This window comes from Terrapene carolina, unplaced genomic scaffold (genome assembly GCF_002925995.2).
Source record: "Terrapene carolina triunguis isolate 2854851 unplaced genomic scaffold, T_m_triunguis-2.0 Scaffold210, whole genome shotgun sequence".
Taxonomy (NCBI): domain Eukaryota; kingdom Metazoa; phylum Chordata; order Testudines; family Emydidae; genus Terrapene; species Terrapene triunguis.
In genome coordinates, this window is record NW_020664561.1 from 46,255,093 (window position 1) to 46,382,557 (window position 127,465).

The 127,465-nt window shown below is 42.3% G+C and overlaps 3 protein-coding genes across 3 annotated transcripts in view; 2 read left to right on the forward strand and 1 right to left on the reverse strand.

Annotated features, from left to right (window-relative positions):
* LOC113404989 (quinone oxidoreductase-like) overlaps positions 1-10,441 on the forward strand; it is an 18,773-nt gene extending 8,332 nt beyond the window's left edge. The window contains exons 2-9 of the mRNA XM_029912376.1: positions 357-473; positions 808-960; positions 2,718-2,881; positions 3,998-4,049; positions 6,327-6,476; positions 9,026-9,127; positions 9,236-9,331; positions 9,639-10,441. Of these exons, the coding sequence (XP_029768236.1) occupies positions 363-473; positions 808-960; positions 2,718-2,881; positions 3,998-4,049; positions 6,327-6,476; positions 9,026-9,127; positions 9,236-9,331; positions 9,639-9,800 (990 nt within the window). The 5' untranslated portion in view covers positions 357-362 and the 3' untranslated portion in view covers positions 9,801-10,441. The remainder of the gene's footprint in view (positions 1-356; positions 474-807; positions 961-2,717; positions 2,882-3,997; positions 4,050-6,326; positions 6,477-9,025; positions 9,128-9,235; positions 9,332-9,638) is intronic.
* Positions 10,442-16,157: 5,716 nt separating this feature from the next.
* Positions 16,158-89,247, forward strand: LOC112107619 (glutamate-rich protein 3). Its single transcript, XM_026655644.1, has 15 exons — positions 16,158-16,206; positions 16,449-16,479; positions 41,470-41,563; positions 43,343-43,468; positions 46,845-46,934; positions 48,973-49,101; positions 51,563-51,724; positions 54,109-54,324; positions 56,434-56,614; positions 58,066-58,252; positions 62,927-63,204; positions 66,130-66,366; positions 76,817-77,302; positions 82,068-82,205; positions 87,128-89,247. Exons 1-15 carry the CDS (start codon positions 16,158-16,160, stop codon positions 89,245-89,247), a joined length of 4,524 nt encoding a protein of 1,507 aa, XP_026511429.1.
* A 12,944-nt stretch (positions 89,248-102,191) lies between these two features.
* LOC112107612 (serine/threonine-protein kinase TNNI3K) overlaps positions 102,192-127,465 on the reverse strand; it is a 164,917-nt gene continuing 139,643 nt past the window's right edge. The window contains exons 22-25 of the mRNA XM_024201386.2: positions 125,824-125,883; positions 124,041-124,210; positions 108,419-108,498; positions 102,192-103,652 (exon numbers count right to left, since the gene is read on the reverse strand). Coding sequence (XP_024057154.1) covers positions 103,576-103,652; positions 108,419-108,498; positions 124,041-124,210; positions 125,824-125,883 — 387 coding nt within the window. The 3' untranslated portion in view covers positions 102,192-103,575. The remainder of the gene's footprint in view (positions 103,653-108,418; positions 108,499-124,040; positions 124,211-125,823; positions 125,884-127,465) is intronic.

The window sequence follows — 127,465 nt, forward strand, 5'->3', positions numbered from 1 at the left end:
ACCGGCCTGGCCCGCCAGGGGCTTTCCCTACACAAGCGGCGACCCCTTTTTGAGAAACCCTGCTCAAGATGTTATGGCATGATATCTAATACAGGAACTACTGCACTCATATTTTTAATGTAGTTATTTACATGTTTGATTCACTTTAAAGCCCACACATTCCCATGGGAGATGGTGGTAACGCTCTTCGTTTGCAAGATTTGTAAGATGAAAGACCATCTTTTCTATGAAAAGAAATCAGTAGTGAGCCCCTGATATAAACTGTTGTCTAAATGTAGGGAGTTTGATCCCTTCCCTCTGAAGTGAAAACTGGATTGTGAAGTTAATGCAATATTTTCTCATCTTCTGATATTCAGATCACTATGGCAACTGGAAGAAATGTGATGAGAGCTGTCAGAGTTTCTGAATTTGGTGGACCTGAAGTGCTTAAGCTCCTGTCAGATGTCTTATTGCCGAATCCGAAAGAAAATCAGGTGGAAATGATAGCTGTAAACTAAGATAATTGCATTGAATGGTAATGACTTGAGTATGAATTGAGTGAGTGTCCAAAGCAGAACCATCTTAATTCTGAATATGAGTAGGTTGAGCAGCATATACATAAATAAAGCCACAGGCATCAGATTTAACTAATTAGTTTTGTTATTCTAACACAGTCTACATATTGAATACAAAAGACTTTCCAAAATTGTTTCACATCCATACTAAGGGCTCTTTAATAGTCAAGTCAATTGCTTTAATAATACTAAGCTGTTGATGCAAAATTATGGTGATTGTAATGATATGTAACAAATAACATTTTCTCTTCAGGTCTTAATCAAAGTCCATGCATGTGGTGTAAACCCAGTGGAGACGTATATTCGTTCTGGTGCTCATGCTAGAAAACCAGCTTTACCTTACACTCCTGGCACAGATGTTGCTGGAGTAATTGAAGCTGTTGGGGAGCATGTAACTGTATTCAAGGTATTATATTCTGTTCCTTTTTTAATTGATTGCTTATGCTTTCCCTACATTATTGTTGCAGTACTTACTGCTACCTCTATAATTTATGGCCTGTCAGAATTTCCTCTGGGTTTTGGGGACCTCTAATTGGCCATGAAATGCATGCATCCGGGTCAAATTAGTGGGCCTATTCCTACAAGTGGCTCTGCAGGGCTGTCCCTTACACCCATACAGAGCCCCATAGAGATCTGTGGAGTTCAGCGCCGGTGCAGGAGCCTGACTGCATGGTGCTGCTTGCAGGATTGGGGTTTTGTTTACGCAGTCTTGGTCCAGAAACATTTTTGAAGCATTGTAGGTGTATTATAAATGTCAAGATTGCTGTAATTATTGTCATCATCGTCCTGGACTGACAGGAAGGACCCTGAGATTATTTTGCTGATATTTTTAATATTCAGACTTAAAACGAAGGGGAAAAAAATGAAAGGTGTATCTATTGATAACAATGTTTAAATACTCAACTGCTGTCTCATGGTTATATTTCGCCTGCTGCCCTTTGGTTAAACCATATCTTGGCGAGGGGGAAAAAGTGGGCTGTTAAAAGATAAATGTGTGTGGGGTTTTTTAATTGGCCTTCTCTTTTATTTCCTTACAGGTGAGTAAGATTCTTGACCAAAGACTAACAGTAGAATATGTATTGTTTAAAAACTGTATTGGGGTAGAGAGTTGGGATTCTCCTATTCTGAAGTCATATATGACAGTTATTGAGGAGACAAGAGCCGTGCTGGCCTGGAGATGGAAAATAAGGCAGAGGTGTTAACTTCAAAAATAAACAAAACACTTTTTGTTTCAACAGATTGACAGCTCCATTTTCTTTGCTTTTAGTTTTTCATGTAAATTTTGGCATTTTCTGCTTAAACTGAAGGGAAAGAAGATGAGAGCAATAGTTGCAGACAAACAGCTTGAAATGGCTGAATAGAGGAGCCAATCAGAATAGAGAGATTTGCATATTGATGGTACGTAAGAAATAGCCACATAGCAATTATGCAGATCTTGGCACTCTGGCTAATAATAGGTGTCAGCAAATCAAAGCGCAGGGATTTACATGCTATGCAGGTACTAAGATAATCATACGATGATTTTGAAAGTCAGACACCCACAAGTGGTCAGAATGTACGGAACTGAGGAAAAATTGTACAAAACATGAAATTACCATGTTCTAAGAACTGGGATGTGCTATATGCAGCTCACAACCAGTACCAAAGTAGTTGATACTCGGTAGCTGGCAGGGCTGGAAATAAGTGTTAAAACACCCTGTGTGTTGGGATGTGTATTATTCCCTGTTTCTCACACAGCCCACTTGGTGATTTGTGTGGAGGTTGTGATTTTATCCTGTTGAAGGACTCCTAACGATAACTATTACCAATAACTATTCCTGTTAAGAATGTATACTTCTCAGGCTTCAAAAACTGCTTAAAATGTTTCTGACATTTTCCTTGTGGAGTCCAGCTGGATGAATTCAGGTTCATTAAGGATCACCTTAATCATGCAGTAGCTTTGTGTGTGATGATATAGAACCTAGGATGTAATCTGCACACACACACACCTTTTGAAATCTGGATATACAAAATTGTGTTGCAGAGATTTCACTTCCTTGATTTTTATAAAATCCTTTCGGGAAGATAATTATATATAAAACTTTTACAGAAGTGTTACGTAACAAACTTTGACTAAAGTACTTGGAACTTGTGTCTAAATCTTTTTTTATTTTTTCTTGCCAGAAAGGTGACAGGGTTTTTACTAATGGTACCATCTCTGGTGGCTATGCAGATTATACAGTTGCTGCAGCTGACACAGTCTTCCCCTTGTCAGATAAATTAGACTTCAAGCAAGGTGCTGCCATTGGAATCCCATATTTCACTGCTTACCGTGCACTCTTCCAAAAGTAAGATGCCATGCTCTGTTTGTATCTTCTGCTTTTGAAGACTTAAAATACAAACTATAGAGTAGACACGCCATCCATAATAGCCAGTTACATGGCTTACCTTTTCAGGGCACACTGCAAGGCCTATTTTATCTCTCTCTTTCATAAAGAGATGGGAGACTTCTTAGGTAGGGTAGTGATGGGAGGAGGACTTTGGTGGGGATTCTGTTGGAGGGTTAAATTAAATGTGTTGCCTACATTATTGTCAGAGGGTTGTGATCTGGAGGTAATTGACCGTCTTTTTCTTTTTAAGAATGTATTTTTAAGAGTGCATCTGGGGCACCCAGAACTGGGATGGGCACTCTATATAATAAAAAAGTGTATACACTGAAAGAAATGAGTTAATTGTTTTCCTCCTTCTACCCCTCTTTACCTCACCACTGTCCTTAAGAAGGACTAGATAGGACTTGTTTCAGTCATAATTTCTGCTTCTTGATTGAACCAAGGGGTTGCAGTTGCGTAACCTATCTTTCCATCACCTCTGTCTTCAGGAGCTGTTGGCAGAACTCCTACTAGCTCATCTATCTAAGTATTTAACCCTACCAATCACCATGGTATTGATTCATAAATCTGTACTATAGTGATAGACAAGAGTGCCTTGTCAGCTAGGGGATAAGAGATCAGGACTGGGAATCCAGTCTAGATAAATGCATAGAACAAAGCATTGGGCAATCTAGTTTATCCTTTGAAAAAGTATGGGTAGATTATTTTAAAACCTGGAAGACTAAAGTTGAAGAAAATGTTGTTTTGAATATTAGGCTGGTGTTAATACACACCTATACCAACCATGAAATTGGTACTCCCATTGTTGTAGCTTATATCTATATTTACATTCAGGAATGAGAGCTTTTAGAATTATTAAGATATAAGAACCGATTCTCTTCTCTAATCCCAGAATGAATCAGGACTAACTCAGTGTAAAACTAAAGAGAGGAAAATTAGGCGCATTGAATGTGATCTAAAAAGATATATATTTAATTCATATAACCCAACTACATCTTATGGCTAGACAATGCATAGAATCTGCTCAAGTTACAATGTATTAAATAGTTCAATACCTGTCATTTTGTCTTCTAGAGGGCATGCCAAACCAGGGGAAACTGTGCTAGTCCATGGGGCAAGTGGAGGAGTAAGTATTTTGAAAAGACTTAAGTTAGCAAGTATTTTGTGTATCTATTTTTGTGATTGGTTCTAAGGCAAATGATTCTCTGTCATGAAGGCTCTTTACACTTAAAGTTAAATCCTATCATCCAAAATATAGCAGCCTGAAACTGCACAAATTACCACATATGGCCCCAAATGCTGATGTCATATGAACTTAATTAGATCATATGTAGGGCATCCCATGGTGTAATCACAAAGTGGAGAACGGTCAGAAGCTGGGTCAGGAGCCATACAGCTAGTCTGCCTCAGAGAAAAGTTAAAGGAAAAGTTGTGTTTTGAAAAATTAGGCAAACTATCCTTAGTTGTGCAAGAAATGCTCACTGGCTGGATGGGGACTTTCTGTGCTGTTTCTCACCCATTAACTGTAACCTAGCTAGAAAATGGGAGATGTTGGAGGAGATAATCTCATACCTGAATGGACTTTAAGTTTTCCCAACTAGCTTCTGTATTTACAAAAGGCTAACCTTTGGCTCTGCTGAATAAACAAGAAGGCTGAGGTAGAGTAAGAGGGAATAGTTAAACTTTAAGTGGCCTCTATTTCCCCTTTCCAGCGGCTGGAAAAACTGTTGCGAGCTGGCCAAGTTTTGTTGAGTTACTCGGTTGGCTGCAAAAGGCTGATTATGAAAGTCTCACATGAGAGAAAACTCAGATCTCTTGTAATATACTAGACTAGAAGGACATTCAGCAATATGTTTTTTCTTTATTTTCATAAATTGAGTTTTGATTTTCTGTTTCCACTTCTTTTATATGCTTCTGGGAACACACACATGTTTTTGCTTTACAATGACATGGTCCACAAATAAGATTATCTTCTATAGATTTGCAGACTGTTACAAAAACATTTGCAAGTGCAGTGAGAAGAGAGTAGGCAAAGAGACACATACTATATTGATAAGCGTGGATGTTTGTGGTACGTCTTTCATTGACATACGCTTCTACAATGATCCTTAAATCTTGCATTCTTTTCAGGTTGTTCATTGAACAACTTTTGGATGTTGAGATAATCTAGTCATGCCGTGTGTTAGTTTGAAATGTAAATGTCAAAGGTGACTTCGGTTTTTCAAATAGGTCAGTTGATAAGCCCCTGGCAAGAGTGATGGTCATGAGGATTTCTTATGGGGAAGGCAGTTTGTTTACTTTACATAACACTCCTGGGTGCAAGTTTCATTAGCAAAGCCATAAATGACAGCAGATGGAATTCTGTTGGTAACAGAAATGGAATGAGGCAGTTTGCTACCAGTAGAAGAGAATAACAGCACTTAAATTAGCCGAGGAAGTGTCTGTCTCCAGGGCTGGTCAGGATAAGTTGCAGAACCTGCCTTTGCAGGAGGAACCAGGTTGAGAGTAACCCCAAAAGAGAGGCAGAGTTTTGTGAATGCTTGTTCTTCGTTTCTCTTTTGCATTCTGCACACCATGTAAGCAGTCAGTGTGAGCCAGCTGAGACTGTGATGTGCCTCATGGACTTGAAGCCTGCTTGTCCTCCGGCACTAAGAAGACTTTACATCTGCTTGGCACTAATAAAACACCTCTCACCACCAACTGAAATATAAAGCAGGGATGAGAGGATGTGGTGGTAGGGAATGCAGATGTTTATTTGGCAGGATCAGTGTCTGACCAGGCTTCCAGTGGTTTTACTTGCTGCCTAAGAATGGAGGCTCATGTGCTTACTTCCCCCTCCAAAATCTGCTACCCTCTGAGGCTTCCCTGCTTGGGAGTTTTCTCTGGGGTCCTCACAATATCTGGCAACTACGCTTTGCAGGGCTTCCTTTGGCTTTCTGAAACTAGAGTGTGGTTTCTCAGGACTCAGCAGAAGGGGCAGTGAGACTAGGGAGTCTCGTCTGTTGCGTAATGTTGGGAGTCTGGGGAATGAGATGCTAAATGGACTTATTCTGCAGTTAAGAGTCAAGGTTGTGATACATTATCTGTGGTATATGGTGATCATGTTAGTAGTGTCTGTCTGTGGGAAGAAAAGATCATATATACTGTTACATGGCTTAACTTTTCACTTCCTTGGTTTTGTGTCAGGTATATTGTGTGTGCAGCACCTTTACTAGTATACAATGTGGGGTGTGTGTGTGTGAATGTAAATCAAAATACTGTTTCAGTTATGCTAGTGATTTGTTAACTTAAAATATGTTTTTATGCATAATCTGACATGTAAAGTACTGAGTCACTGATAGGTGATATTTATATTAAGAGTGGGAAAATAAATGGTAAAGGGAAATGTAATTCATTTTTCCAGGTTGGAATAGCAGCATGCCAGATTGCCAGAGCTTATGGTTTAAAGGTTTTAGGCACAGCTGGAACTGAAGAAGGAATGAACATAGTTTTGAGAAATGGAGCCCACAAAATGTTTAATCACAGAGAAGCTGATTACGTTGATAAGATTAAGGTAATTTACTACCAGATTGAAAGTTTCATAGATCTTTCACCCTCTTTCTCCTTCCATTAAAATATTCAAAATCCATTTTGGTTTCTATCAATTATCTTCCTTTTAATTGACTAGAAAATGTACTATAGATGGCAATCCTGTGATGACAGCCAGATGAACTAGATAGATATTTTCTATTTGTAACTTTTATGAAATGAAACATTCGGTAAACAGCTCTTTATATTTTTCTTTTGAACCAAGATTAGGGTTCTGTAGGGGTCTGCCATTTGAGCAAAATCTACACAACCTTTTAATTTCTGCTCAAAGGAGAATTGTTAATTTTAAAGATATGGATACCAAGAATATTAAATCATAACTAAGACTGTGATTCTGTCACGGAGGTCATGGATTCTGTGACTTTCTGCGACCTCCGTGACTTCCCACTGCTCGGGCGCCCAGTGTCCAGCCGCACCAGCTGCTGCTGGAGCGACCTGGGGCCAGCTCTCCGGCGGTCCTGCGGACCACCCGAGCAGCAGTCCTGAGGGAGGCCCCAGAGAGCGACCGAGCAGTGGTCCCAGGGATCGCCCCGAAGCCAGCCACACTGGCCTCTGCTCGGGCGGCCCAGACAGCTGACTATGGGGACTGCCGGAACAACAGCCGGTGTGGTTGGCTCCAGGGACTGCCCAAGTAGTGGTCCTGGGGGTGCCCTGGGGACTGCCCGAGCAGCGGTCCCGGGGTGGCAGTCAACCCCCAGCACTGGAGCAGGCTGCCCCCTCCCTCCCAGCAGGGGCCCCCAGACCAGTGGGGCCCCAGAAGTAGAGTTTTAGTCAGGGGTATTTTTGGTAAAAGTCATGGACAGGTCATGGGCTGTGAATTTTTATTTATTGCCCGTGACCTGTCCATGACTTTTACCAAAAATACCCATGACTAAATCTTAGCTTTAATCATAACTAGGGCTGTCAATTAATTGCAGTTAGCGCATGCAATTAACTCAAAAAAATTAATCGCAATTAACCGCACTGTTAAACAATAGAATACCAATTGAAATTTATTAAATATTTTTGGATGTTTTCTACATTTTCAAATATATTGATTTCAATGACAACACAGAATACAAAGTGTATAGTACTCACTTTATATTTATTTTTGATTACAAATATTTGCACTGAAATAGAAACAAAAGAAATAGTATTTTTCAATTCACCTAAGTACTGTAGTGCAATCTCTTTATCATGAAAGTTGAACTTAAAAATGTAGAATTATGTACCAAGAAAAAACTGCATTCAAAAATAAAACAATGTAAAACTTTAGAGCCTACAAGTCCACTCAATCCTCCTACTTGTTCAGCCAATCGCTCAGACAAACAAGTTTGGTTAAAATTTGCAGGAGATAATGCTGCTCGCTTCTTGTTTACAATGTCACCTGAAAGTGAGAACAGGCGTCACATGGCACTTTTGTAGTTCTGTCAGATATGCTAAACATTCGTATGCCCCTTCATTCTTCCGCTACCATTCCAGAGGACATGCTTCCATGCTGCTGATGCTCTGTAAAAAAAAAAAAAAAGAAAAGTATTAATTACATTTGTGACTGAACTCCTTGGGGGAGAATTGTATGTCTCCTGTTGTTTTACCTGCATTATGCCATATATTTCACGTCATAGCAGTCTCGGATGATGACCCAGGACATGTTTGTTTTAAGAACACTTTCGTAGCAGATTTAACAAAGCGCAAAGAAGGTACCAATGTGAGATTTCTAAAAATAGCTACAACACTCAACCGAAAGGTTTAAGAATCTGAAGTGCCTTCTAAAATCTGAGGAGGATGAGTTGTGGAGCATGCTTTCAGAAGACTTAAAAGAGCAGCACTCAGATACAGAAACTACAGAACCCGAACCACCGAAAAAGAAAAACCAACCTTCTGCTGGTGGCATCTGACTCAGATGATGAAAATGAACATGCGTTGGTCCGCTCTGTTTTGGATCATTATCGAGCAGAACCCATCATCAGCATGGACGCATGTCCTCTGAAATGGTGGTTAAAGCATGAAGGGACATATGAATCTTTAGCGCATCTGGCACGTAAATATCTTGCGGCGCTGGCTACAACAGTGCCATGTGAATGCCTGTTCTCACTTTCAGGTGACGTAAACCAGAAGTGGGCAGCATTATCTCCTGCAAATTATAACCAAACTTGTTTGTCTGAGCGATTGGCTGAAGTAGGACTGAGTGGACTTGCAGGTTCTAAAATTTTACATTGTTTAATTTTTGAAAGCAGCTTTTTTTGGTACATAATTCTACATTTGTAAGTTCAACTTACATGATAAAGAGATTGTACTATAGTACTTGTATTAGCTGTGTTTCCTATTTGCTTTACTATCTCATGAAGGGAGGGAGCATTTAGAAACTCAGATCCCAGCAAGTCACAATATGATGAAGATCGACTTTCAGAATTGCATTAGATATGTCAGACTTAACATGTAGAAACCCCAGGTTACCTACAGCCTGTGAAATATACACAGACACCCAAATGTGAATTTTTCTCAGTTGGTTATCTCTCTTTATATTCTGTGTAGGAATTCAGTGATGTGCGGGGAGTTGATGTGATAATAGAAATGCTAGCTAATGTTAATCTCGCCACTGACTTACAACTACTGTCACCTGGAGGAAGGGTGATGGTAAGTATTTTCGCTGTCATTGCCTTCAAATTAAGTTTATAATTCATTGAAAAATGTTTGGATTAAGTGTCTCTCTTTTTTTTAAATTTTAAAACTTTTTTGTATCAGATCGTGGGGAGTAGAGGTCCAATTGAAATAAACCCCAGGGACACTATGATGAAAGAATCCAGCATAATAGGGGTTAGTCTATTTTGTGCAACTAAGGTAAGGCATTTTTAGTTCAAAGAATTTACTTAGAGGAGATATTCTAATAACTTATAAACTTTTAGTTTAAGCAAATTAAATGTTTAGCAAAATAGCATAGTTGGGTTTGATTTGAGGTGTAAGGGTACAATTTTATTAGATTATATAAATTTTATTTTTCTAAATGAACACGTAGAAGAATAGATAAATCTCAGAAATGTAATAAAATGCATTTTAATTGTGAAATTTGGATTAAAACTTTGTATAAACATGTAATATACTTTAAAAGTGCACATGACTTACAGTAAATACTATCTTCACTATACAGAAGTTGATGCATGAATGTGAAACCGCGCTTCTTGCTGGTATAGAAGCTGGCTGGCTTAAACCTGTAGTTGGCCCTGAATATCCATTGGAAAAAGTTGCTAAGGCTCATGAACACCTCATTAACAGCAGTGGTGCTTTGGGAAAGATGGTACTCCTTATATGATAAGTCATGTAATAAAGTTTCTTTCCACTTATATTGTGGCTGTTCTAATTACACCCTTGCTTATATGGTTCATTTAGTATGTTTTACAAAACATAGAGTTGATCACAGATATTCTATAGTAATAGCAAGTCTAAATTAGACAGGGAGGATGCCTTAAATGAAAATGCTTTATTATGTAATGAAAAGCAGAGAGTCAGATTTAAGCTTCTAAGTACTCTTTCCCCTCCTTCCCCCCCGCCCCAACCCCCCCATTTGGCTGACCTGGAAATTGCATCTTTTTCATTTCTGCATTGGTCTTGTCACTGATATCTGTTCTGTCCTATCCAGGTTGGAATATTGTACAATGCTGTACTTATTGCTTCCCTTGAATACTACAGGGAAGCTTTAGCTAGTGCAGAATGTGGCTTTCAGCCTGTCTTTTAAAGTGGAGCGACATATATGTGTAAGTAGGGCTCTGTGTGTTCTGTAGCCACAAAATATGTTGCTATTCACCATCTGCCACAGAAGTGTGCTTTAGAATCCAAACTTTGGTTTTAAAATCATTAACTTTCTGGCCCTTATGGTTGCTAAGAGCCTCCCTGATGTGAATTGAATGTAAACAGGTGCAGCGTTGTGTTCCTGAATCTGCCTCAAACAATATCCTGAGAGATGTAATTGCCCAAATTATCCCAATGGGAGGATGACTCTGAAGCCCAGTGTCATCATTCATTATTTTACTACTGATCTCATTTTAGCAGAAATAGCCAGATAATGTGCTGATTCCTTGCTATTGAAAGGGAGGGCAATGAGGAGTTCAATCCCCTCCCTCTTTCTTTTGAATTTAAAGTCAGTTCCCTCATAATGGGAGGGAAAGAGGACCCGCCTCCCTCCTGGGTGCCAAGAATTCAAACTGTCTTTTGCTAATCATCAGTCCCCTTCGTGAATACAAAAATATGCAGCATATTGAAAATGTGACCACTCTGTAAAACAAATGAATGTTCTATGAAATGAGGACCTCTGTACTGATTGTATTACTCTTCATATCTAATACAATAGAAATCTCAATTTTTAAATTTGTTAATCTGCAGCAGAAATTTGCGTTTGCCATACCAGAATGCTATAGAAACTAGGGGATCTTGCAGCAGAATCCAGGTCTAGCTTGCCTTCATTTTGTAGTCCTATTTGAAGGTCATTTCATGAATGAATTTAATTTCTCTACCTTGTGGCCCAGGACAAGTACTAATAATCAAATATGGCTATTTTGGTTTAACTGCTAGACAGTGTTCTTGGTTGGCAATATCAATAAACAGTAAACAAACTGTTATACAAGTGTGGATTTGTTTTTGCTCGCTTACATTTTTGTTGTTTTCTGTTACCACATTCTGTATTTTATTAAACTAGTGAACAGAGCAAAGAGCGGTCCTCCCTATACTCCTATCCTGGGGCTAGTCCAATAATGAAGTTGGTAGTACCATGTTGTCCATACTCTCACTTTACATGCAAATATGAAATATTTTGGTCATTGGTTCTAAATAACAACAGATCTTGACATGGATTCAAACTGTATTATCTAGTTCTTGGTATGCCAGAAGAGTCTTACTCTAAAAATCTGCACTATTTTCTAACATTTGGTGTGTAATCTGTTTTGAATTCCATAGGGGTAAATGTAGCAACATTTGTTTTGATTGATAATTGTATTACATAAATAAGAGACAGGAAAAACATTTGTTACAGTGTATTAAACTGGAACATTGCCAGTTGAAAACTGTCACTGAGATGCTATCATGGCTCACCAAAGGCCTTTCTTAGTTCTGAGGAGCCTACAGTAAGTACAGTTAGCTGACATCAATCGTTTATACCTGTTGTTTGGTTCAGTGCTCTTCCTTTTTTAAATGGATTCCCTGCCAGTGTATCTGTATAGGCTCCCCAGGCATCCTACTGTGAAACAAATAAATTTCATATCCAAAAGCTACCATTTATATTTGTAACTTTGAATCAATGAAAGGGCCTGTGATTATTAAAACATTGTTCATCGAACAGTTTTATTGAAGACACAAGCAAATAACAAACTACTCCACATCACTTCCTTTGTTCTCACTATCCCTTTAACTGTTTATAGGCTGGTGAAGTCATTCAGCAAAAACCTACTGGGTTAATCATTTGATAACTTGTGTGTGTCTGGGCAAATTTCATGTTTTGGGCAATACACAACCATTTAAAACATCAGATTGTAACGGTGTTTCCCAGGTCATGGAACTCAGGATTGTGGCCCCGAATTAATCGTACTGCCTTCTAAGTAGCCTCTCCCACCTAGTCCTGTTCGTAAGCCTGGTTAATTCATTTGCCACGGACAAAGAAGTGCCTCTGCACCCTTTCACAGTGCTCCATACAACTTTCTGGCCTTCTTATTAATCTCAGCTAAATACAGAGTAGATTACACTACTAATATAATTAAGGCTGTTCAAGATATAATCCAGGTAATATAAAACACAATGTGTTTGTGATACATGGATGTTCACAGCTTAGACTTGAAAGTACTGTTTGATATTACAGGAGCTTCCCTTAATGAGATGATTTCCCAGTGAACATCAGATATTATTTGACCTATATCAGAACATTTCTACCCAGGTTAAGGAAGAGTTCTCATAATTGCAGTCTGCTAGTCTGTACAGGGGTGAGTATTGAAAGTTCTCCAATAGAAAGGAATTTGTAGCAATTCCACTGTAAAAAATTCATCTGTTATGTTAAATATATAGCCTGAATTTGTCTGGTTCAGCCCATCTTGACTTAAAATCCCCCTATATCCTTCAAACAGATGCACAATTTTCTCTGAAAGCCTTAAAGGATAGTGGTTCCATTACACTTCTGTTTTCTACTCTTTGCTTTCTTTGAATAGCCACTTATTTCTACTGACATTTATCTTATTCTAAAGTAATATAGAAAAACCAGTGAAACTGAATCTTCTAAAACTTGTAAATCTCTCCTGCTTTTGGGAGTACTCATTAAATTGTTTTGTTGGCTTGTCCTCACAGCTCACTAAAATACCATATGTTTTATAAACCTATAATTCATGTTCCTTTTCAACATCTTGATCTGTAGTGCTTAAATTAATGCACCACAGTTATCTCAGGGTATGCAGTTGGGGAAAAATAACCCACTGACTCATTAAGTCTCCTGGGCATGGAATTATTTAGCTGTCTTACCTATGTGTCATGAAGGAACAGTTGCCCTCATTTCAGAAAGTCAGGCATTATTAGTATTGAGCTGTTTGACTTTTTAATATCTCTCATTGAACTGCTGAGGACACCTGTTTAAAAAAAAAAAAAAAAAAAAAATCTGTGCTCACCAGATGTTTTTGCAGTCTTGCTATAAGTAATTGGAATCAAGTTTTATTTGTTAAGCTGCAGCGGTAGCAGTGGTTCAGAAGAATACAGGATATGTAAGCACACAAGTCATTTGAGCACTTGGCCCTTGTGTAATCAAGAAGAGTGATATGAATGATAACAAATGTCAATCATCAGACTCCTCTGCCCTATCCTCTACTCAAACGAAATTTGAAACAGCTTGGTCATTGGGATGGACTACACTGAGAGTGCCACCTCAGGGCAAACTGCAAGAAACAGGGCAGAAAATCCCCACAAACTGGTGGTTTATTCTATAATTAGATTCACCAAACTGGTAGCAAAAGAGCTTCTGTAACCACACTGGTTAACAAGAAGCCTAACACAGTCCCTTTTATGCATTCTGGTCCTGGGCTCCTATCCAGACAAACAGGTCTAATGTAGTGAGAGGTTACTGAAAACCGAATTCACCATATGTGAGGGTCTACTCATCTCAAAGGATCAGATGCTTACCTGCCATGTCAATATGTATCTCAGATCTTACCCAAATATCACACTGTCAGGCAATCCTTAGTAAACTAACTGAAGATTTATTAAGAAAAGAATAGTTATAAATGGTTAATAGATAATATACATAAAAATGATTGCAAAGTCCTTATCATGTTTGTAGCAGTGATGGAATACACTGCTGGCTTGCAAAAGTCTCTTTGGCAGCTTCCAAAAGATTGGATGGTCCTCAGTCCATTGTTCAAAATACTCATTTTAGGTGTAAATCCACAGTCCAGAGAATTGGTACAGGAATGAGGCAAAAATAGAGATGTCTCAGGTGTCTTTTATATCCTCTGCCATGTACATGGAAATTCACTGTCCCAAACAAAACCCACAGCCCCTTTGTATGGAAAATTACTGACGAAGATGGAGTCTGAGGTCACATGTCCACATCACATGATCTTACATCTTTTGCTGAATCACAGGGGTGGGCCTTGGCTCCTTGCTGGCTGAGGCAGCTGCAGGAAGACTCATTGAAGAGCTGATCTCCCTGAATGGTGGTTCAACATTGGGCTGGCTAGACAGGATGTAAAACTACCTTGTGGGTGTCACCCCAGAACAAAACACATGTTTGAGATACAAATAGCAAATAGTCATTACTTCAGATACAAAGATGAAACATGCATATAAGTAGGTTTAACATACTTAGCAGATTACAACTTTTCCATTGATATCTTACATGACCTACTTTTTGTATAAGATTTTTTGCAATTGTATAACACTGGTAGCAACAATGATATAAATGGTCATCATCAATCATACAGCATCACAGGGCTTTGGGGGGGGGGAACTAACTATTTACTGTATTTTAAACCTCCATTTCAGAAAGTATACTAGACTCCTGTGGCTTGATTTCTCCACTGCCTAATCAATCATCTCTCTGCAAAGGGAGCTGTAGAATGCTGTCAGATCAGACTGTGTAAGGCAGTGAAGAATCTGGCTGCCTACTCATTTTCCAAGTGTAGAGGGGGCCTTATTGTAGTGGTGAAGTCTATTAGTAGGCCTGATTATCTGTTGCATTGCATCTTGTATAGTCATTTACACCAATATAAAGTGCTGCCAAATCAGAATGACAGCATTTTTTGTGCCCTTTCTGCAGTGGTATTAATGACTGCAGTAGGTGAAGGGCAACACACAATTGGTTCCCGTGGCTCTAACAATAAATATTGTGGGAGAGCACAGCAATACCTTGCTAGCCATAAGAGTATTTTAAAAAAAACATTTTTTTAAAAATGAGATCTGATTTTTTCCTCGTAGACAGAGGCCCAAGTTCAGAATCAGTGCAAGTGAGTATGATTCCATTGATTTAATCATTGCTCCCATTTACACCAGGACTGAATTTGGCCCAGTGCTTGTAACAGACTGAGCTAGACAGTGTTAGCTAATTTAGTCAGAACATAAGTTAAAGTACAATAAGCCCTCTAAACCAGTAAAACTGTAACTAATAGCGGGTTTCCTTGTAACAGATGGAACGTCATCTGTCAAGATTTCATATTTGATACAGGATAGAAATTATTGGCAAAATAGAATTATTGTAAAGTCTGGGTCATGTCTCGTTAAATTTTGGGTCCAGAGAGGATGTGATAAATTACTTCAGGCACAGTCCAAAATCAACTCAATGGAAAGCAAATTGACATCCAAAAGGACGTCAGTCAGGAAAGACAGTTCATACTTGTCTAGATTAACTTTCCCCAACTTTGGGCTAGAAATGTTTTCATATGGTTGATTCTATGTTCATCTAAATTTCTCTTTTTTCCTAACAAACCTCATTTACTTAAAATCATTGTGCTCTTGGTTTCTTTATGATAGATTGACACACAGCCATCCTGGAGAGGGAACCAAACCTTTAGATTCTGGGGAGGTGTAATACAGAAGACTTACATTTGAGGGTTTGTGGGATTTGGATCACTGACGTGTGTATGTGTTTGCCATTTTGTGGAGAACAGATCTGAAAAGATGGAGAGGATGGGAGCTTGTCGGAAACACAGCTGGTGGTGTTGGCATGGGACGGCACCCAGCTCCACGACTTCGGAAGTGCTATTATAAGGGGTTGTAAAGCTGGCTTCACAGTCCCTCGCTTCGCCTGCCCCAGAACTGAGCCCTGTATGTTTGGGGGGCAAGGTCAGACAGAGGAAATGCTGGATGTGGCTGAAGCAGGGGCAGAAATACTGCCCCAGTTCTAGTTACCTGGGAATTTTGCTGCTTTCAGCTGGAATGTTTACAGTAAACAAAGTGTGAAATAACTTCACCTGAAGTAATGAATTCAGCAATAGAGCAACAGCTTGAATTACCTGTTTCACCTATAAGGACGGTCCAATACAAAAGTTCAGCGTTTGAAGTGCTTGATTAATTTTAAATCTGTATGCACATTTTGCTATGCCTATGTAATTTTATGGGCATATATTAATAATAGGCTAGGCAACCCTGTGTCCTAATTTACTTAGAAATGTTGATTTGTGGTTTATGCTGGTGACATGATCTTTAAGAAATGCACTGTGATTACTTTGTAACGCAGTATATTGAATGGATGTTTGGTAGTGAGTTTTGCTGCCTGATTTATTTCTGTAATAATACTTATAGTTACAGTGCTTTACAGGTTCAAAGCATGATTCATACATTAACTGAGTAGTCCTCACAACACCCCTGTAAATGCAAATATGTATTATCCCCATTTTACACAGGGGGAAACTGATGCAGGAAGGTGAAGTGACTTGTCCAAGGCTGTGCAGCGAGTCAGCAGCAGGTCTGGGATTAGAACTCGAGACCCCTTCATTCCCAGCCCTGCTGTTTTCTCTGGATTACACTAGTTTGTGAGTATTTTCAATTTGTAGAAAGAAAATGAGCAATAACTTATTGATACTAGCACAGAACTTCTCTTATGCTAAAACTTTCATGAGAAACTGGACTTGTTTCAGGACATGTGATAAATGGGAAATGTGGTTCATACGCAATCATGTCTTGTCTGGCAATATCCCCTAAACTAGATTTTAATCAGCTAATTTTATTTTTGTATCCCTTTTATGCCACTTGTGTTGTGCGATTAAGATATTTCACATTGAAGTGACTTTCTGTTTTGATTATAGCTTGTATTTTTATGTGCAAGCGTAAGTTTCACCTTATCATAGATAATTTATCTATATTCAATTTGCATAATCATTTAATATAATTATTAACCTTGGGAAAAGTCATGTTATAGGTTAATAAGTTTAGATTTTATTTGGATTAAGTTTGTGAGGTGTTCATGTCCTGCTCTTAAACAACATAAGTATAAAGGACTTAAATCTCTTACAACTATGGTAGATTTAATGCATTTTAAGCAATTTCTTTTACAACATGCACTATTCAATATGTTGGGCACTATTGGGTCGTTAAAGCAATTAGTTGAGTTAACTGCATCCATTGTGCAATAGTTCTAATGCCTGGGAAAAGGATAAAGGGTCTTCTTAGAGTTAATGACTTCAGACTAATATTTCAATGCTTCCTTTTGGAAATGCTTGAGAGGAGAATAGCTGGAGGTTCCAGTTCACATTCCTCAAAGGGATTGTACGTCACTTCCCCCATTTTGCACCCTATGTGTTGTTCTAGAATGCTGTGCAGATGCCCAAAGGAACAGAAGGCAGCTCATTCCGCTTTGCTTTCCACTGCAATGGGGAGCTTCTGCTCTACTCAGTCTGAATTGGAAGGTGTACGAAAAATTACCACTTACATATTTATAGCCACATAAGTGATGTGGATGAGTAATTGGCTAGTGCTAAAAGTTGCTGATTATTGTTCCCATTCATTTAGTCAGAATGTAGTTTTGCAGTTGGAGTCCGTAATTCCACATCTTAAAAACCCCTGGGTAAGGAAATACTTCTGGTCTGATTAACATGCTGCAAATAAGAGCAGCAGTTGATACATGTGACAGCGGTGAAGGCTGGAGGTGACACTCTGGTTGCACACAATTTTGAGTCTTTGGCCTTATAGCAGGAAATTCAATTTCCTTACACAGTGTTAAGGCCTTTGAACATTTAGGGCTACTTTTTTTTAAATGGCCTCTGTTTTTCTGTTCATACTTCAGGATCACAAATGACAGCAGGTGCCAGAGATGGTATTTTAATATCTATCTGATTAGACCTACAGATCAGATAAGATTAAGAACGCTCCCATTTTCACTTGCAAATAATTGTGGGTGCAAAATAGAGGCTGAGTTGAGGCCTATTAAAAAGTTAGCATTTGGGGCCAAATTTTCAAAGAGGATTCACCCCAGCCTTTAAATCTGTGCCAGCAAGATTCACATGCAGAGTTGTTTGCATGTGCAACCTGGATTTATGTGTGCAAACAGAATAGCTAAATGTGGGTTGTCTATGCAAGCCATTCTGAATGCAAATTTACAAGTGTCTTTTCAAAATATGGTCCTCTGGGTATATTATGTGGTAGCTAGACATGGGTCTTATAAAATCCATATATCAACACTCCAGCTTGCTTTTGCACCAAAGAATTACCATTCAACTAAACAGCTTTCAAGTACAGCAGGAAGGGGGAAAAGCAATCAATCTTGTTTCTAATCGTCCTTCCCCAAATAATTTTAGGAGACTTGTAATGTGTTAGCCACTTCAAGAATTCTCACAAATTTATTTGTAAATAAGCACTCACAAGTATGTCAGCAAGTGTCTCTCTCAAGACTAAATATTGAAGTATGGTACAAAAAGGAGTTAACCCTCTCACTATCACTATGAAGCAGGTAAATATGAGTAAACAGACATCGTTAGAACTGGGATTAGAAATGGGATTTTCTGGCTTTTATGAAATACTAGAAAATATAAATTATAAAACATTTTAAAATATAAATGAATATGGTTTTGAGGACACTGGCTGATATATTGTAAGTGGGTGTGTCTACATGTTTGCGCATTCTTGGAGTCAGTAACATGACTAGATTCATTTGTGAAAGGCATATTACAGACTATTAAACGTTATCTTCTCATTGCAGTTGACAGCTGCTTAGTATGGTGGTTATTCTTTGGTGAAAATCTATACCAGTCAAATGATTCTCAAACATTAATGAGATTCCAAATCAAACTGAGTTTCTCTTACATTTTAGGATCAGATTTATGTTCAGGATGTATATGACTCTTCCCACCTGCTACCGCTACTCCTTTAAAAGAGTTCATTGTAACTGTTCCAATTGCCTATTTGTTCTCTGATGTTCTTGACTGCATCAGTTTGTTACATTCAGTCATATTGGATTTTTATTACACTGTACAACTTTGAATGTATTCAATTCACATTTTACTCTTGAAAGAGGCATTGTCTATTATCATTGGCAGGATGGAGCATGTAATAAATGAAACATCAAGCATAAGTGAGAAAAATGGTAGCGGTGTACATAGATAGCAAGAGCACAAATGAGTCTTTCAACCTATAGGTCCCCCATATATCAGTGACACTTATTTTTGACAGCTTCTGTTAATTTGCAAACTTGCCTCTGGCAAGAGGACAAGGAAGCAGTAGCACAGTGAGATGAATGAAAATACCCAGCTGTAATAAGTGAGGTGCACAATGATTATAAGCTGTGAGAACAAAGGGGTTTAGTATGGAAGATCTGCTTATTGGGATCCTAATTATCAGAGCTCTTTCTGCAGCTTTGGTAGGGAAACTGTTTCCTTTGGATTGGACAGAGCACTGAAAATGGCGCTTAGGAAATGATGCCATTGCGTGAATGCACTTCAATTGGTAACATTTAGTCCTTGTTTGGATGAGGGAATCCAGTAAGAGATTAGAGCACAGGAGTTCCTGGTTCCCATTAGACCTGGTTTGTCTGTTATAATCAGGCCCTTCTAGCTATCATAAGACTCTTTGATTTTGCCTTGATTCTGAAAGTGTTGTATTAGCTTTGATCTTTTCTGACCCCTTACTATAGTTTTGTTTCCTATTTTTAAATATTCTCTATACTAGTTTCCCCCCCCCCCATTCTACCCTCACCAATGCCATCCTAATCAGACAAGATGGATTACATGGACAAAAGGTGCATTAATTGCTCTTGCTATCTCATTTGCTTCGTGACTCCACTGTATTGAGCTAACTTTGAGTCTTATAAGATCAATGTACTGAGGTAACATTCCTGTCCATCGGTTGTGGCTGCTAACAGTTTATTTCAGGGTTTCTCACCAGCAGGTGTCATACTAGTTCTACCACTTTTGATATAGTTCATGCTTCACACTTGCCATTGTTTGAAAGGGAATAATAACAATAAATTAGACAGAGTTTGAAGAAACATAACCTTTAATTATTTTGCCCATTGCTTAATGAACCACACAAATAAGAGGGAAAGTTTTAATGTTAAAAGCAAATTGAGTATGATGAACAAAAAAGAGCTCAACATAGAACTGAAAATAAAGGAGGGAGAGAGCCAGCCTGCAACAGAAAGGAAGAATGTTCTCATAGGATGGGACTGAGGCTCAGGAGATCTGGGTTCTAATCCTGGCTCTGTCACACACTCCTGCTTGTCCTTGGGCAAGCTGCTTCACTACTTCAGCTGTAAACTGAGGAGAATAAATCTAATTCCCTAGGTCACCAGGTTATTGTGAAGATAAATCTATTAATGTCTATGTGGGTCTTGGATATTATGGTGACTATCAAATCCTATACATAAAAAGAAATTGAGCATTATACCATAAAGACATTGTATATGTGCTGTTCCAGAACAATTATGATCAATGCTTTAAGGACTGATAACTGTAAGTACAACTGCTTTTGGACACTGTTATATCACCCTCAAGCCTTAAAGTTTTCTTGGTTTATTCTGAAGCAGAAAATGAGACTCCTTGAGTCAGATTCTCAGATGTATCTGGGTTATGCTGGCAGCACCACCCAGAGAGTCCTTTATGTTGGGGAATCCCCAGCTGTTCCTTTAGCGCAGCTTTCTGTCCTTTTTGTAGAGCAGAGCAAAGGGGATAGAATGAGATCTGGGGATCCAGCTCACAGCACCTTACTAAAGAGCCCTCTGAGTGAGGCAGAATAGTCCTTTCAGCACAGTTTGTGGTTGGGGTAGTTTGCTCAGGTGAGGCCAAGTGTTACTGAAGCGAAAAGAGGGAGCTGTGCTGGAAGGTAATACTTGTTGCTCTTACTATGCCAGGAAGCAGTGCTGACTTTGCACGTCACTTCCTGGCTATTAAAACACTTTCCTCTGTAGCAATTTGTGCAAGACTATATTCTTCTTGATTTCTTTCTTCTGATGGTAAAATAGCCTTTCTTTGTAGTAACAGATAGCTGTTAGCTGTACTTTCCAAATCTTGGCTTATTTCTCTAGGGTGTGGTCTCCGTTGCTGTGTTTTACTAGAGCCCAAATCAAGGTGTCTGAGTCAATAAGATCTTGTATTTCTAGAGTGCGGAACTGCCAGTAGAAAGGGTGCCAGCTCCAGCAGGCAGTTTACATTCGGGGGAGGGGAGGAGAGATGCATGGTAGGTTTAGTGAGATGGAAGAAACAAACCATATGCTCCTGACCTTGGTTTCTTCCCAAGACTACAGAGTTTTAATACATGCCAGATGGGAAGAACAAACCCAAAAGAATTTTCCTCCTACAAAGTTGGTTCAGTTACTGGACATTTTCACTTTTACTCCAAGGTGTGGTTTGAGCATGTAAAGTTTTCCCCGCAGATTACTGAACAGACACAAGCTGTGGACACGTTTGGGAAACCAAACCTGCTCGTATGGGGCCTAATCCTGCAACTAACTGAGGGTATGTCTGCACAGCAAGCCTCCAACCCAGGCTGACAGAAGTGGGCTAGTGGGGTTTGCGACAGTGCTCTAAAAATAGCTAGACAGACAGACAGTGCTTTGAAGTTGTGGCTCGGGCTGGAGCGCCGGCTCTGAAGTCCACCTCCCCCACGCTGTAGGCTTCAGAGCCTGAGTGCAACTTCAAAGTGCTGTCTATACAGCTATTTTTAGAGTGCTAGTGTGAGCCCTGTTAGCCCAAGTCTGTTCACTCCAAAATGCTGTGTTAGCTGTACCCTATGGGCCTTCAACTCCCATTCAGCATGTCGCGGGATCTGGCCGTGGCTGCATGGTGTATGCTTCTCATGCGCTTGGTTGCAGTGTACAAGACTCCCCTGAGAAAAGCTAGCCTTTCACTTTATTTTTATCCCCTTCTTACAACCTTTCTTTTACTTTCTTTAGATGGCTTTTTATAATGTGTACACAAAACCTATTTTGCACTTTAACTCTTTGGAACCCTTTAGATAGCGAAAGTCACCTTTTCATTTTTTCCCCTCACAAACACAGCAGGTGAGCATATATCTAAGATAACCATCTCAAAGTGGGTTTGTTATTGGCTTGACTGCTGCTCAGAGGTCATGTAAAAGACTGTAAGAGCAATGTCAGCCAGGTTTGGGCTTTGTTTTAGGTTCTCAACAGATCTTCAAGGTTCCAGACCTTGTGATGTATTTTTATGCAACACCACTACTGCCAGACACTACTATAAGAGAAACAATGTTTTGAGATAAGGCTTACTTTAGATTTTATCCCCAATCCAATGGTTTTCATATTTTAGGATGTCTGTTACTTCTCTCTTATTCTGTTGCCTTGTGAGTAGCTAAAACATTTGTAGAAAATTATTACTTAATTATTACTTTAAAAAAGGTTAGGGTATTTTGTTGCTTCAACGGTCTTCAGTTGCTCCAGGTCCCCGACCCTACACATGCTCACTTACTCCATTTTGTTTACTGTGTATTGTCAGGAACCTGTGTGAAATCTCTGTTTAAAAGCAGATGAATTGCTTATTCCAGAGCAGAATTTACCCTTTCCTTGTTGTTGAAAGTAACCTCTATAGAACTGTTACAAACCCGCTTTCTCTAAAGAACTGGGATGTCTTTTGTTTCTTTTCAAGGCTAAAGTATCTGAGAATGAATAGAAAGGGCTTAATTCAATCTCAGGTACACCAGTCTTACACATGTGTAACTCCACTGGCTTCAGGAGTTGCTCCTGATTTACACCAATGCGAGAGCTAAATCAGTCCTGCAATGTGAAGCTGAATCCTGAGGCATTCACTGAAAAACTTGTGAATCATGTATCAGAGGGGTAGCCGTGTTAGTCTGAATCTGTAAAAAGCAACAGAGGGTCCTGTGGCACCTTTGAGACTAACGGAAGTATTGGGAGCATAAGCTTTCGTGGGTAAGAACCTCACTTCTTCAGATGCAAGTGAATCATGGTTGCCAGCTCCCTTCAGGTTGAAGAGGACAAAGTTGAAGAGTCCAGGTTTTTGTTACTGGTTGACATGGACAACGAAGAAATTCCTTGTATGGTTCTTGATAGACAACTGGAATGGCATGAGGAATTAGTCAGGGGAAGGTATACATTTACTTCTGATAAAATACCTAAACATGTTGACAAATTAGGTGTTTGCTTCAGGCTCCTGGCAGTTTGGGCAATCCTGACTTCAGGCCTTTGTCCATAAGTCAAATAATAGACGAGTAATGGTTAAGAGAAGGCATGTGTTAGAAAATCATGAGTTCATATGGGTCAGCAGTAATAATCTCTCTTGACATAAAGCTCCACATCACAACATCCTATTGGTGTGAACATCAAACAAATACAAACACATCTCTGCCTGTCTGAGCTCTGATGTACCCATCACTGAAGTAGTGAGCCACCAATACTAAGCACAGATGTACTCCAGTGAGAATTCTCTGAAGTCATTAAACACATGCACTGTTGCTGATACTAAACTGAACTCTGTCCAGCTCCAGGTAGGTAGCTACAACCTTCTCTTTAGTACAGTCTATTCACTTATTTTTTGATCCCTTGCTGTCTTCTGCTTTAAAAAGTTCCTTGGCACCTCATCCTCATGTCATATAAAATAAATGAATATATTAACATACAAAGCAGTTTCCAATTTATTTTTTCCTGACTTTTGATGTGACTGAAAAATTAATGAAAAAAAGATCAAATATGGTCTGACTTATTTCTTTTCTTCCCCTGGGCTTGTGTTTTCAGGCTTTTCACCACCTGGTTCCCTACCTCCACCAGCAGAGCTACATTGTGGCTTTTCTTTGGTAAATAGCTTGATGTATTACTCTATGGGGGAGGGATAGCTCAGTGGTTTGAGCATTGGCCTGCTAAACCCAGGGTTGTGAGATCCATCCTTGAGGGGGCCACTTAGAGATCTGGGGCAAAATCAATACTTGGTCCTGCTAGTGAAGGCAGGGGGCTGGACTAAATGACCTTTCAGGGTCCCTTTCAGCTCTATGAGATGGGTATATCTCCATATATTTTTAGGTGCAGATCACTAAGGTGGGTCAGGCATATTTCTCCTGATCCAGTTTTTTTCATGCAAAAATTGCAGTATGCCAGCCTAACTGCCAGAGTAGCTCTGCCAAAAGCTGCTTCCCCAATGATGCTCTCAGAAGTGAAATCTAATGATCATGTTATAAAAGTGAAGCTGTTGCTTGGACTATGGTTTCTCGTTGCAGCCACGATTGCACGGGGCCAAGATTCCACATCCACAGGACAGCCCTAAGTTAAGCACTCATGATGAAGGAAGGGTGAGGGTCAGTTGTGGGGGTAATGGTGGTGAAATAAACATGGTTGTACTTTACTTTTGATCTGATAGTCTTCATCCTTTTCCCTCCCCGACTGTGGAGCCTGTGGGCATACAGAAATTGTACCAATTTAACAAAATCTGTTTCAAATTAGTTAAATTTGTGCAACTGTCTTCTATGGATACTTCTTAATCATTTTAACAGTGAATAAAATTCATTTTAGCTTAATTTAATTTTTACCAAATATTCCCATTGGTTTCAAAGGGATTTGGATGAGGCCCTTAAAAGAGTGCAAACATACACTAAACGATGAGGAGAAAGCATGCAGCAGCGGCTTCAGTGCAAACATAGTTGACGTTTAGGAACTTGGGAGTAGGTTGGTGGATGTTAGAAAAGCCAAGCCACAAAATGAGATTAAACTGGCTAGAGACATAAAGGGTTAAAAACCCCCCTACAAATACATTAGAAGCAAGAGGAAGACCAAGGATAAGGTAGGCCCATTATTGGGGGGGGGGGGGGGGAGGAAACTAACAGAAAATGTGGAAATGGCAGAAGTGCTAAATGACTGTTTCATTTTTCACCGAAAGGGTTAGTAGCAATTGGCTGTCTAACACAGTGAATGCTGGTGAAAATGAAGGTGAATCAGAGGCTAAAATAGGGAAAGAACAAGTTAAAAATTACTTAGACAAGTTAGATGTTTTCAAGTCACAAGGGCCTCATGAAATACCTAGAATACTCAAGAAGCTGACTAAAGAGATACCTGAGCCATTAGCGATTATCTTCAAAAAATCATGGAAGATGGGAGAGATTCCAGAGGACTGGAAAAGGACAAATGAAGTGCTAATCTATAAAAGGAAATAAGGACAACCCTGGGAAATACAGACCAATCATCTTAAATTCATTATGCCAAAAGATAATGGAGCAAATAATTATGCAATCAATTTGCAAACACCTAGAAGATAATAAGGTAATAAGAAACAGCATGGATTTGTCAAGAATAAATCATGTCAAACCAACCTGATAGCTTTCTTTGACAGGGTAACAAACCTTATAGGTAGGGGGGAAGTGGTAGACATGGTATATCTTGACTTTAGTAAGGCTTTTGATACGGTCTCACATGACCTCATAAACAATCTAGGGAAATACAATCTAGATGGAGCTTTTATAAGGTGGGTGCATAACTGGTTGGAAAACCGTTCCCAGAGAGTAGCTATCAGTGGTTCATAGTCAAGCTGGAAGGGCATATTGAGTAGGGTGCCACAGCAATCAGTTCTGGTTCTGTTCAATATCATCATCAATGATTTAGATAATGGCATAGAGAGTATACCTATGAAGTTTGTGGACGATACCAAGCTGGGAGAGGTTGCAAGTGCTTTGGAGGATCGGATCAAAATTCAAAATGATCTGGACAAACTGGATAAATGGTCTGAAGTAAATAAGATGAAATTCAATAAGGACAAATGCAAATTACTCCACTTAGGAAGGGAGAGTCAGCTGCACACATTCAAAATGGGAAATGACTGCCTAGGAAGGAGTACTGCTGAAAGGGATCTGGGGGTTCTAGTGAATCAAGCTAAATACGACTCAACACGGTTGCAAAAAAAGCAAACATCATTCTGGGATCTATTAGCAGGAGTGTTGTAAGCAAGACACAAGAAGTAATTCTTCTGCTCTACTCAGTGCTGATTAGGCCTCAACTGAAGTATTGTATCCAATTCTGGGTGCCACATTTCAGGAAAGATGTGGAGAAAGTCCAGAGAAGAACAACAAAAATGATTAAAGGTCTAGAAAGCATGACTTTGGAAGGAACATTGAAAAAATTGGGTTTGTTTAGTGTGGAGAAGACTATGGGGGGACAGGATAACAGTTTTCAAGTACATAAATGGTTGTTACAAGGACGAAGGAGAAAAATTGTTCTCAATCTCTGAGGATAGGACAAGATGCAATGGGCTTAAATTACAGCAAGGGCAATTTTGGTTGGACATTAAGAAAAACTTCCTAACTGTCCAGATAGCTAAGCACTGGAATAAATTGCTAGGGAGGTTGTGAAAAATCTCCAATGATGGAGCTTCAAGAGCAGGTTAGACAAACACCTCTCAGGGATGGTCTAATACTTAGCCCTGGTCTACACTGGAGGGGGGGGGGGGAAATCGATCTAAGTTATGCAACTTCAGCTACGTGAATAACATAGCTGAAGTCGACATACTTAGATCGACTTACCATGGTGTCTTCACCGCGGTGAGTTGACTGCTACCACTCCCCTGTCGACTCTGCTTGCGCCTCTCGCGGTGCTGGAGTATAGGAGTCGACGAGAGAGGGCTCGGGGGTTGATTTATTGCATCTAGACTAGACACGATACATTGATCCTCACTGAATTGATCGCTGCCCACCGGGTAGTGTAGACATACCCTTAGTCCTGCCATGAGTGCAGGGGACTGGACTAGATGGCCTCTCGAGGTCCATTCCAGACCTGTGATTCTATGTTGCAAGGTTGTGTGGATTTAGTATGGGATTGGGGTGGGGGGCTAGCAGACCTGCTCTCTCCTTTGCTCCAGTGCATTCTAATTCTATTGCTAGTCCAGAGAATCAGAGACTTCTAGGCTATGCATAGGAGGGTATTGGTAGAGACAGCACAGAGACCTAGTGTTACCCAATATTTGTATGGATTAATTCTCTGATCTAGCAAGGCTCTTACACACAATTTTAAGCATGTGAGTAGTTCCATGTGCTTAAAGGTAAGCAAATGTGGAAGAGTATTGCTGCATCAGCACCTCAAATTCTCTAACATATCTGGTCTGAAGCAGGATTTCCATTGACTTTATCAATGCAAGTAGGCAAGACACTTTAATACAGGATTTGAGTATAGTGCCTGCCAAATGACATCTAGGCTCTTGTCCACCTACTTAAGAGCCTCTGCTATCAGTTCAGTGGGAGGCAAAGAGCTGCACCTAATGTATATAGATCAGAATGTGTTGCCTATCACGGGAAATCATAGAAGGTGTAGCCCACAAAGAATAGGTCCCAGTACCTCCTGTCAGCTAGCTCTGTTTGCTCTGAGGTGCCTGATCATTTTGATTAAAGAAAAATCCTAATTAACTAGAATTGTACAGAACCAGGCAACTCCAACCGCTTTCCTTAAAACCTGAGAGCTGCCTCCCCATCCTCATTTACTGTTGTCTGTCTCTCTGCCCTTCCCGATGGTCTGACCCTTGCTGAGCATTATGACTTGAGTGATCTGTAGGAGCTGCAGCCCACGAAAGCTTATGCTGAAATAAATTTGTTAGTCTCTAAGGTGCCACAAGTACTCCTGTTCTTTTTGTAGGATATAGAGAATTCCCAATGATACCAATGACGTGAAAACGCCTGAGGGCCAGGACTGCATCATTGTATATGACTGCAAAGCTTTATGCCACCTGGGGGCAATACAAACCAGTACTAATAACCCAGCTGACTGCTTGGATCAAGAGAAGGTGCCGCCCTGGTGAAGGTCAAAATGATCAAGGAGTCACACTTAGGACAGATTTCAGAGTAGCAGCCGTGTTAGTCTGTATCTGCAGACAGAGCCCATGTTACTCCTCTGCATTTATTACCCCCCACACAATGGTTAAACTCTGCCGGGCACCGTGCTATGAAATCCAGAGCGCTGGAGCCATTTTTGCCACCCGCAATTTCTAAACGCTCCCCCAATGGTTCCTGGAGGCAGCTCAAAGAGGAGCGAGCCCTGGGTTTGTGTGTGCCTGTGTCCGGTTACGGGAGCCTGGGGAACCTGCCTACAACATAGCATGAGTGGCAGCCCAGATCCCCCACCCCTCGGGGCCCTGGGAGGGAGGAGAGCCATTGGGCTAAGCTCGCCTTTCTGCCCGCCTCCTCCAAAGCATCACCACGTGGTCCTCCCCTAGCAACCGGAGGGGATGTCTTGGTACAGGCAGCTAGGGGCAGAGAGAAGGCTCGGCAAGATGAGGCCAGAGGGGTATTGACTGGGCTGGGGTATTTGTGGTAGGTAGGTGTAAGGCTCAGCTGACTGAACTCTCTAGCGTGAGCTGTGACAGCTGCCTCCTCCTAAGCACCCAGCCATTAGCACAGCAATCTGCAGCTCACTTTGCATTTCCTGCACGATCAAAAAGGCATCCTGCAAAAATGAATCAGCCTCACCCTGGGTAAGTGAGAACTGAAGTTTCCAGCTATGCACCCAAGGGGTTGGGCCAGCTGTGCTCCCACTGGCTGGAGAAGCCGAAGTGGCAGATTAATTAATGAATAAGGGTTGTGGGCCGATGCTTAATGGAAGGAAAACTATTTTAAAGCACACAAAAATACCTTTCAGATTATTTCTTTGCTGAAGCCCTTTATGTTTTAAGATGTCATTTGTTTTTAAATAAAGAATTGTCACAAGCAGCATCTGTCACAGGCATCAGGCATTAGAACCTCAGTCACAGGAGTCAGTGGTTGCAGGATAATGTTTGCATGGAAAATTAAAAATAGAAAAAAAAATGCTAGTTGGGAGAACTAGGACTAACCTATTGCACGTTCTCCTGGAGTACTTCAATAAGGAGAGTGGGGGTAATTCAGTATTAAAAAGCTGTATCGACCCTAGGGCTTCTATAGCTTCATTCTTTTTTGAACAGAGATTTTGACTCTCTTTGGATCTCTTATTGTTGCTTAACCATTGCTACCTCTTACTAAAAACAACTGCAGTCCTTAACAGAAAAAAAAGACCCAAACCAATAATAGGAATCTAGTATTCTCAAATTCCCTTCTGTATTACACAGTGGAATGTATCTTAGACTAGTTCCCCCCTCCCCCCATCAGAAATACAAATAGTAGGAAGCTATATCATAACTTTATTTTACAAATAATTTAAATATGCTCTTTCCCTTTAATTGTATCTGTTATACATTTTAAAGAGTTGAACAGCCTAGTTAAAATCAGTTGATGTTCCTCATGTTTGAAATAAGACTCTAATCTTTGTTTATGGTTATTTGGCTTTCTAATTAATTTTATGGGAATAATGGAATAAAATTCAGTGAAGCAAACAACCTGAAAGAATTTAGGGCCTGATCTTGCATTCAGATTTAGACAAAACTCCCAGTAACTTTAGTTACTCAGCTCTATAAGCCTTTGTAGAACTGAGTCCTTACCTGGCATTTCTATCTAGAGCACATCCATAGATCTCAGAGCTCTTTGCAAAGGTGGGTAAGTATTCCTATTTTATGTATAGGGAAACTGATACACAGAGAGGTTAAGGCCAACATTGTCAAAAGCATCCCTTATTCTGTGTCCCTCAATTTTTGGGTGTGCAACTTGGGACACTTAGGACACACCGCTCCTATTTCAGTTCCTGTTGAAATCAATGGGAGCTGCAGGTATTCTGAACCTCTGCAAATCAGGCCCTATTTGTTGAGGTGACTTGCTCAAGATCTCAGTGCAAATTAATAGCAGAGCTGGGATTAGAACCCAGATTGCTGAATTCCCATTCCTGTACCTATCCACTGGACCTGCTGTAAAAGGTGTAACTATAACATAGTTTGGTGATCATTTAAAAACCTTTAGAAACATTTGTATCCTGTATTTCTGAATCTGTGTGGTTTGTACAGTTGATAGGCTATAAGCAAAAATGTCTGAAAACCCCTTGTTTTTGGAGGGTTGTGTGGCATGAGTTATTGCACAAGGGATCCTTGTATTACAACTGGTATCTATTGTACTTAGGCTACAGACAAATGAATGCCTTAGTCATGGCTGTCTTAATATACGTCTCAAAATACTTGTGAAGTAGTCTGATTAGACTGGGTAATCATCTGTTTGGTGAAAACAGTGAAAATTACAGCACTGTGGATAATTAAGATCAGTGACTATAATTTAGGGAAAATATACTTAAAATAAATGAAGGCATTTTCAACAAGAACAATATGGATGGAAAAATCTTTAATATATTCTGTCATTATCAAAACCACAACTCCTTAATGAAGCAAGGATGCATTATGAAATTGTCAAAAGCTAGTATTCAAATATTCAGCCAGCTGAAGTCAGTGGAAAGGCTCCAATGGATATCAGTGGGCTGTGGATCAGATCTGAAGGCCTTGCCTTGCTCTTGCAAACATTTAAGTAGGGTATGTACATTTACTCATGTGAGTAGTCACACTGCTTTCCCATTGGCTCCATGGAATTATCATGTGAATAAAGTTCTGCATGTGTTTAAGTGTTTGCAGGATTGGGGCAAAGTAATCAACCATCTGCCTGTTGACTTCAGTGGGTTTTGGATCAGCAAACCAGCCAGTGTTTAAAGTGGTCTTTAAAAAGTGTGTGGGGAGGTGGGAGGGGGATGTCTATCATTTCCTGCAAAAGTAAAAAGCAACATTACATTTGTTCTGCTTCTCCCTCCAGCCCCCACATCAATTCTACACCCCTCTGCTCCTCCCGTAACTTCTGATGTTCTTTACTCCCCTCCCTTGGTGTGAGGGGGTTGCAGCAGAGTCTCTTCTCTCTCTGTCCAGGCCTAGTGTAGCAGAGTGGGAGGAGCCAACCCATTGCTTACAGGAAGAAGCTGGACTCTTTCTGCTGTCTCCTCCAACTCCCCACCTGTGAGAACAGCTTTGACTACAGGGGGGAGCAGGAGACAGCACTGCCTGCAACAGCACTGATTGGCTGCTCTTCCCACGAGATAGGACAATGGGGAAAGAAGCAAATCACAAGGGTTTTACTCCCCAGGCAGGGCTGAAATGTGTACCCCTCAGCAACATTGTTCATGATTTTATAGATTTCTATCATATTCCCCCCCTTCCCCCGGTCATTTTTTTCTAATCTGAACAGCCCCAGTCTTTTTAATCTCGCCTTGTATGGAAGCTGTTCAATCCCCCTTTGCATTTTTGTTGCCCTCCTCTGCACCTTTTCCAATTCTAATATCTCTTGAGATGGGGTGATCAGAGCTGCACACAGTATTCAACATGTGGGTGGACCATAGATTTATATAGCAGCATTATGATTTTTTCTGTCTTATTATCTATCCCTTTCCTAATCATTCTTAACATTGGTAGCTTTTTTGACTGCTGCTGCACATTGAGCGGATATTTTCGGAGAACTATTCACAATGACTCTAGGATCTTTGTCTTGAGTGATAACAGCTAATTTGGACCCCATCATTTTGTGTGTATTGTTGGAATTATTTTTTCCCAGTGTGCGTTACTTCGCACTTACCAATATTGAATTTCATCTGCAATTTTGTTGCCTAGTGCAGTGATATCCCTTTGTAACTCTTCACAGTCAGCTTTGGACTTTTAACTATCTTGCGTAATTTTGTATCATCTGCAAATGTGGCCATCTCACTATTTACCCCCTTTTCCAGATCATTTATGACCCTGGTCCGCTCAAGCGGACTGCTGCTGTTTTCAGAGATACTGCCTTAGGGCGTTTTGCTAGGGACAGGTGGAGAGAGACTCTCCCCAACAAAGCAAAATAACAATTCATCTATGGGGGTTCAGAGTTATTTCACAAGATTCTTTTTCAACAAATGATCCCTTCCCCACTCCAAAAATAGAAACAAATTGCAAACCCATCTCAGTCATTGGCCACATTTCCTTCATGTAGTTTAAGTTCATAAACACCAAATGATATAACCATCTGTAAATATACAAACTATGATCAAGGTAGCTGTTCTGACTCTGGAGTGCCCTGTCCTGGCTCCTAGACAGCAAAATCCATTTCTCTGAGTAGGATGAGAGTAGCCCAGCTCTTTGTTGGGTAATAAGGCTCAGCTTGCACATGATTATCTCAGTTGCTCAGTTCAGGCAGACACTCCCAGCTGGGACTCTGAAATTCTCTGCTGCTGGGATTTAACATCAGCTTTCCCCTCTGCAAAAAAGCAGCCCCCCCAAAGCATACCTCTGGTTTGGCAGGGCCTCCTGTGCCAAGGAGCCCCATTGCGATTGGGGGCATGGTGGCTGCAGAGCTTCCTTAGGGGCATGGCAAGATTTCATTTCAGGCCTGATTCTGCAAAATCTTACTTGCTTGAGAGGTCCCTACCTCCACAAGAAGTTGCTCGCAAATCACTTCAGTGGGACTTGTAGGAGTCAGGGCTGTAGGATTTGGCTCTTTTGTGTTGCAGAGTGTTGAGTAAGATGTTTGTGGCTGATAATTAGTGCATAAAGATAACACACTTCTCTTAGATTTCTTCTGTTTGCAAGATAAATAAGAATGGGGAGAGTCCGTGTATATCACCAGCTGGAAATAATGCAAGATTCCATAGCTTATTAAATTTTTTATTAAAGCTCAGAATGCATCTCCATTGTGGCTAGAACGGTTTGTTCTCATTATGGTTTAAGTGGAAAAGTGGCAATAAACTGCAATTGTACAATATAAAGCAGGGATTGTAATTCTCAGTGACTCTGCCAATCAATAAATAAGGCATTGATGCTCTCTTAGTCTATTTCTTTGGTAGAATATCACTAACTTAATTACACCATGAACAATTAACCATGGAGATTTGATTTATAAAAATAACATTAGAAGCCTACACAGACTTTGTTCAAATACACTTATGAATCAATAAAAATGGTCATAAAATCATTACTACAGAGACAAACAACGTTGTCTCTGAGCTACAGTACATAATACATTGTAAACTGGTAAACACCCGATATTGCTGAAAAATATCTGGCACTGATGTTGCAAATGAAAACCCCGTAGAGTAGAATATTCCAAGTGAACAATCCCTTAATTCACTAAATGCTCAGTGGTGTGGTGGTTTAACCAGGCTGTGCTGGGTGGTTGGGTGAAAATGACATGGTTCTATTGGGTACCCCAAGGCAGTAAAAGAAACTTATCTGAAGTCATGTGCAATATGAATGAGCAGCACATACTCTGGTATTTGAATAACTTAAGTCTCCATTGCAGGGTATTTTGGAGAGCTGCAAACTTTGTTAGCCTGATAAATAATTAAAAAACAAAAGGCAAAATTCTCTGTGTTGGTTTCTATACAGTGTAGTTGTAGCTGTGTCCGTCCCAGGATATTAGAGAGACAAGGTGGGTGTTGGTTTCTAGGCATTTGTCCAGTCTGAGTATTTGTACTTGTCTTTATTAATTTATTACTTTTCTTAATGGAAAAAAGGAGAGATGGCTCCAGTGACAGCAATTTATTTTCTTTAACAGGCTGTTAAGATGTTATCCTAGCAGTGTAAATGATACCAAAGTGTGAGTTGTAAGCAAATGAAATGATGCATATCCTGGATGATGTAAGGCCAAGCTGTTCGTTATAGGCATTTCCCCCTGCCCCCAAACAGCTTTGCTGGAAATGGAGCATTTTAGCAAATTTCCTGAGTTTACTGTAGGCCAGATTGTGTGTGGTCCCTGTGCAGGTATGCAAGAGTGGGGAGAGGGTACATGATTTTTATGACCATTTTTATTGATTGGAAAGTATATTTGAACAAGGTCTGTGTAGACCTCTAACATTATTTTGATGCATCAAATCTTTATTACACCATGAACAATTAACCATAAAGTTAGTGACATTGCATCAAATAAATAGACTAAGAGAGCATCAATGCCTTATTTATTGATTGCTAGAATCACTAGGAATTTTTTGAAATTTTTGTCTAAACATTTTTCAATTTTTTTCAAATTCTACGAGCTCTAATTCCTTATTATAAGCAAAATAAAACACTATTTACATTAAACTGCATTTGTACATTGAAAGGTTGTAAAGTAGGCCAGGGGTTTTCCATGTTTACTGTCTCTCAGTAACTCCACAGCAAAAAGTTCTTTGTCCTGAGTGTTATTCCATGACTGGAAGTTAGTTAAGAAGTTAACTCATGATGCATGAGCCAGAAAAGAATCCAGTTCAATCTCCTGTTTATATTTTGCAGTGCTAACAAGAATCAAAAGTAAAATAAAACAAAACAAAACAACCTTGCTCCGCAAAGTGAGCAGAGATGACTCCAAATATGTGCAGATCTCTCCCATGGTATTTCAAATAGGAGGTGATGGCCCTAGTGCATTTACCCATAATTTCCTTTCTGGTAGGCAGCATCCTCTGTCAGTTATCTGCCTGGCTGCTATTTGCCGCTGTACTTCAGTGGTTCTGCAGGCAGATAGGGACAAATTCACAGCTGTGAAGGTCCTTTTCTCAGTGGAGCCACTGAGGTTCTGCCACACAAAGTGGGAGGAAATGGAACTTAGAAATTGCAGGGATAGCACATGGTCTCTGTGATATGAAGTCCTACTCATTGGGGCTCCCTGCAAAGCAGCATGCAAGAAGTGGTTAGGAGCATGGCCAGAAGACCTTTCCTGCACAGATCCTCTGCTGCTCCCTTCCCTGGGTATGTTGGCTGCATGAGGACTGAATTGTGGCTACTCTTGGACATGAGATTAAAAACCTATATGGATCCTTCTGGAATGGCAATGCTAAGCCTTCTGTAAAATGAATGCAAATATATGGCGGTCTAATTTCCTTGCATGGATGCCTTAATAGGATATTCATCTCCTGTCTTTCAGCACCCAAATAGGCATTTACACATGTAAATGCCTGTCTTAAGTGCCTAACCACTGACCTGAATGTTCACATGTGGGATTTGGGCATTCTAATTTGGCCAATAGAGAAATTACAAATCAAAAATAAATATAGAATAAAACAGTGAGACCAATGAACTGGAGAAAAAAATAGATATAGCAAGCAATGTAGCACATATGAAATAGCAAAGAAAAGGGAAATATTAGTAAAATTTCCAGCGGAGATGGGCTTTTGAGCTTTTTAAGTCATAGCAATAACAAGCTATGTGAATATACCTGTAGCAGAAGACCAGTGATACTAACTTGTTTATATTGTGTCTCAGTCACAAATTGTTTGTTCACTTCTGCTTGATTTTCTGCATCTAATCTATGCACTTTGTCCTCCATAGAGGAGCTTCGGGTGACATTTGTATGTAGCTTCTTAAATATCTTAATCTTTGAGATGTGGCCTTTAAAACATAACAACAACAGCAAACGCACTAACCTCTCCTTCCCCACAATATTTAGGAGTACGAGGACACAGGAATTGCTATACTAGATCAGATCACTGGGCCATCTCATTGAGTAGCCTGTCTCTGACAGTGGCCAATACAAAGTGCTTCATAGGAGGAAATCCTACAGTAGCTAGACGTGGGAGAACCTGCTTCCAGGGAAAGTTTCAGCCTAACTCCGCAAAGTTAGAGGTTGCCTTATGTCCTGTTAATGTTAATTAATAACTCGCCATAAAATATTTGCTGGTATCTAAACCTAAGTCTACAGTGATGCGATATTGATATTGTTACTTAATCTTTCTTGACTGTTTCCCTGCTTTTTTCCACCACAACCGATACACGTTTTTCTGAATCTTATCTCCAGATATGATTAGTGAATTAGCTGGCGCTGGAGGTAAATAGCACTCCATAGAGTGTCTGGGAGAGGTAACGTGAGAAGACTGCTGCTGGTGCCCTTGTCACAACAATGAACACATTATATCTGTGCCATAGGTAGCTTTCAGCACCTGAGAACACAAGCCTACTCTGAAATTCAGGTCTTTCAATACATGGTGAGCCTTTTCATTTAGAGGGTAAGGTCTTACATGGACTATATTCCATATGAACAATATGCATGCACACAATCCTTTTGGAGTGCTAACGGGGCCCGATCCAAAGTCTATTGATTTATTTCAGTGGGCTTTGGGGCCAGCCCCTACACACTGTTAGTATTGTCCACGTCTGCATAGCGTGCTTAAGCGATAGCAACCACCCGTGGTCATGTAACCAGATCAGTATTTACCAGAGGCTTTGTAGAGTCAGGCCCATACTCCATACAGGTGACTCAAATCTGAATTCCAGTTGATGTCTCACCACACTGTACGGGTCAGTTACATGCTAATTTTTTTTTTCCAAATCAGACCCCAATCAGGGTAGAAAGCACAGCCTTTGGGCCTGATCCCAAGCCTGTTGAAGTCAGTAGGATTCGTTCCCTTGATTTCAATGGGCTTTCGATCCAGCCCCAAAAGAACATCTCTGCCCCCACACCCCTCTCCAGTGTCCAATTGAACTTTGAATTCGAATTCATTATTTTTGAGGAGCTGTCTGTTCATAATTCAAAGAAGACTCAAGAACATAAGTCTGCCAAGAGCTAGGTTTGGTACGTGCCCAGATATCAGTTGTATTCTAACTTGTTATATGACCCATGAAATACTAAATGGAAGGAAGTAAATAAAAGGATTTTGGGTTAAGTTTCTCTTCTGTCTTTACTAATACGGTACAGCATTGCCAAGTGATTGTGTAAATCAATACTTGGCATAATCGCTATAATCTGGCAGTTTCAAATGCAAATGCAAACAAGGGATAAAGAAAGTAACATAAAACAGTTGCTATAGTACCAGTGTTTAATCTCCATGCATAACATGGTAAACTAAATTGTTTGTTTAAAGTTTAATTTGTCTGGTGTAGGCTACCTGTGAGATTATTATGAAACCAAAAAATATATTGCCGATAAATCTGTTACCTTCCTCATGTTTTTCTCAGGATAATTTTTCCCCCCTATCTCCTTGAGAGCTCTTTTGTATATAGTACTTCACCATTGTGTAATAGAAATGAAGCCTGTTTAAACCAATTGAAAGTTACAGGCAAAAATGTACACCCCGGCTCAGATTGAAACAAACGCAACTATTCAGCAGATTGCTCATTCATCATATAACAAAATACCTTGCACATCTACTGCGTCTTCCATCAGACTGCCAAGGTACTACACAAATATTAATGAGCTAATTAGTCTCAACCTTTCTCCTCCCTTGAGGTAAATATTGCTAGTCCCATTTTACAGAAGGGGGAACTGAGAAACAAAGGTGCTAAATTTTCATATCTATTTACTAATAGATGCCTCAGGTTTTGGTGCCCAGTTGGGACACCTTGGGTTAGATTTTCAGAACTTCTGAGCACCTGCAGCTCCTATTGAGCTCCAATGGAGCAGTGAGCACTCAGTACCTTTGACAATCAGCCCCTAGTTATCTCAGACTGCGCACCCAAAAATGGAGGCGCTTATATTTAGTGGAGACTTTCCCAAGGTCACCCAACATGTCTGGGATAGAGGCAGGCACAGAAGCCCCATTTCTTGGCTCCCTGACCATCTTTCTTCACTTGTCGTTCTTTCAGTTTTTCATTATTAAACAAGAGACACATTCATTGGTTTATTCTGGATGGTCATGTGCATTAAAAAGGATGTTTAATACATAGAAAATAGAGGTGAAAGAGAGCCACTAGGTTAAATTATCTTGGACCAGATCCTTGGGACCCCTTTGTGCTTCTTTAGTGACATGAAGGGGACTTGAAGTTGCCCCAAATGGAGCCCTATGACACACTGCCTCCGAACCACTAATGTAGGGGATGAATTGGGGCGGAAGTTGGTGTAGCCCAAGTACTTTGCACGCCATCAATCATGAACCAGCACAATGGCCTGTAAGGGGCTGTTAGAAGCAAGTGCAGTTTAGAGCAGTTGTGAAGCTGCTCACATTGCACTGGGGCTGAACCAGCCCCAGTACAGGAGGAAGAATGGGTGATGCAAAGGCATCTTTGCCTCTATCCCCTCCTGTGTATCAAGTGTAGCTCAGTGCACCTGATGCTTGAGCTCTTCCCTGTTCTGCTAGTGATGTCTTGTTCCCTGTAGTATATTTTTAAGCTCTTTGGTGGGCTGTTCTAGTTTTAAATGTCCCAAGTAATGGATTTTCCACCTTTTTCTCTTGGGAGAGTGTGCTAAAATTGGCTTGGACTTTATTTAGTGTTCCACAGTCTGGAAGGAAAATAATTTTCCTGATATTCAGCCCACATATTCCTTCTGTCATATTTAATCCCATAAGGAATCAATGAGTAAGTGCAGGTTGGGAGTCAGGAGGTCTTGAATTATAATACTGGCTCTGCTGCCGACTCGTGTGGCTGTATACAAATCCCTTTGCTTCAGTTTTCCCATCTATAAAATGATTCTCATATACATTCTTCCTAGGGATGCTGTAATAATTAATGTTAGTTTAGTATATTAAATCTATCATATATGCTTATAAATGCTGTGTATTATTACTATCATAATGCCACTAAGCTTGATTATACCCTAAATAATCCTCCTCTCCTTAGTGCTCACACACTAAAATATGTGTAGATGTTTATTATGTACACCCTTACTGCTCACTTACCTGCGCCATATGTATTTAGACTGAGCTTTTCATTGGAGTCTAAGCGAGTTAGGAGCCCAATTCCCATTTAAATTCAATGGGATATGGCTATCCAGCTTCCTTGGGTCCTTTAAATATCCCAGTGTTAGCTTCTGTAATCATCTATTGTAGTTATTACAAGTTAAAACAAACAAAAGGAAGTACTTCTTCACAGAACACAGTCAACCTGTGGAACTCATTGCCAGGGGATGTTGTGAAGGCCAAAATTATAGCAGTGTTCAATAAATAATTAGGTACGTTTATGGAGGATAGGTCCATCAATGGCTATTAGTCAAGATGGTCAGGGATGCAACGCCATACTCTGGGTGTCCCTAGTCTCTGATTGCCAGAAACTGGGAGTGGACGACAGGGGATGGATCACTCAGTAATTTCCTGTTCTGTTCATTCCCTCTGAAGCACTTGGCATTGGTCATTGTCTGAAGACAAGATACTGGGCTTGGACCATTTGTCTGACCCAATATGGCTGCTCTCATGTTCTTATGTAATTATTACTTATATTGCAGCAGCATTTAGGAGCTCCAGTCATGGACCAGGGCCCCATTGTGCTAGGTGCTGTACAAACACAGAACAAAAAGACAGTCTCTGCCCTGAAGAGCTTACAATTTAGGTAGCTGGTCTCCTTAAAATCTCAAGGCCAGAGTGCAGCACAGGATGGGATATCTAACTTTTTTCCTTGCAAGGTCCACATTGTACATCAGGGTGGGTTGTTCTGTATCTTGAGCTTTCCAGGCTAGTAGCACTTACATTCTTGAAAGGCTAGTGACAATCTTTCACCATGTCTTCTTCTGTATTAATGTTGGCCTTAGATGAGGTCCTTGCCCAACCTCTTGGGCACGCAGGATGTTCCTAGACCAAGGAGAGTACAAAGCTGATCTTCCAAATATGATAATAAAATTTGATATCAGTTTTTGGAGGGGACAGTGGGAAGGCCTAGTATTCCCTTTCATATTATCTACTTCTGGTTTAAAATGTGTGTCTACAGTTCTCAGGATGTCCGTACAGCGTCAGGTCCAGATTCTGATTCATGCAGACAGAACACTCATAAGAGATGAGTGTGCACGTTGGCCTTTTGTACCAGCTCTTCAGTGTTTTGTGGAGTAAATTGACTTCCTTATTTAGCTTGAGAGTCTCAACCTTGCAGAGTGGATCTAATGATTTTCTGTAATGGGCTGTAGCTACAGTGGGGGAAGACAGAAGGAGCAATCTCACCATTACCAGCTGCACTTTTAACAGTACAAACAGCTGCCATATGGTGAGTGCAGACTAAAGCATGGTACCATAGCATCATGATCTTGTAATGTCATGAAATGTGTGAATATGATGCAGTGCAAATTCTGTGCAGATGAATTCAGGCATATTTATATGGGACATGTAGGCTTGTGTGTCTTGTTTAAATCATATATTCTAGATGCATTGATGTACCTTTGAATTTTTTTAAACAGCTCCTCAAATAGGTGGGACAGATACTAATCCTATTGCCATGAGTTAGTCATCTCATCCCATACAGAGCTTGAGTTCTGCCACTTTTAAGGACCAGTGCAGGACTTATTTCTTTAAACGGGCCTTTCCTCATTAGCGAAGTAGCCTGCTGGCCTGGCAACATTTCCTCCTGGGAAACAACCACTTAGCTGAATCCTTGTGGAGAGAGTGGTTTAAAATAAAGAGAAAAACTGGGCTCTTCTTTTGGACACACACAACTGTGACCTTTAGTTTTCTAAACTAAATGTCCCAAATAATATCTATAGGCATTGCAGTAGTGGAAGAATTAGAACTAGAGATACTCTAGAAAGACAGATGGATTCATAACTCCAGAAGAAACACTCAAGAAGAATGCTAAGGTAGAGACATAAGCTAATCAACCATTTTTAGAAAATAAATTTGCATCCTGGACCGACAACTTCTATGTTAATTTTCAAACCAGCACAAATAAAAAGGGTCCAGGGTTTATTATAGAAACAGTATTTAAGGATGCCAACGACATGACTCTCATGGGTAGTGATTATATGGACACTACCTGGAAAGAGGAAAAAGAGCGTGACCTAGAGAAACGTTATGCAGAGCAATAGAGAAAGAAGGCAAATCCCTTAACAAGATACTCAGAAGCCTGAACATATCAGCACAAAACTGAAATAAATGGTGGAAACTGGCGGATGCCCTATGTACCTGATGGTGCGGGAGGAAAAAGAAAGAAAGACTCATGTTCTTTATATTTAGTGGGGCTAGAAGTTGCTGCTTCAATTGTATATATTGAAAGAGGCAGATTCTCTGGTCTGCTAGCTCCATTTTGGGCTAGGTAAGTAGCACAAAGAAGACTTACATCAGCTGGAGAAGGCCAGTGGAGTTTTCCCCCTGTGTAGGTGAACTCTGGCTGCATAAATTGGGCAGAGACAGCATAGCTGCCTTATGCACCATCCCCTTCCAGCGCCAGTGTAAAAGGATGGAGGGTGCATGTTGGAGGTGTGCTGGAGACAAGGAGAGGGGTGTAAGGAAGCAGATTTCTAGTATGCTTGATCTTCCACTGATGCAAATTAGAACTGTTCCTCTGTAACTCTAGCTTGCCCCAGGGCCAGACATGTTGGGATTAGAGAGCTGCAACTGGCTCATTGATACCTTCCCGCCCGATCTCACTGTACTCAAACTCCAAGCAGCCAAATCTGGCCCCAAATGACTTATGTCCGAATGTTCATTGGTGCTATGGGTACGATATTAAGCTACTATAAATCCAGCCATTTCTTACTCTGGCAGACATCTCATGGGAATTTTGTCTGAGCAAGAACTGTGGCTTGGGGTCCACAGTGAAAACAGTCTTTACTGGTTGATATTTTATCTAATGTTGAGCAAACAAAGGGCCTGTGTATCCCAGGATGAGTGATTTCTGGAGAAGATCTAAATCTCTCATGGAACAGGGGGATGTTACCTCTATGGGACATTTGAAGGTTATTTATCTGACAAAATGCCTGAATTGATTTTTCAAGACAACACTTTGTGCATCTAAATTTCCGATAGATTATTTATAACTTCAACACTAAACTCTGGGCTTACATAATGTCTCCATAGTGACCTCATTTATTGGTTTCAGGTCACTCGCAACCTACAACAGCCTAACAGACAGACACTTGGCTGGATACTTCAGCAATACAAGGATAAGACGGCATCTTCAGCGATCAGGGCTGGTAGGCTTTAAAGGCTCCCTTTTTGTTACTTTTACCTCACGGTGCCGGGTATTTTTGCTTTTCAGTACAGAGGTAGGGTTGCCACTTTTTAAAAATTTGCCCATCTAGACAAACACATCTCATGGTGTCATCCCATGCCAGCATGATGTAATGTGATCTTTTCATTGCATCAGAAGGTCATCCACTGCATTACCACCCAACATCACACTGTGATCACATATGGCAGGACCCTATGGGATTTGGGGTCCTGTAAATATAGCATGGTTGTGGGACACAGGGCTGTGCTGCTAAAATCTGGACAGTCGTAGAGAATCAAGGACAGGTGCTAATTCTGGGCCTGATACTGCAATGTGCTAAGTAGCATCAAAGACTTCGTTGGGAGTTGAGGAAGTTGCAGTTAGTACACTGCTGGAGGTACTTAGCACATTGCAGCATTGGAGGCTGAGGGATGCTCATCTTATTTAAGATGCACAGCACCACCATATGTGATTGGGCTGTAAATGTGTTAACTCATTATTGGTAGAGGGTGTGTGCATGACAAGGCAACGTTAACTGATTCTGTTCGTGCCATGGATGAGACAATTCTCACACCTAAGATAGGTATTAACTTAATACAAATCATTCATTTTCTCCCAATTTAATATTATTGGATTAAATTAATAATTTGTGGAGACTGGAGGAGAGGACACTGTGGTGGAATTCCAGCAGGAAAAATTCCAACAGCAATAAAAAAAACATACCTCCTAATGACCCAGTTCGGATTTTCTAGTATTATGAAAATTCCCCAAGTGACATTAGCAGCAGAATAAAACTGCTTCTGAATGCTGAGGATCCTGAACTTTGATTGATTGGCTCGTGATGAGCTATTAATTGAAACTGAGGCATTGTCCCTTAATAATAAACATGATTGCCTATCAGTCATCTGTCTCCATGGTGTTGGAGACCATTATTGGCATGGATCAATTCTGTACATAAACACTGGGTAATCTTAGCATAGCCCTGAGCTTGTGGCAGAGTTGCAGTAAGTCATTACCACACATGAATGGCAGTGCATTACCACACAGTAAGGCTGCTATTAAGACGTGTCACTGTACTTGTATTTCAAATCTATTGTGAGGAGAACTTTTCTTTGAATGATTACAATAGATCCAGTATGTCTTTGTTGCATATTTCTGGTTGTTCTTCTCAGAATCTCTAAGTCATAATTTAAATGCTATTAGATGATTGACTTGTTTTTAAAAAACAGTGTCAAAGTTAACCTATTGCCTATAAAGTCGATTAGCAAATTTACAAAATTCCAATTCAGAATTGAGTTAATACCTTTAATTTTATTTTTCAGCAATCTCTATTGTCTCTAATTGTTTCATGCAGTGTTGTTGTAGCTGGGTTAGTCCCAGGATATTGAGAGACAAGGTGAGTGAGGTAATATCTTTTATTGGACCAACTTCTGTTGGTGAGAAAGACAAGCTTTCGAGCGTACAACAAGCTCTTCTTCAGACCTCCATGCCTCTCTGTGCTGCCTTCAGACCTGAAGAAGAACTCTGTGTAAGCTTGACAGCTTGTCTCTCTCACCAACAGAAGTTGGTCCAGTAGAAGATACTATCTCACCCACCTTGTCTCTCTATGGTCTCTAATGGAAGTGGGGGACATAGTAAAGGTGCAGAAATGGTGTATGTGTTCAAGTAGTTTTGCTCTCCTTTTGTACGTGGCTTTGTTTAGAATACACCTTGTTCTCTCTTCTCTTTTTCTCTATATTTATATTTTATTTGCTTATGGCAGATCTCAAGAAGTGGAAGAATAATATCTGAGAAGGAGTATCGGCTAAATGCTATGAGGAAGGATCACCAAAGATACGTACGGGAATGCCTAGCTCAGGCCATATTTCACAAGGTCCTTGACATGGAGGTATGAACACATTATCCACGTATAAGCCTTTTAGAATAGTATCAGAGGGGTAGCCGTGTTAGTCTGAATCTGTAAAAAGCAACAGAGGGTCCTGTGGCACCTTTAAGACTGACAGAAGTATTGGAGCATAAGCTTTCATTAATGAAGTGGGCATTCACCCACGAAAGCTTATGCTCCAATACTTCTGTTAGTCTTAAAGGTGCCACAGGACCCTCTGTTCCTTTTAGAATAGTTCCCTAGTCCTGTCTAAGGGCTGTTTACTAGTGCTGGTGTGTCATGGGGCTGCCCCCGAGAAGAGGGGTATTTGGTGGAGAGGAGGGCATGTAGTCTCCACTCTTGATGACTCCAACCAGGAGAATGTTTCTGGAACACTCCCAAACTCAACACTCATCCCTCCATCCACAAGACTCTGCATGTGGTGGTGGAAGATGTGCCTAGCATCTGCCAAAGCATGCTGCCGCCAGCCATGTGAAGAGGAGAGGAAGCCACCTCAGCACTCAGACAGAGTCCCAAGGTCACAAGGGTCAGATAAATCACAACCCCTCATGTGTGCAAAAGGATCTAGTCACCTCAGTGTATTGTTACTTATCAGCTTTTGTTAGAACTGAGAATTTGAATATCGTTATAAACTCTTCTGTGTTTTTCTGAACTGTGGGTCTGGGTACAGCACAGCCCTTTGAAACTCTCCAGCCCTCACCATCTGTAGCTCAGTTTCCATTCCCAAAAATGAAAAAAAGATGACTAACATCTGTTTAAACACAATTATCTCCATAATCATGTTGCATTTAGCTCAAGCTCACTATCCCCTTAACGATTCTGAGCTTAAACTGATCCCAAGCTTCAGCTGCAAATTCCAGCGGGTTGCAGAGCCTGGCATTTAAATAGCTGCCCTTGTCACTCTTGTTTGTGTTGCCCAGCTTGGCTTCTTAACAAATATTCAATTAATGGTTTTCTGATTAACACCATTCTTAAATCTGAATATTCAAATAATCCGATTCATTGTTCAAGCCTGCACCATGCAGTTTGTAGTTTCAAGCGTTAAAGCATCTGCTTCAGTCCTGTTTTTGAGACCACAAATCTTATTGTCTCCACCAAACAACACAACATTGGAGTAGAAAATTTGTCTTGTGAAATTCATAACTAGATGGAATCAACAGACTCTAAAACCTGTCAGTAACACTGCCCCACACAGTTTTTGGGGCAGGGACTGTCGTCATGTTCTGTTTGCACGGCGCCAAGCAAAATGGGGTCCTGGTCCATGGCGAGGGCTCATAGATGCTCCCACAACAGATTACACACATGGATCCACTTCATTTTATAAAATACATTCTAGATAGAAGGCCCAATCCTAATGGGGGCATGGCTGTGAGTATCCAGTCACATTTTCTCCACTGCATGATCCCCTCACTCACACAGGTGGAAGGGAGCATGGCCATGGCTTTGTAGGTCAGAGATCAGCTGGCAAATGTGCAGCCTCATAGATCCCCAACAGATCTGCAGAGCAGGCCATCCGCATGCCCTAGGTCTCTGTGTCCTTGCCATGTTGCTACTGGAGTGCTCGGTGCAGCTGCCCATTGTCACTTTTACATAGAAGGGAGGATGCTGCAGTTGGGGAATTACTGCTACCTCATTGCCTTACACCTGGTGTAGATGTTTCCACCAGTGCACAGTGGGGTAAAAAGCTGCTGCTGGTGTAAGTGTGTGTGGAATTCTGATTTGGCAGCGCACTTTCAGGTGTAAATGTCTGCACAAAGTGCAGGGCAGCGGGGAATCAGGCCCTGGCTGCTCATTGAGTGATTGCCTAGATCTGATAGCCTGCCCCTGTAAGCTGTGGAGTGCTTCCTGAGGGACTCCACGCTCCCTCGGCCTTGAAGTGAGGGGGCTCAGCACGTTTACAGGCACTCTCACCTAGTAGCACACAGGTGCTTGCTTCCTAATAAACATCAATTAGGGGCAAGATTCTCTCTTGCCCTCTGCTTCCACACAGAGGAATCAGACTGGTCCCCCTTCCGCCCCCGTGGAGTGCAGTCCATGCAGCATTCTCCAAGAAGCTGAGACTCTCAGTTTTCCTTGCAAAGCATCTGTTCAACTGGTACCTAAGTGACGTGATGGATGAAACCAGACCCAGTATCTTACTCAGCAGCCCCCTAAATCTCTGTCTCCTGGCCTCTCTCTCTCCAGCCTGCTTCCCGCTAGGTAAGTGCAGGCTCTACGTGATGGCACTATGCAACAGGAGAAGAATGGGCACAGCGAAGGCTTTGCTCCCGATCTCCCTCCCACCCCCCATCCTAGTGGAGGAGGAAGGAATCTGTTACAATTACAGTCCAGTAGCAATTACTTCCCACTGGAGTAAGAGGGAGCCCTCGTCTGTTCCTGAGGCAGTGCAGCTATGTGCTACCTGCCCCTCCCCCCACCCTCGTCAAGGCAGATTGCAGGGTCGATTCCGCAGGCACCTACCGTCTCCTATAGGAGAGCAGATCAGGTTAATATAAATAATTAAACACGTTGTTTATGGCTGTGGTATTCACTAAACCAGTGGTTCCCAAACTTTAACAACCTGTGAACCCCTTTCACTAAAATGTCAAGTCTCGCGGACCCCCTCCTAAAAATGAATATTTCCAGGGATTTTCTCCTTTACCTGAGTATAAATTATAAAAGCAGTGACTTGGAAATATAAAATTTGTTTTTATGACATGCTTATTACACACTATTTATTATTATTTATAATTACAGTATTTTTATTACATTAGGAAAACGGCAACACTCTTCCAGATCTCACTTTCGTAGCTTGTATCACTTTGAATAAGCCTGTTATAAGACAAGGCTCCTATGTTTCATCAAGAAGTATCAGATGAAACAGCATGAAGGTATTTAAGAAGCCAACTCAAAGAATTCCTCCTACACAAGCATTCAGGTCTTGAGCAGTCCAGGCAAAAAACGCACGTTACAACAAAGCTTAAACTTGTTCTTCATAATAATTTTTAAAACAATATTAGCTGCCTATTTCATTTTAAAAACAGCAAAAAATATCCGCCTCCCTTTCCATTTCTTATAAGAAGTCTTGAAGTTTAAATCTCCTCAGTGTGATAGATATGCATGCTTTGATCTGCCTAGCTCTTGGACCCTACCAACGTTCCCTCTGGCCGTACAATTCTGCCCTGGCTGGGGGAATAGCCTCTGCAGAAGTAAAAGCTGACTGGGCCACTGTAGCTTTAAAAACGTTAATGTTGGGAAGGGAACGATTTCACATGCTGAAGTGTAAGGCAAGTCAATGATAGTTACCGAGCAGTGATCAATGGGTGTAATAACCAGGCGGGCAGATGAGAAATACCCAGCCTTATTGTGTTCACTGACACCTCATTATGGTAATTAATAGGTTTTCTTGCACTGGCAGCGTCATCATCAGCTAGAAATAAAAAGAAAACTGGAAAATGTTGTGAGGAAGGAGCGGGTTCAGAGAATCAAGGTAAGGAGGTGACGCGTGAGTGTACTGAGCCACTGGGCAAACTTGCTCTGTGTTACTTGCCCCTGCGTGATTTTTATCAGAACCAGCCCCACGATAGGGTAGAGTTCTTTCAGGAGTCTTTATTCTGGAACCGCTGTATTTGTGCTCGATGGTGCAGCCACTGGACATGTGGAAGTCAGTGGCTGTTCTAGCCAGGAAGCCATAGACCTCACATGGCATGAATATCTCTCCAGCTGAATTTCTTCAACTCCTGGCTGGAGCACTTAAAAAACCATACTGGGGATCCCATCTTCTCAATCAGTCTCTTATTCTTTATCAGTAAGAATGCACACACGGCAGAGGGCATGCTGTATTGCGAGTCCCACATGTTCAAAAATCAGGAGATTGGCTTTAAAATCACGAGAGTATGTAAAGATAATAGATTTGGTGTTCTTTTTATTTGCCTTCTGCTTTTGGTCCCTTAGGCCTGGTCTACACTACGACTTTAATTCGGATTTAGCAGCGTTAATCCGAATTAACCCTTCACCCGTCCACACTACAGAGCCAGTTAATTCGAATTAAAGGGCACTTAAAATCGATTTCTGTACTCCACCTCGACGAGCGGAGTAGCGCCAAAATCGATTTTGTTAATTCGAATTAGGGTTAGTGTGGCCGCACACCACTGAATTAATGTGGTTAAATTAATGGGGTAGTGTGGCCGCACACCACCGAATTAATGTGGTTAAAAACCGAATTAATGTGCTTAGTGTGGCCGCGCACAATCGAATTTATACAACCTGTTTCCCAAATTCGAATTATCTAAATTCGGATTAATCCCGTAGTGTAGACATACCCTTAGGGTGCACTGGGGTCACATTTTGAAGCTTTCTCCACAGCCACGAGGGCTAGAAACTGACTTTTTCTTTAAGAATGAAAGTTGAAATCATCACATATCCTCTTGACTCCAGGAGCTGGGGCTTTAAGGAAAACAATAATTATTGTGAGACTCATGACAAAATCATGAGAGTTGGCAACACTGGGTATGTTAAGAAGCTGTCTGGTCCTTTGATGACGTGCAGAAAGAATGCAAACCTCTCAGGGGTTTGAATTTCACTTTTCTCTGCATTCCAGCTGCGACAGGGAGAAGGAAAAATAAATGAAAATACCAATCCTGTGATATTTACAGCCTCCGTTCCAGTCCAGGAAGTACTGGAGAGAAGCTGTGGTTTAGAGTCTGCCCAAGTTTATATTCAGGACCCTTTATGGCACAATGCCTGCTGCAGTGCTGGGTAATTTTGGACTCCTGACCAGAAACTAAAACTGCTCCCCTCAGTGGGAACCCTACAGTTGGTGCTGGTTGTCTTCTATCCGTTGGGGTTAATTCCCTTTGAGATTCAAGAGACAGGCTGATGCAGGGAGGTGTAATTTACATCTTTCTCCACCATCTTCTGCTAATCTGGCCAGCAACTGATCTGAGATTACACAGTAAAAGGGATAGGGGGTAAAGGCACATCTAACCCTTCACTGCCAGAGGGAGAATCACCACAATATGGAGACTTTGAGAGGGAACAGATGTCAAAGGAAGGAAGTAGGGGATTGCAGAGGATCCTCTAACTTCAGAAAAGAAACGGGGCTTCAAACAAAACAAAGTGTAAGAGACCGAAATACTGAGGGAGAGGGCAGAGATTCAAAACATACATGGAAACAAGGGGAGGAGGAGTGGAACTGATAGGATTCATCAGGTGTTTGGACAAGACTAGAAGGGGAGGGAGAAGGGAAAGGGACAGAAAGATGGGAGAGAAGCAACAGACCCAGGAATCAAAAGGAAGGGGCGATTCTCATTCTCTCTTTTCTCCTTGCTTCTCTCCCATTCTATCTATCTGCCCCTTCCTCCTGCTCTGGTGTCAGACCTGGATCTCTTCTTCCATTTAATGACCTAAGCACCTGCCAAAGCTGATAGTTATTCGCAGACGCAGAAGGCTGGGTCAGTGTTCCATGACAGGATCTATAGCCTCCTCTCCCACCAAGAGCTCAGATGTATAACTTTCTCTTCCTCTAGGTGGAACGATCAAGAAGATCAGTGGAAGATATTAATCCTCTACTCTCTCCACACCCACCTGCTGGTCCAAGAAATCACTATGGGCGCCATGCTTTAGTTGAGGGAGAGCAATCTGGTCCTTCGCAATCAGTGAGTCTTATCAAATACCCCTAATCCTATATCATTCTACAGACACCTATTACATCTCTACTTTGTAGCACTGTCTGTCCTGATTGCTCCAAAGGGAGTAGGATCAGGCCCTTATTGAGGAGCGTGGCATGTCAATTCTTAGAGACCGGTGGCTTTGTTTCATGATAAACCTGTTTTAATACCTTAATTCTCTCTTTTTATTTGCACCACCCTCCAAGATCACTACACTAAGTATTAGAGCAGGGATAGGCAACCTATGGCACACGAGCTGATTTTCAGTAGCACTCACACTGCCCGGGTCCGGGCCACCGGTCCGGGGGGCTCTGCATTTTAATTTAATTTTAAATGAAGCTTCTTAAACATTTTAAAAACCTTATTTACTTTACATACAACAATAGTTTAGTTATATATTATAGACTTATAGAAAGAGACCTTCTAAAAACGTTAAAATGTATTACTGGCACGCGAAACCTTAAATTACAGTGAATAAATGAAGACTCGGCACACCACTTCTGAAAGGTTGCTGAACCCTGTATTAGAGAAACAGTGGGCATGTCTACTCGTACGGCACTGCCGCAGCTGTGCCACCGCTGCACATCTTCTGAAGATGCTTCATGCCGATGGCAGAGGGCTCTCCCGTCAGCCAAATAAAACCATCTCCATGAGCGGTAGCTATGTCGGTGGGAGAAGCTCTTCCGCCGACAGAGCACTGTCCACACCGGCTCTTAGGTCGGTGTAACTTATGACGCTCACGGGGGGTGATTTATTCACACCCCTGAGCAACATAACTTGTACCAACTTAAGCTGTAGTGTGTACATAGCCTAAGTGGTCTAAATTATGGACATCTTTATCCATCAATGCCAAAGCTGGGAGAGTGGCGATAAGCTCATTATAATCACAAGTGGGCTGCATTGTTAGCTGACAATAGAAAAAACTAGATTATAGCCAAGACTTTTCAGAAGTGAATAGAGAGACAAGGTTGGTGAGGTAATATCTCCTATTGCAGTGGTGCCCAACCTTATTACACAGGAGGGCCACATAAACCTAAGCACAGTCTTGTGTGGGCCAAACAGATTCTACATATTTTAATAAGGGCTTGTTATGTTGGCATAAGTTATGTCACTGAGGGGTGTGAATAAACCATTCCCCTGAATGATGTAAGTTACACTGACCTAAGAGCCAGTGTGGACAGCGCTATGTCGGTGGGAGAGCTTCTCCTGCCCACATAGCTACTACCTCTCGTGGAGGTGGTTTTATTATACTGATGGGAAAGCTCTCTCCCGTCGGCATAGAGCGTCTGCACCAGATGCGTTACAGCGGCATCCACACTTCTAGTGTATACTAGCCCTAAGATTTAAAGTCACCTGTACTGATTTATATTTTAAGTTCAGCTTGTTTAGTTAGGTTGTTTCTATGTACAGCATTGTCTGTTTACACACTTGTGTAAACTAAAATGGTGTAAACAAGACGACCAAACGCGACTGAACCAGCCACTAGTATATTGTGTTGAAGCAGGCCGCTGTTCATAAGTTGGGCACCTCTGTTCCATTAGACCAACAGAGGTTGGTCCATTAGAAGATATTACCTCACCCACCTTGCCTCTCTAATACCCTGGGACAGACACAGCTACAAATACACTGCATACAGAAGTGAATAGTGATTTTGGGTGCTCCACGTTTTGGGTGCCCAATTTGAGACACCTTAAGGGGACATGATCTTCAGAGGGAAGGTTTTCAGCTCTTTCTGAAAATCATGCTTTCTTAATGTCTCTCAATTTAGGCACCCATATTCTCGTGTCAGTTTTGAAAATCTTGATCAATAACTTTTTTGTGTCCTCAAGAGATTTGTGTTTTGGGATTACGCACTTTCTACCCTGTTGTAAGCCCTGTTTTCGTAAATACACTTTTCTACTCACCTTTATTTTACAAGAAATCTACATGTCAAATTGCAAGGGCTTGATTAAATAACAGGTTAAAGGTTCATCTATAATTGTATTGAGTCCCTTACTGCAGTGGTTCTTCACCAGGGGTACACAGAGGTCTTCTGGGGGTACATCAACTCATCTAGATATTTGCCTAGTTTTACAGCAGGCTCTGTAAAAAGCACCAGCAAAGTCAGGGCAAGCTAAAATTTAATACAGACAATGACTTGTTTATACTGCTCTATATACTATATCATTGTTTCTCAACCTGGGAGAGGTGACCCCCGGGGGTCACAGGATGGGTTTAGGTGGGGCCACAAGTGCAGGGCTGGCATTACGGGGTGGCAAGCAGGGGCCCCACAAAGCTAAGATACATGCTGAAGCCAAAGCCCCACAGCCTGGGGCTGAAATCAGACTCCTGAAAGGGGTACAGTAGTCTGGAAAGGTTGAGAACCACTGCCTTATTGGATTACTCCTAGGTTCTGGAATGTGCATGAATGCTCATTTTAAACAGCTCTTCTCTTATTTCAATTGTCCAGTCTTCCTCTCCTCGGCCAAACACTGCACCAGGAAATATGCAACGCCCAGTCCGACTACAGCCACTTCCTGGATATCCTACAGCAGGATCCACACCCAAGACTTCTTCAAGATCCAAACAAAAGCTCTTGGAACTTGAACATGATCATCAGTTTCCCAATGGGGTTAGCCCTTGTTTTTTTTTTTTATGAGAATTACATAGTTTCAGGAACCCATCAGAAAGAATGACTTAAAAGTAGACTAATACTGTACATCTCAGAATTGTGAACCACAGACTGTGTTTAATGCACAATTATTTATCATCAGCTTTTTGTTCAGACTTTCCTTCTTTCCCTTCCTTTTGTTTTGCAAAAGACATTGTCCTACTGACTTCATATTCAGACCTGGATCACAGCACTGAAAAACACAGTGGATGCTTTTTTTATAGAGTAGTCTTTCTTTGGATATAAAATGTTCACTCTCTGTGGAGATTCTCTATAGGGGGAGTGCCTACCTCTTAACAGGGACAGCTGAGGGTATTTGTAGAGGATCTAGATGGAGCTACTATAAGGTGGGTGCATAATTGGTTGGAAAACCATTCCCAGAGAGTAGTTATCAGTCATTCATAGTCAAGCTGGAAGGCGCATATCAAGTGGGGTCCCGCAGGGTTCAGGTCTGGGTCCGGTTCTGTTCAATATCTTCATCAATGATTTAGATAATGGTAGAGAGAGTACACTTATAAAGTTTGCAGATGATGCCCTACTGGAAGGGCTTGCAAGTGCTTTGGAGGATAGGATTAAAATTCAAAATAATCTGGACAAACTGGAGAAATGGTCTGAAGAAAATAAGATGAAATTCAATAAGGACAAATGCAAAGTACTCCACTTAGGATGGAACAATCAGTTGCACACATACAAAATAGGAACTGACTGCCTAGAAGACTGCCTAGACTGTGGAAAGGGATCTGGGGGTCCTAGTGGATAACAAGCTAAATATGAATCAACAGTGTAACACTGTTGCAAAAAAACCCCAAACAACATTCTAGGATGTATTAACAGGAGTGTTGTAAGAAAGATGCAAGAAGTAATTCTTCCGCTCTACTCAGTGCTGATTAGGCCTCAGCTGGAGTATTGTGTCCAGTTCTGGGTGCCACATTTCAGGAAAGATGTGGTCAAACTGGAGAAAGTCCAGAGAAGAGCAACAAAAATGATTAATAATCTAGAAAACATGACCTATGAGGGAAGATTGAAAAAAATGGGTTTGTTTAGTCTGGAGAAGAGAAGACTGGGGGAAAAAGGGGGACGGACGGACATGATAACACTTTTCAAGCACATAAAAGGATGTTACAAGGAGGAAGGAGAGAAATTAACCTCTGAGTATAGGACAAGACGCAATGGGCTTAAATTACAGCAAGGGTGGTTTAGGTTGGACATTAGGAAAAACTTCCTAACTGTCAGGGTAGTTAACCACTGGGATAAATTGCTTAGGGAGGTTGTGGAATCTCCATCATTGGAGATTTTAAAGAGCAGGTTGGACAAACACCTGTCAGGGATGGTCTAGATAATACTTAGTCCTGCCATGAGTGCAGGGGACTGGACTAGATGACCTCTCAAGGTCCCTTCCAGTCCTACAATTGTATGATCCCAGCAAAGCCTCCCCTTCACCATCCACAGCTGTAAAGGAGCAGCAACCCCCTCTCCTTTCCTCACCACAACTCCTCCTCCTAAGCCAAAGAAGTAGGAATAGGGAAGGGGAGCTGCTCAGGTTAGTGGAACCTGCTCACGTGGGTATGTAATTACCTAAAGGGGAAATTCAGCCCCTTCTCCCATAGCTTTGAAGAAAGTGACGTGAATAGGGTTTATGTCGGTAAAGGTATGAGTGGTTCGGGGGCTGTGACCCTTGTGCAGCCACTGCAAGGTACTGCAGTAAGTTACCATGGACCATCAGCCCTTCTCCCAGCCGGCTCCCATGACTGCCAGCTCTCTTATGTGGACCTGCTGCAGAGCCCACTTCCAACACCTGCAAGGGTCTGAGTTTCTTCTGTACACCTGCCTCCTGCTTCAGGGTGTTTGGCTCCTGGGCCCTTGGATGGATTTCATCCTGGAGGAGGAGTAAAGCTCCACTACCAATGGGAATAAAGTCATTTGAAAGGCACTGAGGTAATTTTGTGCCCAATAATTTCATGAAACTCCTTGGTTTCTGCCCCACAAATGAAAGGAAATTAGTACTGCAAAAGCACTGTTAATTCGTACACTATTCTGGCTGGCTGTGGTCAAGAGTCTGCCAGGATCATAAGTAATACTCAATTTAAAAAAAATTAGAATCAGTTAAATTTTCAAGAGACCTGGTCCCAGGTCCTTTAGCTGTGCTTTCAGATTCAGGATTTTGCTCGCACAAATCATTTTGCAAGCGAAGTTGTGGGCACCAATTTAGAGGCCCCTGTTTGAAAATGTGAATGTAAAATGGAAGGAACAGTCAGATCATGTCCATCCAGTATGGTCTCGAGTTGTGCTGAGCAGGCTCAGTGTTTGCATGAACTTGGGTTTGACGTGGTTAAATGTGATTGCAGGGAGAGAAAAACATGATGAAGCTTATGAATTCAGTGGATTATTCAGCTGGATTATCCCCATATCAACTTCCCATCATTAACAATTACGTGATACCGGTGCCACCTCCACCCCAAAAAGGAGATAAGAACATAAAGGGAGTTAGGCATGGGACTTCCAGGGGCAGACGCTTTCGCCCAACCACCGCACCAAATGGCTTAGAGCAGCTGTTAACAAAGGTACAGTATGTGATCTCTTTTCCACCCCCTGCCCCGATATCTATATTTCTTGCTCCAGAGATGCTTTTACCAGATATGCTGTCTTGAGAGCATGAAGAGGCAGTGAAGTGGTTCAAGAGATGCTGAATCTGGCTAGCAGTGGAAGTAGTGCCAGCCTCCTCAAGGGGCCAGAGAGGAGCAAGATCAGCAGACCAGGGCCAGTGCTGGGGGCACACACCCAAGGCTGTGCACCCTCAGCGTTTTGTCAGTGCCAGAGTTACAGTGAGAGTCTGAGTTGGATCTCTAGTTTGGAGAGTGCTTTGATGGCACAATCTGGTCCTACATGTTTGCTTTAATGCTGTGCTGAGATATTGTATTGTCTTCTATTCAATGCAGCAGCCTGGAATTGTTTTCCACAGCCAAATTAATTTAATCGAATATATTAATAACCGGACAGACACTAATTCAACTGAGCAGGACTGAAATCATCACTTGGAAGTGAACCAACTCAAAAACTAGAAGAAGCAGCTAGACCCTACCTGTTTTTGTCCTCCTCCCCTCCCTCAGTTAAAGCTTTGTGTACTCCTGAAAACCCAACTTTTGGTTGTTTTGTGAGCTCTTTCCAAGGATCCATCTATAAAGCATTTCCAATGAAGAAAGTGGTTTTACACATGTGTTCACAAACCTGAATCTAAAATCATTTGTTAAAGAGAATCAAGTGTATCAAACCATTCAACAAGCAGGTGTGTTCACAGAATCAAGATCAGAATGTTGGGAGACTAATCTACTCATGATTTGTCCTTGTATCCCACCGCACCCATTGATAGCCCCATTCAACTAAACAATGTATTTGGTTTCCGTGCCACAGAAGAACTGAAAAATTGGCTTTTATGGTGCAGGCCCCCGGCATAAAGGATTCAGTCCTTTCTCAGGCAGAACTACCATTAACTTCCATAAGAGCTTGCCAGTATGGGGGCTGCATGCTTAAGCCCACATTATAGTCAGAATCATACAAGGCAGATGTGGAAAAGACTAATTGGATCATCTGGTCCATCTCCCTGCCAGGGCAAGATTGTTCTTAAAAGCCCTTAGTCAGCAGCTGTGCTGGAAAATGCTCCATCCCTTTCTATGATGTCATAAGAGAGAGCAGAAACAGATTAAATTTCCAGACTACTTACGTCTTAAAGTTAGCCACATACTTGTGTGTCTTGCTGAATCAAGACCATAGTGAATCATGACGAACTCGGAGGCTGAACTTTTTTCCCCACATAAAACCCTAATCAAAGAATTTTTAATAGTGTACAAATTAATAACAATCAAAGGCTGCTTGCAGAGCATTCACAAATGGAAACATGAAATTAAATACATGATTCGCTATGTAAAGTTCACGCTGCTCTAACTAGAATGGCTTTGCAGACAGAATGGAGGAATTCTAAATGGATTCTATTTGAAAAGTAAACTGACATACAGGAATTATTTAGATGCCAGATCTATAGCAGGGAGGACAGCTGATTTGGGTTTTGGACACCAAATACAGGTTTGGTAATTTCAGATTTGGATAAGCATTTGCCAGATCAAAGAAGAAAATATAATTCATCTATCTGGACCTCCTATGTCTGGTAAAGACACACAGGACCTGATCCTTGGATCTGGTGGAGCTGTGCTCAATGCAGGACCCTAGGTGATGGGCAAACCTAGCTGTATGCTACCTTTGCACGTCCCTGATCTGCAGGGTTGCCCAAGTGTGTGTAAGAACAGCCACAGTACTTTTTTTTTTAACGAATTCCAGCTAGATTAACCTGAGGGTCTATTACGCCATCTGGGGACTGCTGTAGTCCAGCAGTGCTCTGGCCATGCCCCCTTCTCCCATGTACATTCCTGATATGCCCAATGTCCCCATGCCAGGGAATCCTCAGCTGACTCAGTAGGCAGCTGTAAGGCCCCGGAGTGTTACATAGAGTCTGAATCGAGGCCACCGATTTGACACGATTTGCAGTTCAGGAAGGTTAAATTCAGTGAGAGAAAAAGAGGCGAATGAATACTTTAAAAATGTCTCACCAGTGCTGCCCCTTTGTTCACCTCTAGTTAGGAGTCTGCTTATTGAATGCATTTTTTGTGCTCCTGTTGTAGGACTCAGGAAAATTCCATAAGCCCTCATTACACAGCAATGCATCTGTTACAATGATCTACTTAGGAAAAAGTGTGCACTTGTCTCATGATGACACTGATTACAGAGATGAAATCAAAGTCTATCAGCAACATTGTGGAGGAGAAAACCTTTGTGTCTACAAAGGCAAGCTACTGGAAGGAGGTAAGGATTAAAAGTTGAGGCGTTCATTTTAATTCTGGCAACATCTTATTTTCTGGATAAACTGTTGATGTGATATCAAAATGATTTCAGCTGAGCTCACTCAAGATATGCGCATCCAGGGACTTATAAACCAGCTGCCTCCAACCTAAATCGAGATTTACTGTTCCATGATTGAAAATGAGGCTGCAATTACTTTTGCAAATTATGGAAGAAGGAATTTAGAGGAGTGATTTAACAAAATACTGTGGGTTAGATTAATTTGTGGATAGAGATGTATGGTTAATAAAATATTTGCAGGAGTAAACTGTCCCTGAATACTAAATTATCTGTTTCTGAGTAGCAGTAATACATCAGTGTATGCTTTTTATTGTTCCAGAAGGAAAATTATATTCTGGGGGCCTGATTCTGATCCATCTTACACTAGTGTGACTCCATAGACTTCACTAGAGTTACTGTGGTGTATATCAAGAATTAGAGGAGAATCAGGCCTGGGAATCTACTATTCCTGATAGCTAAAAATCACCTCTAGGTTAAGATCAGAAGTCCTCAGATGCAATGAAATCACAGTTGTTCTCCGGCATGGGTGGTTGTGGTGCAGGCACAAGGGAGTTCTCCACAATCACTATACATCACACAATTGTGCACGGTTTTGGCTCTGCCTAGCTGACTGAGGAGGAAGGAGGGGCATCTACAATTAAGGAGGGGAGGGTTACTACAGATCACAATCCTTATTCCAGCCTGGGGATTGGAGGAAGACTTCTTCCCATCACTGCCAATGTTATGGAGCTCCTCTGCATAAAGCCTATACCCAGGAGCAGCACAACCCCCCCCCCCCCCCCATGGTGCCATGCTAATGAGTCTCTGTAACCTGAAGTGATGACTACTATTGCTGAAGGGGTGATTTTAGTTTTCCAGTTGAGAGAAGCATTTGAACCAGCAGTTCTGTTTCACTCAATGAGTTGTATGTAACTGTGTTTTGCTTCTGATTTTTCATTGAATATGATAAAGAGCTATGTATGGTGTCCTACTGCCATTTGCTGGAGAGAATTAGCACTGCTCAGCTGTGTGTCATAAGCCCTATACTGCTAGCTAACAGCTAATGGATACCTTTCTGCAAATCAAGTGGTAGGGGCCTGTGTTTTTGAGATGGGAGGCTCAGGGTTCTATCCTCCCTACAGCTGTGAAGTTTTGAATAGCTGCAGCGACAATGTCCTAGCTGGCCACGGATATGTTACAGGACCTGCAGACTGCTGCTGTGGGGGTGGGGACAAGCATGATATTTGTGGATATCAGCAGGTGGAATTTCACAACATAATACTCTTTAATGCAGATGAGAGGCACAGCGCCTGATCTCACAGGATCCATAGTTTTGGCACATATGCAGACAAAATGGAGGTCACTGGACACAGGCTGTCAATAAAGCATTAATCCCGTTCTCTCACCAATTACAGAAACCTTTCACTTTACCTCAAAGCGGCACCATGGTTTCCCCTTCAGTCTCACCTTTTTCCTCAATGGGATACAGATGGACAGGCTGAGCTCCTGCTGCGAATACAAGCATCGGAAGGGTGCGAGATTGGGAGGCAAGCATGGATACTTTGGCTTTGTGAATGTGGACAGAGCGTCTCCTTGCTATAGGTATGCTCACAAATGTTTAGACCACAAAACTTTCCCCACTTTTTTTAAAGCATCTATCAAACATTTCACCCATTGCTCTCTCTAGAGCCCAGGCCACATCTCAGATGAATGGGGATCTATTGCCTCCCTTGTCTTGAAACCAGTTACACCTCTACCTCGATATAACGCTGTCCTCGGGAGCCAAAAAATCTTACCACGTTATAGGTGAAACCGCGTTATATCGAACTTGCTTTGATTCACCAGAGTGCGCAGCCCTGCCCCCCAGAGCACTGCTTTACCGCATTATATCCAAATTCGTGTTATATCGGGTCGCGTTATATCGGGGTAGAGGTGTAATATCATCTGAATATTGGATCTACTTTTGCAATCTTCCCATAGGCAATCTCCTATTGAAGTCAGTTGATTTTTACATTGTCCCCATTGTGACAGTTCTCAGGGTACCCAGGACTGAGTCACCATGTTACCTCCCATGCCTCCAGTGTGAGGGAGACTTGCTTGTGGTGAACTGGGTATCTGTTCCTTGACACCACAAGCTTGTGAGCCACCTGAGCCTTTTCCTCTGGGCTACGCCAGCCCTCACTTTACCATGCAGGTTAACAATTGGTGTACCCCGGTCCCTGAGCCCCTTTGCAGCATTCCCCTGTAGTATCCAGCCCCCTTGCCACTGACCACTCACAGAAATAACAGGGTCGGTTGTCCCCAAGGGAACAGTGTACACACCAGCTTGTAGGATTCAACTGAGGATCAGCTTCTTGCTTAATATCACAGCACTGATAGTGAAAACAACAAGAAGTTTATTATCAAAGATTCAAGAGATCGTGAGTAAGGATAATGGAAACAAGGGTTTACCTATAAAATAAAACCATAACACACTTTCTAGAGGTTAAACTTAACTAGTAGATTAACCTCCCGTTTAATGAAGTTCATCTCACCCAAAGCCTTTTGCAGCATGTTCAACCCAAGCTGGTGGGGCTCCTGTTTTCATGAATGTCAACGCACTGCCCATTCGGAGGCTCTTCTTTGTTCCCCAAATATAGTTCAGCAAACCTTTGAAGTGTATCTCAAGATAAGGTTCTTTTCCTCTGCCGTGTGTTCTTCCTTGTTGACATCACATCTTTCTGTTGACTTTGTATGTAAATACCTCCAATGTGTTAGCTTACCATGCTTAATTTACGCGCCGACAGAGAGACAGGTGAATAAACATCTTTTGACTGACAGGAAACCTGTTTCTCCACCTCTGCTATGATACAGAATCTAAACATATTTTCAGTATTCCCACATAGCTCCTTACATAGTAACTGTCCACACATTTCACAACGATATTAACAATGTGTGTGACCCTGACTTTCATTTAAGACCTCACATGACATTCTTTGTTGAACCAGAATGCACAGACCAGAATCAGGATATTCTTGTAACCCCCTTGCTAGTTGACACTGAGGGGTTTTTGGGTTACAACTATGTTTTCTGTTTCCAATATGCCAGAGAGTTTTGAACTGAAGATGTATAGCAGGGATAGGCAACCTATGGCACGTGTGCTGAGGCGGCACGTGAGCCGATTTTCAGTGGCACTCACACTGCCCAGGTCCTGGCCACCGGTCCAGGGGGCTCTGCATTTTAATTTAATTTTAAATGAAGCTTCTTAAACATTTTAAAAACCTTATTTACTTTACATACAACAATAGTTTAGTTATATATTGTAGACTTATAGAAGGAGACCGTCTAAAAACGTTAAAATGTATTACTGGAACACAAAACCTTAAATTAGAGTGAATAAATGAAGACTCGGCACACCACTTCTGAAAGGTTGCCGACCCCTGATGTATAGCTACATCAGAGCATTTGTCAGGGGAAGTTGGAATATATGTCAGCATGGGAAGGGGCAAAAAGGGCCTTTTGTCAACCAGAGAGGCACAGAAGGTGGTTTGGCATTGTTGGATAAGTATGTCAGCTGGATGTTTATGCTAAAAATGATAAGCAGTGACATAGTTTAAATGGCGCCATAGTTACTTATCTGTAGGTTCCAGAGTTAACAATCCATTCATTTCAGTGAGTCATTCCCATCTCTCAGACCTATTGTTGACTCAGGCAGACATCACTAAATCAGTTTACACTCAGTTGTATTCTCAAGGTTTTTCTAGGCCACCATGCAAGCTAGATACATAATTAAAACAACAAGAATAAAATCTTAAGATTCAGGAGCACAATTCTGCCTCAGCATTTGAAGTCCACAGTAATTTCCCTGGCTGCAGAGTAGGCCAATATAGGACATTGCCCAGGATGCAGAAAACAAATATGAGCACAACAAAGCATTCCTTTTTGTTCGTGGCCAAAGACAATGCCATGATCAACAGCTGGAGCATATGCCAAGAAGTTTCAGTTTTAATTAAAAAAAAAAAAAAAAATCTGTCTGCTGGATTTTCAAGGCAGTGTCACACAGTAGAACTGCTGCTGCCATGTATAATTTTTATTCTTTTCATAATCTATTTTTAAAACAACAATAAACAGTTGGATGCAGCGGGGGAAGCGGAGAGAGGGGAACCCCTATAGAGCCAAACTAACTTTTTAGATAAACACTAAATTCTGAGGAAAAATTCCATGTCTTTCCACTTCATAAATCATGTAAATGTTAGTTTGTAAATGTTATGCTATAGTTGCTGTGACAAGGTTTTCTGAGGAGTGAAAAGCAGCTGAATTAGGATGGAGGTACTGTTTCAGTAAATATCCAAACTAGCTCAAATCTCCGCTTTTCTGTGTGCATGTGTGTGTGGCAAAGAAAGTGAATTACCTTTATCTAAAATGATATGAGCCTGGAGAAATGGTTCAGATTATTTCATATTGGAACAAACTCAATGATTAATGAAATTCTTCTTTCTTCCACCAGCCCACCCAAATCTAGCTATCGACCTAAAGATCCCCTTTTGTAAGGTTCCTTTCCCAGCAGTTACAGCTGTATTTTCATGTCCCCAACAAGTCACATCCCATAAAGTCCTGCTTTACCCCTGTATGTTTGAAGGGGCAAAATTGTGAGCACAAATAATTTTGGGCGTGATTTTGTGTCCACAGATTCAGGGCCTGATCCCATGCTCAGTGAAGGTTCCCATTGATTTCCATGAGTTTTCGGTCAAGCCCTGAGTGACTTTGCCCCTCATTCCACAATAGGTTCTGCCTGGATGCTGGGGTTAATCTATGCAGAGCTCATTGTACGCTTGAAGCCCTAAATAGCTGTGCCCCTGCACATAGGAACTCCAATATCTCAATGACCTTTAGGAAATTATGGGCACTAATAACGGAGAGGACAGAATGCCTAACACAGTTATTCACACCTACATTTTGTGCTCACAAAATTGGAAGTCAGTTTCTGAAATTCTAGCCTTGGAAGTCTCTAGGATACCTCACGGCAGGTTAGAAGCAGCTGTAGAAAGGGTTAGCATGAGGGATTGCTGTATTAAAGCTTTATGTAAGAAGAGCAGTTGGATAGGTCATAGTGTTCTAGGAAGGGAATGAAAGGTATGGGAAGGGGTTCATGGCTATGGGGAGAACTGCTAAGAGTAAGGGAGAGGGATCAGCCCTAGAAGAGTTGTCTTGAGGAAAGAAAAAGGAATAAGCAGAGTGGGGTTTTCATTCTTCACTAGGCCTTGGCACTGAGTCTCTGGGTAATGTCTACACTACAGACACTACAGTGGCATAGCTACGGCACTGTGCCATTGTGGTGATGTAATGCAGATACCTGCTACAGTGACAGAACGGGGTTTTTTCCATTGCTGTAGTTAATCCACCTGCTTGAGACGCTGTAGCTAAGTTGACCGAAGAATTGCTTGCAGCGTCTGTACTGGTCCTTAGGTCAGCTTAACTACATCTCTCAGGGGGTGTGAATTTTTCACACCCCTAAATGATGTAGCTAGTTTGATCTACGTTTTATGTGTAGATCAGGCCCCAGAATATCCCCAGGATCCATAGTATGTTGTGCAAAATTTCCTGGATTGTACCAGAGTTCTGAAAGCAAACATCACCTGCTATGAACTAAGAAATCTTTCAATGTGTGGGAGGCAGGTGAGGAAACAAGGTTGGTTGGTGGAGGTTAAAGCAGCATTAAGAATTGTTTTTTTTTTTTTTTTAAAACTAGAGGGAGGGAGAAGAAGAGGAATTGGGCTTGGTCTACACTTAAAAGTTATATTGGTATATCTGCGATGGCCAGGGGTGTTAAGGAGCGAAGCAAGTAGGGAGCGTTCTGTCTCTCAGCAACATGGTCCTGGATCTCTGTTCAGTCCATTGCTAGTTGGCCAAAATGCACCTATAAATATGCAATTTGAGGCTTGTCTACACAGCAAGTAGCTGCATGGCAAGCCAGGGTGTGAATCTACAGCAGCATGACAGTAACATCCTGTGTGCACACTGCCGCAGTGCAGTGAAAGTCCTGGAGAGTAGCTTAGTGCAGTACTGATGCAGTACTGTATGGTAGAGCAGGACCAGGATTTGCTCTAAAGGGGTTTTAACCCTTTGGATTCCAAAGTGCTTTACAGAGGTGGGTAAATGTTATTGTCCCATATTTATAGGTGGTGAACCTGAGGCATAGGACAATGTATTTAATTTTATTTTTAACTCACTAGGCATGTGGCAAGTTATGGAAGGAAAAATGTGTAGTTTCCAAGTTTCCTGTGTTGTTTTTGTTAGGTGTATTATTGCAATGGGCCTGGACAAAACCCCCTCTCCTCCAAAGAAAAAGATGAAAGAAGACTATGGAGAAAAGCAAGAGGATTCCGTGAAGGATGAAGAGCACAATGAGCCAAGCGAGGGCAGCGTTGAGCAAGAGGCGACCAAACACTCGACAGTTGAAATTTCATCAGCTCACGGAGAGAGTCAGGAGCCTGCAGAGGAGGAAAGAGAAGAAGAAACACAAGAAGGACCAGAGGCTGAGTCCGAAGATGACCAGGAAAATGCTAGTAAAGATGGTACAGTATCAAAAAGCCTAGTTAAGGAACAAAAATGGGGAGGCAGAATTGTCTAATGGAGAGGGCATAGCACTGCTAGTCAGGAGACTTGGGCTCTATTCCCAGCTCAGACGCTGACCACAAGCGAGTCCCTTCGCCTCTTTTCCACTTCCCAGCCCATGTCTATCTTGTCTGTTTGGACTGGATGCTTTTAGGGCAAAGACTGACCCTTGCAGTGTGTTTGTGCCTAGCACCAAGGGTCTTGATGCACTCTGTGTGGTACTGGGCTACAGAAAGTAACAACAGCAAATATGTTTTCAAAATCTTTCGTAATCTAAGTTTAAGGTCTTGTTTACACTGTGACTTTAGCAACCAGTGTAAGTACATTGATACAAACTCTTAGTGTAGAGACAGTTTACTCTGGCAAAGTAGGAATTGCCCCACTCCAGATTACTCTGGTAATGAAGGACAGAGATTTAAGAAGTGTGTGTGGGGGGTGGGGGGGTGGGAGAGGAGAGAGCGAGAGAGAGCATAGGCAGTGCAGGTAACAATGCCTATAGTTAAGGTTGCAGGAGCCATGGGGTATATAGGAGCTGAGTGTGAGAGAAGGACAGGAGATGTGGGGGGTGAGGAGGGAGACAGAAGACAGCAGAGATGCAACAAAGTGGGAGGGGAACCGGAGCTGGGTGTTATATAGACACAGAGGAGGAGGTGGAGTAGCAGCCAGGGGATGGGAGATGGTGGAGGATAGGAGCAGAACAGGGGGTGGTGGTCAGGACCTGAGGCTTCAGGTGGGTGCACAGGAGCAGAATGGGGATGTGGCAGGAGTGGAGGGGTTAGGGGGTTAATAAAAGGATGGAGAGGGAGCAGGAGTAGAGGGTTTCAGGGGTGTATAGAAGGATGGGGCAGGAGTGGAGGGGCTATAGGAGGATGGGGGAAGGAGCAGGAATGGAGAGGCTGGGGGTTTATAGAAGGCTGGGGCAGGGGCAGGAGTGGTGGGGTTGGGGGTTTATAGAAGGAGGGGGCAGGTGCAGAAGTGTTGGGGGTTTATAGAAGGAGGGGGAGGGGGCAGGAGTGGAGGGTTTCGGGAGTGTATAGAAGGATGGGGTGGGGGTGGAGAGGTTAGGGGGTTATAGAAGGATGGAGAGGGGGAGGGAGTGGAGGGGTTGGGGGGGGTGGGGGGGGGGGGTGGGGGTTTGGAGGAGGATGGGGGGGGGTGGCGGGGTTGGGGGCAGGAGTGGAGGATCTGTCTGCAGTAGATTATAATTTTGAGTTGCATAGTTCATTCATGCTTTGCATTTGTGATCAGCATCTGACTTTCAGGGTTATTCTTGTTCTGCTTAGATTTATAGTATCTCCTTTCTAAGGTCAAATCTAACACAGAAGTTTATGTCTTGAATACAGTATATCCTCATTCTATCATTCCTACTGGGGCTACAGCACTAAAAGCTGCCTATGTGGAGTGAAATAAATCTGTTCACCTCTTGGTTAGAGTCCTTTCTTGTTTTTAAGCTGGCAGTTTTCTTGTACCATATAACCACCAATGCCTTTTCCATCTGTTGTTTGGCATGTGCATATCTATCTATCTGTCGATACAAAAATTGTTAGCATCTCCTGTTTATTCATTTACTTATTTAAGAGAAGCCTTTTTCATAATATATCATTTTATTTCTCCATAAATATTTCCCCACTTTCTACTCCTGTCCTCACTTTCATGAGTTTTCTGCACCCACACAAAACTTTCTCATTCGGCACTAGGAATACGTTTTTGTGATTAGCCAGGCCTTTTTCCCTGCAGGGGATGGACACCTCTCTGACAATTACTGAGAAGGCTTGCCACCTCAGAGGCAGCTGGAATCTCAATTGATTTGAATGTAGAAAATAAATCTACTCATTTTCTTAATTCTCATTGTGGAGTAATTGTTTATTTGCCTAATTGGTTCCACATCAGATACTCTTCCTTTCTGTCTTTGGCATTTTGTCACTTCAACAAGAAAAAGAGGTGAACAATTAAATTTGAAAGGTGAGAAATTATCGCCCCGAGGGACAGCTGGAGCGTGTCTGATGTGACAGTTCTCTTTCATGATACAGTTTTGTTGCCTCTCTGCAGACTGTGCAGCAAATTAATGGTTGCAAAGTAAATATTTTATTGTGAAAGGGAGCTAGGTATGTTCTGGTTTGTGGGAATATAATTAGTCTGTTTCTGGGTGGAGCGGAGAACATTTTCTGATACACACATGATTTCAATTTTGAATTACATACAAAGCCCTTACGTTATCAAATGTTCCTAATCAAATTCTCAGTAAGAGACTTGGGTTGAAATCCTGTTTCCACTGAAGTCAAAATGGGAGTTTTGCCAATAGCGTCAATGGAGCTAGGAATTCACCCTGTAACCAAATGAATATATTAGAAGAACCGTGCAATAATCAGAGTATTCATCTGCAGTGTCCTTTGGCTGAGTCTGAATAATTAATTTATTTTGTAGGACACCCCTCTGTTAATTAGCCTTGTCAGTCCACCTTTCTCTTACTTCCCACAGAACATATTGTCCTTCTGATGCTTTATCCATTGCTTAAATTAATTTTCCTTGCAGAAAGTTTTTTCTATAATGGGGATCTCTTCCCTTTATATGTTGTTCCTGCATTTGTCTATCTGACCTATCTTTGTTGATTTTATTCTTTACACTTGAATGACACCTGCTAGATCATTGAGTAGCTTTGTTCCATTTCTGTTACTCTAGATTTAAAGAAAATGATTTGTTTTTTGAGGTAATGTACTCTTACAATCCCTCCTGTGGCCTCATATATTCACTTATTGTAGAAAGAAGTGAGGAAATGCAAAGAGAAAAGAGGGTTAATGGAGTTAACCTCTCTCTGGTTAATATGAACTTTAAGTAGTTATGAATTCCATTTTCTGTCTCACGCTAGAGGTCTTCTTTTATTTCAGAGTATGATGAAGATTTTGAAGCAGATGAAGAGAAATCAGATGAGAAAGTTAATGAAGAAGGACAGGCCGATGATCAAATGAATGGAATGTCAAAGTCACCCTCAGATGATGAAAAAGATAATTTAGACCATGAAAAGGAGAGTAAAAGCTCATCACAGAAGGCGCTGCAGGCCTCTGACAGCGAGAAAGATGAAAGTGATGGATATTCAAACAGTGACTCAGAGGAAGATAAACAAGGTTAGTTGTTTTTTCTTACCATGGTGCAGGATACTTGACCTGATCTGTGTTTTACATTTTATGTATGCCCTATTGTGTACATCTAGCCCGCATTTATGTTGAGCGACACATTACACTGTCATGAAAGTGACACTTAGGGCATCATCCATCCCAAAATATCCTTGGCACAATCCTTGGCACAGAAAGCTATGGATCCAGTCTCCCCCGCAGGTTGGCCGGGCTGTCCACAGGTAACCTAGCTCTGCAACAGCATGCTGTGGAGCTAACCAGAAATGAAGAACACAGGCCCCCTCTCTTCCATTTTAGCTGCAATATTCCTGATTCTCAAGACCCTTTGTCCCTCCCCGCGCCATCCATTCAGTTCATCCAGCTCTGGTCTGCAATAACATTACTGCACAGCCATGGGTGAGGAGAAAGAAAGAAGGGCATGTTATTAGCCACGTCACAGCATTGTAACACTTTACACTGCCATAGTGCCTTTCATCTGAGAATCTCAAATGTTAATTATACCCAGCAACATTCCTCTGATGTATACAACAGGTAAGGGACATAGAAGAATCATTTCACACCCCATGTAGAAATACAGTCATCTCTGGAGTGCAATGCAACAGCTCATAGCAATGTTGCAGAACAGTTCAGGATCAGAAATGAAGATGTAGCTACTAGGGAGGAATTTAGGCAAACTAAATCCTTTGGGGGCAGATCTTCAGTTTGTGTAAATGTTCATCTCTCCATTGACTTCAGTGGACCTATGGCAATTTACATCAACTCAGGATCTGTTCTTTTAGCTGTAATTTGGCCTGCAGACCTTGGTCCAAGACCACCACTCTTATGAGGTGTGTGTAGTCTTTAACACATCAGGTGTTTTCCATCTGACAGTCCTTATATGTGAGCTATTTGCTCAAGTTAAATGTAAACATTACTTTCATGTTTGTATTTCTATGTGAATTAGGCAAAGGTAAAGCAGCTCTTGGGAAAAAAATTGCAACTTTCTATAGAAAGACTAAAAGTCTTCAGACACTCAAACCAGGTTTGAAACATGTTTGCATATAAAAATCACCACAATGATCAGAAAGAATCTTAATTTTTCATTTCTCTAATGATTATCAGGAATAATTTATTTACTGATTCCTGGACAATCAGTACACTTTTAAAAATTGTTTTCTGCTTATTAGTGTCTTGCATAATCAGCTTTCTTGTGAACAAATTAGTTGCTTCTTGAGCTGTATCAATTTTGTTATGGTCAGAAAGAGAGAGAGAGAGAGAGAGAGAGAAAGAGTGTGTGTGTGTGTGTGTGTGTGTGTGTGTGTAGAGATAGATAACATAACAGTGAGGATCCTTGGTTCTTCCTAAATTAATATACTTCTTATTTGACTATTAAATACTGCAACATTGATAACATAGTGTAGTTAAGGTGTAGTGAGGTGTTTCCATTAACTTTGTTTCATGCCACCATTTGAAATACAGTAGAACCTCAAAGATACAAACACCAGAGTTAGGGACGGACCGGTCAACCGGACACCATGTGAAACCAGAAGTAACCAATCAGGCAGCAGCAGAGACAAAAAAAATGCAAATACTGTACTGTTCCTGTATTGCATCTTAAAGGTAGGCACATCTGGGCTGCCTGTCCCCACCCCACCCTTACCCCCACACAGAGGGGCAGCCACTTACAGCAAGACGCTGAGACTGCCAGCCCAAGGCAGCCGGCCACACACACACACAGAGACACACACACACAGACACACAGACACACACTACCGCAACTGAGTAGGGAGCTCAGCTGCTGCTGAAGCCTGGCCTGGAGTGTCAGCTGCTGGATCTGGAGCCCAAACTGCGCTTTGTTCAGAGTTATGAACATTTCAGAGTTCTGGACGACCTCCATTCCCGAGATGTTCATAACTCTGAGGTTCTACTGTATATTAATACTCACTGTGAGTTGTGCACATGGATAAGGGCATGGCATGCCCATTCAGAAATGCCTGAAATTCTTTTCTAATTGACAAAATGCTTTCAAAAGTATGTGCGTTGTAATTCTCACATTCCATCCCTTAAACTATTTTAATTTGCTTTGCTTTAATTGCAGTTTTTAATTAAACTGGGTAAATTCTACCATTTAGTAGCAGAAATTGTATTTCCTGGAAAGCTCCCAGCATCATGCAAATAAATACGCACTCTGAATTTTTCCCAAGATCAATTTTCAAATCAGTTGCTTTTTAAATGTAGCTCCTTACTGATTTTGTGGGCTAGTAATTGATCTCTTCCTCATGCAACCCCAATGAGAAATTATTTTAGGCAGGATGATCACACTAATCAGATAGCTATGAGACTCTTTACTGAAGTGCAGTTAGTGGGTTTGCTTTTGTTCTTCGTGGATAGTACTCACACTGCATGAACCACAGTTCAGAGAGTCAATAGTTCTCTCTCTGTGGTTAAAAAAATAAAGAGAAAAGGCTATTAGGATGCCATTAGAAACATGAAGACTGGTTCAAGAAAGATGCATGTTTAGCACCATCATAATGGAGGGGTTAGAAATATTTGTGAGAGAGCCTTATTTTCTGGCAGTTGGTTGGTGCTGTAAATGCTCTTCAAGCTCTAGCTCGCCGCTCCCTGTCAACATGGAAGTGCTTGTCGACAAGATTTACGGTTACACTGGCATTTGTATACTGAGGGTGGAAAGTCTGAAAGAGTCCTGTAGTTTTTATTTAGCAGCAGTCAATAGAGGGCTGTAGCACTGCACTTGGTTACAGCTAGAGATGGACCCAAACTGGAACAATGAATCCAAAAGCGCTTGGATTTCCAGCGGGTCTGGATTTAAATTCTTTGATCTAAAGCCAAAAGGGTCTTTTGGTTCTGGCTGCAATGCACCCAAAGTCTCTGGAGAACAACTGATCTCCTTAAAGAGATTTCTCCCATTCATGATGGCAGAAATCTCCAGAAATGAGTTTGTCTTATGAGATTTTTATCATTGTGGGCTAGAATCTCACAAAAACAGCTTGTGAGATTTCACCACCGTTGAACCCAAACTCAGTGTGCTTTCAAACATTTCTTTCTACTTAGAACTAAAAGTCTGCCACAGGAAAGATTTATCTTCTCCTAACATCCGTTTACTTTATTGGCATCATAATCCTTAGCCATTTTTATCTACCTCCAGTGTGCTGAGCACAGGGTTTTGTTCTTAGAGAGCCAGCTAGCAATAGCTCATTCAAGCAGGGCTCTTTTGCTATTGAAGTGAAAAACTGTGTTTATTGAAAGTGAATGCTGAAAAAGAGGCAGCTTTTCAATGGACAAGATTCTGGTTCAACAATATGAAATAGAAGACGACATTGTGGCAGTGGAATTCAAGCCATCAGTAAATCCTTTCCATTGCACATGATTAACTATCATTCTTTGGCTAGGCTTAGTTTTGCCTAGATGACACATGCTCCTTGAGGGCAAGAAGTTACAAAATATGTTACAAAATTGTGAAAAGTATGGAAAATTTGAACTGCTGGCTAACAATTGAAGCTGATGCATTTGATAAGTACACTTGTGTCACCCAGCATGGGTAAGATACAGTACTGTGAGACTGGTAAGAAAAGAAGAATCTAGCTTAGGAATGATGGATGAGATTTGTTTTTAATCATCGAAAAAGAACGACAACTTTTCTTATTGTGTTTTTGTTAACTATCCCTGGCACTGACTGACCTGTTGAGAGTGTATTGTGATTGTCAGCAATGAATGATGGGCAAGAAAGCAGACTGTCAACAGACAATTCACTAGGATACTGCTTGTGATCAGTGTAGATGACCACTGCTAAAAATGATTGGCGCGAGAGCTGAGAAATGAAAACCAAAAAAAATCCACATTCATTTAAAAATATGTTTAAAAAAGAGGCTTTATAAGCTAATGGAAGAAAATCCACTTTTTTGTAGTTAGATATAAGACATACTGAGTCAAATTCAATTACATCCATACAATTCTATTCGAGGTGTCAGTGAGGACTTTTTTTAATATATATTTGCCATCTTGGCAATCATGGACTCATATAAAGCAGAGAAGAAAAGGATATATTTTATATTCTATTCCTCTCGAATATTAATGCAGGATTTGTTTCCTACAGCACTGTAGCAATGCTCTTGTTTGTAGGGATTGACTGCAGTACCTTTTGAGCTAAAAGCACGGGCATCTACTTCTTTAGTTAAGGGGCCAAGTCAGTTAATTTGGGAAAAGTAGTAGACTCATAAGCCCCTTTATGTAGTCCCGCCACTATAGGAGGGCAGAGATCCACAATGGGTTAATGCAGGGTACAATTAGAGATGGGCAGGGAATGGTTTCCCCATCCTGTGAAAATGTTTGAGATTTCAAACATTTGCCTGTTCCGCACTGGGACAAAAATCAGAGTGAATGAAAGAGAGAGCGAGAGACCAAAATAGCCAATAGCGTGCGGGTTAGGGCACCTTCTGAATCAGGCAGAGCAGGCACTTGAACCTGTTTTTCTCCCACAGGCCTGGATTAACCAGCATGCACTAAGTGCGCTCGCACTAAGTGCGCTCGCACTGGGCCTCCAGTCACAGGGGAGCCCCCTCCCTGACTAGGAATGGGCTGGCCGCCCTTCCATTATGACAGAGGGACAGCTGGGCCAAATTGAGTGGTGGTGGGGGGGACACACTGAGGTTTTGACCCATCTGCATGCTGTAGTGAGAGTCAGTGGGCTGGAGCAAGCAGCCAGGCCAGCCACGGGGGGGCCTGAGCTGCTGTAGGATGTGTGCAGGGCAGGCTCGCTCTCTTACCCCCACCCCTTGAACCCCATACCCATCTCCTTGGGGCAGGATCCAACCCCCCTGTGGCACCCATCCCTTGGAGGCAGCACCCAAATCCTCCCCTCCCTCTGGACTTCGCACCCCCTAGGGGCAGGATACCTAGGATCAGATCCTGCCCCATGCTATGGTCACTTCATGCCACCAGAGTGCTGGAAAGGGGATTGGAAATCCTCCCAAAATGGGCAGCTAAAGGTTTCCTTGCTCGGAGGGACTCCTGGTGTAGAGATTTCACCATCTCCCAGCCCCATCCAGTGTAGGTGGCATGGACAGAGCACTGTAGCATTCCAGAAATCCCTCTCTGGCTTTCAGCTGCCTTTGTTCTCCTGTTCCCTCCTCATGTTCTGCTGAACTCTCGAGACCTGAGAATCAGGACCCATGACTAGAACAAGTGCTATTCTCTACTCTTGCATTAGAAGATTTTCAGGGTAGGGGAATATGTCTCTCTATATGGGCTAAATTCTGTCATACTGGTGACGTGGGTGGAAGCCAAGTTTTCTTGCAGGGAGCTTCTCCCTCATTCTCTTTGTGCATTAATCGTAGAATCATAGAATGTCAGGGTTGGAAGGGACGTCAGGAGGTCATCTAGTCCAACCCCCTGCTCAAAGCAGGACCAATCCCCAACTATTTTTTTGCCCCAGATCCTTAACTGAACTCACAACCCTGGGTTTAGCAGGCCAATGCTCAAGCCACTGAGCTATCCTGCGCAGAGTGCTGCCACTGGTACTTCTGGAGCACTGAAGATGGGGTGCTGGTATGATGTCAAGCACCTGACAGCTCCAGTGGGGCATAGCTTTTGGGGCAGTGGTGTGTGGTGGGCAGCTTGCGGGCCACATGTGGCCCATCAAGGTAAGCTGATTGCAAGCCGCGAGACATTTTGCGGACGATGACCATCCGTAGGCACGGCCCCCCACAGCTCCCAGTGGCTGCGGTTTGCTGTTCCCGGCCAATGGGAGCTGTGGCTGCAAAATGACTTGTGGCTCGCAATCAGCTTACCCCGATGGGCCGCAGGTTGCCCACCATTGCTTTGGGGCCTCCCCAACACCCCTTGCAGACTGCAGGAGTGGGTGATGGGGTCGGGGGGGGGGGCACCCTGTGACGGGTTGGATCACAGAAACCCCTTTGGGAGCTGCCACCCGATGTGCCAAGACTACCCCTGCTTCTGTTTTCCCTGCCAGCTCAGGACTCCAGCACCCTGTCTTGCTGAGCGAGACACTCCAGTCTGGCTCCAACACAGACCCAGGGTCTGAATTACTTGTCCCAAAGCTGCAAGTTTACCTGAAAACCAGCTCACAGGAGTGTCTTGTCTTTAGCACTCAGATGCCCAACTCCCAATGGGGTCTAAACCCAGATAAATCCGTTTTACCCTGCATAAAGCTTATGCAGGGCAAACTCATAAATTGTTCACCCTCTATAACACTGATAGAGAGATATGCACAGCTGTTTGCTCCCCCAGGTATTAATACATACTCTGAGTAAATTACTAAATAAAAAGTGATTTTATTAAATACAGACAGTAGGATTTAAGTGGTTCCAAGTAGTAACAGACAGAACAAAGTAAGTCACAAGCAAAATAAAATAAAATGCGCAAATCTATGTCTAATCAAACTAAATACAGATAATCTCACCCTCAGAGATGCTTCAGTAAGTTTTTCTCAGACTGGACACCTTCCAGGCCTGGGCACAATTCTTTCCCCTGGTACAGCTCTTGTTCCAGCTTAGGTGTTAGCTAGGGGATTCTCCATGATGGCTCCTCTCTCCCTTGTTCTCTTCCACCCCTTTATATATCTTTTGCATAAGGCGGGAACCCTTTGTCCCTCTGGGTTTCCACCCCCCCTCACTGGAAAAGCACCAGGTTAAAGATGGATTCCAGTTCAGGTGACATGATCACATGTCACTGCAAGACTTCATTACTCACTTGCCAGCACACACATATACAGGAAGACTCAAAGGTAAATACAGCCATCTGCAGACAATGGGAGTCATCAAAATTCCAAACCATCCTTAATGGCCCACACTTTACATAATTACAATAGGCCCTCAGAGTTATGTTTTATATTTCTAGTTTTAGATACAAGAGTGGTACATTTCTACAAATAGGATGATCACACTCAGTAGATTATGAGCTTTGTAATGATACCTTACAAGAGACCTTTTGCATGAAGCATATCCCAATTACATTACATTCACTTATATTTTTATAAAACCATATAGACTGCACAACGTCACACACCCAGAGAGCTCTTTCAAAACAGGCACTAAGTGGTGAGTTCACTTTGCTAATGTCCCACCTTGAAACATTCTGTATGTCTGCAGGTATGGTGCTGTGTCCATTATTAATAACCACTGTCCTCATTAATTAAACTTGGTACTGTTAGCCAGTCTCCAGGAGTGGAGAGGGGTGTGTGTGGGAGAGGTAAGGAAGGAGAAATGTAAGTTATTGAGCAGTAACATGAGTTCTTCAGCTACATTATCTTTCAGCCACATGGTCACACCCCACCCCCCATCCTCCTCTCGTGTTTAAAAATCCTGTTAACTCCTGAACAGGCGGTTCATTGCAACTGAGGGGGAGCTATCACGCCTCAGCATTTCTACTTTCACCCTCTGGCTTGGCATATGTAGTACGAGCTGTCATGGTTAAAATGTTGACACTATTGTTCAAATGGCTCCTGGAATCACACGGCACAGCATACTGTTCACTCACCCCAGAAATGTGGATATTTTGTGGGGCACACTATTGGAGAACTCATCGTTTTGGTAAGTGGTTTACTTCCTCTTTGCTTCTAGATAAATGTGGAACATAACAGGGATGTCGGTTTTGTTCTGGAAACAATTGCTAGTGTTCTTAAACCAGTAGCCTATAGTAATCTGCTGAATTCATATTGAGGCACATAAATAAGTGACCTACTTTTCACAGGTGCTGAACACCTATAGATCCCATTAATTTCAGTGGGTGCTCAGAACCTTTGAAATCAGGCCACTGATTTAGGTCTCCAAATATGGAGTTAGGTGCCTAACTTTAGGCCCCCAGCTTGGAAAAGATCATGAAAAGCTACATGTGCTGGGGAAAGAAGCTTGTCAAGTGAAGTCTTGTAGGTTTTCTCTAAGTGAATTTTTGCTATTTTGTTAATTTGAATGCAGACTTTGTACCGTGTGCTTGTTACAGGAATGGACTTTGGCCTAAACCAGTACCGTGACTCACTGGTCATTTTCAGGACAAGGTTCCTTTTTGTTAAAATCCTAAATGGCAAAACTCTCATTACCATAACAAAACCACAGAGATCTGCAAATTACCCAGCTGGCTAGTTTACATAACCAAATTCTTTTATTGCTTATTTTATTTTATCATCATCTTCCTTTCCCCTCCATCCTAACTACTGTGTGCAAAATTCATTTGTGTCTTGAATTTATCTATGCCATGGTCCTGCAAACCCTTAGTCTCATTTTGTACTCAATGGGACGTCTCACTTGTTTAAAGTTATGCACATGTGTGACTGTTAGCAGGATCAAGACCTTAGACTGCAAGCTATTTGGGGGCAGGGACTGTATATTTGTAATCTGCTCGACTCCGGTTGGGACTCCCGGGTGCTACTGTATTATGAGTAATGTATGATGATAATAATGGGACAAAGAATAATACAGGGGGATCAAATCTTATCTCCTTTCATCTTACCTCTGCATTTATATTGCACTCATCACCATAGTGTCTGAATTCAACAGGATTGCATAGGTATATCTGAAGGCAGAATTTCACCCTGTGTGTAGAGATTTAAAAACATATCCTGATAACTGAGGAGCCTAAGTCCTTATTTTTGCATGTAATGTTATGGGTTAGGCACAAATAAAGAGCAAGTAAGAAAGACTTTGGCATTCAAATCCTTATGGCCCATAAGCCAATGAATACATTGTAAAGAATCATTGGCCAGTTCTCCTGGAAAGAAACGTACACTGCTTATCTGACTGTATGAGATTTTTTTTCTCCACTGGCCTGTTTATGTTCTTGTTAGTGTCTTTAATAATTATAATGTTGTTAGGGAGCTGGGTGGCCATGGGGATTCAGAACTTTTTACCTCTAGGTTGCAGGTTCAGAGCCAGTGCAGACAGGTGGCAACTGGAAGTCGCTACCATGGGATTGGTGTTCAGTAGTCTGTGTGTGAAATGTCTCTCAGTCAAGGTACAAGCAGGCAGATTCCACATCACATCTGATACTAATTGTCATTTTTGCTGTCAGTCTCATTGGAGATGACCAGGCTTGAATGGGCAGGTGATCTGAGCTAATACAGTGATGGCCTGTCTAGAACAGAGTTGAGGCACCCTGGGACTGCTCTGTGGGGATGTTTGCACTGTCCTGCATCTCCTGTATCTCCTCTATGATAAATAGAAGACTTTAGCCTTCCAGGCTGATAATCTGTCCCCTTTAACAAGCATTATATTAATTTAGGCAGGGCCGGCGCAACCCATTAGGCGACCTAGGCAGTCGCCTAGGACACTACAATTTGGGGGGCAGCGACTGCGGAGGTATTTCGGTGGCGGGACCTTCCGCTGCCTCTTGAGGGGCGGGATTTCGGGGCGGGACCTTCCGCTGCCTAGGGTGGCAGAAAAGCTGGCGGCGCTCCTGAATTTAGGACCACATTCCCCACACAAACATACCCTCACAATTCTAGTGACGTTAATGGGAGTTGTATATGCATATCTGAAATAAATTTTTAGCTCCTGTAAAAATATTGTATTTAAGTTTAAAAAAAAAAAAAACAACTTCAGAATATTCATAACAATGCATTTGGAAAGAATAATTAAAGATGTGAGCACAGTTGCCAACTTTCACAAGGTAAATAAGCACCCTGACTTTCACAATAAGCCAAAAATCAAGATAATCCTATTTCAAAACAAGGCCAAAACAGGCCAATCCCTAAGAACCCCAATGCTCTATGTGACTAGATTCCCCCGGTGTGCAGTCTGGGACTGTGGTGGGCCCGCTGTGCAGCCCTTACTCTCCCTCCCCCCTTCTGGCCCCCCCTTGCCCCTGCTTGCCGGGAGCTGATCAAAAAAAAGAAGCAACAAGCTACAAGCCAAACAAACTACAAGCCAATTAAGCCAAAAACAAGCCCAATTTCTGCATTTTTTTTGCGGGTTTGGCATGTCTGGATGTGAGGGGTGCTAGAAAACCAGAACTACATTGTAAACAGCAAGGATTAATACTGCATGGTGTTGATTCCTGTGTGGTCCACAAGAGATTTCTAATAGATCCACCGAGATGTTATGAATGTGCCGAAGAACTCTGACTGTTGAAACTTCTTGTCGAATACAGCAGGAATTTGTTGTCACCCCTTTCCAATTGCTTTCAGAGGTGGTCTTTGGAAGCAGATCTCATGTATCATTGGTAGAGATTTCCTGTGGTATGGTTACATTATCCAAAATAAAATATTTTAAGTGGCTTTGATTAACTGCTTGTTGTTAGTTTCGGGTAATGGACCTATCTATGTAATTATTAGGCATTTGTGCCAGATCCTCAGCTGGTCTAAAGCAGAACAATGGCACTTTACCCCAGATGAGGCCCTGGCTCTTCGGGCACAGCTAAATGAACTGGTGCACAGAGAGGACAGATGCTTTATAGAAAAATATTAAAATGAAATTATGTTTACTGTTTGTAGATAGGAAGTCTGCATCCTCTCTCTCATCCAGCAGTACTCTGTATAGCAGTGAAGATGACTCTGAAGCTGCAAAGATGAAAGACCATGTTAAGGGCAATGAAAAGGAAGACATTGACAGGACAGCGACAAGTGAGAAGTATGGAAATGAGACTTGGGAAAGCAAACCTGAGGGAAATCAGGAAATTGATGCAGTGGAGGAGGAAGAAATGGATGAAGCAGAAGAGACAAAAGCAGAGGCTGTGATGAGGGAAGAAGTTGAGGTTCTTCATGGAAGTATGATGGAAATACATCATCAAGGCACAGATGAACTCAATGGGGAACTCCGACATGTAGAGTCAATACAAAATAATGCAAGGGAAGAGGGGGAGGAGGATGGAAGCAACACAAGGGAAGATGGGGAGGAGGTTGTTCTAGTGCATTTGGAAGGCAGCACTGTGGAAGCAGAGGCTACAAACAAGGATCCTCCTGAGGTTGATGAAGGAGGTGGTAAGTACTGTCTCCTGGTGGAGATGTGATGTGTCCAGTGCATGTAAGTGTTGTGTCATTTGCTCTTACCATTAGTGATCGAGATGGCATTTTGATATAGCATGAGCAATTCAGTTATTGGACTATTCTTGGTGTACAATGTAAAACTGTTAGAATGTCATTTTGCTGTGTGTGCCAAATCACCACCAATGATGTGCTGTAAGTTCATTGTTTGTTTGATTTTATGGGTTTTCCAATGTAAGGTTTGGCTATTCTTTTTTCATCTCTATCACTCGTTGGGGCAGTATGCGATAATAGATTTATATATATTTTTTTTCATGGACCACAATACCCTTAGGTTTGACATCTCATATAATTTTATAAAGCTCAGTGCCCGTTTAGATCTCAAGCATAGGAAGTCCTAGAGAATTCATATGCCAGCTCAGATGAACTGGTTTGTCATTCTTATAATTCCAGTTTCCATAAGGACTCCTAAAAATCTCTGGTATATCATGGTGCAGTGCATAGACAACCAGATTGAGAGTCAACAGACATGGTTTCTGTCTCCGGCTCTGTCACTGACACACTCTCACCAGGAGCAAATCACTTAACCTTCCCATGCCTCAGTTTGGCAGTTTGTAAAATGGGAATATTTGTGCTCCAATCTCACAGCTATTGAGGGATGTTTTGGGGGCTGGGCAAGGAGTATAGCTATACCCACATGAGTAAGGCAGTGCAGGATTGCGTACTTGGGTGGGAAGAATATAAGTACTTGGTGTGGAATTTCATCTGGATAGCGGGGAGAGTATCCTGATAATACTGGGAATGTCAATGTAAAGTAATGAAGTGGCCTTCTTAGTGATGCAGATGTGAAGAAAGGGAATCACAAGCCGTGCTAGACAATATTTCTGACTGTATTTCTATGGATGTCAATTTTGCAGTGGATTATGTAATGCTCTCATTTAGTTTTAATAGATGTTTGTGGTTTGTTTCTATTGCTTTCTGCTCGAGTGCAGCATGTATCAAATAGCACTGTGTGTGCAAAGCAAACACTGTTGAACGCTATGCTATATTATTTGCAAGTCTCTTGGTGTTGGATTGCTTTGGATTGCACTGTGCTTTGGTTTTGCTATGTTATGCATTCAGAATTGAAGAAGAGGGAATAATTTACTATTCAGGGATTATATTGAATTATTTATAGGTGTGTGTTTCTTGAAACGTTCCTTTTATTTGCATAAGGCATCTCAGCTTAAGCAACTTCACCATTAGACTGTTAGATAAGTATTAAGTGTGGTTGAAGATTGCTAATGATTTCAATCATACAGGTAGAATGAAGTGCTGTAATAAAAAAAAAAAAAAGGGAAGAAAGGGATAATCCTATGTACTGAGCTAATGACCTGCCACAGTTTTGGCACAAAATAAGACCATTGTTCTTATTTGATCAAATTCCTGGGTGCTGACATTAAACAGTCATTTTATACTGTAGTTATAGATTTGAATGAACATCGCATTTGGGATGACTGCTCTCTTTAAGAGGCCTTATTTCGGTTGTCAGGATGAGTAAGTGACAGATGGGATAAGCGTAGTACAGATAAAAGAACGTATACTTCTCCATCAAATCTTACAGCATCTTTACTGCCTGGCGAATGTCTAAGACTCAGGGGCAGACTAGGGAAAATGAGGACAAAACGAGGGCTATGTGGACAAAAATAATCATTTAATCATAGAAGTTAGAGATATGAAAGACCTAGTAGATCCCATCCAATCCAGCTCCCGGCCGGTACAGGATTGTCAATTTGGGAGAAAATAAAGAATTTGTCAAGGAATGACATGTGAATAATGAAAAAATAAGGGCAAGGACCTCTTTGAAAGGAAACTAACATTGTGAAAAAAGGATTTGATGGGTAGCACATGCCACCTTGGGAATCAAACTTTCTTTAGGGCCTGATCCCACAATCACCCCCTGGTCACTAATGTAAGAGATCCTGGGCCAGTCCTGAAAATTGCTGATTGGCATCCACTTCCAGAGAGAGCCAATGAGAGGTGAGCAGTTCAGCATCTTGCAGCAGTTGCAAAATTAGACTCTTACCTCTATTCTGCACCTGGGCTCCTTTATTTCCTTGTTAAACTTTCTGTTGCCACTGCCCTTCCTCCTATATCAGGTGTTTCTGCCCTGTTGGCTGGTAGCAGATCCAGTTATTGACTATGCTTCTGCTAACCAGTCTGGTTTTAGATGTTGCAGAAATATTAACCAGAGATTAATTTACATGTAAAGGAGACCAGAAGAGGAAAAGCTTGTGTGGGCTTATTCAGTTGCCAGCTGAGGCTGGGGAAGGCACCATAAATGTGGGAGTTAGGATTTTAGAAGGTATGTAAATACCTGCTGTGTATTCTCTGATCTTGTGGACTTTGTGACAAGAAGGAGATGTCACTCATCCCAAGAGACAGAATTACTGTGAGCCGTATTTGTCATCCTGCTCGGGGCTCTGTGTTTTGACTGACTGTCAATACTCCCTCTTGTCATATATGTAAACTGGGAAGAATGGGAACTGCCAGCTAATCAAACGGCAGGACTATAAGCAGGTCAAAGTAATACTGTATGGACCATATTTAAGAAAGCTTATGGGGCTTCAGTGAGCCTGAAGAAAATGCTGTCTATGCTTCTTTATTCTGATGCAGCAAAGGAGTCTCCTGGGGGTGAAGGTTTCTCCTCTTGTTTGCAGAGTTTAATCATCGTTGTTATTTACTATTGATATTGCAATAGCGCCCAGAGACCTAGTCAGGACCCTGCCCTGAAATGCTGAAGGGGGTCTGTATAGTGTCCAAATAACTCCAGGGAAGTGCAGTGGCTTCATGCTGGGGCTAGTACATTATTTAAGCAGAACAAGAGTGGGTAGAGGTAAGGCCTGAGGAGAGAGAACAGAGAAGATGGGGAGAAGCAGCATAGCAGGAAGGCTGAGGTGTGGGGAAGAGATGAGAAAAAAACAAGGAGAAGGAAGAAAAAAATAATCATCTAATCACAGATTTAGAGACAGGAAGGACCTAGTAGGTGCCATCCAGTCCACCTCCCTGCCTGCATGGGATTGTTCCCTGCAGTATGGTTTGTTCAGGCTCCATTTAAAAGCCTTAAGTGAAGATGTCTCTCATCTCCCTTGGGAGGCTCTTGTGCAGCCTGAAACTGATCATGCTTAGAAAGCTTTCCCTGCCCTTCAGACTAAATTTGTCCTTCCTTGATTTTGTCCTATTGCTCCTGGGAGCTAAGGAGGCAGGGAACTGGAGGAGAAGGAGAGGAGGAAACAGTGTGGGGGAAGGAAGACACTGAGAAGACTGTGGTGGGGAGGAGAAGCAGGAGATGTTGTAGATAAATGGCGGAGAAAGGAAAAACAAAAGGAAAATATAAAGGAAACAAAGTAGAATGGCAAGATGTGGAGAGAGAATGGGGGAAACGAAGAATATAAGAATGGGGGGGAGGGAAAGGGGGGGGAGTTTGACTAGTGACCATCTGGTCCCTAATCTCCCCTGAAAACCAGTTGGACATAAATGTCACCTTTAGTCCTTCCAATAGAGTCCCTCATTGCCATGAGTAATTCTGAAATACCAGGCAGCTTAAACTCCATTATATACACAGCTAGAAGGTTAAACAATGTTGGTGTTTATTCTCCAGTGTCAAAAGCCTTAATAGCTATTATTTTCCATGCATAGCTAGGAGGAACCTCTCCCCTCCATACACTCCCTCCTCCCAATGGTTTTAGTTTTCTCACGGAGCGTTTTCTTTGCATTTGCCATAACGCAGTAGCATTATCTGAAAGCAGGAAAGTTCGCTGAGTTGGTTTGGAAATGGGGCTAGCTTGACAGAAATGCAGTGTTGGTAATACATCTCCTTTAATACAAATTAAATGCAATATAACCATATTATATACCTCTTGAAATTGAAGCTATAATTGTAGCAACCTGCATGGTATTTGGAGGGAAAAGCCCAGTTTGCAGGAGGGAAGAGTTCGGAGGAGGCACCAGGAAGTTAATTATATGTGACTAGAACCAATGCTAGCTGCCATTACAGCATCTCTGTAAATAGTTCTTTTAACAAAGAACCAGTGTAATTTTACAAGTATATGATCCTCTAATTTTATTCCTTAGCATGTGGTACATGCAACGCTAATGGAAGGGATAGCACAACCTTAACTATAATGCTACAAATATAACACGTATATCTTGACTATGAAACAAAATCTTAAACATCATAGATGTTGCTTTTAGGAGAAGTAAATATTTCTCTGCCTATATATAGGGATTTACATTCATGTATGACCACGCATCAAGATAAGACTATGTCTTCAGCCAATTCTACTACTGTGAGGAATTTAAAGACTCATCAGAACTGTATATGAAAACTTTAGTATGTAAAAATATGGTGTACTTTTTTTTTTTTTTTAAAGTAGGCACAGGACAATAAAAGGTTTCTGTTCATCAAACAATTTTGTTGCTTGTGCATGAAAAGCATCTTAGCAAAGGTAGTTTTGTGTCTTTGTGATGTTTTTGCGGCTGATTTCTGCATGTATGTTTGTAGATCCTCCTGCATGAATTTTTATAATGGGTTGCCATTTGATTTTAATATACTTCAAAGCATTATCACTGGTGAAGGCTTACTGGATTTTAATTAACCTTGCACTGATAATACGGCTCTTTAAGCCAATTTCAGACATCTGAATGATTCCCTTTTCCCTTAAGCTTTCGATTATTTTTCTTCCTTGCTCCTTGTTTAATAATTTTGTGATATTTTTTGAAGATTGCAAATCAGTCCAAGAGAAAATAGCAGAGGCAATTGAAAATGGTCATCGTTTGAGTTCTGAACCTGAGCCCAGTGATTCCAGTACAGATGAAGAAGAGGAGAACTTAACAAGTACAGCTCATGATATAAAAGAAGGTGAGGTTAACTAATATGATCAGGGGCCTGGATTAAGTTTCACTCTGCATTGAAAAGCCATTTATAGTACAGTTAGTTCCCTCTTTCACCTTCCTTTTCATCTCTGCCTTCTGCTTTCCTTTTCTTTCCTCCCCTGAATAAAATTGTTGTACTGATTAGTTAGCCTCTAAAACGGTAAAGCTTGCAAAACTGATACCATTTAGGAGCTGACAATGATTCTGGATAAAGAGTTGAGGCCATGAAAAAGTGATTGCTAGTGGAGATTGCTTCAAAAAATAGGAATCTGGTAAATTTCACTTTGCTTCCAGCCTGTCAACCCGTATGTTAATATGAGGCCTAATGGGGAAATGCAGTCTTACGCCAGGATGCTTCTATTTATATGAATGGAAAAGGTATCACCTTTCACTGGAATGATCGTCAATATGAATGAAAGTGCCAATGGTCTGAGTCCCAGCCTAGAGTTCAACAGACTATATTGTGTCCCCAACTCACCTTCCTAGAGCTTGGCATTATTGATAGTAACACAACAAAAACCTCAATTGGAGCTTGGCTTTTCCCAGGGTTTCCATCCAGGATTTTCTCTGGACTCACCAGTTCCTGCCTGGAATCTTAATCCAGGATTTTAACATCAGAACCAAGGATTGCTGAACAGAAGAGCCCTGCATTTTTATTCTGGGTTTTAGAGTCAGCCAAGTTACGTTCGCAACAAACCCTAATGAACGTAAATGTTAAGGTGGTTCTTCAAAATAGAAGTGAGGTTCAGAGACACATAATGGAAAAAAGAATAAGGCCATAAATTGTTTGATTTCAACTTCCCTGGTTGTATCTGATTATCACAGAATATATCACGGTGGCCTCTCAAATGCCTGGAATATTCTGTCCCCAAAGAAAGAAAGAGTTCACTGGTAGAGTAGTGATGCTGCAGTATCCTCTGGAATAGCAGATTGCTTTGCATCAGATGAATGCTTGGACTGGGAGTTTGGAACCCACCATTTCTGGTGGATTCAATTTTCTTTTTCATTCACTAGGGCCAAAATTTTCAAAAATGACGGGTAATTTTGGGTGCCAAGTTTCAGACAACTTAAAGGGAGCTTGAGTTTCAGGTGGCTTAGGTTGGGCACCCAGAGATTGAGATACCCAAAGGCACTAATGACTATTTGAAACCTTGGCCTAGATGTTTATCTAGCTTTATTACACAAGACGTTGCTTTTAGGCATTAGCAAAATGCAGCTGATTTGTGAGTAAATCACATAGGCATAGACAACTTATTTTTCACATTTACAGTAACATACACATTTGGCTACTCAAATAAATATAGACAATGTTTCTATAAAGTAAATGGTGCAGTTCTTTGTGATAGTACCTTTCTTTATTCCTGTTCTCCTCCTTCATGAATTACAGAAGCTTTCAGATTCCAAAATTTGCCAGGTTTGATTGTGTTGTACTGTGAACTCTAAATATAATGGCACAGATGGATGCCGTCGGCACTTCAGCTCCCACAATTTTTGCTGCAGACTGTTAAATTACACAGGCATATGGGCCAAAAATCACTATCTTTTTGTGGATTCTACTATGTTTTTTTAAATTAACCTATAAATATAAGGCCCAGTTATTAAAAATAATTACTAATGAACAGTGGGTGTCTGGCAAAATTGCCATGGAGCTTGTTTTCTTACAAACTACAGCTAGAATATCTCCAATTAAAGAACAAAAACTGTTTGTAACACATCAGTCTATTGAAAGAGCATATGTTCATACCTGGATTTTGTCCATTTCCTAACTCAATATAATATTAGTTGCTGGTTAGTTGTGTTGCCTCCGGGAACAAAGTGGTTTCAAAGAGCTGTATTGCTGCATTCAGACACTCCAGTTGTGCTTTGCAGCCTCAGCCAGGAAATAAAACATTCTCTGACTGGGCCTGACTCTATTCTCACATCACAGAGAACACCTTTGAAGTCAATGGAGTGACACTGATGTAGACCAGCATGAGCTCAGAATCAGACCCTCAGGGTTTCATCCCAGTTGTACAAAGGAGCCATGTTTCAATATTAGATAATTGCTGTCAAACAGGTGACCAGACTGGAACAGGATCAGAACTAGAGACACTTTCTAGACCTGACTTTGCCTACAATGCACTTCACAGCTCGTTCTGTGGCTAAGATGATAGCTGAAGCGTATATGGGTGTGCATATATGCGTGTTGCAGGTGGTGAAGCGTATATGTGCATGTTGCAGGTGGCAGAGCTCTGCCCTGCCCTAGCCTGCTCTGCCCAGCTGTGTAATGCCAGTTGCTCTTTTGAATGAGATAGCTTTCATTCGGAATGTATTCTTTGGAGAGGGACCCCCGCTTATGGAACACCCAGCTGACTGTTTTTAAATGCTATTTTTAATAAATACATACAGTTTATTTTTTCTGCATTGAAAATCAAATATTAGCAGCCTCTGTCCCATGGATCAATTGCATATCAATTACTCTCTACAAGCTCTTTTAGCAGAGGAGGAAAGGAGGTGGAATATGCTGACTGCAGTGAACAAAACTGAATGCATCACCAATCTGTTATAATTGGGCGATGATGACTCTAAACCAGGGGTCGGCAACCTTTCAGAAGTGGTGTGCCGAGTCTTCATTTATTCACTCTAATTTAAGGTTTTGCGTGCCAGTAATACATTTTAACATTTTTAGAAAGTCTCTTTCTATAAGTCTATAATATATAACTAAACTATTGTTGTATGTAAAGTAAATAAGGTTTTTAAAATGTTTAAGCAGCGTCATTTAAAATTTAAATTAAAATGCAGAGCCCCCCCGGACCGGTGGCCAGAACCCAGGCAGTGTGAGTGCCACTGAAAATCAGCTTGCGTGCCGCCTTCGGCACGCGTGCCATAGGTTGCCTACCCCTGCACTAAACTATCATCATTCATTGTACTCATAGCATACAGTATTTTTTCACATAAGGGTTCAGGTTCACATTAGCAGAGGAAAAGAAAAAGGGTTATTGTATTAGCTACTTCCAACCCAGAATACTTTGTCCAGTGCCAGCTACCATTTAGTAAAATAGGAAGGAGATTATTGCCTCAAAGAGGGTGCAGCACATGACATAAGTCATTATTCACTCTGCAAATGAAACTTAAAGATGATTTATTAGACATTTTAAGAATTATTGGCAATTGGACTGAGTTTGGATGAAGATTTGAAGTGACCCAAATTCAAGAGTGCCTGGATTTGGTATTTTTGGTCTGAGCCCCTTTTTCTATAAATTATGATGGGGATTGATAAATGAATGGAGAGGCAGGTATTTTTTAACACTGCTAAAAGTCTAAAACCCGAGGGACATATAAAAATGAGGAAGCTGGCAGTAAATATAAATAATCAACTCACTGCAAAGCACATCTATCTGAGAGGGTATTGACGGAGGATGGAGGGCAGGATTTCTGTCAGGTAGCAAAGTGCAATGTGGGGGGTTTAAGCTGTATTAGTCACATGACTAGAGATCATATTATGTGTGGTCAGCTGAGAGGAAAAAAGTGCTGCTGCTTCAATTGATTTTTATTTAGATTTCTCTCTTGCACGCCCTCCAACTCAACCCCCTTTTCTCTCTCTCTTCCTCCACCCATCCCTGATCTCTGTCTAGGGTGACCAGATGTCCCAATAGTATCGGGATCATCTCGACATTAGGGGCTTTGTCTTATATACGCGACTATATCCCCTCCTCCCCCCCAAAAAAAGTATCCTGATTTTTTACACTTGCCCTCTTCTCTGTCCACTCCAGGGCACTCCCTTTCTCACCTGTTCTATCACTGCCACCCTGTTCCCCGTCTGTCCTCAGACTCTCCAGCTGCACAATGCTTCCCCTGGTTTCTGCTCAAATGGACCTGCTTACAGCAGTAAACTCTAGCCTCCTGAGTTCAATGCCACCTGCAGGACAGGACGAAACACTGCAGCCATGTGGGTTCATCCACTGATTCCTCTCTTGGGTCAGTGCTGATATAGAGTGAGGAAAGTGATGTTAGGAAGTTGGCTAGGCTGGCGGAAGGTCCTGGGAGAGCCAAATGGGGAAGGTGAGAACCTATCCATCTTCCTGTGCCAAGGCTGTGGCCCACAGAGCAATGTGCTTCAGGCCAGGGATCTGAACCATCTCTAGGTAGACATTTTAGAGATGGGCTGATGCAGCATGAACACATGTTTAGGCCCAGCCAGGCTAAAGAAGACAGTGACTGAGGGTTGTGGAAATATAAGAAGGTGACAGTGGAATAAATCAAATAAAGGCAGGTATTATGGGCAAGGTGGCCTTTCCCCCACTTTGAATTTTTCATATGTCCCACCAGAGCACAGTGTCTGGAAAGCATGACTCTTTTATTCACTTCAATGACATTTAGGGCCAGTTTTTCCAAAAATATGACCAGATCCTGAATAATGTGTCCAGGCACAGGGGCACTGGCACAAATAGGTAATTGTGCTTGCCAAAGGCTTGATCCTGCACCACTGAATTCAATGAAAGCTTTGGCCATTGACTGCAAAGAGGATAGGATCAGGCCCCAAACGTGCATAAATCATTACCCATTTTGCATGCACAGATGTATATTCTGTCTCCTGTACATGCTTATTTTGCATGACCTATTTCTGCATATTTAAATCTCCGTGCCAAGCCTATGGCTACTTCCTCTATGTACCCTGAGGTCATTTCTGGGCCATGCAACATCATTTTTGTTTCAATTATTTGTGCCTGATGCCAGATGACAGCACTGGAAACAGCCACAGGACAGGTGCATCCTGGGAAGCAGCAGGCCAAGTTTCCCCCCCACATTGCCCAGCCTAAAATCCTTTCACTGATTTGGAACAATGGCATCTCTAATAATCACTTCATAAAAAGCCTTAAAATTAACGTATTTATTACAATAAAACTAATGTTTTGATTATTTCCTCAGATGGAGCCTTCTTGGCAGAAGCAGCAACAGCATGTGAAAAGCAGAAGGCAGCAGAGCAAGGGGTGCAAGAGGGGCAGATGGTGGATGAGGAAAAAGCACTTGAGCAGGAGGAGTTTGTAGCTGAGGAAGGAGCCACTGACACTGAAGAGGCAGGCAATGAAACAGCTCTGGAGCTAGATTTACTGGCTAAGAAAGAAGCAGCAACTGTGATGGGACAGACAGTGGAGAATGTACTTACAGTAAAAGAAGAAGCATCTGAGGAGAAGGCTATAATGGAAGAAGATCTGGAAGAGAATAGGGTAGGAAAGGAAATGGCATTTCAGGGAGAGGAGGCATCTGAGGGAAATGTAGCTGTGGAGGAAGACGTAAATGAAGGAGAGGAGGCAGTGGAAAAGGCAGCATATGAGGGAAAGGTGGTGGAGGAAGTATCATCTGAAGGAGAGGAGGTTGTTGAGGAGGTGCCTGAGGCTGTGGAGGAAGCAGAATCTGAGGCAGAGGAGGCTGTGGGGATGGCAGGAGGTGTGGGAAAGGAAGATGTCGGGGAGGCAGCATCTGAGGCAGAGGAGGCTGTGGAGGAGGCAGAATCTGAGGGAGAGGAGGTTGCGGAGGGAGAGAAGGCTGTGGAGAAGGCAGACGCCGCAGGAAAGGAAGTTGCAGAGGGGATAGAATTGGAAGGAGAGGAGGTTGTGCAGGAGGCAGCTTCTGAGGGATGGGAGACTATGGGAGAGACAGAATTTGTTCTGGAGGAGTCAGTAGAATCAGTGAAGGTTCCCATACTGGGAGCAGCAACTGAAATAGAGGAATCAGTAGAATCAAGAAAGGTTCCCATCGGTGAAGCAGTGTCTGAAGCGGAGGAGGCAGCAGCAGCAGAAACATCTGAGGAGGAGGAGGATGTAATGGAAACAACCCCAGAGGAGGGAGAGACAAGAAATGAGGCCACAGAAGAGGAGTCAGAAGTAGAGGAATCACCACCTCTGAGGGAAGAAACCTCATTGGACAGGGAAATAAAAAGGGACACTGCAATAGAGGAAGGAGCACACAAAGATGGGGAGAGCATAGTGGAAGCATCTGAAGAGGAAGAAGCAGCAGAAGACCCAGAATCTGAAGAGGAGGTAGTAGAAGAAGGTAAACACATAGGGGAGTCAGTGCCTGAGGAAACACCATATATGGGAGAAGAATTGGTGAAGGCTGGTGAGGAGGAAGTGACAGAGGAAACGGAAGAGAAGGTGGTGTCCCAAATAGCAGTTACTGAAAAGAAGTTGGTAATAGAAAAAAAGGTACCTATTGCTGAAGAGGCAACAGATAAATCCACAATAAATGTAGAGGAAGTGGCTGAGGGAGCAGCAGTGGAGGGTGTGGTGGTAACTGAGGGGATGGCAATGGAGGAAGTGGAGGTGGGTGAGGGGGTGGCTGAGGAATCAGCAGAGAGAGAGGGAGAGGGAATGTCAGAAATAGAATCTGAAGAGGCAATGTCAGTGGACGCAGCAGGCAATGGGAAAGTAATGGGCAATGAAACACCATCACAAGGGGAGGAGATAGTAGAGAAATCAGAACCTGGTCAGAAAGAAAATGCAGAAGTATTATCAGACTGGGAGGCTCAGACAGAGGACCCAGGACATGAGGAGGGCATGGAAGAGGAGGAGGCAGGACTGGAAGAGCAGAAGGTGATGACAGAGGGGATAATTCCCGAAGAAGATATAAGATCAGAGAGAACATTGTCTGAGGTGGAGAAATTGATGACACCATCATCTCTGAGGGATGAAGTGGAAGCTGTGGAAGCAGCATCTGAGGTAGAAGGCATGACACAGGAAATAGCATATCACTCAGATGTAGTGGAGAAGGAAGCAGTCCTTGTGGAAGAGATAATGGCAAAAGTGAGACACACTGGTGGGAATGACAGAACGGAGGAGCAAGAGATGGAGACAATGGAGGAGAAAATCACACTGAAACAATTAGACACAAATGAAAAAATAAAAATAGGAAAGACAGAGACTTTGGCCGAATATCCACAAGGGATTCATGGGCTTACGGATCTGCTTGAAGTCCAGCACAAGGAAGAAAGCCTTGCACATATAAAGACAGACACCACAGAAACGTCCATTATAGAAGAGAGAAACTAAGGTGCTCTGTGGCACATGGTGAGTATCTGTATGAGCCAGATTGCTACCTAAAAGAGGAATTGATTTTACTTTTATTACATTCCTTTGTAAGGTGTCCAAGGCTGCAGTACCTAGGCTAGTGCTATCAAAGCACCAGCTCTACTGAATGGTGAAATACAGGGAGGAGATAGATAGCCATGATTTTCTTCCACCATTTATTATATTCTTCACTTTCACTTCAAGGGTTTCCTAAGGGTTTTTATTGCAAAGTTAAAAGTGACTTTGAGTGCATCATGAACATTCACAGCTCTGTTTAATGTCTGTGTCTCATACCTTCATTCACACTGAGTCGTCCATGGGTAGTGCCATTGGTTACACTGGGACTATGTATAGGAAAAAATGTACTTATGGCTGAAGAGGCAATAGATAAAGTCTAGGATTTTTGCCGCCCAAGGCAAAAACAATTTTGGGCGCCCCCCCCCCGGCCCCGCCTCAACTCCTCCCCTTCCCCAAATGCCCAGCCCTGCCTCCTCCCTCCCAGGCTCTCAAGTCTGAGAGGGAGGGGGAGCAGCGGCGCGTGAAACAGCTGTTTCGCGCCCCGCGGCCGCTCGGGATCTCCCCCTCCCTCCCAGGTTTGAGAGCCTGGGAGGGAGGGCGAGTAGCGGCGCACGAATCAGCTGTTTCGCGCGCCGTGGCAGCAGCAGCGGAGGTGAGCTAGGGCGGCCGGGGCACATTTTTAGGGGCGGCATTCTGGCGCCGGCCATGCCGCCCCTAAAAATGTGCCGCCCCAAGCACCAGCTTGTTTTACTGGTGCCTAGAGCCGGCCCTGGATAAAGTCACAATGAATGTAGAGGAGATGGCTGAGGTAGCAGCAATGGAGGTAGTGGCAGTGACTGAGGGGGTGGCCGTGGCCGAGTGGTGGTGGTTGAGTGGGTGACAATGGAGAAAGTGAGTAAATGAGCAAGAGTGGTAGCCACTGGCCAGAACACTTCAACTGATTTTGATATTATGGAGCTATAGCAATAGTCAGCCCCTGTGTTTCTGCTCTCTCTCTCTCTCTCTCTGAACTTGTATGGCTCATATTACACTAGTAGCCAAGCACCGCACAATCTTTAATGTACCTGTTTACCATACAACTAATACTTTGCTTGATGTTTCCCAGAATGCTCTAAAGCTGGACATAATTATCTTGCCTTCGATACAATCCCTGGATGGGGGAGAAAGACACGTCTGAGCATCCTCTGCAGTTCCTTCAATGATCTTATTTTAGTAACATTTTTTTTACAAATCACTGTGGATTTGTGTGGGTTGGGACATTCCCTCCCCATCTTCATTTGACTTGATGAGTAGCATAAGCATCTGTTTGTTTATTAGACCAGCTCCGGAATGTGCAACAGATAACTGAACTAAGCTTACAGAGCTAGTGTAGGAAATCACACTCCTTTATAATTATGACGACAAAAATAATAAGGAACTTTCCACAGCTGTCATGAATTTCTTTTCGAACTACAGAGAATTCTTACATTGGTTGAACTTAAATTCCCCTGCCCCCAAAGAACTCAGTGGTTTGTGATGACTAGCTTGAAGGGAGGAGGAGGCTAGCTGGCACTTTATGTATAATAATAGAAAGTGCAATGTACCTATGTATATAAAATTGTATATATGTGATTGTATCCTCCCCACACACACATCTTTTGGGTGTCAATTGCATTTATAGATTGTAAACTCTTCAAGACAATGGTTATGTCCTCATGTATGTATATGTGGTTCCCCAGCACAATAAGGCCTGGATTCTGATTGGAGCATCAAGGTGGCAGTGTAATGTAAATAGTAAATGATAGTAATAACAATAAGAAGCCCAATTCTGATCTTACACATCGATGGTGCCACTCTCATTGAAGCCAATCGGAACTGTGCTATCTAATGGAGGGCAGAATTGGGGGCTGTACGAGCAATTCCTTCCCTCTGTTGCATGCATCCATTAGTGGAGAAAATGGGCCATAGAGAGGAAATTTTTTTCCCTTCAACATCCAGAGCAGCAGGTCAGGATTGGACTTCAGAGAGCATTAGAGAGGGGGAGGAGCCAACACGTGTGTGCACCTTGGCTGTGGCTCCAATGAAATCTAGTCAGGCCCCAGATTCTCACCTGTGCACAAGATGGGGTATAGAGCAGACAGTAGGTGGGCATGCATACTGCCTTGCTGCTACTGCTTAAAGGCCTAAAGAATGGCTCACCAGGCAGGCTCCTGCTGCTCCATGCCCATGCTGAGCCAGCCTCTGCATCTGGGCCCCATCTGTGTTTGACTGCTGCTGAAGTGGTCTCATAAATCTGACTCTGTTCCGCTGGCATTTCCAGCCAAGATTGATTTGCTTCCCATGATCATTCACACAAGCAGATTTTGATTTGGAAGAAAGTTCCTGGAAAGAGAGTTGTGCGTGCTTGAATGTCCATACACTCAAGCATTTGCTCTGGGAAGGGCGGTTTGGCTATCTTTAAAGCTATCAGTGGGCTTGGAAGTGGTCGGGAAGCAGGACCTGCACCACGTGACCTACATGACCAGTCACTTTGCATGAATAGCAAATAACATGAAGCAATAGGTATGCTAAATAGCCCGCAAGCAAATCAAGGGCTGAAATGTTCTCCCAAACCATTCACCCAGTGGTTGAATGTCAGAGAAATGGGTACCAGCAGGTAAGTCAGACACAGCAAAGGAGTCATTGTCATTGAAGAGATGAATGGCTGGGAATACATTCCTCAGCTCTACTCAGCACCCCTGGTACCCTTCTGCTTTGCCCACCTCTGGGGCTCCAAAGAGTAAGGCCAAGATTTTTTTTCCAGCATGTAGTAGTGTTTGTGTGGAGTGAATGCCAAGTATTGTCTTTATGAGGCTTACTGAACAGCACCAACCTGTTTGAAATGTAGCTCCCAATATTTGTTTTAGTCACCCGAAGGCCATTTCCCCCCATCTGCTCTTGGATGCCATTTAGTAACAGTTAGTAAGACCTTGATTGTGTCTTGTCAGCTTGGCCTGGCTCTGAGGAACAGTGCAGAGCTGCCCTGGCCAGAGGGAGCTCTGAGACCTTCCAGGTATGCCCAGGGTGTACTCCTGCTCATATTCCCTTTCTGTGGCTTGCCTACCTCTGTGTGGCTGGCCAGTTTTATGGAATGAGGTGAAGGTGGAACCATGACCCTGCCCCCTTGAGAGTGCTTTACATTCCCATGGATACAGGGTCAGAGCAGTCCCTACGCTCCCCTAGGTAAAGCAACTGGAATTCTGCCTGGTCTTTACACAGGCCATGAAAGGGTCAGCTCCGTGTGCCAACCCCCAGCGCAGGCCTGGCTAAGTTCTATGATGGTTTGTCCAGTGACCTGGCATTTCCAGAAGCTTCACTCCAGTGTAGAAAGATACATAAATTGCAATCAGGGCTCTGAACAAAATAACTGATATTAAATATCCCTGCTAGATTAGGGCAGAAAAAAATAAAGCGCTCAAATCCCTACACTAAACCCAACAGCCAGCAGATTCCTTCAGAGTGAAAATTGAAAACAAGCACCATAATTTCCATGTCCGTTATACAAGTACGCAAAAATAAACTTTGGATTCAAAACAGCGCAGGTTTAGGTACAAACAGCGGGCCCAATCCTCCTTTCACTTACCTTGCAGCCAACCTGTAATAACACAATGGGTGTGACTGGTGTTATACTGGCATAAAACTGGTGGAAGTGAGAGAAGAACACTTGGCAACAACTGATTTTTTGGTTTACACAATATTAATCAGGCCACTCCCTTTTGAAAGCCTCACCTTCAAAGGCTTCCCACATTGGTGGCAGCTGCACCAGTGAGCCAGGCTACACATAGCATCTTTAAGAGCCCATGTGTGGCATGCATTCACAATTCGGCATTGCTAGTGAGTGCTGAGAAATGATCTCCTCTCTATGGCCTCCCACATGCTGGGCATGCTACAAGTTTTATTTTCCATCTTAGGCAATGGAATAAAATCAAATGGATTTGCAGTGCTTCATTACACTGAATTATTTTAGGTTTCCACATGGGGTAATGAATGTAAACATGGTCAAATACCTTATGTTTGTTTTAATAGATAGTTGGATTTATGTTTCTGGGCCAGAGTCCCTAATATGCACTTTGAGAAGGAAAAGTATCCAAGATAAATAATCTAAATGCATTTATTGTAGTAAAAAAGGAATTTAGTGTGATTAAACAAGAATAATGACAGATTATATTTGTCAGTAATTTAAATTGAGGCACTGTCAAGTGAATCTGTGCTGTACAATTTAAATCCTTATTCTTGTGCAATTTGTGCAATACTTGCTTTGAAAGCATGTACTTGAGTTGCGACCCTCTTGGTCTATTTTTAATCCAAGGAATGTCCATAAAATATGAAACAGTCTCTTCCATGGACCAATATGTTTTCAAATTTGTTCAATATTAACAGCACAGTAAATGGATAATATATGTTTATGCCTTCTACAGGTGAATAAATCTGGGATGTTAATTGTTCTGAATTAAAACTTTTCTTCATGACCTTCCATTAAAGATTTTGTGTGTGTGTTGTGTGTGGGCATGGGTGCACACTCGTGTATGTGCATAGACTCACATATTTGCTTTAGTCTTCTAAGTGATGCCATATTTCAGTCTTGGTAGCTGTTTGGATTTTTGAAAATATCTTCAATGTAAGACTACTAATACTTAGCATTCATACAAGGGCCTGATCCAAAGCCCCTTGAAGTGATGATCTTTCCACTGGCTGTAACTGGCTTTGAAACAAGTTTGATACATCTTCAAAGCATTGCTCTTACATAACTAATTAATCTTCATAATACCCTGTGACTCAAGTACATCTAACAGCTGAACTTAGCCTATCGGGCAGGAAATGAGGCTATCCACAAACAGAATGAAAATGTATTACTTTTTTGAAATTATGATGAGCTATTTTTTGTTGGCAGTTTTAAAAAAGTCTTTGGTGAACAGTTCTTTGTAAGCATTCAATAGTTGAACTGGGTCGAGGAATTGTGCTTGGTCAAATAAGTCACATGGTATTTATTGCTGTTCTCTGATTGAATGAGTGCCCAAGTACGACATCTGTATTAAAAATGTGGTGGGGGTGAATATTTGTGCCGGGAAATTTTTTATCACAGGAATGTTTGTGGCAAGCAACAACTGTAGGGACATGAGCATTGCACACACAAATCCATTTATGTGTTCATGGAAAACTTGTTCCAGTGTTTCTCAGCTCTAGTATGTGCCATTATCCAAATTTAATGGACAGACAAACTAAAGCACACAGGAGTAAAATGATTTGCTTGCACAGCAAGAGCCAGGACTAGAACTAAGTCTGTGCTGAGTTCACAAGGCCGCCCTGTCTCTTTGTCAATAGTTGTTTTACTGAACACAATGGGATAGATTCACAAAGGGACATAGGTACCTAATTGCCAGTTTAGGAGCCCAAAGCTGGGACTTAGGTGCCTCTGGTATTCACACAATCCCCACTCAACTGCTGCCTACTCTGTAGATGTCAAAACTCACTGAGTCCCTACGTTTTGTAGTAAAAGCTCCCTCAGCACCTGTGTTTCTGTCTCTGAGCATGTGCACTGCTGCCTCACTCTGGGCATCTGGATGCCTGTCTCCTGCCAAAGCCCCAGAACCATTTACAAACCAGGGAAAGAGGTGCTCAGCCACCTAATTCACCTGCGAGGCCCATTCCAGTAGGTGCGCTCTGAGTGCACCTCATGCCACACAATGCAGGGCTGGATGGTACCTTGAGAGGTCAAGACCAGCCCCCTGTGCTGAGGTAGCACCAGGTCAATCTAGACCATCCCTGACAGGTGTTTGTCCAACCTGTTCTTAAAAGCCTCCAATGATCAAAGTCTCTGTGATATCAAGTAAGTCATAATTTAGCTTATGCACTAATATTTCCAGTTCTTTCTGTTTATCCCCTGTACTCCTTGCATTTGTATATAGACATCTAAGATGTGGAGCAGATTCCCCTACGTGTTGCTTCTATGCCCCTAGTGTAAATTTCCATATCCCCCCACAACCTCTAGCCTCCCCCTTTTTTAATGCTTATCTGTGGACGTTTGTCACCTGTCCCCTTTGAACCTCATGTAAAACCCTCCTCAATAGGTTGGTGAGTTGGTGTCCAAAGATGCTCGGGGTGAAAGTAACTTAAAGGACTTACCAGTACGTGGGAGTCCTGAGCACGGGGCGTGGCCTCAACCGGAAGACAGGGGGTCTTTAGAGCCCCGGGCCCTTTAAATTGAGATTTTAAGGGCCCCGGGCTCCAGCTGCGGTAGTGGCGGATGGGAGCCCAGGGCCTTTAAATTACTGCCAATGCTACCAGCTGCAGAGGTGGCTGGGAGCCCCGGGGCTTGGGGGCCAGTTAAAGGGTGCGGGGCTCCGGCCCATAGCAGCAGAGCCCCAGGCCCTTTAAATCACCACCTGAGCCCTGCTCCCGGAGTCCCGGGATAGCAGCGGCGGCCAGGGGCTCTGGCGGTGATTTAAAGGGCCAGGGGCTCCCAGCTGCCGCTACCGCAGCGGAGCCCTAGGTCCTTTAAATTGCCAACAGAGCCCCAGGGGGTCTGTTGGCAATTTAAAGGACCTGCTGCTGCAACCCCAGGGCTCCGGCAGTGGGGCTTGGGCAGCAATTTAAAGGGCCCGGGGTGATAGCGGTGGCTGGAGCCCCAGACCCTTTAAATCACCGCCCTTGCCCTGCTGCCAGAGCCGGCGGAGATTTAAAGGGCCCAGGGCAGTAGTGGTGGCCAGAGCCACGGGCCCTTTAAATTGCCACCCGAGCCCTGCTGCCGCTACCCCCGGGCTCCAGCAGCGGGGGTCTGGTGACAATTTAAAGGGCCCAGGGCTCTGGTCACCGCTACCGCCCCTGGCCCTTTAAATTGCTGCCAGAGCCCCGCTGCCAGAGCCAGCGGAGATTTAAAGGGCCCGGGGCGATAGCAGTGGCCCGAGCCCCACTGCCAGAGCCCTGGGGTAGCAGCGGCAGTCGGGACCCCTGGGGCTCTGGCGGCAATTTAAAGAGCCTGGGGCTCCGCTGTGGTAGCGGCGTCTGGGAGCCTCTGGCCCTTTAAATCACTGCCGGAACCCCTGGCCGCTGCTGCTACCCCGGGGCTCCGGCAGCAGGGCTTAGGGGGCAATTTAAAGGGCCCGGGGCTCCAGCCGCTGCTGGGAGCCCCAGGCCCTTTAAATTGCCACCTGGGAAAGCTGGTCTGGTACGGCTCTTGCTGGTATGCCGTACCGGGCCATACCGGCTTACTTTCACCTCTGAAGATGCTCTTCCCCATCTTAGTCATGTGGTCCCCATCTCTTATCAACAGTCCTCATTCACAGAACTGCATGCTGTGGCCAAGGAAGCTGAAGCCCTCCTGTCAACACCATCTGCACAGCCATGCATTCATCTCCAAGATGCACGTGTCCCTGCCTGGGCCCTGACCCACAACAGGGATTACACACAACGAGAATACCACCTGTGCCCCCAACTCATTTGCCCTTGCTCCCAGAGCCCTGCAGTAACTGCTGCGCTGCTCAATGGCATATCTAGCATTATACCAACCATTATGGTTTACATGGCAGAAAACATGGTGTTTCAGGTGCGTGCTGAAGATGCGCATGAGGAGCAAGAGTTTCTCTTACAGCAAAATTTGTAACTAGATCCAATTACAGTGTTAGTAAAGGATGAAAGCAGAGGTGCAATGAAATGCTAGCAAAACCCATAGTAGTCAGAGCTGTCCCTTGGTTAGGGTGAATCGGGGTGACCACTCCGGGCCCCGTGCTTTGGGGGAGGCTCCACGGGCCAGTGCGATTGGCCGGCGCGGTCGGTCCCGGAAGAGATGACTCTGTCACTTCCGCCCGGGGCCCTGCACTCCCCTAGCGATGGCCCTGACAGTAGTTCCCATGCTGGTGAAAGGTGTGGGGCAGAAGGGAAGTCCTGTGAGCTAGAATAATATTTTAGTGATTGTAGGAAGTTGAGAACCAAACATTGCATTATTAAAAATACTTGAATTATTTATAAAGTTCTCTTCTAAATCTTATTTTAGCCATTAGGGAAATGAATAGTGAACTATGTATTAAACTGTTGTAAACCAGGGTGGTGACGTAAGTTCTTCTATCCATTTGAAAGCTATATATTTACCCAAATACTGTAATTCACAAATTGAGGTGTAAATATCAAACCATCACATAAAATAAAATCCTGAAGCAGATTAGTCAGTTTCTTAACTCTGAGCATACCAATGAAATCAGCGTTCTATTTTTCTATCTGCCAGTGCTCATTACTTTGGGCTCTATTCTTACAAAATAAATACATTTGACACACTGTTTCTAAATCAAAGGAGCTGAGTCAAATTTTGGATAATCATTATGGCTCTGGATGAAATTGATCATTTCAAATTCAGATCATCATTTGACATTTATTTTGACCTTGCTCCACTGGCTGTAAAGATGGCTAGTTCAGATAAATTCACAATGTGGATATATCAGGAATCCAGGCAGGTAGAATTTTGAGAAGGAAAACAAACAGGTGAAATTACAGAATTTTCTAAAATGTTAGCTATACGCTCCCTTGCTTACTTGTAGTTAGGTAACAAAGGAAACATTTAGGTGAAAGCAACTTAGGTATAAAAAAGACTAATGATTAGATGAAACATGTGAGACCTTCAAAATATTTAACTGTGTTGCCACTGGCAGAACTCATCCCTGGCTCAGCAAAGAAATCTTTAGCGTTCGCTATAACAAGAGTGGACAATGGCTACTGTACTTCATACGTACCATTGCTGGCTTTCACAGCTGAAATTGAATCTGTGTAATTTGCCAGAGTTAAATCCCAGCTGTGAATTATATATTTTGTATGCAAAAAGCCTGTTTGAATTCCAGCAACTGGAGAGTATGATTACAACAAGGCTGTGTCATCACGCGTGGGAGCATAATGTGGTGGGCTTGATTTTTTTGGGTGTTGTTTCTATTTCTTGAACGGGGAACAGTGTAGAGTCCATTAAAGTGAATGGAAACATTTATCTTATATGGAATATCTAAAGTGCGCACAATGAAAGGAAAGTTTTTATTTCTGATTTGTACTACGTCTGCTTCCTTTATCTGTTTTTAATGTGGATCCTCCGATAACGATCTGATCATCATTCATGTAACAATTTGTAATATTGCTGTAGCTTCCATGGACTGGATGGTATTGAAAATAAGGTAATTTATCTCAGCAGGGGCTCATCCTTTATAAATATTTCAAATGAACTGGGTTCTCTGGGTTTGTCTGGGAAAGGTAATACTAATTTGGCTTCTGCAAGACACGTCTGGAGCATGTTCTAACCAGTATTTCAATTTTGCAGAACTTCCATTTGTATTAATAACTGATCACTACGTTTTCTCCCCTAAGGCCTGATGTTTCGTCTATAGAGACCAATTAACAGGGAGATTGTTTTCTTCAAGTACCAATTCTTTTAATTACTGGTAAAAACTGTTTGCTTTGCATAGATTTGATCAGTTGGACTTGTCTAATGCATTACATTTCAAAGTTTGCTTTCATAGACTTTCAAAATTACTTTCCTGATACTAGCAAATATCCCCAAATAACACATTGGGGTAAACTGATAAAAGTCCCACATGTAGTACTACAGATCAGATAGCAGCAGTCACATAGGGCTATTAAAACAAAGTCCATTTCCCTTGATGAGTCCTTTTTTCTTTTTCTAATCCAGATTCATTTCCAGATTTGACATGGAGCTACTATATTAATGGAGGGTCATCAAGCATTTGCTGCAAGTTAGGGGAACATACAATACTGTCATGTACTGTGTGAAAACTTTCACATCTATGGGAAAACGATTGGATGCAACAACAGAATTTTCAGATGGGACTGTGGGTTCATTTACCACAGTATCCTGCCTACTGCACTGGCCAATGCAATTATTTGATACCTGAAAGCAGGGGTTCTCAATCTTTTTCTTTCTGAGCCCCGCCCCCCAACATGCTATAAAAAACTCCACGACCCACCTGTGCCACAATGACTGGTTTTCTGCATATAAAAGCCAGGGCCGGCGTTAGGGGGTAGCAAGCAGGGCAATTGCGCAGGGCCCCACACCACAGGCTCAGGCTTCTGCTTCAGCCCCAGGCGGCGGGGCTCAGGGACCCAGAGTTCAGCCCCATGCAGTGGGACTTCGGCTTTCTGCCCTGGGCCCCAGCAAGTCTAACACTGGTCCAGCTTGGCAGACCCCCTGAAACCTGCTTGAGGGCCCCCAGGGTTGAGAACCACTGCCTTAAAGGAATGTGATATCTCTGTATTTACTCCCTACTCGCAATATCAGCCCACCCCCATCGTACTCCCGGACAGTTTTATAATCAAGCAGTGCCCTTCCAGTTTCCCTAAGAGAATCAGCAGCTTCCTCCTTTCCGCATCCCCTTCCCTAATGCCCTCACTCAGCCCCAGTACCACTTTTGTGTCTGGAAAAAGGCATTGCCTCCCCTCCCTTGAGGAACCCTTTCATTTCATTTTCAAGGGTTTGTTTTTAACTTTTTGATTTTTGAATAAAATGGACGTACAAGTCGAAAGGAAATGTCATTTTGAACTGAAAATTCAAAACATTTAATTTTGAAAATGGCAAAACAACATGTTTCAGCTTTTGGATTTGTTGCCCCTCCAAAAAATTCAGTGAATTTGACACAAATTTGAAAATGTTTCAATCTACCTAAACATGCATTTTTGGCAAAATTTCCCCCAGCTCCATCTCCACACTATATATGCTTGAATGACTCTGTTTGGAAATGTTTAGTGCAGACACAGCCATTCTCCCACCTCTGCTGTTGCCCTACAAGAGGTTAGGATAGACAAGTGGTTCCCAAACTGGGGTTCGTGAACCCCTGGGGGTTCACAAAATGTTACAGGGGGTTCTCGGGAAAAAATTCCCTAATGGCAGACAGAACTGTCCCTAGGGACCTCAGGCAGCACGGGGCCAGCAGCCCGGAGCCCCTGAACTTCCAAGAGCTAAGCAGATCAAAGCAAGCCTATCTATCACACTGAGGAGATTTAAACTTCAAGACTCCTTATAAGAAAAGGAAAGGGAGGTGGATATTTTTTGCTGTTTTTAAAATGAAATAGGCAGCTAGTGTTGTTTTTAAAATTATTATGAAGAACAAGTTTAAGCTTTGTTGTAACGTGCATTGTTTGCCTGGACTGCTCAAGACCTGAATGCTTGTGTAGGAGGAACTCTTTGAGTTGACTTCTTAAATACCTTCCTGCTGTTTCACATCTGATACTCCTTGATGAAACATAGGAGCCTTGTCTTATAACAGGCTTATTCAAAGTGATACAAGCTAGAAAAGTGAGATCTTGGAAGAGTGTTGCCGTTTTCATAATGTAATAAAAATACTGTAATGATAGATAATAAATAGTATCTAATAAGCATGTCATAAAAACAAATTGTGTATTTCCAAGATCACTGCTTTTATAATTTATACTCAGGTAAAGGAGAAAATCCCTGGAAATATTCATTTTTAGGAGGGGGTTCGCGAGACTTGACATTTTCGTGAAAGGGGTTCACAGGTTGTTAAAGTTTGGGAACCACTGGGATAGACCATGCACAGGTGTTACCATCGTGTTGTCTAGCCCTGCTCCAAGCAGGGAACTGCACTGACTCTGTAGCAGTGGAGAGAGAATCTCTAGAAATGTTGAGTATAGACAAGGCCTGTGAGCAATACAAAGCCAGTAAAGTAGATTTCACAGTCTTTTGCTGGGATGGTTAACGGTCTCTTTCTAGCAATAGACAAGGCCAAAGACTTCATGCTCTTTTTATTAGTTTTTATCAGTGGCTTTATGTAGCACTGACCACATGAGGGCCTTGACTCACTACTAGGGCCTACTAGTGATGGCTGTGGGCAGGTCGTTAGTGGGGGTCAGTCCTTTCATTCCTGAATAGTTCAGAGGATGGTTCAGGGCACTTACTCACCTTCTGTGGGGTCACATACGTGTCACTGCTCCTGTTCAGCTATGAGATATTCAGGGCTGCAGTGGCAACATTGTGCTGACGATGCTCAGCTCTGCTTTTCATTGGATCCAGAGTCCACAGTCTCATGGCTTTCCCAGTGTCAGATTGGGACACTGATCTGGATGGAAATGAACTAGCTCTGGCTCAGCCGAGATATGGCAGACACAGTGCAGGTTGGCAGGCAGGAGGATTCAGACGTTGCCTATTTAATGAGTAAGAGGAGTGGAAGCTTTCTGATTTCAGCTTAGAAAAATGTCTCAAAGAGATGGTTAAAAGCAAGAGCAATGTTTTGTGGGCCTGCTCCTGCTCCCATGGAAATCAATGTAAAAACAGATAGTAGCTACAATACAAGCAGGAGGACATGAGCGCTTATAAACACAAACTGCATTGGTTAGTTGTGAACCTTCGTGCCCCATGGGAATTATGACGGCGAGCAACGCCCACTCCACCTCTTTCCTTGCGATGGGGGGTCCTAGGCAGAGAAGCTGCTGTCTTGATAGAGATGCCCAGGAGTAGGTGTGCCAGGTTTGGAAGTCTCGAGGGGGCTAATCAGCTATTGGGCTGGTGTTCCTGATGGAGAAGAGCTTTCATTTTTATGGAGGGAAATGCTATTCTGACGATTAATCCTCTTGGTGAAGAGCTGGAATCTCAACAATTGTCTGTATGACTAGCCATAACATTTACATTTACCTAATTGGTTTATTTCTGTAAATGAAGCCTCAGCCTTTCACAAGCCAAAGGAGTTGCTCAGGGGATGCCTTGGGGCTGAGAGTGAGGGAGGGAAGCCACATCCTGATGATGTTAATATTTCAGTTTTGTTTTTCCCCAGAATGCATGAGATAACTCTGAAGTAAAACAAATAATAAAACACTACGCCACCTACAAAGCTCTCCAAGCTAAACCGTCCGCATTTTTAAACTAACAAATGCAGAGAGAAGACTCGAGTCAATAAAATGTATTACATATTTATAGACCAAATTCTAAAGGACTTACAATGCCTAATCACAGAACTCAAAATCAGAAACACCAGTCATGAGAAACAAACCTACAGAATATTCTCAGAAAGCCACAAATCTTGACTATCAGTTTCTACTCAGCCTGACAGTTATATACTGTAATGCAGCTAAGAAAAAATATTATAGCAACAGAATGTCTCTGCTAAATTTTATTTTCCAAACAATACTAAATAGTTACTAAAGGATTTAACCTTGCATTAGCTTCCAAAACAATAGTTCAGGTTCTTTTTCTTTCTTTTTTGGTGTGTATGTGTGGAATAAAAATGGGTTCCCGGTAATTAAAATTTTGTCATAGAACCAACTGATTGAAACACTTGCTGTGAAAACGCTGGAACCCAATACTAATGTGTGTATGCTAGAATCACTAGATGGCACTGCAGAGTAGTTTTGCTTTGGATGAGTGAAAGTGTAACCTTTTGTCTTGCTGCAAGGTTATTACATTTGTGACACAAAAATTTTATATGGCTACATTAAACTTAGATGGGTTGGGGTTTAGTTTCTTATCTCTCTCTAGCTGGTTAATTTTTTTTAACATAAGCATAAGGGAACTAGAGAGCATTTTCTATGTAATTTGAGGATGTAAGGCACACAACCTGAAGTAAAAAGCAGATATGAAAAAAAATCTGTTCAGAAGCCAATTAGGACAGTCAGCTAAGGATTTCTTCATTCTCATACAGAGGGGTTATAGCATCCAGAACCCGGGATTGAGAAGAACTACAGGACTGAGGGCCTGGAGAACTACAGCTGTGCAACATAAGGAATTGGAGAACTGGAAGTTTCAAAACACAGACAAATCCTAAAAGAAAATGAGGAAAATGTTAGGAAGCTGGAACAACATTGGCTGTGCTGTGTCCTGCTGTGGCTGCAGAATTATGAGTTGATCCTTTCCTGTGATTCAGGCTGGCTTTGTTGTTACTTTGTTTGTATCAGTCCGGAAGTTTGTGATATCTGCACAAGCCTTACTGCAGTCCAAAGTAAAACAACTTGCCCTAGAACTCTGTAACTTTAACAGATTTATTTTTGCTTTAATCTCTTTTCTCAAATTATTAATGTTCAAGTTTAAGGTGCAGCATTCCTTGTGGACATTTGCTTTTATTAAGGAAAGACAAATGTGCACCACCAGAAAACCCTAAGCATGCTGGGAGGAAAAATAGCTTACAGCATAATTTATGATAGAAATGTTCACCATCAGTAAATAAACAAGCCAATTTAGGCATCTTTGGTGTAATGTATGATGACTGGGAGCTACGCTGACACAGTAAGAATTGCTGCTGTCAGTTGATGGGGAATCTCTCTCCAGGTAGATGGTTCATGCTGTCAGCTGCTGTCTTCAAAGCTGCCACTATTACTGCAGGAATGAAATCGCATAGAACTCATGGGATCAGACACGTAACCTGCATAAAGCAGAGAGAAGTTCACGTGTTATTCACAATCACCCCTCAACATAGCAACAGTTTTCTCCTTTCCAGCCAGGGACCATGTCATAAAGATAATGCGAATGTCTTTTTGAGATAAATAAGCAATGCACATGCTGATGTCTTTTTGCTGCCTATGAACCCCAAGTCAATATAATCTTCTGAGGAAAATTTCAGAAATAAAACACAAAGCCTACGGACCCTATCGTTCATGCAAGGAATTAACAGCAATCAGGCACAGTAAAACATCAATGCTTGACACAAAACTTGAGTCAAGTATTTTAATAATACAGTGTATGTTTTATATTAAAATATCTTTTTTGAGCTTTCAAATTGGGGTCCAAAAGGGCCAAAGTAAGCAGCCTGTTATGAATAATTCTTTATGCTTTAATTCTCGGAGGTTATCAAGAGGGGATCTACTGCCATTGCATTATGTTTCCAATTAAAGGTGAACTGGTTCGCTGGCCAACAGTTATTGCTGTTCTTATGGCTCTGCTGTAACTTGTCTAAATCTGACCCAATCATCTCAAATTTCTGGCTACCGAGGCATTATACAGCTCTAGTCAGATGTCACGTAACAGAAAAAAGTTAATAACCCAAATATTTCTTGGCAAAAGATAAAACATATAGTAAAGAAGGAGAAAAAAAATAATCAAACAAAAACCTCAACAGCTAAGCTCAGCACCACTGCACATTAGCAACCTGGAGGAGAACGGGCTTACAGGGGCCTAAGCAAACTTTGGTTTTAAATTGATTTTGAGAATTTGAATGAGCACTAGGCTCAAAGCGAGTGACCAAAGAATAAGATCACATGAAAGAAAAGTTGTTTGCGTTAAATGTGTAATGGCCTTGGAAATAGCTGTGTAATCTTACTGAAGCTCTGTGCTGATCTAACAGAAATATAGGAAACCTGGTTCACTGGGCACCAGGCACAGGGTTTAGCCCTAAAACTCTCTTTTGTATCTTTGACTAAAGCCCAATAACCAGCGATAACATCACTTTTTTGTTTAGTGTATAAAAAACAAGGATTTGAGAAGTTTTATTGTCAGAGCTTTTTCCTTCCCCCTTTGAGTCACCCCTTGATGGGAAGGAATCTCCTGGGCCTGGTTCTGTTGTGAGTATTTTGGCCAATGCTTATAACTGTATTGCTGCTAGGACATAAAATCTAAGTGTGTATGTGCCTGTATTGGCATTTTGGATGTAATTAGCACCATGTGGCCTTTGGACTAATAAAGGAATACTTGTGTGGAATCATGGTACACCTTCATATACCCCTCTACCCTGATATAACGCTGTCCTCCGGAGCCAAAATATCTTACCGCGTTATAGGTGAAACCGCATTATATCGAACTTGCTTTGATCCACCGGAGCGTGCAGCCCCCCCCCCCCCCGGGAGCACTGCTTTACTGCGTTATATCCGAATTTGTGTTATATCGGGTCGCGTTATATCAGGGTAGAGGTGTACTTAAAATGGAAATGATTTCCAACCCAGCCCTATCTATGGGTACGGCTGGGTTGGACTCAGTTTTGTAGACATAGCCAAGCTAGCTTTATCTAGATAGCTCAGGTGCCAGAGCAGTGAAGCCACATACAGTGTGTGCTAGCCACCCAAGTTATTGCCCAGGGTTCTGGGTGGGCTAGTACAGTCACTGCTGAAACACATGCTGCTGTGGCGTCACTGCTCCAAGACCCAACCTAGCTAGATTGAAGCTAGCTTGAGTACATCTACATGTGCTGCCATCACAACCCTTGATTGCAGTATAGAGCAGTGGGCCCCAAACTTTTCCCAGTCACGCCCTCCCTTATCCTTGTCTGCACTCCCCTCCTTCCCTGGAGCCGGGAGTGTGGCCGTGGCTCCTGGGGGGGGGCGTCACGGACAGGGGCAGGGCTGGGGCCGGGAGCGGAGCCACAGCCAGGACTGGGGGTGGAGCTGGGGCCAGGAGCGGAGCTGCAGTTGGGCCGAGGCTAGGAGGCGGGGCTGGGAGCTGGGACTGAGGCTGGAGCAGAGTTGGGAGCAGGGCGGGGCTGGGTGGCGGAGTGGGGCTGGGCGGCGCTCCCTCCCCGCCCACCATGGGGGCTGGCCTGGGTCCCTCTGCGCCCCCCCGATCGTTCCGCCATGCCCCCCTAGGGGGAGTGCCCCACAGTTTGGGGATCACTAGTATAGGCAGATTCTATCACTGCTCACCACTGAGCTACCTAGTCATATAAAAGGAGAAACATGGATGGGTGAGAGCATTTCTAAGGCTCTTGGACACCTTAATCCTATTTACAAGAGGAAAAATATCCTCAAAGGCAGATACACAAAATAAAGATTCTTGGAGTAAGAGCAACACCTCTATTGTGCCCCAAACCACCGCTTCACCCCCAGGAAGAAAAGTCATTGTCCAACCTTAGTGCCTATCATTTAGCCCCTTGAGTGTGACACACTCCTTTATATGCAGTTAGGGGCATCAGAGCTGCCTACTATAGCAAACATCACTGGGATCCAAAATTCCTGTCCATCTGGACTTATGGCTGCCACTACGCTGGTGAGTGCAAAATGTCCATTGACTACTGAAGAGTTTAGTGCAGAATCAGTGTAACTGCTGAAATTTCCACTACTGAGGCCAAAGGCATGCGGGGCTTCTATACACGTGTGTAATAATTTACCTGTGATGCGGAAATTTACCTGTGGAGACATCACAGTACAGAGATGTACTCTAAGAAGACATGTGGCCTGCAGATTCCACCCAGAACTGAACAAGTCCCAAGATACTTGAATTCTGGGTGGTGATGTGTGTGGCTGCGGAGCTGGAAGCGCAGTTCTTTAAACAACTCTAAATTGCTAATCATATTTTAATATAACTGTGGATTTTAAGTACCTACCGATATATTGTATGGTTATGGTGGAAAGTGTTAATGGTTGTCACCAAAAAGGTCTTTGATCACTAGACAATCACAGACCTGGTTAAACCAATGGGTGCGCTCAGCACCCTTCATTCCGGATAAATGGAAGGAGCAATTTAGTCAATTTTACATAGTGAGAGCTGGAAACAACAGAACCCACTGCTCAAGGCACTGGGCCGCATGGCAAGGCCTGAGCAAGAACTAATTCAGGGAGAATAACGGGGTTCCGTGGAACTGGTTGCAAATGTATGGGCTAGGGGACTGATTGGCAAGATGTGTGTGGGTGGAGAGGCAGGAAGTCAAAAAAGCGAGGAGCCAGTGAGAGAAGCAGTCATGAGTGTGGTCCTGAGATGGAGCAGAGAGACAGTCTTCCCTGGGCACAGAACTAACTGTCATTAGGGGACTTCAGTGGGAGCTGCTGGGTGCTCAGCATGTTTGAAAATCTGGCCACTTATTCATGTCATAATCTGGATTCAGGAACATCACTTCGGGCACCTGCGTTTGAGAGTCTAGTAGCTATTTAACTGCACCCTGCTGCCTTTAATTGCTGCTGTGGTCTGGGGGAGAAAGCACAGGAGACCTGGGTTATGTTCACATCCTTGCTGTGTCACCTTGGCCAAGTCAGTTCAACTTTCTGAGCTTCAGTTACCCTATTTGTAATTCGTTGGGGATAATCCCACTGGCTCTCCTTAGTAAAGTGCTATGGAAGAAGTGTGCCCCATGTTATTTATTATTAGTGTTATTTCCCGTGGAACTTCTTAATGCTATTGCCATTGATAGTGCTCGTTCTTGATAACACCTCTGTGTTATCGACACACCATTCTCTACTGCCACGGGGCTAAGGCTATGTCTGGGCAGCGCACTTTATTTTGACAGCATTCCAAGTTTTACAGTTGTCCCGTGAACCCCCCTGCAACAATGAGTAAGTGTCACATTTAAAGCAAACGGTGAGAATGTCACATGTGGAGCTCTAATTTCTTCTCAGAAGAACCTGTTCCCAAACCAGCCTGTGACATACCAGGATCCTTTTGACAAACTGAGCTGAACCACAAGAAGCGGCAACAAGTCTGAGGTACTTAAGCTTCTTTTACTTAAATGTTTCCATTTACTCTAGCGCCATAAACCTGTTTTTACAACTATCGTTACTTTTTATTTGCACTACAGCAGTGCCCAAAGGCCCCAGTCAGGGCTCAGGGCACACTGGGTGAGGGACTTTACACACTTATAATGAACAGACAGTCCCTGCCCCAAAGAGCTCAGGGCTAGATTTTTAAAGGTATTTAGGCCTCTAACTGCCATTGATTTCACTTGATACCTTTAATAAAATACTTTTAAAAATCTGGCCCGTACGGTCTCAGTATATGACCAAAGAAAACAGGTAGCTACGACAAACAGCTACAAGCTAACAGTGTGACATTGGTGATTAGATGTAATAAGCAACTGTCACAGCAAATGCCTTTTCAAAGAATTTGTTGATGCCTTAGGTGACTATAGCACTGTATACTTAAATGCATCTAGGAGGCCATTAGGGAACAAGTCCTCCTGCTGGTGTCTCCTTCAGCTCTAGATTTTAATCCCCAATGAATATCTGCCAGGGGACCTCCATGAGAAGGTAGTGACAATGCTGCAGAGGTGGCACTCCCCTCTACTGAGAGCCACCCCTGAGAGCCACTGGAGCTTTGGTCTTCTTTGCCGACATGGTTTGGTCCCCCTAAGGGCTGATCATTTTCAGCTTGGGGTGAAAAAAGCCTCTCATCACTCATGTCACTTAAATTCAAAGACAAGTACATCAGCCCCAAGGAAAACAAGTACAATTAAGCTCAGCTTTTGCTGAAGATGAGAATTCTGCTTGGACTCACCGTTTCTGTCAATAGGCGGGTACTGGAAATTCCTCCTCATGTCGTCCAAGGACAGGCCTTGAGAAGGGTGTTGACCAGTGCTGTAAAATTGACATGACATCACAGTTAAAGTGACTGAAATGAGTTGCATCAGATTTGATGCAAGAGTTGCATCAGTTGCCTTCATAAAAAAAGCGTGAAGGGCTTTTATTCAGGATCGTGAATCAAACACACGTGCACACACCACACATTCCCAGAGTAACTGTCTCCAAATATCTCATTTTGGCTTCACAACTGCTTGTAAATTCCTATTTTAGTAGCAATTCTAGGCATCAATATTTTATGCATCACTGCTATCAGGTTCCTGCAAATTAGTTTATCTGACAAAGAACATCCCCAAGCTGTCTTTCAGTGGTACTGACCACCACCACCACACTGCCAATGGGTTTATTTATCCTCGATCGTCAAAAGCTATCAGGTAAAGACTGTCCTTTACCGGCTCTTCTCAGATAACAGGCAAACAGAAATTGAGCATGCCCAGGGAAAAGAAAACAAGAAGCCCCAAGAGAACTGTATTTCCAGGGAAACATAAAAGAATAAGGCAAGATATATAGTGATTTGCGGTGGTTACAGTGACAGAGCATCTCCAGGCACACTGGTTGGAGACGTCGCTGGAAAGGACACTTGAGATTATTTGCAACAATGCAGTTTCCTTGGTGATTTCAGTGAGGCAAGCTGCTAACTAATGGCAGGTAAGGTTGTCACAACCTGGCTGATTTTACCCCTGAAAAACTTAGATGGCTTTCAAGAATGGTTAGGCAGTGGTAATATTTTATCCTTTAGTCTCCATTGTACCAAAGCTGATTTTAGATCAGACCTTTTTCATTTTTAAAATCGCTCTGCTTTTCTGTTATAACCTTTATTACATGAATGAAATGACTTTTCTCCTTCAAAAGGACACGCTGACTAATAAAAACATAAAAGATGTTCTTTTCCTCCCTGAGATATCAACTTATTTTTTGTATGTATAATGATACTTGACATTTTTATTCTGCATTGGATGAGCTTTTATAGGGAAGGAGACAAAAATTTGGTTTTGGGAGCAGCTCATCTATTGTATCTTTGGAGAAAAAACTTTTTGAAGGAATACTTTTGCAGGGGGTGAGGGTGTTTAAATAATAGTATAAGTATTATCCTGAAAGGCTTTATTAATTTGTTGCTTCTGTGTAACCACTCAAATCCATAATATCTTACAAATATTGATCAGCCCACTGTGATAACTATGAGCTACATTATTATATACATTTTACAGATGGGCAAACTGCAACACAGAAAGGTTAAGTGGCTTGCTAAAGGTTACATAGCATGTAAGCAGGAGAACTAAGAATAGAACCCAGGACACTAGACGATACTCCACCTTTTTAGAACTCTGGACATAGATAGAGTTTTGTTGTCATTGATAAAAGGTCCTAGTAAATATTCTGCAATTGAACTGTGGAACCATTGCATATCTTAGGCCAGTGGTTCTCAAACTGGAGTCTGTGGACTCCTTGGGGTCCACGAGGGTACTCCAGGGGGTCTGTGAGTCATGTCCTGGGTTGCCGGCCCCGCTGATTAACTCTTCCCCGTCCCTCCCAGTGCCTCCTGTATGCTGTGGAATAGCTGTTCAGCAGCATGCAGGAGGTGCTGGGAGGGAGGAGGAGGAGTGGGGATGGGGCGTGCTCGAGGGAGGGGGTGGAAAGAGGTGGAGAAGAGGAGGGGGCAGGACTTGAGTGGGGGTTGAGCACCCCCGGGGAAAATTAGAAGCTGGCTTTGGGGTTTGTGAAAAATTTTAAATCAAAATGGGGGGGGCCTCGAGTTGCTAAAGTTTGAGAACTACTGTCTTATGTGGTTACATTCAATTGGCTTTTAACTTTGTGCCTTACACCTACTAGTGTGCTTTAATTAGAGAGGAGCCTGAACCAGATCTAACTTTCCCAAAGATTGGGGATGTCTGACCCAAGATTTTGGTTTGTCCAGCCATTAACGTCAGATCCAGATCGGAATTTTCCCAAAGGTCTGGCATTCTGATTCAGGCCTGACTCCAGTTACAATCATCAAGAAATCTCCTCAGCACTCAGTATATGGAAGATTTATATTTTAAAAAAGGGAATACATTTCCACGCCATGCACTGTATTTCCCTACAGCATGTCTCCTCCATGACCCCAGCAGCAAAGGTGTAGTTCTGTGAGACAGAGGAAAGAGAATTCCTATTCTTAGTTGAATAGAAATATTTACTAATTTGGGAGAATTCCCCCAAAATTCCTATTCTTAGTTGAACAAAAATATTTACTAATTTAGCCACTAACCTCAACTCATGGCTTCATTCTGGCTATTTACAGAAGCAATACTTTGTCTCTGTCACTGCTCCATCTCCACAGTATCTTACATTAATACTAATTTATAGCCCCCCAAACAGTGCCTGGGCAATGATACCTAATTTGTGTTGTGGTCAAAATGCAAAATATACAATTTCAATAGCATCCAAATTGGTCCCAGCAGTTTTCATAAAAGAAACAATGCCTCAAAGCTACATTTACACAGGCAACTTATATAGCAGGCTATTGCTTCATAGGAGCATCAGCCTGCTAATAAAGTGCAATCATTTGATTGATGAGCTCAGAAGGCACAGCAATGGGGAAACATAAGTCACAAAAAAGAATAAATACTTAGAGACCATTTTGGGTTCTTGTTAAAGTCAATGAGTACAATTTTCAGAAATGCCTACGGCCTTGTCAGTTAAAGCAGTATAACATCCCACTGTGTGAATGCTATAAATGTACTTAGACCAGTATAGTTTATTCTCATATAGGAAGAGGAATAAGTTACACTGGTTGGTGTAAGGCACCTTTATACCAGTGCATCCACACTAGGGGTTGTACCAATATAACTATGTTGGTTAAAAAATCATACCCCTAACGAACTTTGTTATATCAGTACAAAAACGGTGTGTAGCCGAGGCCTCAGTCACTTCAGAGCCCTGCAGTGTGGACTATGGGTGTGAATTGCAGTGCACACTAGCCTGATGTGCTGCAGCTCCCCCATGTGGATGCTGCGGGCACAAACTAAAAGGTAGCTAGTTCATGTTCACTTAGTCCTGTTCAAAGAGGACTACGTTAACCCAAACTAGGTACCTGTTAGTTTGTACCAGCAGTATCCACACAGGGCAGTTACCAAGCACCACTCTAGTGCAAGCTGCATTCATAGCCCTGTAGTATGAACTGCAGAGCCATGCAAACCTAGCCTAAATCCCCTTGAAAGTCAATAGCAGTTAGACTAATAAGTGACCAGGGTGCTTTTGAATATTTTACCTTCATAAATAGTTGGCAAGCTGTTCAAAGTGTGTGCCCACTATTCCAGGGAATGCTGCCAAAGTAAGACATCTAGATTCCTCAGCTACCATATTAATCACATATAGTCTCACAATAGCAGGGAAGGTGCATTTGTACAGTTCACCAGATATAATATGTGCTGTATGTCTGGGATCCAACATTTTGACCTTCTATTTCCCTTCACTCAAGCATTATAAGTGTATACATAGATGTACGTTCATAGAGAGAAATAAAAGTTTGTCTCTGATCACCTCGCTTCTATGTGTTGGACCCTGAACATACATGACATGTCATGTCCAGTGAGTGGTATACAGATATTATGCATTAAGCCTGTGGCTGGGGTTTTTCAAAGGAATGCAAGGGAGTTAGGTGAATTTCAATTGGAGTGGGGCACCAAATTCCCTGAGGTTCCTTTGAAAATTCCAGCCTACATTGATACAATGGCTTAGAGAAACACAAAGCACAAGTCCATTTCTGTGAAGCACATTGGTTTGAGCTTCCTGTATAGAATACTGTTCCTTTTTCTTCTGAGTGCAGAGTACTCAAAGGTCATCTTTATTTACCTCAGTGTCCTGCACTGGGTCACAAGAATTCTTCGAAGGAATCTCATGCTGCTCTGTTGTTGAGACAGGTTGGTATGAATGTAATGATTTAAAACTAGAGAATTCCTTCAACGTGCAAAACATGGATCACTGCCAAGTATTTGAAATATTCCACAGAGACTACAAACTTATAACTAATCTTTTGGTTTTGAGTAAAAAGCATATTGAATCTTCGGGGATGTTTGCATTAATACATGACTTTATAAAGCCAGACTCTCTCTCTCTCACTCTCTTTGTGCGTATGTATGGTGGGTACATACAAAAGAAAACAATATATATGTTACTGTATTTACTCTGCACAAAAAAACTGTACAAAAGATCACTCTTAATATACCCCCCAGTCTTAAGAAAAGACCACTTCCGTTGAGCACCAATTTTTATCCGTCCTTTGAGAGGTTGCTTTTGATGGGTTTCAGTGTGTGTGTGTGTGTGTGTGTGTGTGTAAAACAGAACGAGGTGGATGCTGCAAAAAAGGATTAATGAACATCAATTTTAATAAAAAAATGTATATTGTATTTTGAACCTTTTCATTCATTTCCTATAGATATTAGTACTTAGAATTTTTTGGTTGCAAGGATGTCCATAGAAAGAGACAATGTGATGAAAACTCATAGAAATACTTGCATGAACAGTCCTGAAGGCCCTTTGGAAGAGTCCTACAGAACTGTATAACAATGAAAAAATAGGTTTTGATAGACGTTATGTGAAATACAGACTTTAATCATGAATAAGCTCCTTTCCATAGGTTACTTGGACCATTCTACAGAATTCTATCACACAAAGATATGAATTTCTATTTAATTCTATAGAATGGTTTAAAAAATACATAGAAAGGCTATCGTTTTCTATTATATCCTGTAGGACTTTTCTGTAAAGAGGAAGTGTTTGGTGATCCTTGCAAAATCTCTTTGTGGGGCTGAGAATCGTCCAGCCCAGAGGCAGAAACAATACCATGCCATTTAGCAGTAGGCATACAAATCTAACTATGAATAGCAATTATCTGAAGCAACCGAGCCCTGATCCAAAGCCCATTAAAATAAATGGGAGTCCTTCCATTGACTTCAAGGGACTTTGGATCAGGGCTTAGTTGAAGTGAACCATTTCTGAGCAATCCACAGTATAAAATATGTTCACATAAGCCATTTGTTAAATAATTTTGGACCACTAGCAAATCTGTGTACTTTATGTCTGTTCATGGATAATACAAATAGAAAAAGAAGCTAAATTAATCTAACTAATTGCAAATAGCTGTCCCGGCTCTAATGTCATTGCATCTACCATGCCACTATCTAAACTAATGCTTCATATAATTAATATTCCATTTTAAATACAAATCAAAATTGGTTTGGAACTAACGAACAAAATTTTCTTAAAAAAAAAATTAGCTTGCTATAGAAACAATATCTTAATTGTGTAAACCAGTCCACCTTGAATACACAAATCAAGAGCAAAGTATATATCTGCAATATTGACTAAGCACATGGTTCATACTGCAGCCTTTGATGATACAGCCTTTCTGTAGAAATTCTTTAGCTCCTTGGATAGAAGATACTGTTAGGGTAGCACCCACCTCAATACTGAATATAAACTATTCACAGAGAGGGCTTCTAGATCAGGAAGTGGAAAACTTCCCTGAACTTGAAGAATATTTTTTAAAAACCCTTCAGAACAGAGGACAGATTTTTGACTTCCTGAAGGCCCATATATTATTAAGTATTGCTATTTTTTATTGCTATTACAGTAGCACTGAGAGGTGCTAACCAGGATTTGAACTCCATTGCACTAGTAGTTGTTCAAAAACATAGTAAAAATCAGTCCCTGTCCCAAAGAGCTGTTAGGTATATGCAGTAGTAAAGTTTGACTTTAAATCTGTTTATTTTGTGCAGAATAAGGAGTAGATGGATTCCTATAATGATTTTCTGGTGCTTTCCCCACACTGAAATTTTAGGAGATAAACACACAATAGAAAGTCCTTAAATTACACTTGCAAAATTCTACTCACCCACTCAGCTGTGATAAAATAATATTTATTGGTGGGTGGGTATGTCATACATTTTTCTTTCATCATCATCATCATCTAATGTAGGTGAGCCTGTGTCTGGATTGATATTTCTCCATGACATTTTTGCAAATCTGTTTTAAACAATTTGGTTTGTAAGAAGGACAGTCAGCCTATTGTTCAGGATTTAAGGTCACTTTACAAATGGATTGTCTATGGGATAAATCCTAAGTATGTTTTTTAGTGAGCTAAGAAGCATAATTCCACATGCACTGCTCTGAAAATGTACCCCGAAGTCTACGATTCTCTATGAGAAACTACACTGAAAGGAAACTCTAGCTGAGGAATAGGTAATCTAATATTGCAAAGGTTCCCATAGGAACACACTTCTTTTATTTATACATGTTTGGAACAGCTGCCTCATTTGGAGTCTGGCTCTTGGAAAGTGCAGACAGATGCCCCTAGAGTAGAGCTGCAGTAAACGAGTCTCCCTGCTGGCAAACAAACTCTTCAAAGCTCTTGAGCCTACTGCCTGTCATTTGTGTCTTGTATCTCACTGTACATTGTGGGCCTGAGAGCAGCAATTTTAGACTCATGACAAACAGCCAGGCAAAAAAATGGCCAAAGAATTTTGGTGTAAAAGGAAAAGCCAAGCAGAAGAATATGATCTGAGTCACTCCTTCCCCTGCCTCCCCTCTTTGTACAGCTGCAGAGTAGAGGGATCAGGATACAAATCCTCGACAAGTAGTATGTTTTCAAGTGTGTGATTGGCCTCCCTGTGTCCACTGTGCTTCATCTCAGAAACAGAACTGGGAATGAAACAGTGATTGTTTGAAGTTTACTGTCATTATTACTGAGCCATTGTCAGATGGTTGGAACTCTCATAAATTTCAGCTGAGTTCTGCTCACAAGAGCCATTTCAAACAGCACCTACATCCATAGGGTCTTACAACTACATACCGCCTTCAATTCACCCAATACTCAAGGGCTGAAATCCTGGTCCCATTAAAGTCAATGGCAAAGGTCTGAAACTCTGTGGTATTTTTACTTGGAAGTGTAGATAAACTGTGTGCATGTGTGTGCAAGTGTTATCATTTACACCCATGAAATCCACTGGGCAAATGTGTTTTTCAGTGCAAATTCTAAGAGGTACATGTATGCCAAGGTTAGAATTTTTGATCTGTCTGCAGTTGGATGTACAAGTATGTGCGTTGCAATTTTGTGCCTGCATAGGTGGAGGCCCAGCTGAAACCCTGACCCTATACCAAGCAAGCCAATTAGTCGTAATTATTATTCTTGCACAGTTGGACATATTAGTCCCTGATGCCAATGGCAGTTCTATACAGGGACCAATTGCATGATAGGATATAAGTTACAATCTGGAGAACTAATACACTTTATTAATGTCTTCTGCCTGTTACCTACATGAGTATGAGCTCAGGCAGAGGTTAAAGTAAGCTGGTACGGTGTACCGGCAAGAGCCGGTATGCCATGCCAGACTGGACCGGCTTCTCCGGCAGTGATTTAAAGGGCCCAGGGCTCCAGCCACTGCGGGGAGCCCTGGGTCCTTTAAATCACCACCGGAGCCACCAGCTGCAGAGGCGACTGGGAGCCCCAGGGCTCAGGGGCGAATTAAAGGGCTCTGGGGCTCCCAGCCGCCTTTGCAGCTGGTGGCTCCAGCGGTGATTTAAAGGCCCTGAGGCTTCCAGCCACAGACAGAGCCCCAGGGCCTTTAAATCTTGAAAGGTCCCGCCTCTTCCGGTTGAGGTCACACCCCCACTCAGGACTCTGGTGTACCGGTAAGTCCTTTAAGTTACTTTCACCCCTGAGCTCAGGGCATGTCTACACATAAAGTGCTGCAGCTGCGCCGCTGCTGCATGTCTGGTGAAAACATGGTATGCTGATGGGAGAGAGAGAGAGCTCTCCTGTTGGCATAATAAAACCACATCTGCAAGGGGTGGTAGCTATGTTGGCAGGAGAAGCTCTCCTGCCGACATAGCACTGTCCACACCGGTGCTTATGTCGGTGTAACTTGTGTCACTCAGGGGGGTGGTTTATTCACACTCCTGACCAACATAAATTATGCCGACATAAGCAGTAGTGTAGACTTAGCCTCAGATCCAGAGACATTCTGTTTACACTGGACTAGAATGAAAGTAATTAAGTGTTCCAATGCACAGCAATACGGAAATTGCAATTCCAGTGACAGCGAAATTTCACCTAATGTGAAATTGTTCTGTGAAAATTTAAAAAAGGACCATACAAGGGTTCTACTGTATTGTTACATATATGCATATTATATAAGCCAGCCATGATGAGAACCTAGCAAACAATCATCCTCTTTTATATTTTCAAACAATACTGTTCAGTGTGGGTACGTTTGGCAAACAGAGAATTTACTGAAATGCTTTTGAACTGTTCTAGGCATGAAAGTAAGCCTACCTCTATCAGACCATATCTGATACTCAGTTGGGAGAATAAACAAGGGCTGTTGGTTTCAAATGCTCCATAAAAACTGCATTTCAGTTCTGTACTTAAAAAAGAAGCTTTTTCATTTGGTCTGCCTTCAGTGAATATGCTTACGTAAACCTTGAGAAGCCTTTGAATTGAAAATATCATTAGCCATGGCTCTAGGACTCTGACACTTTTCAAAGTGCAGGCAGAAGCGGCATTACTAAACAGAACTTTACTTAAACTTAATTAGTCATTGGGGATATTATTTACTTCACAGCGTATAGAAAAACAAAGGTCTGTCACCACTAGACATATCTGAACTTAGCAGATGTATTCATGGCTCCTGGCTTCTATTAAGGATCTTCTAAAAATATGCTTTCAGGTCTTCCTTTTGTGAAACTTTGACAGGATAATAGAATGAGATTTGCTGAATTCCACTAAACTGTAAAGTAACGTGTCATCAGCTTCACTTACTCTTCAAATGTTTTTCTCTGGGAAAGCTCATCAATCCAGCTTTTCAACCTCTAAAACACAAAGCCATGAAACAAAAAGGGTGACTCAATCACTTGTCCAAGTGACAGAACATGAGATGTCTAACGTTAGCTACCAATGGCAGGAGACCGGCTGCTTGTTTTAGGTTTGCGTAGAGTTTGTCTGTATTTCCAGCCTCAATGCAAATATTATTCTAGGGCTGAGGGGAGTGTTATGAGGCTCAGGCCTGTTCCCGGAGCTCTTGCTTTCCCAGCTGCTATGAGATGTGTATTAAAAAGACAAAGTACTTTGCTCCGGGGACTGACAGATGCAGTTTTCTTAGAGTGCCACCGCTTGCTGATGTATGGAGTGGCACTGTCATGGCTCTGGAGGAAGCTAAGCAACAGCATCCAGTACAGGGTAGGAAGCAGAAAGAGAAAAGGGACAGAGAGAGATTCCTGTAAAGAAGCGGGGAAAGCTCATTCTGTCTAAGCCTAATATCCTCAGTATTCTTCTTCTTCCTTTTGTCTGCCTTACTCTCCTCGTAGGCTCCTCCTGTCCCTTCTCTGTGCCCCAGCTTCCCTTCTCACTGGAACATTTGTCCCTTTAGCCCAATACCCACGTTGTGTCTTTTCATGCCACCCTATACTCCTGGGATAAGCTCTCTGCTCTGCACGCAAAGTTCTCTTCATCTCCTCCATGGAACGACTACAACTTTTCTGTGAAGCATCCAATAATGGCCATGCTTCCCCCTCTCCCCATAGTTATGTTCTACTCTATCTTGCTTGTGTGCCTGCCTTTAGATTAGAAGATCTTTGTGGCTGATCTACCACAGTATAAAGTCATGTACATTTGTGGTCCTAGATACATTATTGATATTAATTCATAATTTATAGCAAACCCTCCTGTTTGTGGACAAGCACACTAGGGGAAAAGACTAATGCAAAACATAAAATCATAGAAAGATAAATATGTATCTGAAAGGAACATAGCAACCCCTCCGTGCATCTGCATACTATCAGGGTGCAGCTCCAACAAATCTTGGGGGAAACTTGGCTTGAATCACTTAGTGCAGCATCTCACAAAATTAATACCGAAGCACTAGCCTAGAGAAACAGGCTGAGATCCTCAGGTCTGGCCAACTGTGTTTTATACAGAATCAGTTGGGAGCGGGGGGTAGCAAAGCTTGCTTTAAGGAGCTTTGTATCCCTGGTCCAAGACTTGATCTCTGCCAGGCCAGACTCCAGGCAAAAGTCACTGTAGCATTAGCAGTGGAAATCCTCAAACTGGATAAAGGGCCACTTTCTACTTTCAGCCCAAAGCAGCCAGAGGGGACTGAGAATCATAGAATATCAGGGTTGGAAGGGACCTCAGGAGGTCATCTAGTCCAACCCCCTGCTCAAAGCAGGACCAATCCCCAGACAGATTTTTGACCCAGATCCCTAAATGTCCCCCTCAAGGATTGAACTACAACCCTGGGTTTAGTAGGCCAATGCTCAAACCACTGAGCTATCCCTCCTCCCCATGAATTTTAAATATCTAAAAAACCCACAGAACTGCTGAGAATTCAGCTGTTGAGAGGAGGACTACAATACAAATACAGGCGTGCATGAAAAGCTACAACTCTGTACCATGGCCCTGATTTCACGGGTGGCAGAAAAGCTAAATCTCTAAAGCTGCTCATCCTTAGAACATCTTTCTTAGCCCCATCCCATAGACACTTCACTGAAAGGATGAATCGACAATTTGTTGTCAATTGGATAAAAGATTATAATAAACAACTAGAATAACAGAAACTTTAATAAATCACTTAACGCAGCCTCTCCAGATGTCAAGTTTGGAGTGGGGGGAAACAGCAGCTTAAGGAAAGCAGAAGCAGAGATAAAGCTTGGAAAAATGACCTTTCCCTTGATAAAAATGTAAGGCCTTTTCCTTAGGGATTGTGTGGGGAAGAATTTCAACTTGGCTTTTCTCTCCTGCTCCCTCCTCTTTTTAGTGGTTAGTAAAGGACAGGGCTCTGATCCTTACTCCAAGTGGACAGCTACCTGGGAAAAAGTTCAATGGTGCCAGGGATGGAAAGAAGCTGGGTGGGGGATATAGAGCTGGTGTTTTAGTCTATGCTGGGCCATTGCTTGCTCTAGAGGGAAAGAGCTATTTAACAAAACAGACAAGAGTCTTCTTGCTGGAGGAAATCGATCACTCAAAATGCCTTGGTCTTGCACAGCTGCTTCCTGGATGTATCACGTTTCTTTTCCAAACCTGTGCTGAGGCACTGCAAGTAGAATCTCCCATCCCTGTGGCTGGAATCTCAATGTGTGTGTGTGTCCTACACGTACACTGCCCAGATTCAAAATAGAAGCTCTGTGGTTTGCTAGTGGCACCACTGCCATCTTAGGCTTCAATCTTTGAAAGATGTCCACAAGCAGACTCCTGTAGCTACAAGCCCTTTCACGGGCTTGGCTTGAGACGTATTTCTATAGAGTTCACATGGTATTAATTATGAGGCATGGGCATACGGGGTCTGACTGCTTGCATATCTTTGCAGGATGGAGGCTATCTGGGGCAAGGACTGCATCTTTCCTATGTATGCATGTATCTCACGAAGTGCAATGGGGTGAAGATTCTGACTGGGGTCTCTGGCACTTCTGTACTATCAATAATATATAGAAATAAATAGTAGCATGCGAGTGATATTAAATGTGTCTATAGTCAGGTCAAGCCAACAGAACACAATACAATACAAGGCGTGCCAAGTTCTGCATAGGAGGAAGCTATTCTTGCATAGATCACACAAATATGTAGGTCCTGCCCACACTACAGATTGAACTATGTTGGTAGCAACCTTATTCAAAAGCAGTTATCGAACAAGGTTCTGTGTGAATGGTGCCAGGGAACTGTTCTTGTAGCATGTTTCTGGCGTGACTCCCCTGTCCAGAATAGAGAGGGAATTCATTGAGTACCATGGTAGGTCACACCATGCTCTACATAGAAATCTTTGGCCACCTGAGCTGGCCTATAGCATGGTTTCAACCGCATCTACCCCATAGTTTGTAACCAATGCCTAAGAATGTGTTAATTTCACACTTCAAAGAAAACGAGGCACAAAATCATTCTGATTCATGCTAATTCCATTGGGTCTGGGGTCTACTTAGAATAAGAGGAATGTTATTCTTCTGCAAATTTGCCCTTATATAAGAAGTGCTAAAGGTGTAAAGAAGTAGAAAATCAACTATTAAAGCTTCTAATGTGTGATGGGTTGATACATTAAGCAGCCTGATTAGACAGGCAATCAGAATGCATTGCTATTGCACCCAATTCATTACGAGGGCACTGTGACCTGCCTCTTATTACTTCACACATGGTAACCGCTGCCACGCAGGAGAGAGACTCACTAAACACAAACACTAAAGTTACAAGGCAAGAAGCAAGCAAATAACTTCAGTGTCATGCCTGTTTAACTCCATGTACAGGACAGGGAGATTTCATTAGATGAATTGTCTCAGCTGTGTTACCAAGCTGCACACTGCACAGTATTTCAGAGAATATGAAGTGGTCAGAACTGAGAAAGTAGAAGAGATGGAGAAATATTCCAGTGGAATGCAGCCAGAAATACAGAGCCCCTCTCTGCTCACATTTTCCAAAATTAAAACCTTCAGAAACTATTGTAATTAGAAAGTCGAGTCATTAATCATCTCAGTATGTTGTATAATTGAAAAACTACAGAAATCATTCCCATTTTATTGTACATTTTGCCTCTAGGTGACTCTTTCTAAGTTCTATTTATAGGGTAGCATTTAGTTAATTTTTGTTGCAGAGAATTTGAGAGGGGGGAGGGGGGACTTTCAATAACCCTTTGGGTTATAGAGGAACCCATTCAGTGAACTAACGAGCGTGTCTGGCATATTGAGAGTACTAAATTATAGGAGCAGGCAGGCTGTAGCAATAGCTTCTTCACTCTCTCTCTCTCGGGTGTCTGCACTGTAACCTAAATATGTCACTCCCTCATTCTTTTCATGCAAAACTATTAAATTCGACAGCAATATCTGGTCCTTTACGGAAGAAGGATTAAGCCAGGGTCTCTCTTCCTTTCTCCTGACCCCAATCCCCCCCTTCACTTCCCTCTCACATTTAAAGCAGATCTTTTATTTCACCAGATGAGGATTTCTATTTTTAATACGGAAAGCCTTCGCATCTAAGTGCAGGTGTGCATTCCCTCCCTCCCCATCTGGGGCCACTACTTTAACCCTTTCCAGCTCAGGCCTTTCACTCCCCATAAGAGCCAGGAGGGCAGGATGCCCAAGTGGTTTCTCTGCTGTTACAGTTTTTGACTGCTTGGTGGTGCTAGAGAGTAAAGCATAAATCTGTGTCTTCTAGCAGAAATTAAGTGTCATTTCATTTCAGCAGTGCTCTCAGTCCCCATGAGACCGAGAAGGGAGATTGTTAAATTTGCCCTCAAACCCAGGTCTCCCAAGTGGTAGCACAGACTACTTCAGATATGAACCTTAATGTTACAATAACACAGAGAACATAGATCTCAGACAGCCACAGAAAATTCTGTAATGGCTTCTCTTCTGTAAAGAAATGTAACACATATATTAGCATCAGTCCTTATAGCATTTACTGTTCCTCTGTTTTGATTTAATTGTAGCATATATTAGGGGTGAAGTCCTGGCCCTACTGAAGTCATTGGGAGTTTTACTATTACTGCCATGGGGTCAGGATTTCATCTGATGTCTCTTGAACACTAAGGACTAAATGCTCACTCTAGACAGAACCCTGGGCAACTCAGGAGCAGTCCCAGGAAGCCCTGTGACTTGGATACACATCTGGAGGCACAATTCCTTCCCTGCTTCCTCCCTCCTGTGGGAGGAAGGAGACAGGGTCAGGAGAGAGTAATTTGCTCCTGGCATATAGGGGCAGCAAATTGCAACACCCTTCATGCTGGCTGCCCATTGGGCAAAGCCAAGACTCCACCCACTCCAGGGATGTGTCCAGATACAGAATACCCTAGGACAGGTGGCCCACGCAGGTTCTCCTGCAGTATAGTTCTAGTCACAGTCTAGCCCTGTTGATACCATTTAATATCAGTGCACCATCGTTAGCTCAATAGCTGTAACTTTTGTCCACAGGCCTCACTTCAGTCCTTTCATTTCGCTCAGATCACAATTTAAATTAAAACAAACAAACTAACAAACAAAAAAAGAGAGCCTGGCACTAAGACGCATATTGCAAAATCACAGTAGCTCACTTTGCTTTTGTACTGCAGCCTTCTCCCCCTACCTTAAACCTTTGTCTACTTAGAGTGTAAGCTGTTCAGGGCAGGAGCTGGGCATTTTTTATGTCTGTGAAATCCAAATGTAGTAAATATATACATACATACATATATACTACTACTAATCTACTGGAGATGATGGCATTTTATTGCTGTTCAAACACCACTCCAGATAATGGCTACACACTTCATATTAAAGTAATCTTAATGTTAAGCAAGGGCGGAGGAAGGTTTCCTGGTAACACAAATAATAATATAACTTTCTCCCCAAGCCTGACTGTTTGTAGTGTTCCCTGAAGGAATGACTGTCTCTGCCTCTAGTTCCCACTGGCCAGAAGGCCACGCCCATGTCTCTTATATCTTGGCAGAATTAACAAGCTATGTTTGTTTTAGGGAGTCAGTGGAATCTACTTGGCAGCTCTATGCAGGGTTTTGCTGCCTGCTAACTGGGTGAGCCACCAGAAGAGCCTGACTTCTACTAGCTTGTTTTTATGAATGTGTCTCACATGAACACAGTTCCCTCTAGTGGCTAGATAATGTATAGAAGTTTATGAATCTATTGTCTCCAAGGTACAGACCTGGTCCTTTAGCTCAAGCAAGCTCAAACTTGCCACAGTTCCCCTAATAAGAAATTGCATCATATAATTGATGATAAAGCCTATTTTCAAAGACTGAACAATGCTCCCATGCTAAGAAAAAAACTTGACGGACTATGTGTAACAGCACCAACTGGCGACACCCACATATTGAAATGCTTGTCAGCTATCTAACCTGGCTTTTCCATCTTGAAGCCAGAAGCCCCTATGGCTGTAGTTTACATACACTCTATTAATTATTCACAATTTTTTTTTGCTAAGATAAGCATTTTGATTGCTTAACTTTTTTTCGCTCAGAATTTCAAATGCAAACCAATGTAAAAACCCGGCTCCCGCGGGTTCACTGGCAGGTAGTGGAAATATGTGTGTCTGCCTACTGAACACTTCTAATGACACCCCTCGATGGGCAGTCATCATTCTTTGTTGTCCTACGGTAGAGCAGTGTTGCCGTATCTGCAGTCCAACCAGTGCAGGCAGTTGTCTAAATACCCCCATCAATGTTTTTATTTTTTTAAATCATGAAAAAAATCTATATTAATATTAGATTTTGTGAAACCTACCCAACCAGATAAAGTCCATAACATTTTAAATACCTTGGGCTTATCATACTGTTGTAGGACTACCTGAGAAGCTAGGATTCCAAAACACTTTTCAAACCTTTCTACAGCAGCAACTACATATCATAGGATTATTTAGTTATGGCATTTCCCACTATCTACAAGGCGCTTACCAAACCCCCAAGAAGATTGGTCCCTGATCTGGGAATCTCACAGTCTATGGAAGATGATGGATGTCTCCTTGGATGTCCTTTCTTGATGCTGCTCACCACACTGTCCCATAGTAAGAGCTAGGCCAGCCTCAAGGGATTGCCACTTACCTTTGTGACCAAACAGCATAAGCTCTTGCATTCAAGGCGTATTCCAACTCAAACCGGCTACGTAAAGCTGCAACATGGCTACGGCCAGGACCTCCTCGTGCAATGAGACAGTCAGAAGAAGAGGAAGGAGACAAAGAGCCACTGCTGTTGCTGGAGGCTGGAGACATCAACTGGATTAAAAAAGAGCATTGTCAACATTTGCTCCTGAGCCTTAACAGTGTTAAAGAGGCTTCAACACACTGAGCATGTGCAACAGAACACAAGAATTTTGCTGCAGTCCTGGATTATTTTTATTCTCCTCTTTCTCATTAATATTTGTGTCCCTTCTTTCTTCTGCTGCATTGGCTGAAAAAAGCAGTGCCTCCTGACTTTGATCAGCAGCAGATGAGAGCTGCATGCAGCTTACCGAGGGAAGTGGTAAATTCATCATCTCTTGGAGTCTTTAAATCGAGATTGGATGTGTTTCTAAAAGTTATGCTCCAGTTCAGCCGTTAGTTATTGGGCTTGATAGTGTTCACTTACGTAGCAGGGAAGAGCAATTCCTTCCACTTCAGGAATTATTGGGTGAAATTCTATGGCCTGTGTTCTATAGGAAGTTATGCTAGATGAGCATAGCAGTCTCTTTTGGCCTTATAATTCACGAATCTCTAAGTAGAAACCCAGAATGGCAGGGCAAGCGTGTAGTGTTAGGAGGCATTTAAAAGTTTAAAAAGGAACAAAATTAATTTTCTGAGTGAGGGGAGAGGAAATAAAAGGGACAAAAAATCTTATCACCCCAGATTTCATCCTTTGTTGCCTGTAGCACTTAATAACTCTCCACAGATTTTGTTCCTTAAAACTCTCCTAAACAGGGTTTTGCCATGGAGACAATGGAGCTTAAGACTAACTCCTTAGATAAATAAAGCTTCTTTTTTTGGTTCATAGCCCAGATTTCATCCTACATGCACTGCTGCCTATGTATCACAGAAGCCAGTTCTCCCGTGAGACAGCACGGTTACTTGTGATATAGTACTTCACTTGTTTTAAAAACTTAAAAGCTTCCACCTACACATAAAGCAACCTACTGCAGTCAGAGCATGAAGAAATGTAATAAATTACGGGAGTCTGCTCTGACCCTTCAGCTCAAGAGCAGTGATACATCTGAAAGAAAAGGGGGAATTTTTATAATTCTTGTGTGTGCGCGCACACCCCCACACACAGATACACACAGACACACAGAGCAAATGTAAATTCAGGACTGGAGTCCCTAATCAAGCTCACTTCCTGTTTGATCAGTTATCTTCAATTGTTTATTAGCCATAGAGAGAAGCAGAAATGTAGCTTTGTATTTCTCTTTTTATGTTTGCTCTTTTAATCCCCCTCCCTAAAATCCATGTCAGACTCTTCTTTCTAGCCAAGCAGACCTGGGATTGCTAGGTGGGGAGAAGTGGATCTGCCTAAGACTACTGCAAGGTACATCCCTGCAATGCTGAACAGTCTCTCTCTGCAGCATTACCATCTCTGGAAATGCAGGGAGCCAAGAGCAAGTGAGAGACCTGATCTCATATCATGCTCACGGCAGTGTGTTCTGTCAGGCTGGCCTTTGGCCTTCTTCTTCTCAGGGCACTCATGGGGCTATTGTTTACTGTATCACCTTAAAATTTAATGAAGGAGGTTACAACTGGGTGAATCGGGTCAACAAATTCTATGGTCTCTTTCACACTTGTGTTGCTCCCCAACTTGCATTCACATTTGCTCATTTGGTGCATTCATATTACTTCACTGCAGGAGCTTATATCTTTACCTCAATATTGCATAGGCATTCTTCTAATTTTGTGACTACTTCAGAAAATTCTGGTCTTCCCTGTGAATACGAGAGAGAGAGAGAGAGAGAGAGAGAGAGAGAGAGCATGCACATTGTGTATTGCAAATAGAAGAGGGGCTGCTAGTGGCAGTTTTGATTTTTAAAATGTAGATATCTGCATTTGTAGGAGACCCTGACCAGGAAAGATGATTCCATTTACAGATAAGCCTGCTCGCGTACAGCCTGTTCTAACTTCCCTTCTAGACACTATACAGATAAAAAAGGGGGTGATTGTGGAGCCTCTCCACTTCTCTCTGCATTCCTTGGTGCCACTGTGAGTATACTTGCATGTCCTATACAAACTGCATGTTCAGATCTTATAGCATGAGCATTTTCTAGAAGCCACAAGTGCAGTACTTCTGGTTTTTATAGGGCCTGCCAGTGTGTAACTTATCAGATGTGCACTTAAGGAGACTTTAACGCCAAGACAGGGATCACTACTTGGGCTGGTGGCAACCCCTCCCCTCCCACTTTAAGAGTCTTAGGGTCAGTCCCTGCAGCTCTTACTCACGTGGATAGTCACATTGACAGCAGCCAGACAACACACATGAGCAGGACTTCAGAATTTGACTCTAAATCTCAATTTTAGATTTAGTAGGGTTGTAGCCATACTACGCATAGGTTCTTATTGCTAATCTAAGTGCCTTGTGACACACTGTGCAATGTGTCCCCAGCAAAGGGCCAATTTGCGTGATGCTAAGAGCTTCTGTTATGTGCTCCAAGCTGAGAAGTAGAGGGGACACTTTTGAAAGCTGTTGTGTCGCCTTGCATTAATACAACTAGACTCAGTAGTAAAAACCTATTCACTTTATTGAATAGCTTTTCCCTTCTATGTTAACACTGAATGGATTAAATTTTTCCAATGTATCCTGACACCAATGCACAGAGTCTTTTGCAAAACCAAATATGGGTTCTTGAAGACTGTCTCTTCTTCAGTTGTTCTATGGCTGTGGTCAGGAGCATGGAGAGGATCTTCTCTAGGCATTACAGAAGGCCTGAATATGAAATTATTTAATGGGGTTTGCTTGATATCTCAATCTATTCATTATATTAAATGGACTGTAATTATGGAGATATCTGTCTGCCTCTCTTCTTATACTGGGCCTGACAACATAATCTCTATGGCCGCAGTTCTGCAAAGCACGTAAGCACATGCTTATCATACAGAGTGATTAAGTCCCATTGACTTTAATGATCCAAAGCCTATTGGAGTTGATGGAAGGACTCCCATTGACTTCAATGAACATGGACAGGGCCGGCTCCAGGCACCAGCCGACCAAGCACCGTGGCGCTGGGGGAGGGGGGTTGGGCGGCCCGGCGTGGCGCTCCGGGGGGATGGGGGTTTGGCCGGCGCGGCGCTCCGGGGGAGGGGTGGTTTGGGCGGTGCAGCCTGGAGCTGGGGGGGGTTTGGCCGGCACGGCGCTCCAGGGGTTTGGGCGGCCCGGCCTGGCGCGGCGCTGGGCGCTGGGGGTGGCAGGGGTTTGGCCGGCGCGGCGCAGCGCTCTGGGGGTTTGGGCAGCCTGGCCTGGCCCGGCGTGGCGCTCGTGGGGGGGGGGTGTTTGGGTGGCCCGGCGAGGCGTTG

Bases quoted from the DNA above. Each gene is read 5' to 3' on its own strand.
- LOC112107619 (XM_026655644.1), top strand. From the start codon at position 16,158: ATGCACTGTGATTACTTTGTAACGCAGTATATTGAATGGATGTTTGGT. The intron at 16,207-16,448 runs GTGAGTTTTGCT...CTTCATTCCCAG, and splicing joins TATTGAATGGATGTTTGGTA to CCCTGCTGTTTTCTCTGGAT. The intron at 56,615-58,065 runs GTAAGGATTAAA...CACCAATTACAG, and splicing joins AGGCAAGCTACTGGAAGGAG to AAACCTTTCACTTTACCTCA.